The following is a 142,447-nucleotide window of genomic DNA, read 5'->3' as shown; positions in this document are numbered from 1 at the left end:
GGAAGAAATATTGCAAATATCACAACTTTTTTGGTCATTGGACCTCACAATGTGTTCGTTTCAGGGATCTTGTGCAAGGGGCATTGGACTCGGGAAGGCTCAAGTATGACGAAAAAGCCAAAAGCCAAATGAAGATTGACTCCGACCCACTGCAGGTAGCTGAAGCCAACTACGTGGAACCTTTCTACATTGGCATGGTCGACATTTCTGAGAAGCTAAATCTGAGCCTGATACTCGAGGAAGCGAAGGAGGAGAACATGGCTGTCGAAGAACCAGAAGTCGCGAAAGAGGTGAGCCTAGAGGAGGTTTACCCCAAGACAGGAGAAACTCTTGTTGAGTTTTTGTCACGAAGCAAAAATGGCGAGAAAGAGGTCATGCTTTGTCCTCGATGTAGTGCCGTTTTCGACAAGTCAGCAGCTAAAGCCTATCAAGATTCTGAGTTGAAGAGGTATTACCAGAGCAAAATGCCTGTGTCTAGAAGGTTGAAATACCCCCACGAGGAGTGGGTTGAAAGAGATCAAGAACTCGATGGCCACAAAAGCCAAAGGTCAAGAATCAAGGACAAGACTTATGTCCCTGATGCTGGTTTGCCAAAGAACCAATGGTTCAGGCCAGCACCCCCAAGACCAAAACATCATCAAAAGTGGTCGATGATCGATTTGGGCCAGGGGTCTTCCTATATCAACAACTCCCGCGTATCACGGAGCTACTCCTATGGCTCTAGGAACTACTATGCTCCAGAGCAAATGACTAGAACTCAGTTCAGACGTTTCCTGAGGAAAAGAAAAGCTGAGAGAGAAAGAGGTGGCCGGTTCCGCTCCTTATGGGACATAAAGCCAGAAGATAACCCTCGCAACGAACCTAGTGTGGCGTCGATTATCAACCAGCTCGACCATGCTATCAAACAAGGAACAGTTGCGCCCCCAAACCTGGCCAAAGAAAAAGGGAAAGATGTGGCTGGGGACGAGGATGAAGACATGCTCGACGATTTCGATGACAGCGATGGGGAAGATCTTAACATCATCTGCATAGTGTCTATCTTACCCGCTGAATTCGACAGGATCTCAGAGGTCACCGAGAATGAAGAAGACTACTATGATGAGGAGGAGCCAGATGACAACCCCTTGTGCTACTACGTGATGCAAAAAGGATCCGTCGAAGACGAAAGAGCTATTTTCCAGAGGCCAACAGAGCAGATGAAAAGCCACTTGAAGCCGTTATTCGTTTGGGCCAAAGTCGACGAAAAAGGAGTCAATAAAGTTCTTGTCGACGGAGGGGCCACAATCAATTTAATGCCTGAGTTTATGCTCAAGAAGTTAGGCAAGACTGAAGCAGACCTAATCCCTCACGACCAATGTTCTGAAAACCGGACCGGACCGGCCGGTTCGACCGGGAACCGGACCTGGCACCGGTCCGGAACACTGTAGGAACCGCCGGAAAGCAAACCGGAATCAAACCGCTCAAACCGGTCTAGAACCGGTCAAAACTGGAAAAACCGGTAGACCAACGGTCAAACCGGATACACTTTAATATTTTTTTTTCTCTCTCTCTTTTTAACTTTCCTTTCAAACGTTTCGATTTCCGTGTGGCACCAGCTTTTCATAAATTTCCGGTCAATCTTTCCACTATCATTATCAATCTAAACATGAAAATGGAGAAATATTAAATATGGTTATTAATTTCCACTTTCCAATATATACACATATATATTACCAAGGCCAAGGATCTGATTTTTTTGAACGTATATAAGGATGGATCCGATATTCCGATTTGAAGTTTTGGACCTACTACCACTGTATCAAAAAAAAAAAAGAATTGGATGATATTATAAAACTTTAAATATTTCATGATAGTATATTTAATTAACAAGTCTTGGCCAATGAAAAAATAAACACGTTCTAAGTGCATTCGTTTTATTTACTATTTTGTCAGCTTGATATTCACCTATTGTAATATTATATGTAATTAAACTCAAATTTGGGTAACAATATAAGGGTAACATAATAAGTATCAGTATTAAATGATATTTAGTATATTCTAAATATTTTAAATATTAATTTATTATTAACGGTTTGACCTCGGTCTAACCCCGGTTGGACCTTTAAACCTTAAACCAGTACCTTTACCGGTTTAATAACCGGTCCGGTTTTCAGAACATTGCTCACGACATGGTCCTTTCCGACTACGAAGGGAAGACAGGTTCTTCCTTAGGAGCAATTATGTTGAACATAACCGTAGGAACGGTGGCCCGTTCCACATTGTTCATCGTGGTGCCCTCAAAAGCTAACTACAATTTGTTATTGGGGAGAGAATGGATCCACGGCGTGGGGGCAGTGCCCTCAACCCTGCACCAACGTATTTCCATTTGGAAAGCAGATGGAGTCGTCGAGAACGTGCAAGCAGATCAGAGCTACTACTTAGCGGAGACAGGTTACGTCAGCAAAAAGAATTTCGAAAAAAGTTTAGCCACAATTGCTCCTCTAGACACAGTGGCCTCTCAATATTTCAACCCGTATTCGGAGTACTCGGTGACGTTGGATCCCATCAGGGGTTTAAACCTTAATGAAGCATACAAACCTGATGCCATGAGTGGATGGCACAGCGATGGAGAAAAGGATGCCACAACTGAGTGGCAAAATGAGGTTAAGGGCCCGTTTGGTGGTCAGGATAGGATATGATAGGATATGATATGTGAACAGGATATGATAAGAGCAGGATAGACTCTTATCATATCCTGTGTTTGAGATGCACATGATAAGGACAGGATATGATAAGGAAAAAAGTATCAGATTTATATTTGAATAAAATATATATTTAAAAATGGCTTAATACATCAGAAGGCCCCTGTAATTGTAAAGGGAATCAGTTCCAGGGCCTGAAAAAATTTTGCATCAAATTGGGTCCCTAAGATTTTTTTTTTAATTCAATTAAGGCCAAAGTGTGCCAGCAGGTGATGTGGCTTGATTTATAGCTGACTCAGTTTTTCCACGTGGCATTTTAATTTTTTTTAAAATAATTAATTCCAAAACTTAATTTTTTTATTCCAAGTCATAACTTAAAAATAAAAACTTAATATAATCTTTAAAAAAATCTAACCTAATCAATACTAATCCCTAATCTAATCTGTTCAGCCCCATCATCTTCAACCTCAATCATGTTGATGTTCATGTTCATTTTCACCATGTTCTTCATCTCAAATCCAGAAACAAATCATCAACACACAAATACTTCAAAAATAAAATTCAAAAAATAATCACCATAACCAAACCAAACTAGTAATTGAACATCAATATTCAAAATTCAGTTTAGATTAAAGTTACGCAATTTAACACTCATTGAAAAAAAAAATGGTGCAAAAAGGAGAGTCATGAGAAGATAACGCAGAGCAAGAAGTGAATGGGTTTCATCGGGGAAAAAAAACGATCTCACTCTCCCCCTCTCACTCTCTTCAATTTGAGTTTTATCTAGATTTGGGTTATGTGAAGAATACATGAAGAAGATGAGGGCTTGGGATTTTAAGGATTCAAAATGAGACAAAGAAGCATAAAAGGGTTTCGTTTTCACCACGAAACAAACCGCATAGGCAGCACCGCAAGAACCCCACCGAACTATGTTCTGTTCATCATCTTTTTCATCGTCTCTCTCCTTCTCTTAGATGTAGACCATATCCACCAAGTCACACCATCGAAACCTATTTCCCTGCCATGGATTTGGAGTAAAGGTGCGAACTTTGAGGGAAGGAGGTAGATCTGGAGGAAGAAGAGAGAGAGAGAGAGGAGGATTCACATAGATCTGAAGATTTGAAAGGATGAGGAGGAGAAGGAGGAGTTGTGAGAGGAAGTGGTGGGGTGGGTTTCGCTGGATCTGGGGTTGTATATGTGCAATGAGAGAAGAAGGGGTGAGAGTAGAGAAGAAATGAAGGAGACCCTGGGTTTTGCTGAACCTGAAGGAGCTAAGCACCTCCTCGAGAACCTCATGAAGGAGTGAAATTGATTATACATACTCTATGGTGTCCAAGTTTGCAATTTTCGATCTGGAAAATGGCCACAGTGATTGAAGTTTCAATCTTTCTGAATTCTAATAGTTTGTTGTTGATAAAAAATTTAAAGTGTTGAAGATAATGAAAAATAAAAATGTTTCGAGATGAAGGTGATAGGATTTTTTTTGAAAAGAAGGTGATAGGATTAGTATTATATTAAGTTGGGGCTCAACAGATTAAATTTGGGGTTAATCTTGATTAGTCTAGGTTTTTTTAAGATTATATCAAGTTTTTATTTTTTAAGTTATGACTGGGAATAAAAAATCAAGTTTTGGAATTAATTATTTAAAAAAAAAAAATGCCACTTGGAAAAGCTGAATCAGCTAAAAATCAAGCCACATCACCTGTTGCCACACTTTGTCCTTAATTGGATTAAAAAAAATATTTTAAGGACCCAATTTGATGCAAAAAATTTTCAGACCCTGAAACTGATTCCCTTTACAATTACAGGGGTCTTCTGATGTATTAAGCCTTTAAAAATTATTCATTCTATTAAATTTAATTTCTTTACATTTTCATGAATAGTCTATATTTTAAAATAAATACAATTAATTTAAATTTTATTAATTAGCCTATTTTATTGTTTTGAAGATAACATATATTTTAAATAAAATTATACAGTTAACCAATTGGTTTTCATTTAGTCGTGACACGTGATAATTAACAATAAAAATTAACTAAATTAAGAATATTATTATTTCAAAAGTACTTTATATTTAAATTATTTAAATATAAATTACTTTTGAAATTAAGAATAATTTATAAGTAGTTTTAAATAATAGGAGATGAAAATAGAAAATTAATCTATTACTATTAAAAAATCAATATTTGTAATTAATGGTTTTCACTTAGTTGTGACACGTGATAAACAGTAAAAATCAACCAAATTAAAAATATTATTATTTCAAAAATACTTTATATTTAAATTATTATATAAGTAGATTCATAATTTTTAAATAATAGAAGATGAAAATATAAAATTAGTCTATTATTATTAATAAATCAATATTTGTAAGTGAGTAGTTTATTTTACTATTTATGAATAATAATTTTATTTATTTTTTATTTTAGTTAAATTAATATTTTTATATTTATTAATTAATATTATTATAAATTATAAATTATATAATATTAAAATAAATTAATTTGAAGTTAAGATACTGAAAGAAAATATATAACTGATATCCTATCCTGTTCTATCCTAGCTCCCCCCTTAGGATAACTTTTACACATGATTGACAGGATAGGATAGGAGACAGGATAGTGTTATCCTATCCTGCTGGCGCAACAAACAACAGATAACAACAGGATATGATTATTATCCTGTCATATCCTATCCTGTCCTGGTCACCAAACGGGCCCTAAAGATGATTAATTCGAGCCTAGCTCGAATTTCGGCTTACGCAGCCGAAAACAGAATAAGGACGGCCTTAGAGGCCGCAAGAATAGCCAAAGAAATGGCTACTGACGAAGCCAATGCCTCAATTCTGCCTGTCGAAATGACATCTCAGGAGGAGGCAAAAGCAAATAAGGATAACACGTGCATAAGAAAAAACGAGCAGAGTGTCGATGAATGTGAATTCGAGGACCTTTGCAATTTAAGGCTAGATTGCATCTACGATGACGGCCCATTAGGTTTCGAGAAGCCAGTGGTCGATGTTTCCAAGAAAATGGAAGCGCAAGACTCGTTAGAAGAAGTGGACCTGGGTGATGACTTAGAAAAGAGGCCAACGTACATCAGTGCTCTTATTGACCCAGAGTTAAAAGATAGGATGGTGAAATTACTCAAAGAATTCAAAGACTGTTTCGCTTGGGACTACGATGAAATGCCTGGCCTTAGTCGAGAATTGGTGGAATTGAAGTTACCCATAAAAAAAGACAAGAAACCAGTCAAGCAATTACCCAGGAGGTTCCATCCAGATGTGTTGGTGAAAATCAAGGAAGAAATTGAAAGACTCCTCAAGTGTAAATTTATCAGGACGGCTCGATATGTGGACTGGTTAGCCAACGTGGTTCCAGTGATCAAGAAGAACGGGAAAATGAGAGTTTGTATTGACTTTCGAGATCTTAACGCTGCCACTCCAAAAGACGAGTATCACATGCCTATTGCTGAGATGATGGTGGATTCAGCTGCTGGTCACGAATACTTAAGCTTGTTGGATGGTTACTCAGGCTACAACCAAATCTTCATAGCAGAAGAAGATGTGTCGAAGACAGCTTTTCGATGTCCTGGTGCCTTAGGGACATACGAGTGGGTGGTCATGCCATTTGGATTGAAAAACGCTGGCGCGACCTACCAAAGGGTAATGAATACCATTTTTCATGATTTTATTGAAACTTTCATGCAGGTTTACATTGACGATATTGTGGTAAAATCCCCATCAAGGGATGACCATTTATTGCATCTAAGGAAATCCTTTGAGAGGATGAGAAAATATGGCTTGAAGATGAATCCCCTTAAGTGTGCTTTTGGTGTTATTGCAGGTGATTTTTTGGGTTTTGTGGTGCACAAAAAGGGCATCGAGATCAACAAAAATAAAGCTAAAGCCATTCTCGACGCAAGTCCACCAACTAGCAAGAAGCAACTACAATCGTTATTGGGGAAGATTAATTTCCTAAGGAGATTCATTACCAACCTTAGTGAAAAGACCAAGTCATTTTCTCCGCTTCTTCGACTAAAAAAGGAAGATGTGTTCCGCTGGGAGGCAGAGCACCAAAAGGCGTTCGATGAACTCAAAAAGTACCTGTCCAATCCACCGGTAATGGTACCACCCATCAAGGGGAGGCCAATGAAGCTGTATATTTCTGCCACAGATGAAACCATTGGGAGTATGCTGGCTCAGGAAGATGAAGATGGCAACGAAAGAGCCATATTTTATTTAAGTAGGGTGTTAAATAGCGCAGAAACTCGATACACTATGATCGAGAAATTGTGTCTATGTCTGTACTTCTCTTGTGTAAAGCTGAAATATTATATAAAGCCAATCGATGTAATGGTTTTTTCTCATTATGATATAATAAAGCACATGTTATTCAAACCAATCTTGCATAGTCGAATTGGTAAATGGGCTTTGGCCCTAACCGAATATTCATTAACTTATGCCCCATTAAAAGCAATTAAGGGGCAAGCGGTTGCTGATTTCTTAGCAGATCATACCGTGCCTAAAGAAATCATAACTTACGTAGGCATACAACCTTGGAAATTATATTTCGACGGTTCCAGCCATAAAAATGGAACTGGAATCGGGATGTTCATTATGTCCCCACAAGGCACCCCCACTAAGTTCAAATTTAGGATCGAAGGCAATTGCTCGAACAATGAGGTCGAGTATGAAGCACTGATATCAGGCCTCGAGATCTTGCTATCTCTCGGGGCAAAGAATGTTGTCATAAAAGGAGATTCTGAGTTGGTGGTAAAGCAGCTTACCAAAGAATACAAGTGCGTTAGTGAACATCTAGCCAAATATTATGTGAAAGCAAGCAATTTGTTGGCTAAATTCGACGAAGCTGGAATAGGTCATGTTCCTAGAATAGAGAACCAAGAAGCCAATGAATTGGCGCAGATTGCTTCTGGGTATATGATAGATAGACTAAAGTTAACAGAGTTAATTAAGATCAAAGAAAAACTGAGTCCTTCAGATCTCGACATTATGGTCATTGATAATCTAACTCCTAACGATTGGAGAAAGCCAATTGTCGAGTACCTGCAGAACCCAGTGGGGTCAACTGATAGAAAAGTCAAGTATAGGGCTCTAAGTTACACCATTTTAGGCAACGAGTTGTTCAAAAAGAACGTCGACGGCACATTGTTGAAATGCTTAAGCGAAGACGACGCATTTATAGCAGTATCAGCTGCTCACGATGGCTTGTGTGGTGCTCACCAAGCAGGGGCCAAAATGAAATGGATTCTATTTAGACAAGGTTTGAATTGGCCAACTATCATGAAAAATTGCATTGAGTACGCAAAAGGTTGTCAAGATTGCCAAAAACACTCAGGAATCCAGCATGTGCCAGCTAGTGAATTGCACTCTATTATCAAGCCATGGCCTTTTAGGGGATGGGCAATAGACTTAATTGGCGAAATTCACCCAGCTTCATCAAAGCAGCACAAGTATATCATTGTGGCAGTAGACTATTTCACTAAATGGGTCGAAGCCATCCCACTACAAAACGTAACACAGGAAACGGTGATCGAGTTTATACAAAACCACATTGTATATCGATTTGGATTGCCAGAGTCCATTACAACGGACCAAGGCACGGTGTTTGTGGGACGCAAAGTGGCAGCCTTCGCAGAATCTTGGGGCATCAAGCTTTTAACCTCGACCCCTTACTACGCTCAGGCTAATGGTCAAGTAGAAGCAGCCAATAAAGTCCTAATAAGCTTGATCAAGAAGCATGTGGGTCGAAAACCAAAAAGCTGGCATGAATCTTTAAGCCAAGTCCTATGGGCTTACCGGAATTCACCAAGGGAAGCGACAGGAACGACGCCTTTTCGACTGGCCTATGGCCAAGAAGCCGTGTTGCCCGCAGAGGTATATTTGCAATCATGTCGAATTCAAAGGCAAGAAGAAATCCCAAGCGAAGTTTACTGGAAAATGATGCTAGATGAAATGGTCAACCTCGACGAAGAAAGGCTCTTGGCACTAGACGTCTTAACAAGGCAAAAGGATCGCATAGCCAAAGCATACAATAAAAAGGTTAGAGATCGATCTTTTATTACAGGGGATTATGTGTGGAAAGTTATTCTCCCAATGGATAAAAAGGATAGAGCTTATGGGAAATGGACCCCCAGTTGGGAAGGGCCATTCACAGTCGAGAAAACGTTACCCAATAATGCTTACGTGATTAAGGAATTGGGCAATCAGAGCCAATGTGTTACGATAAATGGCAAGTATTTAAAAGCATATAAGCCAATGTTGCACGAATGTAAAATCGAATGAAACATGAACGATAAAATTGCCAAATTATATTCATTGATCGAAAAACGTTACAAGTATGGCAAAATACAAATAAAACTAGAAACCTAAAAAAGAAAAATGGCTCTGTATCCGTCATATTTAGCTTGCATGGGTGCTAATCGATCCACCAGCGCCACCATCTGGCCCTCAAGTCGAGCCTTCTTTTGACGAGCAACCAAGTCTTCAAGGGAGGCTGCAAGAATCTCGACAACTGACCGAACAAGACCTTCAGGATCTTGCTGATCCAAAGAGGCCTGGAGAAAATCGAATTTCTCCCTCCACTCATCTATTTGGTGTTCTTGAAAGAACACCATTACTGAAAGTTCCCGGAACTCTTCAAACAGAGGTTTGGCCTCCAAGAGAAGCCCCTGGAACTCCTGAAGAGGAATTCTAACGCGCGCAACGATTGGCCTATGAAGCAGATGATCAATGAGCCCTAAAAGCTCATCAAGGCCAGCAGAGGAGTCATACAGGTTCTGGAAAAGGTTCTCTTGGAAAGCCAAGTCCTTGATACGACGGAGAATTAGTCTGCTATCCATGGTGAAGAATGAAAGGTTCTTGGATCGCAGAAAGAAGGGAAGAATGGAAAGAAAAGAGTTGCTGTTGAAAGACGAGTAGAAAACGACTTCATTTATAGTAGGGAAGTAACAAACAGACGTATTAATGCAAGCATGCAGTTACCAAAGCGTCAGCCAAACACGGCAAGCCACGTCAACCACTACCACAAGTGAAGGAAGTTCTTGGGTCATTGAACAGGAACGTGATAAAAGCGTTATAAATTATCGTGGTTTTCCAAGAAACTTAGAAGTTGAAAGGTCAGATTAAGCACCAAGTTAAATGGTGAGACTTAGCCATTCAATGCAGGAAGTAATGTAATGAAAACCGATTCGACAATAAAATGCAAATCGAAAAATAAAGCATGTCGAGCATTGCCAATACAAATTCATTCATTAATTAAAAATCGGACAGAGTTACAGAACAGGAATGATTGTTACAAAGTTGGCAACAAAGGCCATAACAGATCCATGGCCATTACAATTAAACGACAATTATAAAGCCTATATTCTCGACTTGAAGGCTTCAAGCTGAACCCCAGCAACAGCAATCCTAGAATCCAAGCTTTGCTTCATACGCTGTTCTGCTGCTACTTCCTTAGAAAGTTGAGATGTCGATAGCATCACGCTCGTGCACTCAGCAGCCAACGCATTCAGTCGAGAATTCACAGCTGGGCCTTCATCAATCAACATAGCCTTTTGCTTCTCGAGTCTAGCTACCTCCCTGTGAAGCTCATCCAGTCGAGCATCAACGCTCGACAACTCAGCTGCAATGAGAGTCCTCCTAGCAGTCAGCTTGAGAGCCTCTTCTTTCGCGGGCAATAGGTCATTGGTATTGGAAATTACTTGTGCCTTTTTAGTCTCAATGGATTGCTCCACCGCAATGGCTTTGTCAAGCGTGGCCACAATATCGACCACGAGAGTTTGCAATTCGACGAGAGCATCTGCATGAATCTGATCAAGTTGTTGGCTTAAGAGGAAGGCAAGCAGTTCTTTCACTTCTTGGCCTAATTGAGGAGTGACTCGGACACGGCCAATGAAGTCAGTATCGAAAACCAGCCCTTTTAACTTAACAAGAGCCGCTTCAATCCGGCTATCATCGGGCACTCCACCAGACTGAGCAGTCTCGGCAATTTCAGCTTGGCGCGGCGGAGACTCGAGATCCAAAGTACCGTCAAAGAAGCTCTGGAAGATGAAAGGGGATCCTCGACCAAAAGAGCACTGAGCCTTTCACTAGAAGTATGAGAAGAGGCAGCCGTCTTAGAAGAAGCTGAACCTCCCTTAGCATTAGTGAGATCAAAGCGGCTCTAGCATCTTGCTGAAGTCGTTGAGGAGAAAGTCGAGGCTGTTGAGGGGAAGGTTGAAGCTGTCGAGGAGAAGGTTCGGAATGAGCAGAGGCCAGAACATCAGCCTAGGGTGGGGGCATTACGCCAATCACTTGGTCAGGCTGAATGATTGGATCCTCACCACCCTGCACTTCATCATGCGGTATGTTTTCTTCACGAGCAGGGGAAGGCAGGTTCTGCATATCCTGTGGAGGAAAATTAGAAAGGTTATCTCGACATTCTTTGGTATAATAGGGTTCACAACCAGGATGTTGCCAAGCAATTGGTTTCGAATTAAAATAGAATGTCAGTTTGTCCCACACAGGGTCCGACTCAGTAGAGTCTAAACTCGAGCTAGAGGACTCTAAACCGCTCGAAGAACTAGATAGGGCAATTGTTGGAGGTTTAGAAGAAAACCACGTGGCCCGAGGTACAGCCATTTTAGACATGCCAACCCTCTGAAGAATAAAAGTAAAAATGATTGAGAAAGAGGAAAAGGAAGCAAATTGAAACAAGAGGTGAACTAATGATTCACCTTAGGGCCAGATGCTCTGAGGGGACTGGAACTGGTTGAACTCTTAGAATGGTGGGAAGAGGAGCTGCCAGATTTGCGACTAGACCTTTTCCCGGAGGTCTTCTTGGCTTGAGCCATCTCGACAGGAATTGGTGTAGTACCTTGAAGCAAAGGATTAGAAGCCTGCTCATCAACACCTTGTTCACCACCTTGCTGCACTTCTTCACGTTGACTGGCTGATTTAGCCGGGGAGGGATTTCCCACAGAAGATTCACCAGCATCTTTAGCCCTCTTTTGGCTCGCAGAAGTAGTTGGGGTGGCTCCCCGTTTTCGACTCTGAAACAAAAGCAAATGATCACAAAGATATACACGTCGAGTAAAGGCCAGAGTTTCACAAGGTTCAGTATTACCTTAGGAATCTTAAGCTTATCAGCCAAGGCAACGTCATCATCATCATCATCCTCCACTTCGACAATCGCAGAAGCCACCCGAGGAGAAGCCTGAGGGGTCGGTCGAGGAATTGGCTCAGCTACAAAAAAAACAAAGGAGGATTAAGCCATAAATATCGCAAAGATGCCAGGTCGAAATGATTACCTTGACCAATAAGCGATTTTATCGATATGTGGTTGAAGATTTCAACCGGCACATGGAGAGGATAATTCCATAGGTAACGCTTGGTCCAGGTCACCCGCTTCCGAGGGGGCAGTGCACCGTGGTAAAAGTTTTTGAGACTTACATGATCAACCCACTTAGGAAGCACCACCGGGAAAGCCAAAGCATACTTACAAGTAGGCAGTGGTGGGAACCTAAAGCCAGTTTTTCGAATAATAAAAGAAAGACCATCCTCATCAGAAGGAAGGCTCAATCGGGTTTTCTTGGCTTTAGCTTCCCACATTCGCCTTAGAACTTGGGCTGCTTTGGCAACCGTTTCCTGAAGTCGAGGACCCGGAAAGTATACTACACCGAAGAATTGTTGAAAAGCGTTGATCTCAGACATATGCATACCTTTGGTTTTCTTCGGGGCCTGCCTCTGCAAAAGAAAAATGTTTGTTATGCGCTGGAAGCAATCCTCAATTGGCGTCGAAATACCATGCCAATAAGCAGACCACCACGCCTTGAACGCCTGGGTGACGTAAAAGGATGGAGCAAAACTGAAAGGACTAAGACCAAGTGGCTCCTCCTCATTGTAGTAGCCGATGGTAGTGTCGAAAACACTACGTTTGGTGATGGTACCAGGGTAGAGGATAAGGGATTTGTCGAACAAGGTATTGGGCAAATCTTGACTCAGCCCAAACTGTCGAGACACGAGCTGAGGATTGTAACCGCAAAGAGTAAAATCATTACTGGCAAAGTTGATGGTTAACACCCTGGGAGACAATATAGTTTGCCAAAGCTCGACTTGGTGTTGAGAAAGGTTCTCCGAACCGGGAAGATTAGGGTATGAATTACTTAGCCACCGAGGGCCGTAAGAGGATTTGTGATACGGTGCAAAGCTCGAGCGGAAACGTTTCAGCTCGAAAAACATGGTGAAATACTTCTTAAAGTCAAACTCGAACGTGGAGGCATCATAAGGAGGGGTGAGAGCTTCAAGCCTGAAAGCGTCGATCCTTGTGTTGGACACCACAGGAGGAGGGTTCTTGGCTGGAAGAGATGGTTCAAAAACCGCATTCATCCAAAGCTGAAGAAGCCAGAAAGGACCAGCTGCATTCAAAGACGCCACCTTAGGATCTCGAATGTCGGCGATTGCTTCATTGATCATTTGGTAGAGATTACCGAGCACGAGCCTAGCCATGGCGATAATTCGACCCTCGTGTAACAGATTGGCTAAAGGAAGGAGTTTAGCCGGAATCCTCAAAGATTTGGTACAGAACACATGAGCAGAAAGCCAATACAGTAGAAACGCGACATGCTCATCATCAGAGACTTCACCATTCTCGACATAGTGATCTTTAATAAACTTACTGAAAGCAATGTTATCTGTCGGAATGGCGATAGGATTAGTGGGAGCAGCAGAAGAATGATAATCGTCACCCACCACCCAAAGGCCAGTGATGGCAGCAACATCGAGAAGAGTGGGAGAAAGCATCCCAAAGGGGACATGAAAGCTATTGGTGGACCGCTCCCAAAAGAAAAGATAACTCAGAAGCATGGCAGGGTTGTAAGTAATCGGCGACCTCGACAACTGAATGAGGTCGAAAATGCCAGTCACTTTCCAATGCCCAGACTTACTGGCCTCCACCCTGTTGAGCCATCTCAGATAGGCTCCTTCACCAGCAGATGGGTTAGGAGGCGCAGACCTGAAAGCCCTTTTGGGATCTTTCAGAAAAGGGAAGCGGTAAGAAGGTTGAAATGCAAGAATGAGCTCATCCCCACGAATGCTGGGGTGAAAATGCTCGTAGCCCTCAGGGAGACTGTTAGGCCTGCCCTTCTTCGCCTTCTTCAAAGGGCCCAAAATGGCACGTAAATTGCCATTCACAGAAATAGGAATAAATACCTGGGATTTCCAGATAGCCCGTTTCTCCACGTCATACGGCGGATCTGGAATGGGAGTGCGTTTGGCTTCATTCATCTCGCATGCAGCAGCCAAAGGGAGGACATTGTCAGAACCAGAGCCAGAAGCCATAGAAATGTTCAGAGAATACACCGGGAAAACAGAAACCAAACGATTGAAGGTGATCACAAGCAAAATCAGGCAAAAGGTTGAGTGTTTGAAAGCTTAAAAGTGAGAACTTGAATGTTTGAAAGAACGGTAAAGCTCGCAGAGGGCCAACAATGGCGTATTTATAGGCAAGTGAATAGTCGGACGTGAAGCCGCATTACAGGATGATGCATAAAAAATTTTGAAATCCAACGGTTATTTTATTATATAACCGCAAACCCTAATGAAAAGGCTAGAAAAAGGCCATGATTACTCTAAAGTAGAGACGGCACACGACAGACGAAGTCAGACGTCAAGGCTTCTAATTGGAGCAAAAGTCAAACGATGGGATCTCTGATGGGACTTGAAATCAGAAAGGAAAAGTCGCAAACAGCCGTCAAGTTCCGTCGAAATGCATGGGCAAAAAATGCTTGATCTCTCCAAGGACAGGTAGTCGAGAATCAACATTTTTGGGGGGCATCTGTTGGCCCAATATTTTGGCCCAAGAAAGAAAAACGCATTCAGCCCAAAATACTCAGAGTAGTCGAATTTCGACTAAAAGGAAGGGAAAGGGAATGCACTAAGTTAATGGGGCAGCAAAACTCGACAACAACAATTACTGCTAAACACAGGCACATGTAACACGTGCCACATTGACCAAGTCAAATTCTCCCCACGATGATCGAAAACGTGGCTAGGAAACGGTTGGAGCAGTTGAAGCACACGATCTCCACCACCATGCGCAGAACTTCCGGAGCAAGCATCAGATCGTGGGAGAAACTAGACCCACTAACCTATCCACTGAGGAAAAAACCGCCAAGGACACGCAGAGCATGAAACTCTATAAATAGGAGAATCCAATTCAGAAACAAGGTTCCCAACTCAAACTCTGAAAAATTCACCAAAAAGCTCTAATGTCCGCGTCAATGAGACTCAAGGAGCGAAACGTGATGATGGAGGAGTATGTTGCAGAACCGACACTTTAGTTTCCCTGCATTTCAGCTTGTTGATTTCCAGTTCTTTTGTGTAGTTTGTTTGTCGAAATCCGCAGTTCATGTAGTTTTCATGTTATTTCAGTTTATTTAACTGTTTTGTAATTGACTCGTGTTCAATAAAATCTAGTTTCACCTGAGTTGCTCGTTGTTGTCGAAAACACATTCATTCACACACAACACTTTGGCAAAGCGTTTTCTCAAAAGGACCCTGAAATCTAAACTTCCTTTAGTCGAACTAAGAGGATATTTGTTTACCAAAAATCCGTGTAAACAACTACACTTCTCAATCAATATCACAAGTTCATCCTCATCACTAATTTTTCTTTTTTCTAGAGCAAATTTCCGTCATAAATTTGGTGTATTGAGGCATTTGCTCTAAAGCCTTGTAGAAATGCTTTGCCAAATCCCTATTCGTTAAAGTATTAGCCATTAGGGAAGGGGGCTTTAGCATATTTTCTCAAATTTGAATTTTTCGTCTTCTTTTTCTCTACTATTTTCTTCAACTATCTCTTCTCTTTTCCACTTTACTCTCATTTTCATTCTCAAAACTTTTTCTTCATATTTTTTTTTCAGTCTTTCCATTTATCTCAATTTTGTCCTCATTCTCATTTTTCAATCCTCTTTCTTTTCTATGCTTCCTTCATTCACAGTCCGCGGGCCGGGCCAAGTGATTTTTTAAAAAAAACGGTAACCTAATGGACCATAGTGGAGACGCCCAAATAAAAGAAAAACACCAAGTCCCATCGCACATTTGACAAAAATAGCATAATGGATATTGTCAATGGCTTAGAGTTCTTAATTTCTCTTGGTTCTAATTAGAAGAAGAAAGTCGTGGGGGGTATTACGTGGCTGTCATTGTCTTGTACACAAGTCCAAAGATCCACTGAAAGTCTGAAAGCCATCGATATATTGTACACTAGTCCACTGATCCACTATCAAATTACGTGGTTTCAATGCCTGAATACATAAATATTATCAATATAATGGCTGAGTTATTTTTACTTTCTGATTGTTATAGTTTTTTCTGGTATTTCTTTATGATTAAATTTTGTTTTTCAATTGTTAGTGGCCTGTCTGTAGATCGACCAGCTTGTTAACCCGTAGATTAAAGGCTCTATATGGAAAAACAGTTTTATTAAGCGTTTATGGTCATAAATGCTTATGATATTAGTGTTTATTCATAAGCTATTTTAATTTAAAAAATTTATTGAAATAAATTGACAATAAACTATATATAAGCATAAGCATTTTTTCATAAGTTATCTTGAATAGCTTATGAAAATAAGCTCAAAACAGCTTATGGTAGGTCATAAGATGTTTGCATAAGCTCTTTCAAACACTGTCATAAACGTTTATGCTATCAGATAAGCTCAAATAAACTCTTTCAAACATGACCTAAGTGGGGGCAGATACGATCGAACTGCTAGAATATTATATAAAAGCCACATTAATCAATTATTACTTAAACAATCTATTCCGTAAAAGAAATACTTCGATTTATTATGTATCCTTATATAGTACTGGCAAAGGGAAAAGGCTACTACGGTACACAAGCCTTAAAATGGTGTATGTCCGCAAGATATTATTTTAATCATTATAAAATGACTAAAACACCCTCCTAGTCTTCACTTTCCACTATTTCTTGATCAACCCCCTCCACTCATATGTTTTGTGTGTGTTTGGATTTAAGTTTGCACAACAGAGTTTGAGTGAATGTGGATTTACAAAATGAAGTTTGGTTAAAAGTGAGTTTATCGTAATGCTATATTTGGATAATATTAATTAAAAGTATTTTTGAATGTGTAAAATTACTAAGAAAAGAACACCAACCAACTTTCAATCAACAGAGAGAAGTTAGAATTTCTCTACTTCCACTAAACCTACGTTTAGAGTTTAGAGTCTAAACTAAGTTGAGTTAATTGAGAAAAAAAATAGCCAAATAAGTAGGTGCAGAATTCTATGCAATTTAAAAATACTTTGAAGGATGCCAACACAAAAACCAAACATAGCCTTCCTCTTCCGGTTCTATAGTCGTAGTTGGTTCAGATCCCTCTCTCTATTGCTAATGTAATCTAGGGGTTAATTTATTGTAACCATTTTCACTCAGAAGTCAGAAGCATGTTTTATTTTTGTGATTAGTTGATAGTAGTATATTAGTATTTAGTATATATTGATAAGTTGTTAGCGTGTTTGTCCACACATACGTACGCATGAGTCATGACACAGTGACGCATGCGATGATGTTAAATGATTATTTGCCTTATATTATGGCCTTTTTTAATTGTAATATAATATACATATATAAATATATGGCATGGGATGTATCTTATAATAAAAATATTTTTATAAGAGAAAGTAAGAATAATGAATGATAGAGATTAAAAGATGAAGTTATGTGATATTTTAAAAGAGTCACATGACATTGTTTTAATTTTGATAATTCATAATTAAGTCATGTATGTGTTATTTTTAAGTAGTCAGGTAACCATCAAATTATTAATATCTTGATAATTTATGATTAAATATGACAGTCGTAATTAGTTCTTATTTTCCCATATAAAAATATCTTTCTAATGGTGAGTAATAGGGGCTTAGAGCCCAAACAGAGGAATCAGGACCTCGAATACAAAGTGTTGCAAAAATCAAACATGAAGGGCACAATACAAAAGGGAGGAAGAACCTCAAAAATCCAATACATATCTATCATAGAGAGTATTGACAAAAAAAACTATCATAAAGAGGCCACTCTTTGCAAACGCATCTGCCACCGAATTGGATTCTATAAACACATGTCTCCAATGGAAGTTATGATTTTGGCCAGTCAGATGAACAATTTCCTTCACCAATGTGCTCCACGGCTGCGTTGGGTGGCAGCCTTTGCTTAGGAGCCCTATAACAACCTCTAAATCACTCTCTAACATGATCTTTGAGTACCCTTTGCCTCATGCAATTCGAAATCCATGCCAAATTCCTCAAAGCTCTACTTTCAAGATAGAACAGTCCCCCAATTTGACATAATATCCCACTAGAATCCTTCCATCATGGTCACAAAGGACAACACCGCAATGTGTACGATGGTCCACTGGGATACATGAGCCATCAGAGTTTATCTCGATCCACCCTTCAAGAAGGTGAGACCAATTGACAAAAACTGTTTTAGCAATTTTACCATGGGAATTTGGAGAAACATGAAAACTTGTCGTCAATCTCAAGTCTTTTAACCACACCAAGAATCTGTCTCGTTACAACTGCAGGTGTAGTTCTAGTTCTTTCAAACACCAAAACGTTCCTAGCTCTCCAAATGTTGTCCAGCAACACAACAAATACCACTCCCCAAGGAATATCACGATGGTAGGTTGAAGATCATGCAGCTGGTTACACATAAGCCAGTCTTCTCTTTCAGGTTGGAAAAATTCAGCAGTTAACATTGAGGGGAGGAGGGAAGTCCATACCTCAAAAGCGAAATGACACCCCCCTTAGGGTATGCATAATAGATTCTGTAATCCCAGGGCATCTAGGATAGTCATCAACATCTGTCATATGCCTATGAACCCTTTGTTGGTTAGTTAGCAGAACTCTCATACCAACCTTCCGCAGCAAGACTTTAATTCTCCTCTCCACTTCCAAATCTCTTGAAAGAATTTTGAGTCATTGTTAGGGTCATTATTGACTAGCAAGCTATAGGCATAATTTAAAGAGAAACCACCATCAACGATGGAACTCCAAGCTACCAGATGCATCTTGGGATAGTAGTGGGGGGATTCGGAGTCAGGATAATATCCACAATGTTTCTGGGTAAACTAGCAGTTAACTAATTCACATCCCAGGAGCCATCATGACTAAAATCTCTTCAAACTTTCCAAAGGTCTGTCATCTCCAAAGGTCTCAAGGCAAAAGGCTGAAGAGGGCCAATTGAAGGGACTTAGAAATCAACTGAGAACCTAGTGGAGGCACCATCACCAACCCTCCAAATCAAATTCGGTTTCCTTAGAGGCCAACTCTTGCAAACTCCCCTCCAAAGATTAGAAGCATTGGCAACACTCATGGAACATTGGGAATAATGTCATACCTGCAATTGTACTTTGGATCTCAAGACTTTAACCCACAACTTGTCTTGCTGGGAGCATAAACCCCTATTAATCTTCATCATGAAAGCTAAATTGACGCTCCTTGCTTTCCTAAGCCCAAGACACCATTTGTCGTTGGAGTACATACTTTATCCCAAACAATCAAATGGACTCCTCTTGCATTGGCAACATCACCCCACACAAAGCTTCTGCTGACTTTATCATCTTTCTAATACTCTCTCCGTTCCAGAAAGTTTGTAGTTTAAGGTTGTGGCACAAAGAGTAAGAAAACAGTTATTGATAGTATAATTTGACTAGATTGCCCTCATTTAATTTTACTAGTATGATGTGCAACTATTAAATTATACTTAGACAAAGAAAAATGTAATTAATAGAGAAAAGTTGTGCTTGGTTAATATAAAAGGTGATAAGTGAGAGAAAATGTATTAAATGATGGTATATGTGGAAAAAATTAGCAAAAAATGCATTGGCTTTCTAAAACAACAAAACTTTTTGAAATATTGAAATAAGGTAAAAAACAACAAACTTTTTGGAACGGGGGGAGTAGCATATATCCATATACATTATCCAGATCCTCCTCTTAGAGATTACTAATAAGTACGCATTCCGTTCCAAAATGTAAGTTGTTTTAAAATTTGTATCATATTCCAAAATATAAGTTGTTTTGTAAAATTAATGTTTTTTCTCTCTTTCTTCTTTAAATACTCACATTTAATATTATATCTCTTAATTACCACTTTCAATTTTCACTTATCATAACTCTCACTATCGACTTAACCAATAATAACATTTCTCTCTCCTTAATATAACACAACTTTAAATAGAGGTATTTCAATACTCCCTCCGTTCCATAAAGTTTGTAGTTTAAATAAGGTTGTGGCACAAAGACCAAGAAAGTAATTATTGATAGTATAATTTGACTAGATTGCCCTTATTTAATTTTACTAGTATGATGTGCAACTATTAAATTATATTTAGATAGAGAAGAATGTAATTAATAGAGAAGAGTTGTGGTTGGTTAATATGAAAGATGATAAGTGAGAGAAAATGTATTAAATGAGGTTATAGGTGGAAAAATTTAGCAAAAAATGCATTTGTTTTCTAAAACAACAAACATTTTGGGATATTGAAAAATGGTCCAAAACAACAAACTTTCTAAAACGAAGGGATCGAGTAGTATTTATCAAATGATAAGTTCTTAAATAATATGCACACAACCTAAAACAATCTATATTTTGGAACGGGGAGAGTAATACCCCCTTAACTAATTTGAAATCTCATTAGGGATAAAAGTTACTTTTGGGGTATTAAGACGGGGGATATTTCATATTTGAGGGCTTATTACTTAACAAAAAAAATGGAACAAAATGAATGGACAGAAGGAAAGCTCCGCAGTTAGTAGCACGCTTGAGACAAAATCCGGTTAGCGATGCAAACATATGGAATATCGTGATTGAAGAACATACTTCTTGTCTTAATGGCTTTACCTTTGTTTTTTAACTTTATTAAAGTACTGTGATGTCAGGGGAAACATGTAAAAATTAGGAAAGATAAATAGAAAAATAAAGGAGTACGTCCTTCTCTGATTATTCAATATGTATAATTAAGTTTACATGAAGTCACATTATTTTTAATTTTTATAGTATAATTAAGTTTATATTAAAAAGTGTATATGTACATAAATTAAAAATAATAAAACCCAAAAATTTAATATCCTTTCCCTCTCCTCCTTCCTCGAGATGGTGGAAATGCGAAGAGTACTGTTCTGTACTAGGGAAAGCTTACGTAAGATAATGGTAAAAAAGTAAACCCTAGCAGAGCACTCAAAATAGCAAAGATATCATAAAAGGAATATTCTCATTAATGCTGAAAAGTTAAGTTGTACAAGCTGATGACCTTCCCTTTTATAGAGGGTGAGGTCATGACATGGACTTTTCCTAAATTTGGGCCGACAATCAGGGCCCAAATCCCTGTACATATAAGACAAATCCAAAGGAATCTTCCAGCTGGCTTGTGGGTCCATCATCTAAGGGAGGACGGAGAAGCTCGTTGTGTCGCACTTCCCGCCATGGCTGTCTTCAATGGTTTATTGTTCATTTTGGGCGGGACATAATCTTCTTTATGTCCCGCCCAGTCCACATGCCCCCAAGACATGAGACTCGAGTAATGAGTCGAAATGTCTTCATCATGTTACCTAGTAGTTTGCCTATATTGTTTATTCGTTCATCGCCATTTCAGTGTTCATTGATACGACGCCACTTTAGTGCGTCGCCACTTTTGTTGCCGTTTTGTAGATAGGCCGCCATTTGTCATAACCGTCAATCACGTCTTTTCAACTGACGCACGTAATCCTTGTTTTCCGGGATTTCGTCATCATTTGCCAAGAATGCGGTTGTGCGTCTCGAGGAGTTACACCTTTTCAGTTCATGCCTTTTCAAATTTCAAATCCCGCGTCCTTTCACGATCTTCCCCCACTCATTCTCTCTCCTCCTTTTCTCTCTATAAAAACCCCTTTTCACTTTTCATTTTTCACTTTCTTGAAACTTTCGTTCTGAAAACTTTTCACCGCAGCTTTCACTTTCTCTTCTTTGAACTCCGGTGAACCTTTCTTACTCCGGCCGTCGTCATTGCGCGGTGCTCCCCCATTGCCGACGTTCTTCTTTCTAAAATCCACAGTTCTTCCCCTGGTTAGTTCTTCCTCTTTCTTGAGACTCTTCGTTTACTTCTTTTTTCTGACTCTGTTCATCTTCTTTCTTCTTTTGACTCTGTTCATCTTCTTTTTTCTTTTAATTTGTTCATCTTTTTTCTTTTTATGAAACTGCCTCGCATGTCGTTGCCAAACGCCAGCTTTTCTTCCCTAGAACTCTCTTCGCCCTCTACGGAGGAGGAAGTTGTTGGCCACACCATAATTGAAATTCACTCCTCGCCTTCTACCCACGACGATTCTGGTCCCGCCGGCTCTGAAGATTCAATTCTCTCCTCTAATGGAGATTTGTCTTCACCTGAATGGCGCTCTAACGCGCATTTAGTTGAGGATAAGTGTCTCTTGCGTTCTATCTGGAGCAGTGTAGGGAGCATTAATTCGCTTCGAATATCTGCCCAAGGGTTCACGAAGATAAACCCCGCCACCTCCAATAATGAAGACCTTCAGTTGAATGTTCTTCCGTGTGGCGAGGATGACTATGCTCTTTTGCGCAAAGAGCCAACCGATGAATCGCCTGATTTCTTTTTTGTTTATGGCTATTTCTTCTTAGACTTGAATATCAAACTTCCCTTCTCGCCTTTTATATGTCACGTTCTTTCTTTTCTGAATGTGGCGCCTTGTCAACTCCAGCCCAACGCCTGGGGTTTTATCCGCTGCTTTGAAATTCTTTGTGAACACTTGAGTTTCACTCCAACCTATCCTTTGTTCTTCCTTTTCTATAAGTCAGTCACCACTAAACCTACTTCTGTGAAATGGGTTCCACTTTTAGCCCGTAAGAACATGAGTCGGTTCACCGCCCTTAAAAGCCATTACAAAGTATGGCAGAAAAAATATTTTAAAGTTATGGAGTCGCCCGAAATAAAGAACTTGTTCCGAGATTCCGACAATAACCCCCTCTTCCCTTTTTACTGGACAAAAAACCCTCGCCGAAAAATATCCGTTTCATACGACGCCTTGGATGAATCTGAACAAGGTGTCGCCGATTACCTTCGCACACTACCCGTGATCTCTGGTCATGACTTGATTGAGGCGTCAAAATCCGGCACTTTAAACCAATTTTTTAGTAAGTTTATAATCTTTGCACATAACTTGTTTTTCTTTTTGTTCATGTATCTCGCCTAATTGGTGCTTTTTATGTAGCAACGATGGGAAAAAGCAAGGTTGACGCGAACCCAATCAAGATGAAGGAATATCTCGCCCAGTCTGCTGCGGCGGCGAAGAAGAGGGCCGCCGAAACTGAGCAAAAGAAGAAGAATGAAGGTACTTCGGGCTCTGACAACGTCAGGGACCCTAAGCGTCAAAAAACTTCAGGCGCTGGTGGTGGTAAGCCTCTCCACCAATCGACTCTCGATCCAAAAGGTCATCCGGCTGAGAAAAAGAAGGGACATGACAAGGTCCCGCCCCCTCAACAAGATTCAAGCGCGCTAATCAACCGCCCACCAACTCCATTTAACCAAGCTGGCCCTAGCTCAGCCATTGGTGGCGAGGCTCCTCCCCCCTTGCTGAACTTGTCGGATCCTCACTTTAATGGGCTGGAATTCATGACCCGTACTTTTGACAACCGGATTCACAAGGACATTTCCGGTCAAGGCCCCCCCAACATTGCTTCCGTGGCGATCCATCACGCGCTTTCTGCCGCCAGCACAGTGGCGGGAATGGCTCAGTGCGTGAAGGAGTTGGTATTGGCCAAGAACCGTTATGAAAAGAAGGCGGCTGATTATAAGACTGCATATGAGCGAGCGAAGGCCGATGCTGAGACCGCCAACAAGAAGCTGAAGGGCGCCGAGGAGAAGTGTGCCAAGTTAGCTGATGACTTGGCTGCTTCTGACTTGCTCCTTCAGAAGACCAAGTCCCTGAAGGAAGCCATCAACGACAAACACACTGCTGTTCAGGCCAAGTGTCAAAAACTGGAAAAGAAGTACGAACGCATGAATGCTTCCATCTTGGGGCGTGCTTCTCTCCAATTTGCTCAGGGCTTTCTGGCGGCCAAAGAGCAAATAACTGTGGTTGAGCCAGGCTTTGATCTTTCCCGTATCGGGTATATGAAGGATATCAAGGATGGTCAAGTGGTTGGCGATGATGACGTTAGCCTCGACCTCCTTCCTCAATTCGATGATGAAAGTGAGCCTGAAGAAGATGGCGAGGATGGGAATGAGCAGCACAAGAATGAGGATCAAGAGAAGGAAGACCCTCAAGCTGGGACCAGCCAGGGAAACGACGCCAACAATGAGAACCTGGCTTGAATTTCTGTTTTTATTTTATGAAGTTAAAACTTTGCTTTGGGCATGGCCCTGTTGTTTATTATCATTCCAAATCATGTATGGGCGTCGCCCCCTTTTCTTACCTTTAATGAAGATCGTTTTAAGTTCATTCGTTGTTACCTTGAGTTGTTACCAACTTTTGTTGTTACTTAGGTTTGCATACCTTAGCCGATTTTTCGACGAGGCTTGGTTTCTAGTGGCCACTAGAATTGCCAAGGCTTGTAATATTTGATGGCGATACTTTCTTATTCCGAAAGGTTTATTCGCGGTATTATATACCTTGATACGATTTTCGTAAAATGAACTCGTAATATAAATTAAAAAGTAGCAATTCTGTTGAAATAATCTTTTCATTACTTACTTTTTCATACACGGGAACAATTGTCCCTTCATTCTTTACACATGCCGCCTCATTAAAAACCTCTCCAAGGAAAGGAAAAAAGAGTGCGGCTTCATTCACCTTTGTTGTTTCTTTTAACTAAAATACTGCTTTAGATGAGAGGCGTTCCATGTTCGAGGAACCTTTTGACCGTTTAGTTGTTCCAACTTATAAGCTCCTCCTCCAACGTCGCCTATGATCCTGTAAGGCCCGCCCCAATTGGGCGAAAGCTTGTTGTGCTTGTCAGGTATTGTATTTTTTCGGAGCACTAAGTCTCCCACCCTCATTTTCCTTGGCACTACTTTTGTTGAAAATTTTCTTGCAACCTTCACTTTCCCCGCCTCGTTCCTTATGTGTGCCTCACGTTGTTCCTCGGGCAGCATGATTAGATTTGCTATTAAATTTTCCCCGTTGTCATTCTCATTAAACCGAGCCACCCGCCAACTTTGGTTTTCAACTTCGACAGGAAGCATGGCGTCAGTTCCATAGGTTAAACGATATGGGGTTTCCCTTGTGCTTGATTGTTCAGTGGTGTTATATGCCCATAGGACGCCCGGTAGTTCTTCCGCCCAAAGTCCTTTCGCTTCATCCAGCTTTTTCTTTAAGCCTTTTAAAATAACCTTATTTGCTGACTCGGCCTGTCCATTGGTTTGTGGGTGTTCTACCGAGGCAAATCGCATTTCAATTCCCATTTCCGTGCAAAATTCTCGGGTAACATTGCTTGTAAATTGGGTTTCATTGTCCATCACCAATGCCATAGGGACCCCGAATCTGCACACAATCCTTCGCCACAAAAAATTCCTGACCTTGGCGGCTGTGATAGTCGCCACTGCCTCAGCTTCTATCCATTTGGTGAAGTAATCAACCGCCACGATGATATATTTCATTTGTGCCTTCGCTACAAGGAATGGTCCTAAGATATCAGTCCCCCACATGGTGAATGGCCAAGGTGCCATCATGGTTGTTAATTCTTCTGGTGGAGCCTTGTGTAAGTCAGAAAAGACTTGACATTTTTCACATTACTTAACATACTCCAGACAGTCCTTCTTCATTGTTGGCCAATAAAATCCTGCTCTCAAAACTTTTACAGCCAAGGATCGCACGCCGATATGACTGGAACAGACTTCCGCCATTATTCCTGGGACGTCCTTGGTATCAACACATTTGAGCATAGGAGACATAATTCCCCGCCGATACAACTCACCATCCACCATTGTGTAAAAACTGGCTTCCCTGCATTTTGCTCTCGTGTTCAGATCATCATCCTTTGGAGGGTTCTCTAGGAAGATCTTGATTGACTCCATCCAAGAAGGCTCGCCCTCACCTACTGATTTTACTGCTTTCAACTTTATTTCTACCAAATCAATGCTCGGGCGAGGCAGGGTTTCCTGAATGACTGTTTGGTAATTGCCCAATCTCCCTGTGCTTGCCAATTTTGCTAACACATCAGCCCTCTCATTTTGTCCCCTCGGGACATGTTCTATTTTAATTTCTTTGACCTCCATCATCAATCTGCGCACCACTTCCAAGTATTTGGAAAGTTGCGGATCCTTAACCTGATACTCGTCTTTCACCTGTTTAACCACTACCTGCGAATCTCCTTTGATAAATAACTTCTGGATCCCCAACTCAATGGCTAGCCTTAAGCCAGCGATCAGAGCCTCATATTCAGATTGATTGTTGCTCGCCTTGAACTCGAATTTTAGAGACTGTTCAATGATCATTTTATCCGGACTTTCGATAGTTATCCCAGCCCCACTTCCAGTGCTGTTGGAGGAACCATCCACAGATAGGACCCATTCTCCTTGAGTCTTCTCGCCTTCCGTGGGCGTTAATTCCGCCACGAAGTCGATTAAACTTTGGATTGTGACTTGGCCCCTTGGCTCATATTGTATATCATATTCTGATAATTCAACTGACCAGCTAACCAATCGCCCTGATAAATCAGGCTTCTGAAGTACCTGCCTTAAGGGAACATCAGTTTTAACTTTGACTTGGAAACTTTGGAAATAAGGCCTGAGGCGCCTTGCTGTTTTCAGAATCGCCAAAGCCGCCTTTTCAATTTTTTGGTACCGCAACACTGTCCCCTGCAAAGTATGGCTCACGAAATATATAACTTTCTGCTTATTTCCTTCTTCCTGAATCAACACCGTACTCACTGCCTTGTTAGTGACTGCTAAATAAAGTATTAAGGGAACGCCTGATGTTGGCTTGGACAGTACTGGCAGCGTTGCTAGTGTTTCTTTTAATTTGGTAAAAGCTTGTTCACATTCCTCTGTCCACTGAAACTTTGCATTCTTTTTTAGGCAGGTGAAGAATGGGGCCGCTTTGTCACCCGCCATTGGCAAGAAGCGTGATAAGGCGGCCATTCGTCCTGTCAAACGTTGAACCTCCTTTACACTTGTAGGGCTTTTCATCTCCAAGATCGCCCTTCCCTTGTCTGGGTTTACTTCTATTCCTCTTGATGTTAACATAAAACCCAGGAACTTTCCACCCTGGATCCCAAAAGAACACTTCTCAGGATTTAACTTCATTTGATATGTTCTTAGTTGAGTAAATGCTTCCATAAGATCGCCACCATGATCACCAGCCTTGGCGGACTTTACGATCATGTCATCCACATATACCTCCATATTCCTGCCTACTTGTCTTGAGAAAATTGTATCCATGAGCCGTTGGTACGTAGCTCCTGCGTTCTTCAAACCAAAAGGCATTGTCTTGTAACAATAGTTCGCCTGATTGGTCATAAATGCTGTACTTTCCTCATCCGAGGGATGCATCATAATTTGATTATAGCCCGAGTAAGCATCCATGAGACTTAAAAGTTCATTCCCGGAAGCTACATCCACAAGTTTATCAACATTGGGAAGTGGATACGAATCTTTGGGGCACACTTTGTTCAAGCTTGTGTAATCCGTACACATCCGCCATTTTCCATTGGCTTTTTTGACCATCACAACATTGGCGAGCCATGTTGGGTATTGCACCTCACGGATGAAGCTAGCCTTGATTAGTTTCTCCGTTTCTAATTGTACAGCCTTGTTCTTTTCATCACTCATTCTTCGCCTTGGTTGGATGATTGGGGTCGCTCCTGGTCGTATGGCCAGTTTGTGAGTGATCACATTGGGGTCAATCCCTGGCACATCATTGATGGTCCACGCAAAGAGATCCAAATTATCACCCAGAAGGGTGATTAGTCTTTCCTCCTGCTCTTTTGTTAAACTGCTGCCAATCTTTAAAAACTTGTCCTTGACTTGCACCTGCTTGGTTTGTTCCAGAGGTTGTGGGCGAAAATCATCAGCATCATCTCTTGGGTCTAAGCTAAATCCTTCTTGTGGGAAGATTTCATGGCATTAGACGCCTTCTCGGGCGATTCTGATCCTATGGAGCACCTGAGGTATTTCAATACCAAAATGGTGATCGGCGGGGCGACGGATGCGGTAAAATGCCGATTATTGCCTTCCACGTTCAAAGGCATGACGATGCAGTGGTTCATTCGACAACCGCCCTTCTCCATCGATAATTTCACTGATCTGTCTACTAAATTTCTGACTCAATTCTCCGCCAATAAAACCACAAAAGCAACAATGTTTGATCTTATCAGCATACATCAGCAACCAGGCGAGAAATTAAAAACCTACATGGCACGCTTCAGTAAGATGGCGGTACAGTTGGAGGAGGATAACCCGGATGTATGCTTGGCATCGTTCAAAAATGGCCTTCGGGCAGGAGATCTGAATCGAGACCTAACAAGGCGACCGACGAAGGATATGATGGATCTTCGTGCTCGCGTTCAGGAATTCACATTGATTGAACAAGATGATCAGAAGAAACAAGAAAGAGAGGAAGGACGCAAGCAGTCTCAATCTGGCGGTGTTTCACAGGAGAAACCCAAGGCGGGGAAGGAAACCAGGGTAGCGCAAACCCCCCGTGTACCAAGACCGGGACCATATCAAAACTCCAAACCCGGATTTCAAAATACATGGCACAGAAATTCCCAAGGTCCCACTGCAGCCACAACTGGTCAGCATGGTGCTCCGCCAACTCCAGCTCCACTCACTAAGTTGAATGCACCCTTAAGTACCATTTTAAGGGCAGTTGGGCAGACAAACGTTGTGCAGTATCCACCACCACCACGGCGGCCTCCAGCTAATGTGGATACCAATAGGTGGTGCGAGTACCACAAAGCGTTGGGGCATACGACAGATAATTGTTGGAACTTAAGGCGGGAAATTGATCGTTTGATTAAGGCTGGCCATTTGGCAAACTTTGTTAAAGACACAGCAACGCCAGAGGTCGCTAAGATCACCCAAGGGGACAAAGGCAAAGGCAAGGAGATAGTTGAAGAGTTGGGCGATCCTGTTGGGGAATGTTCATCTATTGCAGGAGGATTCGGCGGGGGTGCACTTTCAAGTAAGGCTAGAAAACGCTATGTGGCGGCAGTACACTCAGTGCATGAGGCGAACGAAAGCGAGTGTTGGGTGAATCACTCCCCTATCATATTTACCCCTCAGGACTTTGCGCATGTGATACCTCATGACAACGATCCAATTGTGGTAACAATCAGGGTTAACAATTATGTGACAAAGAAAGTATTTTTAGACCATGGATCTTCGGCGGATATCATTAATGGAGATGCATTTGATCGCCTGGGGTTAAAGGAATCAGATTTGAAGCCATACAAAGGAACCTTGGTGGGATTTATAGGGGACCGTGTCAGTGTGCGGGGATATCTGGAAATACCGACTGCCTTTGGAGAAGGAGAGTTTGTTAAGAAATTTCAAGTAAAGTACTTAGTATTGGCGTGCAGAGCCAACTACAATGTACTCTTGGGGTGAGTCACCCTCAACAAGGTTTGTGCGTTCATTTCAACTGCTCACTTAACTGTCAAATATCCCGCCTGCAACGGGAAGGTCGGGATACTGCGCGTGGACCAGAATGCAGCAAGAGAGTGCTATTTAAGAAGCGTGGCGCTTTATGGACGAAAGGCCGCCAAAGAAAAGGTTGAAATTCAGCTACGTCCTCCGCCTCCAGGCGTTGTTCTTGCTTAAAATCTTGCCTCTGAGTAAGATACTCAACTTGGGCTTGCAACTGCTCGTTTTGGGACTGCACCTTCTGCAAAGTATCTAACATTTGTTGCAAAGCCGCAGGCGTGATACCCGTCACGGGCTCCTGCGTTCTCCGTGGAGCAGTGGTTTTAAGGTCTTCTAAGTTCACATAGTCAGGCGGCGTTGATCGCCGCCGAACGCCTGGATCTGATTTAGCGATCAGATCTGAAAGTCTTCCCGGAGCTGCGTTCACCAGCGACGCTGGCGACGGCGCCACTGAGTGGACCCCCTCCGAGGAAGCTTCCTGTTCTTGCTCGTCCAGTATAGGACGATTGTTGTCCCGTCCGCCGCCGCGTCCGCCGTGACGACCACCACCACGCCGACGATGATCACGGCGGCCCACGCCGCATGAACGAGTCTCCATGGCTCGTAACTCCTGCCTTCTGTGTCACCGGAAGATCTAGGTCAGAGCCACAGACGGCGCCAATGTTCTGTACTAGGGAAAGCTTACGTAAGATAATGGCAAAAAAGTAAACCCTAGCAGAGCACTCAAAATAGCAAAGATATCATAAAAGGAATATTCTCATTAATGCTGAAAAGTTAAGTTGTACAAGCTGATGACCTTCCCTTTTATAGAGGGTGAGGTCATGACATGGACTTTTCCTAAATTTGGGCCTGACAATCAGGGCCCAAATCCCTGTACATATAAGACAAATCCAAATGAATCTTCCAGCTGGCTTGTGGGTCCATCATCTAAGGGAGGACGAAGAAGCTCGTTGTGTCGCACTTCCCGCCATGACTGTCTTCAATGGTTTATGTCCCGCCCAGTTCAAGTACCATATCTTTTTAGAGCTTATTAAAAAAAACCATATCTTTTTAGAAGCAAACAAATTCTAAGCAAATACCGTTGTCTCATACTCTTAATTTATTGAGAGATTTTAAATGGTAAATATTAATTAATAATTAAATTTACATAAAATAAAATAAAAAACTAGTATTTTTTTATTGAAAAGGTATATACCCTTACGGGTTGATCCTAGACCTCTTGTTCCTTGGCTCTTACTACTTGAGGTATATCACTCTAATTTTCACCAAAGATAAATCATAACTCATAAGGGGAAAAGCCAAGAAAAAAATAAAAATTTCCCAACAACATATATAATTATACAAATGGAAGGATACGAAACAACTTGAGTTTCCTTCTTTTGATTTTCAGACATTTACATATACATAGAAAAGAAAATGGAAATTAAGAAAAGTTTTGGGGTTGAGGGTAATATATATACTTATATATTATAAAAAACAAAAAGACAAGAAAAAAACAGTTTACATGAAAATGGTTCGATTGTAATCCGATCCACAACGAGAAGGATAGGTAGACAAGTTAAAGCCAACCGGGATAGCAAAAGTGCTTTCCATGAAAAGCCGCTGCTGAAACGTTTCGATGGTGGCGGCACCTTCTATCATGTCCTTCACCACGTTCCGGTAGTGCTCCTTAAGCCGCTTCAACAACCGGAGATACTGCAGCTTCAGCCACCTCACACGCATCCTCCTAAAGACTCTCACCAGCCCCCGGAGGACTCGCCGCCGTGGCTTCTGCCCGCCTAGCCTCACCGTCTGGACCTTCCTCCGCCGCCTCAGCCTCCGGCGGAGATGCCATGGCCATGTGGCCAGGTGTGGTTGAAGAGTGGTGGTGGTGGTTGGCTCGTGATCTTGATAATGATCTGGAGCCATCTCAAGAGCATGTGCTGGGAGAGAGAGCACACAAAGTTATGAAGTTTGCTTGGAATTTACATGAAGGGCATTGTGGAGGAATAGGAAGTATAAAAAAGTTGAACTTGTGATGTGAGCCACATTGATAGACACAAGGGTTGACTTAAATAATGGTAGAGAATCTTTGGGGAAGTGGAAATTGGGAAAATTTATTATGGACCATTTTTGTGTGGTGCAAAGTTGCACCACTCCCTTTTGACTTACAATAACAGGTTTAAAAAAAAATCAAAAAACATATTTTCTTAATCTTTAATTAATTATTAGGTTAATTGAATTAGCTTTTCTAGTTCATCTCCCTCAGTGTATCATCTCCATCTATCTCAGTTTCTATGTTCTTCTTCTTCTTCTTTTCTAGTTCATCTTCTTCTTTTCTTCCTCCCACCCAACAACCACTGCCACCCACAACCCTAAACTCGACCACCCATTCGCCGCCACCACAACCCTAAACCCCACCACCAACCTACCACCACCACCACCAACCAGAAACCCAGGACCCACTCACCACAATCAACGCTAGAAACCCAGAACCCGATGAGTTGGCTACAGGACCTGAAAGTTCTCAAGAAGAGAAGTCCAATGGTGGTTGTCTTGCTTTGAAAAGACGCCAGAAACTCCGGTTGCAGGTCTATGGAAGCTTGCCCAAATCTGGAAACCGCGGTGGAGGCGTTGAAGGTGGGGATGGAGGCGAACCAGTTCTGTTACCTCGACGGCGAGGCCGTAGGCGGTGGAGAAGGCGAAGCAGGTGGTGGAGTTAAAGGGTCTTCCATTTTGCTTCTTCATCACCAACAACCTCTTCATCTTCCTCTCCCTTTTACCTTCAACCTTCATTAATTGGAACCCAATCTTCAAATCACCCGATCTACTTTCCTCATGAGCCCAACAACCAGATCTGACAGTTGCAGGTTGTCTGGGTTCGGCGCCTCCTTCTTCCTCTCTGCTTTTCTTCACAGCTTTGTGATTTTTAACATGCTACTCTTGTTGTTAATGTTGTTCGAGATGAAAACTGAGTGGTATTGAATCTGTTTTATCATGAAAGTATAAATTTTGAAGATTTGTGTTTGTTGCCTGTGTTTTTGGATATAGAGTTTGATGATAGAATCACTGTGTCAGAGGTTTGAATGGGTAAATGGAGTAAAGGGAAATCCATATCTGGAGATGGAAGGTTGTGTTGAAGGGAGGTTGAATTTTTTGATCTGTGTTGAAGATGGTGTTGTTAGATCTTGTGGCTTGGGCGGTGGTGGTTGGGGTGGATGGTGAGATGATGAGATTGTGAAAGGTTGAAGATGATCCACTTAGATTTAATCATATTAATTATTCACTAATTATATTAATTTTTGTGATTAATAAATATGTATTTTTATTTTTATTTTAAAACCGGGAAACCTGGACTAGCAGGTCAAAAGGTGGGTGGTGCAACCATGGACCAGAAAAAACTGGTCCATGTTAAACGGCTCCGTGGAAATTATTGAACACTGTTTAGGATACGGTAATTGTACTTTATTACTCCCTCCGTTCTTAATCTTTTGTTGTTTTAACTTTTGGCCTAAATTCCAAAATTTTTGTTGTTTTACAAATCCAATGCATTTTTTCTCAATTTATTCCATATATACCCTCATTTAATATTATACCTCTCACCTACCACCTCTTATTTTCACCAATCAAAATCATAACAAATTTCTTAACCAATAACTATAATTCTCTCTCTTCACTATAAGAGAACATTAAATAGGGGTGCTTATGTCAACAAATATATCAATGATTGCACTCTTAAACAATGTGCATAACCTTAAACAACAAAAGATCAGGAACGGAGGGAGTATAAGTTATTTTTACTTAAATTTTATATAAAGGAAAATATGGGGGAAAAATATTTAATGTTTTTTTGGTTATATCAGAAAAATAAATTACACATGTCAGGTATTGATCACTGGACCTCCATCTACCCAACTCATATGTCCCCCAACTCCTATTACTTGATATTGTGAATTAATTTATATTTTGAGAAAATATACTTAAAAAGCTATTTATAGTGAGGGATAATAATATTTTTTATGAAAATCATTAACCAAGTTTGATACGCTTGATAAAATATTGGATCCATCAAATTTTTCATTAGAGCTCAATCTTTGATAATATATATGAAAGACCATGTTTAGGAGAGTTGAAGTGTACTATATAATAATTAATCTGTAAGCCTAAGAAAATATTAGTAGATGACTATCATGCTGATATCATATGCAAAATGAAAATGAAATGCTTATAAAAGAAATGATGGAAAATGAAATTTGTAAATATATATATATATATATATATATATATATAATTAATAAGACGACACTCAGAGTGAGAAAAAAATAAGAAAAGTAATAAATGTGATAAAATAATAAAAAAAATAAAGAAAAATATAAGATGTCTCATGTAATATTTGTATCTCTATGTATTATTAGTGTATAAAATAATTTATCAAGTTGATTGTTAGAGATGAAAAAATATTGAGTAATTAATGAAAAAACTCTTAATTGAATGCATGCATGTAGCTAGTTATGGTAAAGTCGTTTTTAACTTATTAAAATGAACAGCAATTTTCAATGGCTTATTATTTTTTCATGTAACATTTGCTATTTTTTCATATATGGTGTTTAATTACAATCTTAAAAATATAATTGTACCGTCATGGATTTGGATTGGGCCGAGCGTGCCTCCAAGTAGGAAGAACGGCCAAGAATGAAGTAAGGAGGCCCAAAAGGAAGACAACCAAGTATGTGGTGTAGTCTAGATTCATCCTCCATTTATCACAAAGACTAATCAATGGAGTTAATTATTATTCCCTTGATTCCCTCCCCTATTAATGTAGCCTAGTCAACATAGTAATGTTTCTTTGACTAGGGTTTGGGTTCACCAACTATATAATGGGGAGCCAGTGATGTATAATCCAGGTTCACTATATTACCAGAATAATACTCTTGAGTTTCTTTGCTCTGCCCTAGGTTTTATTCCAGAACAATAATATAAAGTTGTGAAATAGACTTGGAGGTGGTTAGTCGATAATACAAGTAATTAAGAGGTTATGCAGGTCATTAATTATCAAAGAATTATGTATAATAAAAAAAATTTGAAAGTCAGTTATGTAGTATAATAATTGACGTACGCATTTTCGAATTAACCATAAGCTTTCACATACAAAAGTCCGAATTTTTATGAAAAAAAATAATGAATCATTGGAAGTATAATAATACTACTATCACGAATTAGATTGATGATGGATTAGTTAGTAGAAGTCAAATTCAAAGATGTTCTCACTAATTGACAATGTGGTTTGATCTTATCAAAACCAATCCTTATTACTACTATACTTTTAACTAGCTATTTTTTTTTTGACGGGTTGTCTAAAGTTATCACATATGATATTCTCATCATATGCGGACTAATATATAATTTTATGCATAAAAATTTAAATAAAAATGAATTAATTTTTCAACTCACTTATCTTAAATAATATTAATATAAATGCGGTATTTAATTGCGTGGGAAAAAATTAAACAACTCATTTTTCCACACAAATGTTTTCGCTAAGAAAATTGAAAAAAAAAATCACATGATTCAACTTCAACCTTAATTATAGAGATTTTTTCAAAAAAAAAACCTCAATTATAGAGAAATAGAGAAGGAAGAGGTAAAATAAATGATGTGATAGAAAAAAATAGATAATAACAAAAAAAAATGAGATTTAAGAAAAAATGAGTCAGAAATTTATATTGTGATGTTATTATATATAGTAGTAATAACTAGTAAGGCAGTGATAGGTGATAAGAAATTTCAATAATTTGTATGAAATTGAGGACATAAGATAAACTGCAACATTATTGCAGTTAAAAAAAATATTTTTATTATTATGGCATAAATATTGAAAATAATGTAACATTAATAATGTGCAAGTATCAATAGTTGTTCAGGAAAAGACCAACAAGAGGAATATATGACAAATATGTTTAGAACGTGTATAAGGCTTTTAAGTTATATAACATGCACTAATAATAACGTGGTCGAATTAATTTATTTTTCTCAGAATTAATTATTAATTGGATCCATATAAGCTACTCAACCAAGTTTTTCAATAGAATTGATCATTTTTCAAAAGATTCTGTGAATGACTTCTTGCTTGTGAATGTAGCAATAAGATTACTTGTTTTGGATTGAGGTAGCTGTGGTGGTAGGAGCAAGAGCATGGCAGACACCATAGCAAGGAGATAGAGGAGAATAAGGTATTTGGCACGATCTAGAGCTCAGGGTACACTCCACATGGTCACTGGTTTTCTTGCGTGTTACAGCAAATATAAACACAAGCAGGTGATGTGCAGGCACTTGTCACATGGTTTGGAGCTTCCAATGCGCAACATCCTAATAATAGTATCATTTCCGGCCATAGATTTTGTTGACGCATTAACTTGTCATCGATCATGATCTTCATTTAGGAGATTTTTTTAAGCCGAAACAAAATTACTTAAACAAGTTTAGACATAGATAAGAAATAACAAATAAATTAAGGAGTAAACTTCTAAATACACCATGAGAATTCTTCAGCGAATTTGTCTAGCAAGAGCATCAGCAACATTATTCCGCTCACAGCGAAAATGAAGAAAATTAACTTTCCAATCTCCACTCAACATGTGTTTGATCCTAACAATCACATCATGAATAAGCACACCAATATTGCGGCTAAGCAAATCCAGACATCCAATGTACACAAAACCATTTTTTTTACTCAACTCCTTGTCAAGCAACTAGTTATCTCAAAAGATTAAGCTATTGAGTAAGAGTTACATGAATGATTATATATTATATTTCTAACACGTTCCCTTACGCAAGAGTCAACTTAGGCTTGAAGCGTGGATAATGTACAGATCAACCTACTATGTGCTGAAATTCCACTTTTTATTAGACATGGGGTGTTAAGGATTGAACTCTAGTCATAGAGACTCTGATACCATTTCAAACAACCAATTATGCCAAAAGCTTATGTTATTGGGTTGGGGCCACGTGAATGGTTTTATATTATTATTTTAACACCCCCTCACGCAAGAGTCTGTTTGAGCTTGAAGCGTGGAGAGTGCACAAGCTCACCTACCATATGCTTTAATTATCATTTATTATAAGAATTGAGGGTGACAAGGATCGAACTCTAGACCGTTTGGTCATTGAAGCTCTAATATCATTTCAAACAACCAATTATTTCAAAAGCTTAAGTTCTTGCATGTGTAAGAGACACATAAATGATTTTATATTATATTTCTAACCCCAAACGTGGAGAAGACATTTTTCTACAGTTAAAAGTTGTGCATAAAGCAGAGCGTCCTCACCAAGGCAAGCTAGAAACCCCAACAACCAACACATGTCAGAATCACAAAGAACGCCACCAACAATCATCATATGATGATTCGAGATCCAAGCTGCAACTACCATTAACTAGGATTGTCCAACGAGCGGGTTCAGGCCCAAAACGTGATTTGGATCGAGTAAGAACATCAAATCACCAAGCCCACGACCATCTGTTCACTGGCTATAGGTGGTTCGGGTTCCGCTTGGTCGGTTGTTGGTTTCGACAGATGAGTTCACACGAGTTGTAGATCCAAAAATTAACTTTTCTAGTTCGGTCAGGCTAGAACCCAAACTGCACTCGACCAAACCAAACCATAGAAAAGCTATTTTTTGAATCGGTTGAACTCGAAAGTCGACCCGGTTTGACCAGTTATTCAAAAAAAATTCAATTGGACTGATTTCAATCGGACCAGGGAAATTTGGACACCCGTACCATTAATCTACAACTCTACCACGCATTCAGTGTTTTACTATTCGTTGACGCCATGGTGGATTATTTGCTTTCCGTTGGCTACTCCTTTCAAAATTGAATTTTAGATTTATCTCATTTAGTTGCTCAATTGATGTGATAGAAAAAATGAGTAAAAATAAGATATAAGAGAAGAGAGATTTGTTGTAAACTATGTTGCACGGGTAAGCCAAAATTGGCAGAATACCCGTACCGGGTACGTACTCGGTACGGGTACGCAGTGGGTACACCGTGGGTACGTACCTGGTACGTACTCAAAAGCATCGCCAAACAAAAAAAATTGGGTACGTTGTGGGTACATTTTGGGTACTCCGTGGCCCGTGGGTATGTTTTGGGCACATCGAGGGTACGCTGGATAAGTTTTTTTGTTTTTTAAATGAAAAATGTTCAAAACTATGTCGTTTTATAGTTTTTTATGTAATTTTAAAAATTAAAAAATTTATTCTCAATTTATTCAAAAGACCAAAACCTAATTTACCTTTCACTCTTTCTAACATACGGCTGCTATGAAGAATGAAGAGAGAGAGTCGCTCACGTTCTTCTTCCTCCCATCATACCACCATTGAATCTATCGTTCTGTGATGGCTTTCATGTTGGTCTTTGATATGAGTATTAACCAAGAAATGTGAGTATTGTACATTAGGAGATTTGATATTTTTAATTAATAATATTGTGGTAGAAAACATTTTATTTCAAAATATATATATATATTTAAATATTTATATATATAACCGGCGTACTTGTACCATGTTTTTTCAAAAATACCGTACCCCGTACCAGTCATGGGCGGATCCACTCAATGGCTAGGTGTGGCTTTAGCCACACCAGTTTTTGTTAATTGTATACTTTTAGTGGTAACTCTTAATACATAGTAATAATTATGAATTCAGAAGTAGAGATGAATGAGAGTAAATAATGATTGTTATTTGTGGATACCTTCTATATAATTTTGGGATGTGTTAATATATTACATAGTTCATTATTGATTATTAAATTTGTTTAAACAATTTGCAACGAGTTAGATAAAGAACCAAGTATTAAATCTTAACATAATCAGTATCCATAGCATACTCGTGAATCGTGATCAAGTTAGAGGGTGTTTGCCATCTAGCAATTTGTTTGCCATGTTTTTTGTTTAAGAATGTCTTTAAATACGGGGGAGATTACTTTGTGACAGAGGGTGTTTGCCATCTAATCACTCTTGGACTGTAAATTCTTCTATTTTCATGAGAAACTTTCTTTCATGGTTTTATCTATAATATTTCTCTTTTTCAAAAAAAAAAATTCAATATATTTTAGTTTATAATTTCTTTTATGTTTAGCCACAGTGATATCTAAGGTCTGGATCCGCCCTGGTACCAGTACCGGTACCATTCCCGTATTTGTGCAACATAGGTTGTAAATGAACTTCTTTCGGTGAATTGGTTTTATTCATTTGAATATTGTAATTGATTTAGTAATATATATATTTTGTAGAACGCATGCATTAATTTTGAATTTTTGAGTGATTAGTTACTTTCGCCCTTTCAAAGATCTGCATTCCAACCGCTGGAGAAAAATATTATATTTGCTTAGCATTTTATGAGTGATTCTATTATTTTATATATACTCCATTACAATCAGTTTTGCATTTTGTTATTTATGCTCATTTTTGTTGTCTTGTTTGGAAGGAATTTATTAAAATAAATTGCTTATGGTCTGAATTGGTGAGTTCATGGTAAGCATGCTTTCTTTAATTTGTATCAGCCAGCTAATGACTATGAAGCCCACATCATCATGTTTTGTGTTCGGTTCCGTATCTTCATTTTCTATCAGCTCACAACATTGTGTTGTGTGGGAGTTTCATAACCATGATCCAACTGGAGGACAGATTTTGATAGAGTAGTAACTGACAGTTTGTGATTTTTCACATGTTGCTATTGATCTTTAAGGCACCAATGCTGGAAATCTTAGTTGTCTTTCATGCGTCCAATAATACTGCTTGTCCCTAATTTGGGATAGGAAGTTCAATTGTGTCATAGTTCGAATAATTGGAATGTATTGCTGTTTTTCTAGTTAGCACAAGCTGCAAATAGGAGTGGCCCATTTCCATTAAATTGCTACATCATGATTCATGATGTCTTTTTTGGTTTTTGCATGACCCTGTCCTGGGTCAATAAATGTCTTAGCAACAAATTTGAATGAGGTAATACTTGCAAAAATGGAATGAGGTAATATAATACTTGAAACTTTATTTTTACAAAGGAACAAAACTTAGGTAGAATTTTAAATGTCCAGCTTTTACTGTTGTCTAATTAAAATATAATACACAGATTGAAAAAGATATTTCAAAAAACCATCACAATAGTAAAATGTTGTTTATACAAATATTACCCAAAATATTTTACCTAAGTTTGGATATATGATTGAAAAAAATGTTACCAGAAAACCAAAGTGTTATCCAACAATTTGCATTGCATTATATTAGGAGTTTGTGAAAGTAAAATGAAAGCATAAAATGGTAAAACATAACCAAAATGTAATCCATTAATTTGCATGGTATTATATTAGGAGTTTGTGAAAATAAAATGAAAGCATAATTTTCATAATACAATTCATAAATACCTTCTCCTTGAAATCCTGTATCTGTGTTATCCTATCACTAGTTCCTGTGAGCTTGTGACCCTGTCAGATAACTTTACCAACTAGTCTTTACTGTTATGAGGCCTGCATTCTTGTCTTAACAGTTACCCTCCTTTTCTTATAATTAGTTTGGATGGCTGCATCTACCGTGTGTCAGTTTTAAACTGACGCACGGTGCTTCAGTTTTTATTTTCGTGTGAGTAGATATAAATACCCTCCATTACTAAAACAATTCCATACTTCTCCTTCACTGTGTTCTAGCACTTTTCCAGTTTTGTTTCTCTCACTGTCGGTGGCCACCAAAGTTGAAGCTGGATTTCAACAAACCAACAACATCATCCCCTTCACTCACTTTCTTCCTCCCTGTCTCACACACTGTTATTGCTGTTCCTCCATTTCCACCCCAGCTCCTCCGCCGCCGCAACCTCCACCCGCCAGTGCTGCCACCCTCCTCCGCCTTCACCACTCAAGATCGCACACCGTCGGTTTGAGCCACCGCTCCACCACCCTTGCCTCTCGACCACCATGGCACCGATAGCATCTGCGACCGTTCATTCCCAACCACAACCGCCACCGCCACCCTCTACAGCCCCTCTTCTCTCCCACACCACTGCCTTTCTTCACCACATCTGTTTTTTCCGCAAATTGTAATCACAGGGGATGAGTGTTTGGTACCAGAGATTTGTTATGGATCTGAGTTTTGTTGTTGAAGCCATGCAATTTTGGGTCTGGGTTTTACTATTGAAGAGATGCTATTTTGGATCTGGGTTTTTGGAGGGTTGGCTTTGGGTGGAGGCTTGAAGAGTGCAGCATCATATACCTTTCTCTGAACTCTATTCAACTGCGTCATTCCTTTGAAGGCGGGTTGTACCCAATCAGGCATTGAAGATATTTTCACAAGCTTCTCATAAGGACCAAAGGGTTCAGCGTTCAAAATCAAGCATATGGCGATACAGTGGTTCTGCAAAGGGAGGGCACGGTGGTGGGGTGGAGGAAGCATGAGAAAGGAGAAGGGTTTTTTAGTAAAGTAATATATATTTAATAAATGATTTTTTAAAAATCTAATTAATCTGAACCGTTAAAACATAAAAACAATTAAATCAACGGATGTCTGTGAATTGAGGCACCGTGGGTCAGTTTCCGGTAGATGACACCTGGATTAGAATTGAATAAAATTGATTAAGATAAAGTGTGTTGAAATTTAAGTGATTTATGTTTGGATAGTTTTATGAGAAAAGTTATTCCTATAAAGTAATGTAGTCAAATTTAGTTATAAAATCTCACAATGGAACATGTCCACTGCAAATCACCCTACACCCTTGATTAGAAAAATTACTAGTACTGCTATTGATGCATATGAATTATGACGAAAATAAGAATCTTGCTCTGTGATAGTCTACACTCAAAGTCAAAACAATGCTGTTTGAAGAAGAATGTGACAAGACGAGCAAATATTATTCCTGAATGGCAGTGCATAGTTAGCAATACAAAAAAATATGCAGAGACATGTCATTCCAATTACATGCCCATTGGAAACTTGGAACTAGATTTTAGTTAATGGAAGTTACATATATGTGAGAAGGAACTGTCACATTGAAAATTATAAAGATACTTGGTCCTTGAGTTTTCCAAATGTAAATAAATAACTTCATAATAGAGTACATTTGATCTTTGAAATTAAAGTGCCGTGAAAGTACTGATATACTATTAGCATTATTTTGACATGACAAATCCAAATGTCTTCAGGTATATACATCTTACATCATCTTTCAAAAAAAAATATACATCTTACATCTTGTTTTACATGATACACCAACATAAGCATGTTTTTCAATCTGAACATGAACACATGATCAATATGCAACACCCCAATTATCCGAATACATTTTATGCAAGATTCTATTTCAGCCCCATAAATTATTGGAAGACCTTCACCAACTACTTCAGATTAATCTAGAGTACAACTGTATGAGACAGCACTGAGAATACCACCATACAGAATAAATAATTTGTAGTACTTTGTACAATAGGCTAAAATTAAAATTACAAAGAGGCTGAAGTTGAACCCATAACCTGTGTAAGACGTGTTTCCACTGCAACAATCTTGAGTGCAATTCACATGGATGATGATGATGAGGATCCACTGCTAAAACTCACAGCAATTGGGCTCCTCACACGGTAACTTCCATCACTCCACTCAATGGACCCAAAACTCTGAGAGCCACCATACCCAACTCTAGTGAAAGTGACCTCAAAAGCCTGTGTCTTGTTCTCAGCACTGAACACAAGCTTGCTTGGTGAGACACTGACATCAACACCATTAGGAGCATTCACCTTGACATTGTAAACAGCATCATCTGAGCCTCCCACATTAGTAACAACACGATTGTACTTAACCAAGCTTTTGTAGGCACCAAATTCCACAGAGAAAGATGGGTAATTCAAATCACCAGGACTATTCAATCTCCCAGTCCTAGCTAGTTTTTTCCCACAAATGTCAGAACCAGTAGGCTCTCTTGTGAAAACCTGAATTTGCCTAGCATCATACCCAATTGAACACAAGAATGCAAGATAGTCAGAACCATCCAAATCATAAACCAACCCAGGATTCAAAGCCTTGTTTGGATCAACATGTCCAGCTCCATGAATGAAAGCATTTGACTCTCTTCCAGTTCCAAGATCCCCAATAATCCCACCAGAATTATCCACATCATAAGCTGTAGTCATCAAAGCTGATTTTATAGCAGCAGGTGACCAATTTGGATAGGCTTTCCTCAACAATGCTGCAACTCCACTAACATGAGGACATGACATTGAAGTACCTGAAATTATGTTAAACTCAACCCTCCTAGGATCAAAATCCAAATCAGTTGGTCCAACTTTTCCTGTCCACCCTGCTAAAATGTTCACCCCAGGAGCTATAACATCTGGTTTGAGAATCTCTGAAGTGCGATAATTCGGACCGCGGCTCGAAAACGAAGCAACTTTAGGAGCAGAAGGTGAGTTCCCAATCACAGTCCCTTTGAATTTGATAGTTGCTGTTGGGTATTGACTCAATCTTATATACTCTTTGATCTTGTCACCAGCTTTCTGACCCACCATTGTTGCTGCTAGAAGATGAGCATCAGCTAGAAGCTCTTCGCCGCTAGAAGCTGTGTTCGCCAAGATCATTCCCAACCCACCTGCAAACTTCACCGCACTCCCTTTCTCAACTCTCGCGTTCCCTCCACGATCGCAGACAACAATCTTCCCTTGAACCTTGGAAGATAACAGACTCCCCATGTAGCAGTATCTGCTTCCAGCATCCGCAGCGTACACCAGAGGAAGCTTATAATCCGGCAAACCATTGCCGTAATACAAAGAAACACCACCGTAGACTTTACCGTCGCCGAGAATCACATCCGCCGGAAACTCTCTGTCAACGGTTGAAGCTCCAACTGTCAAAATCCAAGGAGCGATGTTGGTAGCAGTGTAAGGACCGGGTCCTGAGTTCCCGGCAGAGCAAGACACAACGACGCCGCTCTGCGCCGCGCCGAATGACCCAACAGCGATGGAGTCACGGTAGTACTGCGGTGCGTAGCCGGAGGATCCAACGGAGAGGGAGATTACATGAACCCCATCGGAAACAGCTTCATCCATGGCGGCGAGAATGTCGGAGTCGAAACACCCCAGGCTCCAGCAGATCTTGTATGCGGCGATTCTCGCCTTAGAGGCGATTCCTCTTGCTTCGCCTTGCGCATAGTGGAGCAAGCTAGCGTTCTTCACGACGGAGCCTGCGGCGGTGGAGGCAGTGTGGGTACCGTGGCCTTCAGTGTCTCTGGGCGATTTCGATTCAACAGACTCGTCAATGGGTCTCTGGATGTAAGATTCATAGCCTTTGTAGAACGCTTTAGCGCCGATGATTTTTCCGTTGCAGGAAGAAGCAGGGAAGTCATGGCTGATTTCGCAGGTTCCTTTCCAGGAGGAGGGGACGGCGGAGAGGCCGGAGTCGGAGAAGCTTCGTCGCTCCGGCCAGATTCCGGTGTCGAGGACGCCGACGATGACGTCGTCAGCGTAGTGGGAGTTTGGCCATAATCCGGTGGTGTCGGCGAGGCCGAGGAAGGTGGGGGTGTGGGTGGTGTGGAGGTGGCGGATTTGGTCGGGCTCGACGGCGAGGATGCTGGGGTGGCGGCGGAGGGTGGCGGCTTGGGCGGGGGTTAACCGGACGGAGAAGCCGTTGACGGCGGAGTCGTAGGTGTAGAGGATGTCAGTGGGGTGAGAGGAGGGAGGGAGGGAGCGGAGGATGGAGGTGTACCAGTGGTGGTGGGTGGAGAAGAGGGTGGGTTTGTCTGATCGTGCCACGTGGATGATGAAGGTTTGTGGAGCGTCTGATGATGAAAGAGAGAGAGTGAAGAAAAGGAAGAAGGAGGAGAAGAAGAGGAAAAGAGAGAAAGAAGGAGAAGCCATTGGTGTGGTGTGGTGTGGTGTGTGTGTTCCGTGGGAATTGGAGGAAGTGAGTGATGATCGGAAAGGTTATATTAAGGTTGGTGTTACTGTTAGTGATGATGAAGATGGAATAGGATTGATCATTTTGAATTTGACCTGGAAATGAGGGAAGGGGGTGATTGTGATTTTGATTATTAGTAGATGAGATATTAGTAAATGTAATGTTGTTGTTAGCAAATAAATTAGGTACAATTGTCCGCTGGTTCAAGTGATTCATATTTAATTTCTTTTAAGGATAGCTTCCAATCTTCTAATAAAATAATATAGGAAAGTCAGTTCAATTGTGATGAATATGTTTCTGACTCAAACAATTATTTCTAAAGAAGGATGCATGGATGCATGTAAGCATCATGAAAAAATAAAAATAAATTAGGGTATGGTCATAGTGGGACCAAGGGAAAGGCATTGGTACAGATGTCAGATGGTATGGGTGATTTACTGAAACCTGATTGGGTGGATCTGGTAAAGTAGCTACCCAATAAGTAGACCACATATGGATGTTGTTGTCTTGGTATCAAGTAGATCCAGTTAACTTTGTATATTCACTGTAAGGCCCCATCCCACGTATGGCAATAACAAGATAAGAGATATTAGGAAATTTTTGTGAATTTTATATTGACACGATAACAGTTGACAAGTGGTTTGTATTTGTTTTCTTCTTCCTTTTATGATTAGAGTAATTACCCTGCTGGACCAGTGTGGCGGAGCTTTTAATTGCATATTTATCACCATGTGTTTCAAAATTATCCTTCCTAGATGTTTCACTTAATTTTATTTTATAAGCAAACAATATATATTGAAAAGAAACACAAGGGGTACTTCAACTCAATACAAGTAAAGATAGAAAAAGAAAACAAGCTATGTTAAAAAAAAAACATGGGCACAAGAACCTTTTACTATTAACATTCTCCCATCACGATGAGTCCTGGTTTCTAGAACCTGCAAATACTCATGACACTACAAAACAGCAAAGCATGAATTTGGCTCAGAGTACCACTCATAAAGAGCATGAAAGTTTCTACCCTTTGCTTTTAGCCATAACCATGCTTTAAGGCGAACCTATTCAAATATAACTTCAAATTGTGCCTGCTCCTCCCTAAAACCAAACCATTCCTATCAATCCACAATTGCCAAACTGTTGCCGGCCAAATCACTAGAAGTCCCTTACGAACCTTCACTGATTGGTTCCCAACAAATTGATGTAGGTGATCAAAAGCTGACCAAGGAAAAACAACAACCAAGCCCAACCATCTTGCAACCGCCGCCCAAACCCGCCAAGCAAACGGACAGGAAAAGAAAAGGTGGTTCTTTGTCTCTTCATCACTCAAACAGAAAGAACAAGCGACATTAGAAATGGGACGTTTCGCTTCAATAAATTGGCTTTGGTTTGAACTCGATCAAGAAAAACCCTCCATCCCAAAACCTTGGCATTCGAAGGCGTTAAAGATGCCCAAAGGTAATTAAATATCAAATATCTGATCATCCTCTGAAGAATCAAAATTCATAATCTCCTCATAAGCCAAACTTATAGTATAAAGCCTGCTTCCTTCCTTTATCCAACACCAACAATCTCGCTTCCCTCTTACTGATTGAACCACGGAAATAATCCTCATTAACTCATCTCTCTGAATCTGAAGATTACCCACCACCTCCTCAGACCACTGCAGGTCCCAATTCCATTTATTATTTTCCCAAACACCCATATCTGCCACGTTGCAATGCTGCTGAACAGATATACGAAACAGATCATTAAATCTCTCCTGAAGCCGTCCTTCACCATGCCATTCCTCATTCCAAAACATAATATCAGCATCATCCCCAACTCTCCTGCATAATTGAGAATAGAATGAGTTTCGAATGATTAATCTTATGACTTTAGTTGCGAAGATACCTTAAGAAACAAGGAAGAAAAATGTTTCCCACGAGTTTCCTCTACTTTGTCTTGCCTCCACCTATGTCGTCTCTTCCATGTGGCCACTTCTGCCTCAACTGCAACCATTTATGTCACTGTCACCACCATTTCCATCTCCCTCCTTTATTTTCGTCAGTTTTTTGTCATAGTCTATATTGAACTTGTCATGCGCTTAATGTTCTCAGTGTTGCCAACATTCCGCCTAGATTTTTAATTTGTTTATTGTTGATTCTAGCAATTCATGGGTTTTGTATGAATTTTGGTATGTTAGCTACTTGTATCAGCTTGAACGAGCGTACTTTGTTCTAATTTAATATTTTATTGCATTATAGAATCACTCCATGGCGTTTTATTATGTACTCATGTAACTGTAGTTAGGTAACTCTTTAGGTGTTAATTCAAGTACCATTGCTAAAATAAAGAGTTACACATTGAGAATCAAGGAAGACCCGTTAAAATGAAGGGGGAAGAAATTATTAGAATGACTCTGAAGGTCGTTACAAATCATTTATCCAACAACTTAAACATTTGATTTAGGATAACTAATTCTTGATATATAACTAAATAGTTTAGAGTTTGATCATTATCACCCCCAATTCCTCTAATAAATAAAGGTAAATTTCATGACAAATGGGCATGTGCATTTGTTCACAGTTCAAGCTTAAGTGTGAGAGGGCGTATTAAAAGTCATTTATGTGACTTTTATCCAATAACTTAAACTTTTTAATAATTTATTATTGACAAAGCAAATAATAAGAGCAAACACATAAAATAAAGCATGAATCAATAAGATAAGTGTTTCCCTATTTGAAAGTGGACGCAAGTTGTATGTAGAAGAACCCAAAGTTGTCTATTGCTATATTTTTTATTTTTGTTTTTATTACTAGAGGAAAAGTCTATTGCTATATTTTCAACACATGTGTTCAAATTGACTAAATTATTTTAGCATTAGACAGTGTTATCTTCCATGTCTATGAGAGCCAAAAAAAATCGATAAGAATTGCAAGGATCAAGCAAAATATGATTTGATGGAATAAGACTTGTAGGCTTGATCAAGCCAAAAAGGCCTAATAGTAAATGAAGCATGCCAAAAGGCCTAATTATATAATTTTGGGTTTTTTTTCAAAAGTGTAACAAAAAAAAATATAATTTTGGGCTTTTGTCTTATTTACTAGTTAAATGGTGCAGTGCATTGAAAATAAAAATCTGGCCCAAAGCATATTAAATTTTAAATTTGAAAAAATTATTTATTGACAAAAAACACTATATTTGAGCTAAATAAATCCTTTTTATCAATAGCAAAATAAATCCTTAAAAATTGAATATCAATCAGGTTAAAAATTGTTACCAAGGCCCAAATAAGTGTCTCACTTAGAATTGATCAAAAAACATGCGCTTTAATTCTTGTAAATCCCTAAAATAAAATTTCAAACGGCCAAAAATATTGTAAATCTGTAAAATAAAATTTTACCGGCCAAAAATATTGAGATGGCTCAGACAGGGACCTGTCTGACTAACCCATTCAACTGTGTCGGATCGGACCTTTTACGCGCAAACCTGACTACCGCTCAGGACTAACTTAAAGCACTGGTCTATGGAAGATGCTGCCCATCATTTCCTCATAATTAAGTTTAGGCTAAAAAGCATTTTTGGCCCCTGATATTTCAAGTTTGTGCAAATTCTGCCCCTACTCTATTTTTGTCGATGTTTCTACCCCTCATGTTTTCAAACAGTGCATCGTCTACCCCTCATATTTTCAAACAGTGCATCGTCTACCCCTGACGGAGGGGTAGACGGTGCACTGTTTGAAAACATGAGGGGTAGAAACATCGACAAAAATAGATAGGGGCAGAATTTGCACAAACTTGAAACATCAGGGGCCAAAAATGCTTTTTAGCCTTAAGTTTAACTCCTACTTTAATTAGTTTATGGATTCTTTTAATTAGTGATACCATCTACTGCAGTAGTGAACTTCCGCCAATGAAATCAAACTAACTGCAATTCCAATGTAAAACGACACATTGACCCCAAAAAATAGAAATCAAACACGCATGGACCCACATCACATTTGCAGGAAAAACACACAAGGCAGCAAGCACAAGGTGTGTGGAAGAATTTCATTAGTTAGCAACAATTTTGGGCACATTTTGAGGCCGTCTTCAAGCAATTGCTGCCTGTACATTTTGAGTTTGATGATGAACAGCAGGAACAGCAACAAAGTTTTGCCATTTTCTTTTGCAGCAAGCAACTGCTGGAGCAGCAAATCCATGGAACACTGATAACAAAGCAAATGTATTAACGTCCTTATTATTGATAACAATGCAAAATAAAATATCCTCTTCATTGTATTATACTTATACATGATGAATTTGATAGGAATTGGAAACATGATGAATTTAGAAATGGAAACAAGTGAGAAAATGAAAAGGGCAAAAGGTAAAAAAGACAAAAACTGATAAGTAGTACCTGCAGATCTGCTTCCTGAAGTGATGAGATTCAGTGTCTGACTCCTTTCTTCTGTGTCAGTTATAATGATTATGAATTATTTATTCGAGATTTGTAACATAAATGAATAATTTAATGAATATATAAAGGAAAGTAAAATTTAAGTTGGAGATTCATACATTGGTGTGAAGGGATCTGAAATAGAGCCTACAAATGCATCAAGCCTGTTCAGGAAAATGCACACCTTCAAATTAGCATATACATACAATACTTGACTACTTTAATACAATATGTGTGTATTTTTCAATATAATTCTATACACATGATACTTACTCTTTGCAGCATCTAGAAGCAGGGTGAAGGCCTTCAAGTGATTTTAACTCCTCCTAGAAGCAATAATATATATGAAACAGAGAAAATTGGTTTCTCATGAAATAATTATTATTAACACGAGGAGCTCAAAAGATCACTCACGCTATTGATGAACACAACCAACCATTCAACTAATCTTTGTTAAAGTAACCAACACAACAAATATGTGACGGTACATATTTGGATACACGATGGAAACCACTATGAACAAAAATTATGATCGGCAAAAACAATTTATCTTAACTTTTATGATTGTCCACGATTTTGGATTCAATGTGATTCTTCACCGTTTATCCAAACAAGCTCATGTTCCCAAAATGAAGCATTTAAAAAATAAAAAAAAAAACTAGCCCATTCTTACTCAAACAAGAGAAAAGTTGGTTTATTACATTTTGGAGACAATTTACATAAGCAAAGAATCTTGAACAAACCTGAAGCACACCAATTTCTCTCTCCAAAACCTGAATCTTAACCATCTGCTTCCGCTTCCCATGAAAATCCACAAACCCTGGCAATGGTGACTTGGGACTCATTCGTTGCTGCTCCATAGAAGTTTTTAACCCTGAATAGAAATTGTACCCACCACCATCCATTTTCAATTTCTACCACAGAAAGAACATATGAAGATGAAGAAGCTGCAGAGTTTATAACTTGAAAGGTTGGTTACCTAGTTGCAAGTTAAAAACTTGAAACGTGGGTTTTGCTTGTACTTGTGTATAAGGGCTTGGATTGGTTGAAGTTGAAAACCTTGCTGGCAGCACGCAAAGTTACATGGGAAGAGAAAGAGACAGAGAGAAAGAGAGCAAAGTACGAACGAGAAATGCAAATGGCAGGGCACACGTGACTGTCACGCAGGGAAGTGGAAACTGAAAAGGAAAGAGTGAACATTGATTTATGCAAAAACAGGCTTGGAAAATCTATGAATAACGAGACAAGTCGTCAAGTGATGAATTATTAAAGGGTAAAAGTGTTATTTCAAGATGAAATTGACAGAGATTCTCTGCATTCTGCAGTATCGAGGGTGCTGAAAGAAGTAACGTGACAAGTGCTTTCGAGGCATGAAAATGGCTGTCTTCCTTGTTCTGCGCAGGATAGCAGTTTTGGGTGGGAACACTATTACTTGCGCAGAAGGCCGTCATAGATTGTGTCTCAAAATGGGTGGGCTGGGATGACATTTATTTTCTTTTCATATCTTTTATTTGATTCATGTGTCACTTATTCACAACTTCTAGGATAATTGATTTGTGATGTCTCTCTTATCTTCCTATATTTCAATTGTTATCACTGCGACTGCGATAGAAGTGTGAAAAGAAAATAGGAAAAGATAAAATAGTAGACAGAAAATAAGAATTACATTTTCAAACTTCACTTTTTCATTCCATCTTATACCATGTGATTTTCCATCATATTACTCATTTATTTTTCTATCACATCTAGGGATGACAATAGGTAGAGTTTGGGTAGGGTACTATAGTACTCATTCTCATACCCGCGTTTTCAAAAATTACTCATACCCGTTCCCATACCCGCGTGGGTAACAACTTGAATGCTCGTCCCCGAATCCTCTGGGTACCTATATGCCCGTACCCGTGCCCAATACCCGCAATTTAGCTAACCAAAATTTATTTTTTCACTATTTTTGTTAATGGAAAATAAAAATACAACTAACTTTTTAAATAAAAAACACTAATAAAAAAATTATCTAAATACTTAACAAATAAAATCATTCGACTAAGCATTTTTTAGAAGAAATAAGCGAGAAATATATAATTTTAAATTTATAATATAGTCCTAAAGTTGTAGGTTATTAACTTACTATTATTAAAAATATGTGTGAGTAAATTAGCAATAATTATGAATACCTTAAATACTTACCTATTTTTTTTTAAAAGTATAAGTTTGAAAGTTATAACTTAAGTTAATTGGTTCATATATTAGCAAATAATAATAATAATAATAATAATAATATGTGTGCGGGTATGGGGCGGGTTGGGTACTATAGGACCCATACCCGCACCCGTACCCACTACTTTTTGCGGGTAATTACCTATACCCAACCTCATACCCATCTAGCGGGTTTTTACCCTACCCATTGTGGCTATTTTTTGCGGGTACCCTATGGGTCCGAAACCCATTACCATCCCTGATTCACATCACATGTCATATCTCTTAATTCTTTCTTTTCTCTTTCTGTCTCTCTCCAATCTCCATGTCCATCACTTAATTGTTTCATTTATATATTTCTAATTATACTTAGTATTTCTAATTATAATATTATAAATATAAAATTGAAGATGATTGAATAATAAAAATAAATTAAGATTGAACGTGAAACGTATGAAGTGTGAGGAAAATGTTATGCATATGCTAATTTCTTGGTTACTGGATTGTCTAAAAATAAATTAAGATTGAACGAGAAACGTATGAAGTGTGAGAAAAATATTATGCAAATGCTAATTTCTTGGTTACTGGATCGTCTAGCAGTAACTACTGGTAGTCTTAGTCAGTGTGAATGCTAATTTATAGGTAGGTTATCGACAGTTCGAGCCATCATTAATAACTTCGATCATCGGTAAGCAATTACCACAATTAAGAAAGAGGACCAATTTATTGACTGCATTGGGCATTACTAATGCCGCATTAGTAATTAGTCAATACAGATAGTCAAATTTGTCAATAAGTTAGCGTTAACTAATCACATCAAAAATAACAATTGTCGCCAAAATACCAGCGACACAGGTCATCAGTAACACTTCTTTTTTTCTTTAGAAAAAATGTTACGATGATATTTTGCGATAGTTTTTAAACTGTAGGTAAAATAATATCGATAATTATGTGTTTTTTTAGTGTATAAATGTTATTCTTTGTGGTATTACCTTAATTAGGAGATTCTTAGTAGGAAGTCTCCATTCTGTATGACTGAAACAGGGATGGGAGACTTTGGGAAATAATAGTTAAATGTTAACGGAGTTGGAGTTAGTGAGTGAGAAACTGAGAATAATTCATGTATCATATTTTCACAGAACAGTAATAGGATTTATTTTACTGTACTTGTGTTTAATCCATAATATAACAACCTATTGTGAAATAAAATTACGTTTCATATCCTTTCAATAACTAATTTGAGAGTATAAATAGTTACTATATCGGAGAAGAAATAATATAGAAATACAAATGTAAAGAGACTGCGTCTTGGTAATCCAATGGATTGGTACAAAATGTTTGTACGTACAACAATGGTATCTTCAGCAGGAGCATTCCTGCTATATGGAGATTGGAGAGCAGGTTATAACAGAATGACAACCCATGGCCCAAAGACATGTAGGAACCATAGCATGTTCTCATTTTTTGATTACAAAGTAGATTAATTGTCAAAAGTCAACTTAAACCAGCAACTGTTATCAGCCCCATACCAGTGCACACTCTGAAAGAAAGAAATATCAAATAAAGGGCGATGAGACCCATTCCTAGCATTCTGTTAGGGTGCATATTGTTGCGTGGTAAAACAACAAGTGCCCACATCAATCCCGTGATCAGAAACCCCAGGGTGTAAAATAAGCTACTATCTTTCGGCACCGAGTACAATGAAGGTTTCTTTGACCAGGCCCCAAGCAGCAACGAGATCCCCAAACCAACAAGCGTGTTGAACATAGGACCTGCATAGCATCCAGATAAAGCAATCTGAACTCCATCTTCTCCATTCATTGCCAGTGCAACATTTGACATCAAATCTCCCATTGAGTTTCCCCATGCTAATACAGTTAATCCCAGGATGGATGGATTAATTCCGAAAATTAAACCAAATGCTACTAATAGAGCCACAAGCTCATTTGCTATTATGTAGAACCACACTATGCTCATGAGGAATCCTCCAAGAACCCAGGGAAGTAAAAACTGAGGTGGTGGATGATCAGGCACTGTGTTTTTATATGCGAGAATACCAAGCGTGCATCCAACAGCAACACCAAAAAAATAAGCAAGTATAATACTCTTAGAACTCACATCATCTTGGGTGCTAAACAAAAAGGCTAGGAAAATGGGAGCCAATGAAGCACTGGCCACAGCATACGGCTTCGACCATACTTCTTCATTGACCATTGGAATTGTTAGCCGTCTAGGAATTTCCAGTGGCATCTCCATCAGCAAAAAAAGTTTCGAAACAGAGAACGATGAGCTGGTATTTTCCGTGGACCCATCACTCCAACCCCAAGGAGGCCTTTCATGATCTGAAGAATTGATTTTATTGGCCTGGTTTGAATATATGGCCACATTTGAGGACCACATCCACTGTGGCAAGGCAGGAGGGAGACGAGGAGGATCACTCTCAGTGTCTAAGTCAAGCAAAGAGCTATACACAGAAGTATCCTCTTCGGAACCAAGAGAGAACATACTTCCCTGGACAGGAAGCAGTGGTGTGACAGAATCCAACTTCAACCTCCGCGCATGTTTCCGTAATATCTCATTGGCAGCTACAATGGATGCATAAAAAACATAAATCGACACAAAAGCAATGGCTCCCCCAACGCCCACCTTGCCGATAACCAAAATCAGAAGCAGTGAAGCAAGAGTGAGCAGGAAGAAACACACATCCCTGATAAAGCATCTTCGATCAATTTGAATCTCCCTCTCAGCAACACATAGAGAAACAGTTCCAACAACAACAGTAGTAACAAACAAAGCACCGCCTAACACGCTGTTAAGCCCAACCTCACCCGCTTCCGTACCCACAAACGAAGCTATACTGGAAAACACATCAGGCGCCCCATTCCCAAGCGGGAGCAGCACAACCCCTGCCACAGTCGGAGGCAACTTCAAGAGCCTCGAGAGATGCTCGAGCGAAGGGCAGAAATAATCCGCTGCAGTATTCCCCAAGAGATAAAACAAAGCAGCAAGCCACACCCCTAACACTAGATAACCAAGCACACTAAAATTCCCACATTTACAATAGAAAAACCCCAAGTAATCAAGATACCCCTCAGAAGAGCACTGAGGATTAGCCTTTAAGAATTCACATGAACTATCAAAACCATCATGGCGGAGCAATCCAGTACAGAATCCAGGCTTACTTACAGCTAAATCTTCGTCACTGCGCAGCTCACCGGCTACACTCGAAGCGTTTGAGCTAATCTGAGCCAACCGGCGGTGAATCACATAACCCCCATCTCTAAAAAAAGCATTTTGAGACAAATTCTGAAACCCAAAATATGTATTATGCCTAAGAAGCGGATTGCGAAGGATGTCATCCCTATTGTAAAAGAAGAAAAACACAACCATAGCACACAAGCCATTGAAAATTCTATGAAACTTTCTACGTCTTGCACCGAATAACCCATTTAGCGGCTTCATGATGATGTTTCAGCTCCCAATTAATTGAAAACCCAGCTAGGGTTTCGAATTCTTGAGAGCGAGAGTTAGAAATTGAGACAATTGGAAGCAGAATTTGATGGGGGAAATTGCATTCGAAGTAAATTGCAGTAAGGATTAAGAAATATTGGTACCTACTCGATGATTTGAACAAGATGAGAAGTAGGGTTTCAGATAGGTACCGATTTTGGGGTTTTCGATTTTGCTGTGAGATACCTTCAAGCTTCGTTTGATTCTGGGGTTTCAGTTGTTGAATTTACACGGAGATGATGAGTTTATCGCTGTTGAGAACCACGAGGAGTGGTTGGTTTGGATTCTGCACACTCTCACGCGTTGAACTTGTCTACATTCTCATGGTAGAATTGTAGAAGATCATCAATCTTTTCAAATGAAGAGGAAAAGAAATATATATTATTATATGTAGAAAAGGAAAAAAATAATTAATTAACATACACGAATGGTATTGGTGCATATTAATTTAAGTATTCTATCATTATGGAGTATGATTATTAAATTAAAAATGGAGTTAAACATAGTTTTAGTTGAAGCAATTTACACTTACACTATCATTGCATTGCTAATTTAAGTTGTTTGACACATCAGCTCCCTCGGTCAATGAAGATTAGATTGACATTTATATCAGTGAGATTAAAATCTCATGTAGTGATTCTACAATGCATAATTAAATAACTAATTAAGGATAAAGCATGTTCACTCATGCTAATATAAGTAAATAATCAACAAACAAAGAAGAATCATACAAAGACCCTAATTCTAAGAAACTTGGTGAAACAACTTGATTTTCCGACTTCCAAATAGTAGTATATCTTTCCTTTATAAATAAACTGCCCCATTTTGTAATCCCTTCCGACTTTGCCAAAGTTGCGATGAGAAAATCCTTCAAGGAAATGTAGCCTCCTATTCTCCTAACACCCTACTAAAGTGAGACACGCACCAAAAGAACTATATTAATAATTAAGAAAACAAAGCCTAATGTAAATAATATAAGCCCAACCCAATAACACTCCTGAATGGACTTATAACCTAAAAAGGAGTCATAACCTAGCCCATAAGAAGTATGCGGAAAAGTAAACCTCAGGCCCAATCTCATCCTTCCTCTTGCTCAGATTATTTTCTTAGCAAAACAAAAAACGTTAATAGCATATTTTAATAATTTTAATATATATGTTATATTAGATAGAATTTACATATTTCAAAAAAAAAAAAGATAGAATTTACATAAATCACGTTAAATAATCAAAACAACTCTCTTACTACTACTATATTGAAATTTACTTAATGGACATGTTATAATGTGTGTATATTTATCAACATTCATCTTTGTTCTCAATGTTTTTTATCTTAATAATAATTTGGCTTCTTTTCGGAAAGAAAACATTCAACTTAGGTTAGGTCACTTAGGTGTGTCATTATCATGTGACGGGAGGCTTCACGCCTCGTGATTTAGAGGGTATCATTATTATTTTCCTAAGATTAATTGTTTTAAGGCTTAATTGCATTTTTGGTCCCCACGAATGATAAATGTGCATTTTTTGTCCTAAACGTTTGAAAATAGGAGAATCAGTCCCACACGTTTGTCTCCGTTAGCGTTTTTGGTCCCCTCCATTAAAATTCTAACAGAAGTTACTTATTGCACCTCATTTTACTATTCTCACCCCTCCCTGGGACTATAAATGCACATTTATCATTCGTGGGGGACCAAAAATGCAATTAAGCCTAAAAAATAAAAAAAACCAAGAAACCCACCAACCACTTCTTCTTCTCCATCAAGTTCTTAAATGATTAGAGAAATATTTCCTTTTAATGATCCACAATGGCTTCCACTTCTTGTTGGCATCACTGTATTAAATTAAAATTATTGTACATATCTACAGTATTTGTATGGGAATCACCATGATAGGGGGCTAGCTCCTAGCAAAAATATTTCATTTTCCACATCTTTTATCCATTCACACACATGGTTGCAAGTCTTTATTGCGGGCCAGCAAGTACTCATCATGCACAAACATGTGAGATACGCAGTGTTAGTTTTCAAACTTATACTTATTTTTTCTTACAGGTTCTCATTGGAAGTTTATGATGAACCTACACCTGGGTATGGACAGATAACATAGCATAAGGAGAGATGGGAATTGGGAGAAGAAGAATAAGAAGAAGTGGTTGATGGGTTTCTTGGTTTTTTTATTTTTTAAACTTAATTGCACTTTTGGTCCCCCACGAATGATAAATGTGCATTTCTGGTCCTAGTGAGGGGTGAGAATAGTAAAATGGGGGTGCAATAAGTAACTTCTGTTAGAATTTTAACGGAGGGACCAAAAACGCTAACGGAGACAAATGTGTGGGACTGACTCTGCTATTTTCAAACGTTTAGGACCAAAATTGCACATTTGTTATTCGTGGGGGACCAAAAGTGCAATTAAGCCTTGTTTTAAATAAAAAAAAAGGGGGCATGTTGTCCTAGATTAGACTAAAGAACTTCAAAAAATTAAAGGTAATGAGTGTACATTTAATACTACATTAGTAACAGGTGTATGTCTTTTTTTCCAAATTGATTGGGGTTAGAAGAGACAAAAGAAATTGAATTAAGCTATTGGCATTATATATTAAGACAAGCATAATTTGGTGCTACTTTGGTTTTTGAGTTGGGAATAACACATCCCAAATCATAAGAAGCAAAATTTGCTTAACAGTACGGTTCTAAACCCTAATAGAAAAGAAAGGTTCAGATCTAATTATAAATGAAGTGGAGTCTTATAATTACAATCGGATTTTACCTTTTATATTTAGTAAGAATAAGTAAAACTCTGCACTTAATTTTCATCTAGTGCATTATACAAACGCACATATGCTAAACAATGACACATTGCTCATCCAATAGGGTTGAGGCACACGACTAAAAAGGAAGTGCTAAATAATTGTAAAAATACATTGTTCATCCATAGTGTTGAGCCACACACCCAAAAGAAAAGTTTTTAAGCTACTTGAAATAATGGTTTGTCACCTTACGTAACGCCTCGCCAAGTAGAAGGATATCTCGGTTTAGAACGTCTATGGGTGGACCTTGATCAAACATCACTGATCTCCTTGTCTCTTGAACAATTAAGTGGGTGCTTAGATGAAAACCATCTATTTTGGACACTAACATTAAACTAGGCGGACATTCGACTGGCCAACATCTCACCAGTCCAAAATTTAATTATCACATTAAAAATCAGTGTCGAGTTGAACAGAAATCCAAAATTTACATATTATACGATATATCAATGTTCATCTTGCTTTGGTCTCAAGCCTGCCACCGTTTTCTTCCAGATTGTGCTACATAACACAGGCCTAGCTAGGCGTGGTGAGAATATATATACCCGTTGACAACCCTCAATCACGGCAAATGCTGTTGTGGTCCCTTAAGTTTTCCCCTTAATGATTGCCCACTTGGTTTAAACAATTAGCTCTGACATGAGGATTGAAAGATGACAAAGAATTGAATTGTTTACAAGGCATTTTATAATCCTATTAGTATTAAACTAATTTCATTGCTCTAATCATCATTAATTAGTCTGCATAGAGCAATGTGAATGATCCATTATCTTATTCGAGAATTAGCTGAACTACTTTTCCCTGAAGGTAAGGGGAAATAAAGGGGAAATATCTACTCAAATAAACAACTTTCAACATATATAATTGGAGAGTTTGGACTATTGTTAGTGGGTGATTTTGGTGTTATTTTTCTGAGGGGAAGTACCAACCTTTTTCAAAGAAAAAGACAGTCAATATTTTGACATTATATTAGCTATGATCCTAGCTGTCATGAGCATCCAAGAAATCTACTCTTACTTTCATCAAATAGATCAAGATTGACCCATTGGTGTCAATTATCTAGTAATTTCTCACTGCAACGTAAGACAACCAAGTGGCCAACTTTCAAGGGAAAGTGGACAAACTATTTATTTTTCTTGTCAATAAAAGATAAAAGTCTCAACTTCAAGAAGAAGAAAACGCGGGAAACAATTTATTTATTTCATTAGGGGGCTTTAGTTTTTTGTATTTTTTTTTCTTGTTGAGAGAGGGCTTTAACTTCTCAGTATATTTTTTTCTAGCTAAAGAAATCACTCTTCTTTATATATATATATATATATATATATATATAAATAAATGAGTCGCACATAAATTTCGACAAAACAATGAGAAAATATTATAGAGTGTTGCTAGCACTACTCTTAATAAATAAATAAAACTCATATCTCTATGCACAAGGAAACACTATTGAGATGATTGTTTTGGTAAATCTTCAGATTCAGCTATATAAGAGTAAATCATAAGTGAATTGAACACTACATCAAAAGCACAAAATCTTAAAGCATTAGATGTATAATCTTTAATTTTTACTTATAAAGAAGTACTTAACATTTTTTTGCTTTCAATATTGAGCTTCTTACTCACATTTAATATAGCAAGAATTTTCGCTAAGTTTGACTTATAACACTCAAGGATCTTGAGTAACGTTTTTTACATGATGATATGTTCATTGAAAATTGAGTCATTTGGAAGAGGCCACCAAGGTCCACCACCACCTGACACAAACTCCCTTGTGTTCAAGAACGTTCTATCTTGCAGAATCACAAAACAGCAGCAATTCTCTCTGGCACTGATTGGTTTTGGAGCTAGCTAGCGAGGCAAATACTTAGTTGTCATCATCAGGCTCTTGTGTGGTGGCAGAAGGATCTCAAGGAAGCATTTATCTGAAGAAAATCACAGATGAATGAGACTCTCCAACCAACCACCTAAGCTATTATCATTCTTCATGGCCCTTGGCCCCTCTTTGTGTCACTACTCACCCATTTGCTTTTGTTTTCATGTCACACTTCTATTTACGGCTAGCTTCTTAATTATTATCTACACACCTAAAGAGTATATCCATTTCTGATATGCCATCAAAAACAACACAAGCCCAACAAAACTTGAGTACTTTTGTCATGCATGAAATAAGCCATGAAATAAAAACAATTATAGGCACCCACCCGTGACATGTTGGTTCTGTATTTAACAACATACCATTACAAGAGTCACTATTTTATTGAAAAATTCAGCCCCCAGAATAACAATTGCCAGAGTCACATTCAAATGTGCAAACAACTCAAAATTAAAGAAATTCTAGAAGGATCATTTCTCTATTGCACTCACAACAAACAATGATTAGTTATTTAAGCCAGTTCACAAAAACTCAATTATTGATGTGTACTATATTTATTCTTATTCACATTAAACAACCGTAACTGATTTCAAGTTTTCAAGCCAGTTTAATCAATAATACAAGGTTAGTTGAACTCCATGAACCATGATGAGACTTTCAGATTTTGCACAATTTGACATGTGTAATGCTTATCTTCAATTATCAGCATAGTTTTCATCTTTCAAACAAGTAAATGGAATGGAACAGAAAATAAAGTAGCTGATATCAGACAAGCAAAAAAAATTTGAGCAAATTATGTTCAAACTTCTAACAACACAGATTGAATGTTCTGCACTGAAAAAACTACAATTAAGCATCTAATTTGATTTTTTCTGTCTTTTATTTCTTTTCCCCTTTTTTCCATAACCAATTTTACAGTATTCCCAGTGTTGCATCTTGTTCTATTCCAATCCCAATCCCATCAGGAACACCAGAGAGAGTAGAGAAGCAGCTCTCAGACCTGGCAAGCCCCGAGCTGCCGCCGCGAATTGCTCGGCTCGTCTTCTTAGTTGGACTGCTTGGTGTGGACCTAACTCTTGGAGAATCCAAACTCCTCCGCAGAATCTGTCTCATAGCTGATATCAAATGCACTGCTGGGTTTGGAGGAGGCCCTGATGAGTTGAACTTTTTGCAGAAGTTCATGTGCTTCATCATTGCTTCTTCCGTGCTGACAAGCCTCTCAGACCTCACAATCTCATCCTTAATGGCTTCAGCGCACAACCCGCAAACCCATTTCCCGTGGTAGCGCTCTCTAATTCGTTCTATATAGGCTGGGGTGCACTCTTCTGTTAGTCCACAGCAGTCACAGACAGCGAATTCGACATCGCTCTGTGCAACTAGTATGCTAGTTGTAGCCGGTTGAGCTTCCGGCACCGCCGATATAACCATCGGGTCACTGATCACAGTTGTAGACATTGCCAATCACCCTGTGAAGAAAACAATGAATAAGTACCAATCAAGTTAACACCCACACAAAAAAAAAAAAAACAAAGCCTTCAAGGATAATATCCTTCAATAGATAGATGATTTTCACAAGATCAACAAACCTACCCAACAGTAAAAACCTCTTCAGATACCAATCAGAAAGTATGAAAACGGAAAAATAACACATCATGAAACACTAACAAAAATGTCTTCGGAGGTGTTATTTTTCCGTTCTCTGATTGATATCAGAAATAGACACTAAGCAGTATCAAACGAACAGAAACATTTATTGTTTTCTTATTCAGGAAACCACAAAGATTTCAATCAATGAAGAAATCAAGACAGGGAAAAAACAGTTTTCAATCAAGCTCTTCTCCCCTTTGAATTAATACTAAAAATCATAGCTGAATGCAAGAAAAACATAGAACTTTACACTGACAGCTTTAATCCTTATCTTATCCAAGAAACTACAAAGATTTCAATCAATGAAGAAATCAAGACAGGAAAGAACAGTTTTCAATCAAAGCTCTTCCCCCTTATAAATTTACACTAAAAATCATTGCTGAATGCAAGAAAATCACAGAACTTTATATAACAAGAGCAGAAAACAAGTGCATCAGCTAAAGAAATTGAACAACAGATAAGAAAACAAATCCAACATGAAAATTGATGAGGATTTACCAGCAGAAGCAGATCAAAATAAATAAAATCGTTTGTTTTATCTTTGTCTACTTCTGCTTGATGGGTATTGATTCTTCTCTTCTTATCGCTCCTTCTCCCACTCTCCTTCCTCAAATTTTTCCTCTTCAGTGAGTAAAATCTCAGGCATGAAAACCATTTCAACAAAACCCCCCCTTTTGCCTTCTTCAATATTCTCAAGTCCTCAACACAAGAATGAAACAAACAAAGGTTCTTTCCTTTTTTTTTCTTTCTGTTTGTAGGTAAAAGGAGATGAGTTTGAAGAAACCCAAATCTTGAAAGAGCAAAACAAAGAAAGAGAGATTGTTTTTTTGTTTCACCACGGGATCTGCACTCAACTCAATTATATACGAACAGTGTGGAACTAGAGAGAGAGAGAAAATGGTGAGAGAAAGAGGAACAATGATTGAGACTTTAAGGAGGTTCCACATCGGCAAGGTTTTATGTAAATGCGTTGATGTTTTGGCATTTGATGATTGGATTTGCCAGCTAAGCTTTGTCATATCTTGATTCTCTTCTTAGCCCATATGTGCTGTTTGGATTTTTTATTTTATTTTCTTAGCATATTATATATCCCTCTATACTTGTTGCACATTATTTTATATTTCTATAATTTTCATCAAATTGATATCCTTACTTTCTTTTTCGGTTAGAAACTTCAACTTCAATTTTGCTACCTACTTTCAAAAGTTGAAAAATATCATACACCAAAATTGCAAACAAAAAAACAAATATGCACTATTATTTTAGAAACTAAAGGTTGGAATATTATCATGCTTCAAAGTTCAAATGAGTATGATCTAGAATCATAAACCTAACTTGCTTTGAGGTGTACCACAATAAGTAACATTCTCACAAAATTTTAGAAACTTAAGGTTGGAATATTGTCATGCTACAAATTAAATGAGAATGGTCTAGAATTATAAACCTAAAACTTGCTTTGAACCACAAGAAATAAATAACACTCTCACAAACTGATTTTGATCCTCTACTACCTTTTCATTCTCTACAGCTAACAAGTATGCCTTCTGTTTTAATATATGTGTTCACTTAGAGTAAAAATATTTATTTCATAATAACTGTCCAGTTAGTATTACAATGTTACATTAATTTATATTTTTCCATGTAATAACCCTATGAGAACAATAATTGAGGAGAGATAGAAATACACCTTAAAGGAAAAACTGGAAAAACAAATAATATATTTTTAAAAGTTAACAATATTTATTGTACTTCTTAATATGTGTGCATCTTTTCTAAGTAGACACTTATTCTGAAACAGAGTAGATATGAACTTTTTAACTTCAAAAAATATTTTTATTTAGATTCATCTTAACCATTGATTACAAAAACCAATGGGTACGCATTAACCGTGGGACGCCTTAAAAATTACTTTGTCATGGTTCATTTAAATAGGTTAAAACCGGCATAAATAGAAAAGAAAACAAATGTTGGTGGATTAAGATCATCACTAGTTTTCAAATTTAAGAATACACATTTTAAATCATTTTTAAAATTAAATAAACATTTAGGCAAATTGCACTGACTTCTCTGAAGTTTATCATTGTTGCACTGACCTTCACTCTATTAATTAACAAGACACTGGCCACCTTTATTTTATTGGGAACATTGCACTAACATCCTTGAGGTTTATTATAATTGCACTTACCTCTCTTCAAATTTATAACTATCGCACTCAGCCTCCATCTATTATTCAAAATAATATATAAAAGAGGGGAGGTCAATGCATTTTGTAAACTAGATGGAGGTCAGTGCAATAATATTAAACCTCTAGACTAGTGGCAATTTTAATTTACATGTTTTTATTTTCTTTCAATTTGTGAGAGTTTTAGAGACACAAATGAATCGTCATGTAATTCAGGTTCCCTCTGATACGATTGTCCTGCACGATGCTGGGACAAGAGGTGCGACAACCGCTTAACAGTAAAACAAAACTTATCAACAGAAACAATAACACACAGTAATTGTTAACCCAGTTCAGTGAAAACTTTCACCTACGTCTGGAGGGTTTGCACCCAAAGAAAGGAAATCCACTATCTCAAGATTCAGGAATTACAGACACTCATGAACAACTCAGTTCATAGTTCACTTCCTAATCTACCCAGTGTATTTCTACTTAGAATCTCAACCTAAGTATGAAAGCCCCTCTCACTTTCTCTCAATCACTGCCACAGTGATTGGTTAACACAATAAACAAGTAGAGTTTGAACGCAATCAAACACACAGAATCTCTCTTTGCTTTATAGAATCAGTGAGCAAAGACAGATTCACAACAAACAAAGGACAAAGCACAATGAACAAATCCTAAAACACTCGATCTCTCTCTATCAGCTTCGGCCCCTTCATGTTTTAGGTCTTCATCCTTTTATAGACTTCAGCAGCGGTATCATGGGCTTTAGGGTTGGCATGGGCTGAAGAAACAGATTGCAGTAACAGCAATTCAAAACGCAATCTTGATAGATTCGGTTTCTTATTGCACAAGTAAAGATAGAAACCAATCTTTTGACAAAGATTGTTTCAACAAATAACAACCCAACAAATAAACCCTTCTGGAATAGCAACTTGCTCCTCAAGTAACTCAAAAACATATCTTCAGCAAATCTTCAGAGGGCCCACAACAGAAACACAAGCTGAGGACTGATGCCCTAGCTTCACGAAATCAGATGCCACGGCATCTGCTACGACAATCGGTTGTTTTGACAAAATGCATGGCAACATGTTCCAACACGTCATAAATGCAATTTTTTTTAGATATCGTGTGTTCAACGATTATTATTGAGCTAACCCTTTTTTAGATAAAATGTGTTTAGGGTTTAGAGTTTAGGGTTGTGTATTTAAGAATCATTATTGAACTAATGTTCTTTCTGATGGATGGATGATGAAGGAAGCTTCACTACCTAAAGTTGAATGGACAATCCCAAAGCTCCGAATGGATGGATAGGTGACGAGATTACCTACAAAATGGATTCTAACTCTCGAGTTATTACATGAATCAACAAAAGTGTCAGTTTATAAAAAAGAGTATGTACCTCGAGTGACAATTTTAAGGAGTATTGTTGATATGATTGTGTTTTAAATGAAGATGATATCTCTATTCACCTAGGTAGGAGATATTTTGTTAGGGATTTAAGATTTGTTCTTAGACATAGAATATATGAACTTTGTTTTGTGCAGTGTGACAATTTATTTATAGTCATCCTTTATTTATAGTCAGTGACAACTAAATTATTATTTGTGATTGGACTGTATTTGTTATGAAGAAGATATCTCCATTTTTTTTTGTATCTAGTGAAATCAAGGTAATAAGAAATGTCTTACTTATAATATGATAATCAAGATATTATGAGATTTTTTTTTAAATTATAATTTTTTTTACCCGTTATCTCATAGAGTTTACTATTTAAATCATGTGATAAGACCTCTAATCATGTGGTTAAGATTAATACTTCTTGGGTCAGCGCTCCATAGACCTAAATGATGGTCTAAGACTCTAAAAGGGATCGATTCTGGACAATTGTTTTTACCCTTTTTATTTTGGACCCGTATAACTTTATCTTGTTTATTTGTGAAGCAATACCCAGTGACGTGTGAGATATAATCATGGGATGGAGCCAGGAAGGTACAACTTGCAAGATTTCATCATGACGTTGCTTCCTGATTTGATGTATTATATATGTGTTATTATGGGTTGATTAGTAAAACTTGGGTCGAGATATCAGATTTTTTTTCTAAGTATCTCTCTCACTGAACTGCCGGCAATTATGGCTAACCATCTTAAGGTTTGAGAATCACATTAAGTGATATGAGTAGGTTTTTTTCAATAAATTATTCTTTATACATACCATTTAAAGATTAAACTCTACACTAAATATTTTAAAATTTTCAAATATTAAATTTACAAACTATGCATTTTTCGGATTGCTTTTTCAAATTGTTTACTTTGATGTGAATGCATTTGTAAAGAATGGTCATATTGTCTCTATTTTTTCATTTAATTGTTAACCTTTTTACCAGATATTAAACAAGAATAATTAATGTTATGTTGACACCTCTAAAATAGGGTGGAGAGAGGTGGAGGAGAAGAGAGATAGGAAGAAAAGAAAAAGTAAGAGAGAGAAAATATGAAATGTGATAGATAATAAGATGAGAGAGATCAAAATAAAAATGAGTGAAAATGAAATGTTTAGAAAATAAGGTGTGTATATATCATTGTTGATTAAACAATCATTAATGCGACAATTTTGATTGAACACTAGAGATAAATTAAGATGATTGATGAAGTATGCTGACTTTAGATTTTTTTTTTCTCTAACTAGTGTTTTTTTTTCCACGAATAATAGAGAATCCATCACTAATGCGCCAACCAGGGTTTAATTCAATAATTTCTTAATTTTTTTTAGATAAGCCAAATGATATTAATAGGAGTACAAATGGACACTCCAACAGTAGTGATTAAATCTCTCACCACGAGTGCTGGTATACTGAGTGGTAAACAGCTAACTTCGAATCATTATTGTTTTCACAACATATATATGGCCGATTTATATCTTCAGAAAACTAGATGCTTAATTTTATATAAAATAAACTGGCCTTTCTATAAATAAAATTAATTTTTTATTTTTCAAATTGTTAAAATGTTTTTGTCCCTAACCGATGTCGTTTTCACTAAATAATAACCTAAGTGATAAGAGTCTAGGAATATACTCATATCGTTACCCGTTTGTGAACAATTACATGTATATTTCCCAACAAATGTTTTTCCAATAGTTATTATTTATTACTTCTAGTCTTTAATTGTTTGAAAATTTGTATAAAATGTAAATGATAAAATACAATTAAGTGATTCTTTTTAATCTTGCATAACCAATGATTTTTATTTATATAAACTTCAAAAAAATTACACTCTTAAAAATATGCATATACGTGCGTGTGCATACAATAACAAGGCTCGTCCGAAAAATAAAATTAAAATAGTGATTTAATTAATTAATCCTCCTGACGAGTAATATATACATTAGTATATTTACCTAATAATTGAAACGTATCATATAATGGTGTGTGAATTTTGATGAGACCGAATCCTAATATATAGTGGCAGTGATATCTACTCAAAATATAAAGTTATATATAAAGTCTTCGATTAATAGGAATCTCAATCGGTATAACTGTAGGACTAATTAACCTCTGTATATAATAATACACTTTACTTAGCAAAAAAAAAGGGTATAATATAATTGAGAAAAAGATTAATTTAAACACAAGCAGCTTGACAACAAAGACAAGAGCATATATAAAGTAAAAATAAAGGAAGGCAAGGAAGAATAATTATTCTTGAGGCTAACTAGTGTCAAGGTTCTCCTCCATATAGACATATATAGCGTATCGAGCTAGATATTCTTATTCCAATGTTCGAAAAAAAAGACAACTCCAAAAGTCCAAGTTCATATATATACATAATGCATGCACACACGCATGTCAACAATTTTAACTTTCTTTGAAATAATACAATTTTAACTTTACTTACCAAAAGTGTTGGTTTTGTTTCTATTATTAGTTGATAGATGATTTGAGTAAAATATACACCATCATATATATGAGGGCCAATGTTGAAAAGGTGAAAATTTTGACACCTTTAATAATTGATTAATGTTGCAAACGCAGTGTTTCCTACGCAATTGCTAGTTAATTTCATTGCCTCCACTTCCATTTTGTTAGGAAGATATATCAAAGTGAACAAAGACAAATAAGGAGAGACAGAGGGTGTTTACACTGATTTTTCGTAAAATCACATGTAAATTAATTATTTCAAGGATCAGATCCTATTTCATGGGCTCTCCAAGTCCGACGGCTTACAGGCAATTTATGTGTGTTTTCAAGAGTGAAAACAAAAGTGAAGAAGTTGTCCGGTGACAACTTGAAAGAAACAACACTCCGGTGAGTATTGCAATAGATGTAGAAACAAGTAGAAATTTAAAAGAAGATAAAAAAGATCGCAAGGAATCAAAAGGTAATCAAAGAGAAAACAAATAAGAACGAAGCAAATTCATTACTGGAATGGTAAATGGTGGAAGGAATCCGTCTACTGCACACTCGTTGAAGCCATTTGCCATAACCGTGGGCTTGAAGGCTTTTTTAGAGCTTTGCAGTCATTTAGGAATCCAACCCCTTGTTCATATTACAAACTGATATTTATAGAGCTTAAGAGGAAACTGCTACTCTAATCCTACGGTGGAGATTAAATCTTAGAAAATAACTCCCTACATTATAGCCACATACTTGGCATAATTACAAATAAAATAACTTGCAACAACTTGTGTCAACTTCCCGTAGCTATACTTTAGGTAACTCCTTGCACCACTTCCACCTCCATAATTGCCACGTTCCACTTTCTTTGACAGTTGCCATCTTTTTCCTTGTCTTTAGTCGAGAACTTCACCAATCAATTAGACAACTTGGACACATTAAAAAATAGTTGAATTGATAACCAATACCATGAACAATGCTCCATCAACATATAATTTCGACACCAAAACCAGCACCATATTTTGACTAGAAATTATAAGGTTCTGGCACATGATATATATAAAATTTTGGTGAGCTAAAGCAGTCGACAACCAACATTTTTGGGGGGCAATTGTTAAGCCAAAATTACAAGTACTACAATTCTCGACACCATGGTGAAAAAGTGGTTTCTCGACAGAAAGGGATGGGCGAAGCCGGCAACTCAGCACACGATGTCCCTCAAAGACAAGTTAGTAAAAGCCATAACTCGACACACTCAGAAGATGAAGAAATCTCGATCATCTTAATGGAAGAGGCAGTTACCGAATAACAAGCAACTACAAGCACGTGCGTACACCCACGATGCCACGAATAGCAACGGTTGCCCACGATTCAGAACCATCCACGTGGCAATAGAGTCACGTGCGCGAAGACCATCGGCTAAACGTGGGGTATGGCGCCAAAATTCAAAACCCACGAAGCCATCGTGCATCCAAGGAAAACCGCCAAGAACATGGGCAGAAAGAACAATATAAATAGAGGAAGCAGCAGCAGAAGAAGAGGTTCGCAACTAAAAACTCTGAAAATTCACCAAAAGCTCTAAACGTCCGCATCAATGAGACTTCGAGAGCAGAACGTGATGATGTAGGAGTATGTTGCAGAACCAACGCTTTAGTTTCCCTGCATTTCAGTTTGTTGATTTCCAGTTCTTGTGTGTAGCTTGTTTTGTCGAAATTTGCTTTCATGCTATTTTAGTTTGCTTGACTGTTTTGTAATCGACTCATATTCAATAAAGTCCAGTTTCGTTTGAGTTGTTTATTGTTGTCGAGAATACACTCGTTCACACACTACACTTTGGCAAAGCGTTTTCTCAAAAGGACCCCGAATCTAAACTTCCTTTAGTCGAACTAAGAGGATATTTGTTTACCAAATCGTGTGCTGAGTTGCCGGCTTCGCCCATCCCTTTCTGTCGAGAAACCACTTTTGCACCATGGTGTCGAGAATTGTAGTACTTGTAATTTTGGCTTAACAATTGCCCCCCAAAAATGTTGGTTGTCGACTGCTTTAGCTCAAAGACACCAAGCATTTTTTTTTTTATCGCAGCCGTTCGATTCCAACGATTCAAATGCTTTGTGCTCTCGACCATTCGATCTTCAAGTCCAATCGGCAGCCATAACGTCTGATGACTTCTCCACTAGCTGACAGTTATAGCCTTTTTAGGGCCATGATTTCACCTATGCCAAAAAGCTGAGAGGTGACATGAATTAACTAATAAAATAATCGCTTGGACCCCAAATTTTTATAAATTGCTGCTCAATGCGGCTTGGGTTCCGTTTTCCCTTCCGTTTATAAATACCCTTTTGGTATTCCTTGTTCAAGCTTTACTCTTTCCTCCAACCTGCAACTTCTTCTTCCAGACTTCATCACTTCATCTTCTTCCGTCTTCTCTGAAATACTTACTGCGTCTTTCGATGGCTTCCAATCCTGAGCAAACCATTCCGTTGGCCACTGAGCTTAAGCTGGATGAGTCCAAGCGCGTGCCAATCCCAGAGCCTCCCAACGAAGCAGAGAAGAGAGCTATCTGGAAATCCCAGGTACTCATTCCTTTCTCTGTTAATGGTACTTTACGCGCCATTTTGGGCCCTTTGAAAGTAGTGAAGCATGATAGGCCCAATAGTCTCCCTGAAGAACATGAATCATTTCACCCTAGCGTTAGGGGAGAGGAGCTCATGTTGGCATTTCAACCCTCTTACCGTATGCCATTTCTTTCTGACCCAAAACGAGCCTTTCGTTCAGCCCCTCCTAACCCTTCTGCTAACGACAAGGCCTACCTGAAATGGTTAGATAGGGTTGAGGGAGATAAGAGACAACACTGGAAGGATGTAGGGATTCTCGACTTGATTCAGCTGTCGAGATCTCCAATCTCGTATAACCCTGCTATGCTGCTGAGTGCACTTTATTTCTGGGAGAGGTCCACTAATTGCCTTCATGTTCCCTTTGGTATGATCACCCCCACCCTCTTGGATGTTGCTGCTATCACCGGGCTGTGGCCCATTGGTGATGATTATCACTCTGCACCTGCTTCTGTTAAACCCATCTCGATCCCTACTGACAACGTTTCTTTTAGTCGATTCATTAAGGACCATTATGTCGAGAGTGGTGAGGTGTCTGATGCTGAACATGTCGCTTTCTTGCTGTATTGGCTGTCTGCTTATGTCTTTTGTACCAAATCTTTGCGCATACCTGCCAAGCTTTTGCCTTTAGCCAATCTGCTTCACGAGGGTCGACAACTTGCTATGGCTAGGCTCGTCCTTGGCAACCTGTATCAAATGCTGAATGAAGCTGTCGAGGATATCCGGAATACTAAGACCGTCTCTCTGAATGCGGCTGGACCACTTTGGCTGTTTCAACTTTGGTTGAATGCAGTCTTCGAATCTCTTCTGCCGGTACAAGCTAATCCTCTAACTGTTTCTAACACCAGGATCGATGCCCATAGGCTTGAGACCCTGACCCCTGCTTATGATGCGTCGAGTTTCGAAGCTGATTTCAGGAAGTACTTTACCATGTTTCTCGAGCTGAAGCACTACCGTTCCAGTTTCTCTCCTTACAGCAAGGCTATTCGTGGCCCTTTCTGGCTGAGGAATTCTTATCCTAATGCCTCTGATTCTGCGTTGCCCAAGGAGCACCACATCATACTTTGGAGGACCCTCTTATCTCCTAGGGTTTTAACTGTGGGCTTTGCTAGCAGTGACTACACTCTATGTGGCTACAACCCTCAATTGGTTTCTCGACAGTTTGGGCTTAGCCAAGTTCTACCCAACACTTTATTTGACAAGAGTCTAGTCCTGTACCCCGGAACTATTAAGAGGGCTTCTGTTTTCGACACGACTGTTCAGTTTTATAACAAGAGACTCCTCAACCTAAGCCCCTTCACTTACGCTCCTTCATATTATGTCACTAATGCTTTCAAAGCCTGGTGGTCTGAGTATTGGGCTCAAATTTCGAAGCCCCTCGTCGATTGTCTGCAATGCATGACAGATGCTTTTCTTTTGCAGAAGCAGGATCCGAAGAAGACCAAAGGTATGCACCTGGCAGAAATTCGATCTTTTCAAGAGTTCTTTGGTGTGGTATATTACCCAACTCTTCGCCTTCGAGATACAGTTGCGAAAGCGGCCCAAGTATTAAGGCAAAAATGGGAACTTAAAGCCAAGAAATCCAAGTTAGTGGTTCCTCCTGGTGAGGAAGGTCTATCTTTTGTTATTCGAAAAACTGGCTTTAGGTTCCCGTCTTTGCCTACGAGTAAGTTTGCATTGGCTTTTCCACCGGTCTTGCCTAAATGGGTTGACCATGTAAACATAAATGTGTTGGCCAATCAAGCTCTACCTCCTCGAAAGCGAGTGACTTGGACTAAGTACCACCTATGGAACTTTCCGTATCATGTGCCCGTCGAAATCTTCAACCACATATCGCTGAACATGCGTATTGGTCAAGGTAATACTTCGACTTGGCCTTGGTTTTCCTGTTTTACTTCTTAATTTTTCTTTTGTTTGCAGCTGAAGTCATTATTCGACCAGCTCCTCAAGTTATTTCCCCAGTGGCTCATTCCTCCAAGGACAAGCCAGTCGTGATTGAGGATGATGATGATGATGATGAGGATGATGATGTCAGTCTTGCTGACAAGCTCAAGGTACTTTCCTCATGCTTTTACCTTTTCCTTTTCGATTTCCTTGGATTATGGGCTGACGTATTTTTCGACAGAGTCGAAAACGGAAACCTAAGCCTGTTGCTTCGGCCAGTCAGAAGAGGGCCAAGGGGGTTGGTGTTTCCACCCCTAGTGGGGCTTCTAAGTTGGCATCTGATGCTCAAACAGAAGTCGATGACAAAGAGGGTGGTGGCGGCGCCGCCATTCAGGTATGTTCTCCATTCTCGAGGGTACCTTGTGACATTTTTAACCCGTGGTTTCCTAATTTGAGTCATCTCTTGTTTGTTTTGTTTCCTTTAGACTGATGTTCATGAGCACTCTACTTCCAATCCTCCATCCCGTGAGAATTCCCCAGCTCCCATTCCTGCAAAATCCAAAACTGAAGGTGTCGAGAAACCTCCCAAGGCCGCATCCTCAGCTAAAAAGACCTCCACATCTGAGGGAAGGAGGAAGGTCAGGCGCAAATCTCGTCATAAGTCTCCTCGCCGTTCCAGAAGCTCCACCAACTCGAGCCCTTCTAAGGACTCTGCTTGCCAGGTATCTTTATACTTTTCATGTTTTGTTGACTCCTCTAACATGCGTTTTACTTTATCGAAAGGGCATTAAAGAGGTTTTTCTTGCAGGAAACTCAGGGTGCAACTTCTCCCATCCGCGAAACAGAGCCTCTTCCAGGCAAGGATGACAGCCCTATGCCTCCTCCAAAATCGACTGCCACTGTGCAACATTCGCCTCAAACCAAGGGTGGCTCTTCATCTCATGTGTCTAGTGAAAAGCTCGACACTTTATTTGAGGAGGACCCGCTGGCAGCTTTGGATAGCTTCCTCGATGGCACCTTGGAATGGGACTCTCCACCCCGTCAAGCTGATGCCACTGCTGAGACTGCTCAATCAAGTGGGGTAGCCAATTCTCAGCAGATCGAGGAGAGTATGGGTCGGCTGAAGGCTATTGTCTTCGCCAATGGGTTTCTCGACCAGATCCAAGCTGATCCTCAAGCGAGCCATGCTGCTAAGGAATTGCTTGTCTTCCTTCTTGGCCAAAAACTCGATTCTCAACAGGCTGCTGCTTTGGCTAACCTTCAATCTTTTTTAGTGGATGCTTCAGCCACCTTTCATCAAGTCAAGGACGTTGGTCAAGCTGTCAGCTTTAAGGAAGCAAAAGTCTCTGCTGGTAAAGCTCAAGTTGCAGCAATGAAAGAGGACTTCAAGAAGTTCACTGCTAGGAAGGTTTTGATCGCAGATGAGATCTCTGAAGTCGACATCAAACTTGAAGAGCTGCATCGAGAGATTACCAAACTGGAGAAAAAGCGAGCTGATTTGGTCGAGGAAGGCCCTGCTGTGAAGGATCAGTTGGATGTGCTTACTAAAGACTCCAAGGCTCTGATCATCTCGACAAAAGAGGTTATCAAGGAATTGGAGATTGATCAGGCTGTGAAGAAGGGTCTCGATGCCAAGATTGCCACCTTTGCTGATTGTTTGAACTCTTTTAAAACCCTGCTGTAGGACTCTTTTTTTTTTATTAATATGTAATGATGGCACTATTCTAACCATGGCTATGCCAATTGCGTGTAATATTTCGACAATGGTTTTGGCGCCTAAGCCATATAATTTGACGTTTAATTTGCCAAGTCTTTTCAGTTTCCACTACGCATTTATTTTGACGGCTATTCATTTACTGTTGCATCGTTCAAACTTCCTTGCACCCCCTCACATAGTCGTCGCTTTGTTTCTGGGGAATGAACCAATTTATTGCAATCTTATACCACGTTTTCTTGATTCAATGCAAGTCTTTGTTCATTAAAAGCCAAAGCTATTCACGATGGTGGTGGTAATCTGCATGGCCTATAACCATAAGATGAAGAGTTGGCAACTGATTGCCATTAATTAATGCATTCCTTGGTTGTTACCCTATAAATAGAGCGTTTTTTGTTACTTCTTTTCAGTAACTTCTCCAAACTCTCCCTTGTTTCTTTTCCAGAACTCTTTTCCTGCTTTCATAAATCCCTTCAGCCATGGCTAGCCGTCGTGTTCTCAACCAGATCCTGAACTTGGCTTTTGACCAAGACTTATTCTGGGAGTTGCACTCTTTCCTTCCTTTGGCTGAAGAGCTTACGGGGCTCATTAACCAACTTCTTTCGAGGAATATTATTGCCTCGGTAAGAATTCCTCTTCAGGAGTTCTTGAGCCTCCTGCATGAAGTTGTACCTCTATATGAAGAACACTGGGAGCTTACTGCTCGAGTGTTCTTTGCTGAACACCAGATTGACGAGAAGATGGAGGAATTTGAAGAGTTGAAGGCTGCTCTTAGCCAGGCGGACCCCGAGGGGAGTGTGGGAGCTCTAAAAACCTTGGTGGACAAGCTTTCTTCTACTGCCCGTGAAGAGCTGGATATTCGACAGGAGAAATCGCGACTGGAATCCCAACAAGAGGATGTCTTGAGGCGCATAGAGCCTCTTAGGGCCAGATACAATAGTTGTAGGGCCAACCCTCCCTTTTAAAATTCATTTGCCATAGTTGTAATGCTCTATTCTACTCAATAAAACATTCGCGTTTGGCAATTTATTTTCTTTTACTTCCTTATTCGATGTTTATCTCATGCAATGTTGGCTTATACGTTTTTAAATATTTGCCATTTATCGTCGTTTGTCGATTACCTCCTAATTCCTTAATTGAATAAGCGTTGTTTAAAAGTACTTTCTCGACTGTAAAAGGGCCTTCCCAGTTTGGGGCCCACTTTCCATAACGTTTATCTTTTTTATCAATTGGTAAGACGACCTTCCATACGTAATCACCAAGCATAAAAGACTTAGCTCTAACCTTTTTGTTATAAGCTTTAGCAATGCGATCCTTTTGCCTGGTTAAGGTATCCAACACCAATAGTCTTTCTTCGTCGAGATTGACTAATTCATCAAGCATCATACTCCAATAATCTTCACTTGGAATTTCCTCTTGCCTTTGAATTCTGCACGATTGTAAATATACTTCTGCTGGTAATACCGCTTCTTGACCATATGCTAGTCGAAAAGGTGTTGCTCCGGTAGATTCCTTAGGTGAATTCCTGTAAGCCCAAAGCACTTGGCCTAACGTTTGATGCCAGTTTTTAGGTTTTCGACCAACATGTTTTTTAATCAAGGAGATCAACGTTTTGTTGGCCACTTCGACTTGACCATTCGCTTGAGCATAATAGGGGGTCGAGGTTAGGAGTTTTATACCCCAAGATTCTGCGAATGATGCTACCTTTTGGCCTACAAACACTGTGCCTTGGTCTGTAGTAAGTGACTCTGGTAGCCCAAAGCGGTACACTATGTGATTCTGAATGAACTCGATCACCGTGTCCTGGGTCACATTTTGTAGAGGAATTGCCTCTACCCACTTGGTAAAGTAATCTATAGCCACTATGATGTACTTATGCTGCCTAGAAGAACATGGGTTAATTTCGCCAATTAGGTCTAAAGCCCAACCCCTGAATGGCCAAGGCTTAATGATCGAGTGTAATTCACTTGCTGGCACATGTTGTATCCCCGCGTGTCTCTGACAATCTTGGCACCTCTTGGCATACTCCATACAATCTTTCATAATAGTAGGCCAATACATCCCTTGTCGAAATAGGATCCATTTCATCTTGATTCCTGCCTGGTGGGCACCACATAGCCCGTCGTGAACGGCCGAGATCGCTATGAACGCGTCGTCTTCACTTAAACACTTCAGTAGTGTTCCGTCGATGTTTTTCTTGAATAGCTCGTTTCCCATGATGACATAGCTCATTGCCCTGTATTTTGTCTTTCTATCTGTAGTACCCACAGGATTTTGCAAGTAATCGACAATTGGCTTTCTCCAATCATTAGGTGCCATATTGTCAATGACCAGTATGTCGAGGTTAGAGGGGTTTAGTTTTTCTTTGACCTCGATAAGCTCTTTTAACCTACATTTATCGACCATATATCCTGACGCGATTTGTGCCAATTCATTGGCTTCTTGATTGTCCACTCTGGAAACGTGACCTAGCCTAGCTTCGTCGAATTTGGCCAACAAATTGCTAGCTTTCGTGTAATACCTAGCTAGATTTTCACTAATGCACTTGTATTCCTTGGTAAGTTGCTTTATTACCAACTCAGAGTCCCCTTTTACGACGACATTCTTTGCCCCAAGGGCTATCAGGATCTCGAGGCCTGATGTTAATGCCTCGTACTCAGCCTCATTGTTTGAGCAGTTACTCTTAATCCTAAACTTGAATTTCGTGGGGATGCCCCTTGGGGATACTATGAACATCCCGATCCCAGTACCATTCTTATGGCTAGAACCGTCGAAAAATAGCTTCCAAGGTTGGATGCCTACGTAAGTTATGATTTCTTGAGGCAAAGTATGGTCTGCCAGGAAGTCAGCAATTGCTTGTCCCTTAACTGCCTTTAGTGGGGCATAAGTTAGTGAATACTCGGTTAGGGCTAAAGCCCATTTACCAATTCGACTATGCAAGATAGGTTTGGATAACATGTGCTTTATTATATCATAATGAGAAAAAACCATTACATCGATTGGCTTTATATAATATTTCAGCTTTACGCAAGAGAAGTACAAGCATAAACACAATTTTTCGATCATGGTATATCGAGTTTCTGCATCATTTAACACCCTGCTTAAGTAAAATATGGCTCTTTCTTTGCTATCTTCATCTTCTTGAGCCAACATGCTTCCGATGGTTCCATCCGTGGCAGAGATGTACAGCTTCATTGGCTTTCCTCTTATAGGTGGTGCCATTATAGGTGGGCTAGACAAGTACGCTTTGAGTTCATCGAACGCTTTTTGATGCTCTGCTTCCCAGCGGAACGCATCTTCCTTTTTAAGTCGAAGAAATGGGGAAAATGACTTGGTCTTCTCACTGAGGTTAGCAATGAATCTCCTTAGGAAGTTAATCTTTCCCAATAGTTATTGCAGTTGTTTCTTGCTGGTTGGTGGACTAGTGTCGAGAATGGCTTTAGCTTTGTTCTTGTTGATCTCGATGCCCTTTTTATGCACCACAAAACCCAAAAAATCACCTGCAATAACACCAAAGGCACATTTAAGGGGATTCATCTTCAAGCCATATTTTCTCATCCTCTCAAAGGATTTCCTTAGATGCAACAAATGGTCATCCCTTGATGGGGATTTCACCACAATGTCATCAATATAAACCTGCATGAAGGTTTCTATAAAATCATGAAAAATGGTATTCATTACCCTTTGGTAGGTCGCGCCAGCGTTTTTCAACCCAAATGGCATGACCACCCACTCGTATGTCCCCAAGGCACCAGGACATCGAAAAGCTGTTTTCGACACGTCCTCTTCTGCTATGAAGATTTGGTTGTAGCCTGAGTAACCGTCCAACAAGCTTAAGTATTCGTGACCAGCAGCTGAATCCACCATCATCTCAGCAATAGGCATGTGATACTCGTCTTTTGGAGTGGCAGCGTTAAGATCTCGGAAATCTATGCAAACTCTCATCTTTCCATTCTTCTTGATTACTGGAACCACGTTGGCTAACCAGTCCACATATCGAGCTGTTCTGATAAATTTACACCTGAGGAGTCTTTCGATTTCTTCCTTGATTTTCACCAACACATCTGGATGGAACCTCCTGGGCAATTGCTTGACTGGTTTCTTGTCTTCTTTGATGGGTAACTTCAATTCCACCACTTCTCGACTGAGGCCAGGCATTTCATCGTAATCCCAAGCGAAACAGTCTTTGAATTCCTTGAGTAATTTCACCATCCTGTCTTTTAGCTACGGGTCAATGAGAGCACTGATGTACGTTGGCCTCTTTTCTAAGCCATCACCCAGGTCCACTTCTTCTAAAGGGTCTTGCGCTTCCATTTTCTTGGAAACATCGACCACTGGCTTCTCGAAGCCCAATGGGCCGTCATCATAGATGCAATCTAGCCTCAGATTGCAAAGGTCCTCGAATCCGCATTCCTCGGCACTCTGCTCGTTTTCTTCTATGCACGTGTCATCCTTATTTGTTGTTGCCTCCTCCTGGGGTGTCAATTCGACGGGCAGGATTGAGACACTAGCTTCATCTATAGCCATTTCTTTGGCCATCCTCTCGGCCTCCAAGGCCATTCTTATTTTGTTTTCGGCTGCGTAAGCCGAAATTCGAGCCATGCTCGAATTAATCATCTTTATCATTGGCTTGCCACCCAACAGTGGCATCTTTCTCTTCATCACTGTGCCATCCACTCATGGCATCAGGTTTGCATGCTTCATTGAGGTTTAGGCCTCGGATGGGATCCAACGTTACTGAGTACTCTGAGTAGGGGTTGAAGTATTGGCTAGCCACTGTGTCTAAAGGAGCAATTGTGGCTAAACTCTTCTCGAAATTCTTCTTACCAACGTAGCTTGTTTCTGCTAAATAGTAGCTTTGATCTGCTTGTACATTTTCGACAACTCCATCAGCTTTCCAAATGGATATACGTTGGTGTAAGGTCGAAGGCACTGCCCCCACGCCATGAATCCATTCTCTTCCCAGCAGCAAATTGTAATTGGCCTTTGAAGGGACCACAATGAACAATGTGGAACGGGCTACTGTTCCTACGGTTATGTTCAACATAATTTCCCCTAGGGAAGAACCTGTCTTTCCTTCATAATCAGAAAGCACCATGTCATGTGAGATTAGATCCGCTTCAGTTTTACCTAACTTCTTGAGCATAAATCCGGGCATGAGGTTGATTGCAGCTCCCCCGTCGACAAGGACTTTGTTAACACCCTTCTCCTCGACTCTAGCCCAAACAAATAGCGGTTTCAAATGGCTCTTCATTTGCTCGGTTGGCCTTTGGAAGATAGCTCTTTCATCTTCGACAGATCCTCTCTGCATCACATAATAACACAAAGGATTGTCATCTGGTTCGTCGTCGACATAGTAGTCTTCCTCGCTTTCAGTGACCTATGAGATTCTATCGAATTCTGCATGTAGGATGGACACGATGCAGATGATGTTAAGCTCTTCTCCATCACTGTCGTCGAAATCTTCGAGCATGTCTTCATCCTCATCTTCGACAACATCCTTCCCTTTTTCCTTAGCTGGATTTGGTGGTACAGTTGTTCCTTGTTTGATGGCGTGGTCCAGCTGGTTGATAATCGACGCCACACTAGGTTCATTGCGAGAGTTGTCTTCTGGCTTTATGTCCCATAGTGAACGGAACTTGCCACCTCTTTCCCTCTCAGCTTTCCTTTTCCTCAAAAAACGCCTGAACTGAGTCCTGGTCATTTGTTCAGGAGCATAGTAGTTCCCAGAGCCATAGGAGTAGCTTCGTGACACACGGGAATTGTTGATGTAAGAGGATCCCTGGCCTAAGTCGATTTTCTGCCACTTAGGGTATGGTTTTGGCCTTGGAGGCGCTGGCCCGAACCATTGGTTTCTTGGCAATCCAGCATTGGGGAGGTAAGTTTTGTCTTTATTGCTTGCTTTCTGGCCTTTATGGCCATCGAGTTCCTGGTCTCTCTCGACCCACTCCTCGTGAGGGTACTTCAGTCTCCTGGATACAGGAGCCTTCCTCTGATAATGCATTTTCATTTCTGAATCTTGATAGGCCTTGGCTGCGGATTTGTCGAAAACAGCGCTGCATCGAGGGCACAGCATAACTTCTTTCTCGCCATTTTTGCTGCGGGATAGAAACTCGACAAGGGTTTCTCCAGCCTTGGGGTAAACCTCTTCCAAGTTCACTTCTTTCTCAACCTCTGGTTCTTCGACAGCTATGTTTTCTTCTCTTACTTCTCCCAGCGCCAAACCCAGACTCAGCTTTTCGGAAATGTCGACCATGCCAATGTAGAAGGGCTCTACATAGTTGGCCTCAGCTATCTGCAGTGGATCAGAGTCGATGTTCATTTGACCTTTGGCTTTTTCATCATACTTGAGTCTTCCTGAGTCCAATGCTCCCTGCACAAGGTCCCTGAAACGAACACACTGTGAGGTCCAATGACCAAAAAAGTTGTGGTATTTGCAATATTTCTTCCCTTTCCTTTGTTCAGGAGAAGGAAGTTTTTGGTCTTTAGAGACCACAAGCAAACCATCAGACACAAGTATATCATAGATTGCATCGCATTTGGCCACATCAAAAGTATAAGTTTTCACAGCAGGAATCGTGTTCTTGGGGTTTTCCTCCCCAAGTTTGTTTTCACGTGGTTTCAATGCTTTACAAACATAAGGATCCCCTGGCTGAAGTTCAGCCAGATTGACGTCATTCAAATCGACGTCCGCCGGGACTTCTCGATAGACACATGGACTCTGACCTACTGAATCCGCATCTATGTACGCTACCTTCTCCTTCTTTGGCCACTTAGTAGTCTTGGCCCTTTCCTCTGACTTTTCGGCCTTTAGCAATTCGATGTGCCTCACTCTATCTGCGAGTAAAGACATATCTCGAATATACTGAGTGTCTATTTTCTTTCTAATGGAATATTCTAGACCACCAGCGGCTAAGACAACTAGCTCGTGTTCAGGGACATGGGTGAAACATCGGGATTTAAGCATCCTAAACCTGTTTAGGTAATCATCAATAGACTCTGCTGGCTTTCTTTTAACACTAGCCAGATCCTTCAAACTTACTTTGCACTCTCCCCTAAAGAACTGTTCATGGAAAATTCTTTCCAACTGAGCCCATGTATGGACTGACCTAGGAGCGAGGGTGGTGAACCAGGTAAATGCATTTTTGGTTAAAGAACTCGGGAAGTACTTCATTTTTAAATTTTCGTTGATGGCTAAGTCTCCTGCTTCGATTTGGTACCTGGCTATGTGTTCTACCGTGGACTCTCCTGAATCCCCCGAGAACTTAGTGAATTTGGGGACCTTCCAGCCTCGAGGAAGTTCTGATTCGAGAACCTCCTCTGTAAAGGCTGACACAAAATGGGGTCTATTCGCGAAACCCACGTTGAAACCATGTTGATTCAACAATTGCTCCACCACAGCAGCAACATTTTGTTGCCCCCCAGCGTTCTGGTGTCGAATTCTTTCTAGCACACCATCAGCGTGTTCTTCCCTGTTTACCATATACACATTTTGCAATGGTGGCTGCACTGCCTCGTACAAAGGGTTTGCCCTCATCTCTTGGTGTTGCGGCGCCTGATAGCGCACCGGGGCATGGACATGGTTAGGCAACGAGATTTGGTTAATCCCTGGTGCCGGTTGGATTTCGACTGGTGCCCCCAGGGCTGTCGCCAAACGATCCATCTGTCGTGCCAAATGCTGATTATTGGCATTATTATTTTGGAGCACAGGGTTGATTAGCTCACCTATCTGTCGAGATAGCATGTTAACCATTTCATGGTTACTATCATCTACTTGCTGCCTAATGGCTTGAAGTGAACCATTATTCATACCTGTAGATAAATAAATTTGTGAACTAGATCCAGGAATAGGGGGACTAACTCGACTTCCCAAGTTTAACATTGTTCCATTTGCCCCAAAAGGGGGTATGCTGAATGGGGGAACATTTTCAGGGAACGTCGAATACGTGCCTTGTATGCCTTGCATCATAGATGTAGGCATACCATAAGGCATGTCCCTCGTAATCGTTGGAACAATTTGTGCCTGTACTGATGTAGATACAGGCATTTCTGCAACTGCAGAAATTGCCACGTTCTGGGTTGGCATACTGGTGCCATGCCCCATTCCAGTAGAAACTTCTTCATTATTGTTACCGCTACTTCCCCCAGGGCTACTCTGATTACCCACGTTAGATCCTTGAGGAGAGGTTCTTCCTCGATTACTTGTCATACTCAAAGTCTTACCACTTCTCAGGTGCATATAAATCACAATCAAGACAAGTAGCAAATACCAAATAGCATGCAATAAACCCAAACACACAAAATGCTTCTGTAAAACTTAGTTTTCACAAAAACGGTCCCACTGGGCGTGCCAATTTGTTTACACGGATTTTTGGTAAACAAATATCCTCTTAGTTCGACTAAAGGAAGTTTAGATTCGGGGTCCTTTTGAGAAAACGCTTTGCCAAAGTGTAGTGTGTGAACGAGTGTATTCTCGACAACAATAAACAACTCAAACGAAACTGGACTTTATTGAATATGAGTCGATTACAAAACAGTCAAGAAAACTAAAATAGCATGAAAGCAAATTTCGACAAAACAAGCTACACACAAGAACTGGAAATCAACAAACTGAAATGCAGGGAAACTAAAGCGTTGGTTCTGCAACATACTCCTACATCATCACGTTCTGCTCTCGAAGTCTCATTGATGCGGACGTTTAGAGCTTTTGGTGAATTTTCAGAGTTTTTAGTTGCGAACCTCTTCTTCTGCTGCTGCTTCCTCTATTTATATTGTTCTTTCTGCCCATGTTCTTGGCGGTTTTCCTTGGATGCACGATGGCTTCGTGGGTTTTGAATTTTGGCGCCATACCCCACGTTTAGCCGATGGTCTTCGCGCACGTGACTCTATTGCCACGTGGATGGTTCTGAATCGTGGGCAACCGTTGCTATTCGTGGCATCGTGGGTGTACGCACGTGCTTGTAGTTGCTTGTTATTCGGTAACTGCCTCTTCCATTAAGATGATCGAGATTTCTTCATCTTCTGAGTGTGTCGAGTTATGGCTTTTACTAACTTGTCTTTGAGGGACATCGTGTGCTGAGTTGCCGGCTTCGTCCATCCCTTTCTGTCGAGAAACCACTTTTGCACCATAGTGTCGAGAATTGTAGTACTTGTAATTTTGGCTTAACAGAGGGTGAAACAAATATATATATATATAGTATATATTTTAACAAATCATCTTTCCGACCAGGTCGCAGTCAAACTGAAAATGCAGTAGGTTCTGTGTCAAAAATGGCAATTAATGAGTGGACCAAACATTGCCTTGGCAAAGAATGAGGGTACAGTGTGGTGACATGTAATTGCTATTGTACTAACCAGCGGTTGTGATAACGACCAGCACTTGGACACTTTCCCACAAGTCCATTTGCCCCTTGTGCTAAATGATATGTATGTATGTATTGAGGGACAAACACATACACCTATATTAATTGCCCCAATTTCCCCCTTGTCTCTGCTCTGGAGCTCTCCTTTTCCACACTGCAACATTCTACAGAGCAGCTAGCTAACAGCTTAAATGTATCTTTGGGTAACATTCACTTTAACATAAAAAACTAAATGAAATTCTTGTTATAGATCACTCACCTAATTAATTTTTGAATTGAAAACATACATTTTGATTACTAATTTCCAAAATTTAATTTTATAACTGTCTCTAGTTTCATATTGAAAAAATACATTTAAAACAGCAAATTCTTAGAATGTATTTGTTTTCATCCGAAAACTAGCTTGTAGCAATTTTGATCCGCAATACTTTTGTTTAATTTGTGGCGGTTCCATTAGAATACAATTTTTTTTGTGTCCGCCAAACCATGCAAGGTCTAATTAGCGGTATGGTATATTTATATAAATGAATGACAAACATACATTTTTCAATGAAATTTAATCGACACATATCATAACAGCGGCTTTTAACTGTTACTGATGTTAGTGGTGATTAAAAACCGCAGCTAGAATGTGGGTTGACTGAATCTCTGCCAAAAAAATGTTTAAAAACCGTCATTCAAATGAATATTTGGGAAAAAAAATCTATATATTCATTAATTACTCATATATTTATATTTGCCATGTGACTTTTGTATGCATTAAATTTATGGTGTGGGAACATGTACCATAGTTCACAACTTCACATGGTTAGGACCCCTACTTTCAAACCAATATAGAGCATGTGTAATGCACACCCATCCATCCTTGTTGTATAGATATTGAATCAGTGGGTGCAATTCGAACACGTTTTCTAGGTCATGTTTCATCCATATATATTTTAGTCATGTTATATTGTGTTTGAATGACCGAAGATGGATTTGTATATATGTCCATACTTCACACATAGACTTGAACATTTCCGCACCCATGCCAATATGCCATGTATTCTCCTAAATACGATTGGTTTAGGTCAACTGAAACCAAATTAATTTGCTTTCGGCTATTGATAATAACGATGGATGGGCAATATATAGTTTGTGAAGATCATGAATGATGTAATTGATTGTTGATGGGATATAATTTAATAGCTCAATTATCATAGCCTTACGCGTCTCACACTTATCATGTGTAAATTTAAATTATTGATTGATTGCATCAAAGTAAAAGAAATCAAACCAACCTGATCACGGTGATGAATTATTTATATACTTTCATGATTTTGGTATATGCTTCACGTGTTCAGCAGTAGTTCATCTTTTTTTCTTTCTCTTTAATTAAAGGCTTTTTATTCAGTTATATATCAAGAGAGTAAGATGAAGATTATATAAAAGTTTTACTCAATTAGGTTAATTAGAGCTGAATCATTTTACAGTATATTGGCATCGAATATAATTAAAATGGATTACAAGCATAAGGAAGGAACAATGCTGTGTGTGAGGAGAAGACAATCATGAGATAATAGAGAATCCACTCCTGTCGACTTTACTCAAATTCATAATTAAAATAAATAAAGAATTCAACATAAAAATTATTAAACTTTCCACAAAATTATAAAAAAGTAGTATATTGCAAAAAGGGTAAAGTAGGACCAGCACAACTAGGCTCAAATCTAAAAAAAAAATACCATTTTAAACTAGTTAAACAACTTTACTAAAAACTGTTCAAGATTGATTCCAATATAACTAGAGAACTTATTTGTTTAACATAAAACCACAATCCACTTATAGGAAATGACAAACAAGACATTGAGATTGAGGGCAGCTATATATGTGGTAACTTAAAAAAAATGATATGTGCATCATTTCTATGACAAACATCAGACATCTGCAATTTGTGGCGGTTAAAAACCGATAAAAGACTGGTTATATAAATTGTAGAGTTATATGATCTATGCAGTTTGTGGTGATTTTTTACTGCTACAAATTGCAGGCGTCTGGTGTCTGACACAAAAATGTGATACACGAATCACAACTTAACTTAAAATAGTGATATATAAATATCCATACATTATTTACATCGGGGCGATAAATAAAATTTTTGACAATTTTTAACCGGCACGATTTGAAGTTCAATATAGTAGTCCCATATTGAGTCACATTCCATCATGACCTCTTAACAACCCATTGTTGAATGAAGAGCCATTTGAGTTTCAATGCTCAAAGGCAAATGAGTAGGGCTCACGTTTTGAGAATCTTTGGTAAGTGGTCTTTGTCTCAATAAACGAATCGCATGCACTTATATCCTGGGTCCAACTCTGACCTTTCAGTTAGCATTTGCTTGTTCTAGAAAATGTGTAACAAAGATTTATATTTTCATGTAAGATAAGAAAATATAAAATAAAATCTCATTTAAAACCAATTATTAAAAAAGATATAAGAATCATCAAATATAAATGCAACTTCTATTTTCTCCCATTTCTTCTATCCAAACAATCTGAGGATAGAAACTAGTACGATTCACAAATCAAAATCAAAGGAATTTGCTTGCAAGATAAGATACCCTGCGCACGTTAAACTTTCAATAGCTAAAGGCATCAATTCCACAAATCATTTCATTCAGATCATAATAAATCACTTTTAACCTTTTACTCAGTATACCACACTACAGTTATTTATTACTCCCTCCGTCCCTAATTATAAGCTAAAGTTGTAAAAATCACGCTTATTAAGAAAGGTTTAATTGATGCTTTGGTTTTTGAAAAAAATGTGCAACTTTTCATGTTCACCCCTATTTAAGATAGAACTTTTTAATTACTCCCTCCGCTCCTATTTATAAGCAACAAAAAAAAAATTCACATAGTTTAAGAAATGTAGTTAAACTAGATAAAATGCATTAAATTTGTCTTAAATTAAAATAAAGTTCCAAAATTACCCTTTGTTATTAGTGTTGGAAAGTGGAAAAGAGAGAGAATAATTAATGAGACACATTTTACAAGTTAGAATTAATAAGGGCATCATTGGAAAAAATTAATTAATATAGCTCAAACTTTCATTTGGTTCTTATAAAAAGGACCAAGTTTTTTCTTCTCTTTCATGCTTATAAATAGGACCGGAGGGAGTATTATACTATGAATAGTGCTCCACTACCAATAAATGCAAGGGTAAATATGGAAAAAAATATTAGCTTTTACAACTTTAGCTTATATTTAGTGACAAAACATAAGTCTCAACTTTAGCTTATAATTAGGGACGGAGGGAGTAATATTTACAAACAAGCTTGGATTTGGGGAACCATTTACAATTACTTATCCCCAACCAACATCCACAACAAAAGCATCAGTGATGATGAGCTGGTTCCATTTGATCAGAGCGCCATCAGTATACTAGGCGGCTGTCATCACCGCCTTTTCGGTTCCTCGCTGCAGCATAACACAAAAACTGCTGTTCCTATGGGACTTAGTTGATCAATGGGACAAAAAAACACCCAATGACATGTAGTATGGTAAAAAAACATAATCTAATCTTGATGATGCCTTTGCCTATAACAACGTATCTTGTGTTCTTTGATCCTCAGCAGATTCTTCCTCAAATTCTTTAATTAGCCTCTCAATCTGTCTTCTATAAACTGGCATGAAGTGATCACTGATCATGGTCTGTGAAAGTCTCAGTTTACTATATAGAGACCTTGAAGTTAAGAAAATCCCAATCTTAGTCTCATTTGGCTCACTATCGTCCGAACTTGTGGAGGTTGGGCTATTATCACTTTCATGCTCAGAAGCATCAGAGAGGAGTGTGACAATGTGCATTATCTTCCCTGGAGGGAAAAATCTGTGAACTTCTTTCATTTCTGGCGCAGAGCTCTGGCTTTGCCCTACTACTACTTCTGGTATGGCTGCTTCCTCTTCCCTGATTTCCTTTACCACATCAGCCTCCTCACCTTCAGATCTGTCATAGAGCTCATGCTCTAGTTGATGCCACAACTCTACTTCACTCATCTGATCCGCATATCGGTCACGGTCCATCAGGTTCTCACCGTCATCAAGATCCACATCCACCTCATCATCTGGACTACTTTCATCAGCACATTCAATTTCAGAAGACCACTCTTCTACCGATGAAGATACAGGAAGGTTCATGCTCTTGGCATTAATCCCCTTCTTAGGAGAACAAAGAAGTGTATCAGAACTTTCCATAGTGTCAGAGGCAGAAGTAGGGGAACTTCCTTCATCTCTGGAGTTTGAATGAGCAGCCATGGCTCGGCGACGAGGACCTATGCATGACCAAGAGGACAGGTTAAGGTTTGGGCGTGTCCATGCTGCCTGAGCCATACTCTTGGCCCTTTTCATCACAACCTGCAGTTTTTCAAAACTCAGATATGGGGTAGAAGCAAATTGAATATGAATATCAAAGATCAAACTAATGTGAAGTGGTAACACATCTTGCATAACCAGGTCAAACACATCCAACCCTCAACCTTAAAATAGAACCAACAGGACTAAATCATTTCTTGAATGTTACTTTTAGGACCCAATGCACAACAAATAGCACCTTTGACAACTAGATTGCAACACCAATAAATCTTATTCAACACAAAAAAGACAACCATGAAGGAGACATTTTTTTTTTAACCACAAGATAATTAACTGTGTTCTGCTTTGGAGACAAATTGCTATATGATAACTTGTTACAATAAAGCAATTGACCTTACATAAAGAAGGGAAAAGTACCTGGGTACCATTAGAAACGGGTTGCAAAATAGCCCCAGCCCCAGCAACCTTTGCTCTAGCACTGGCAATAGATGGAAGGCGTGAACCCAATGCGGAAGCAGAACGATAGACAGTACTGAGTATTCTTGTTTGCTCAATTTGATTCCTCAAGTCATTTATCCATGCAGATGCTGTCACCTGAAAATTGGAAAAGTTATTTTAATACACACAGTGCAGGTAGTGATAGAACAGACAAAAATATGAGATGAACTTGACTAATCTTTCTGGAAAAGTAGCAAACAATCAATCCCTGCACTGTATCAACGTGATACAGAACAAAGATTATTAACACTAGTAGTTGAACGTAGAAGAGTTCTCTACCTCTCCCTGACCTAGGTATTCGAGAGACCTAGTTATCTACCTTCAAATTTTGGGCTCGCATCTCTCAATTGGCTCTAACTCCCCCTATTCGCTTTTAGTACTGAATACACTTACTTATTCTGTTTTTGGAAGAATTGGGTCCTAATCCCTACTAACTCTCCATTTCTACCTAACCTAATTGGGGGTTTGCTAACAAATAGCAAAAGAAACATTATTGATGATAAATAGATCCATCCTGTAAATGAAATAATAGCAAGTATAGTGGTTTGTTTTATTCAAAGCCCAAGAAGGTAAACTCAATCAGGTGAATTATGAATTCATGTGAAAGACTTCAACTTTACCCAGGACACAGTTTTGAGAGCAATAAAGTTCATGACCATAAATGAGACCCAAAAAAAATCTACAAAATAATGATTCCACACTTTCTCATGTGCCCTCCCTGCAGTCTTGTATGACCACTGGACTGCAGGGTTAAGTACTTAAATTAAACTCCCCCGGTGTATCTCTTGCTTGAGCAATCACTTCCTCCCTCTCCTTTAAAGTTCAGATAATTTACCCAAGGATTATGACTCCTAGTTGATAGAACCAGCATTCTCAGATCCCTCGAATATGATCAAATACGGTCAACAAAACGAGATACAAAAAAAAATCCAATATAAGATGCATTGTTGTTTTTCATTAAAAACTTAAATCACAACCTCAGCACGCAAGTCATCTACAGAAGCAGCTGAGAATGTAGGCACCAAATCAGCTCCATTTATAACAGAAGTAATAAAACCATTGCCTGACTCTGCCAACTCCCAAGTCATACAAGCAGCTGCATGAGTAAAAAGGTGTCAATTTCAGGAGACTCACCGTGTAAACCAATATCAGTCCCAAAGTGCTCCAGGATACAGCCAAAATACCCTTTAAATTTAAGAGAAAAATGCAGAATCATATTTACACAGAATATAGCTTCTACAACAACATATACAACAAGGACAGACCTGGAGCAAATGTAACGCATGTAGTCACTGACAGTTCCTTTTGCTCTCTTAATACATACGTTAAAATAGCTGCAGTACCTCCACCCAAAGAGTGCCCAACAATCTACATAGAAGACCTCCAAAAAGTAAGCCAGTAACTAGAGAAACATCATTCGGCCTATTTGAAGCTCAAATATCCAATATAGCCAAATAGCATAATTACAAAGTAAAAACTAAATGTTTTCAAGAACTACAACATCAGCTTTCCTTGTCAAATTATTGAAACAGTCATTATCTTATATTATTAACAACAAAAATAGGAAATAAAAGAAACATGACACATGACATGGTGATATTATATAAAGAAATTTCTTTACCTTAACTTGATAGTCAGGGTGGCGGCCAATTGCTTCAATGAGACAAGGAGTTGCAAGCTTTGCAATCCAACGGGCGGCAGCAACCATTCCACAATGTGCATAACCTAATACCAAATCACTAACACCCCCCTGATGAACTACAGTGTGATGAAAAGGTACGACATTTCCTGTAACAGCGGTTAGAGTATCCTTGATACTATGTGTGCCACGAATCAATAACAAGAAGCGCCTCATGTTGTGATCAGCTATGATTGTAAAAGCTGGTTTCAAAATCTGCCATGAAAAATGAAAAAACAATTTTACTCATAATTATTTTCACCAAATGAAATACAGCTACTGATATGGAAGCAAGTATTATTTGTTCATCTGATTCATTTCAGCCATGGCCTCCCCACCCCCACCTCTACCACTACCCCAACAAAAAGTTCAGAAAAGGAAACAAAAAGAAAGTTCAGAAGAGTAAATAAAAAGAAAATCCCTCATGATCCCAATTGCCACCCTTTGATTCCACATTTCTTTAGTCTAAAACAACATCCTCTGTTGCTTCATACTTCCATCCCTCCTCAGAGAAAACGTAAGTAGAATTGTCAATTCCATCGTCAGCCCAGGGTACAAATATCGACTTAAAAGAAAGCTTTCTACTGAAAAATCAAATGCAACTTACTCCTGCTTTTGGCTCCCGAAGGAGAACATTTTCTTCAGTATATCCAGTTTCTTCTAAAAACAAGGGAAACGGCTTCTTTGAAAAATGCCAACACAGTGTCAATAAGTTTAATAGATACTTGAGTTCAGCAGTAATCTCAGATCCTTTCAGCTGTACACTGTCCTTACCACCAAACACACTGTCAACATGATAGTTTCCCTGCAAAGTATATCCGAGAAATTTACATTTTAAATTTTGATGTCAAAATGAAATTAAAAAATTATATATATAGAAAATGGAAGTATCAAAGCCACATACTAAAAAGCCATTTTACATGTCAAACACAAAGCTAATGTTATGTGAATAAAAAAAATACCAATAGTGTAGTAACTAAGGGTTCATTTGCATTAGAATGGAAAAGTTGATTTTAAAATTTTAAAATTTGTTAGAGGTATTAGGAAGTATAATTAATTTTCAGGTATAATTTCTGGGATACATTTGGAAAATTCCTGGGTTGAACTCGTAAAAACTAAAATTTGTAGTATTTCTTGAAAGGGCCTTTGTGGAAAAGTATTAGGTCTAATCTCAAAACCATTTTTCTTCATAGCAAAAGTTACTAGCAGATTGCTTCCATCTGGATTTATTCTTAATAGGAATCAATTCTGAACATCTTAACCAAACAAGAACAAAAACAGTAAGAATTAATTTTGGAAAGGCCAGATTGATTCTGAAGGGTTCAAAATGCAAACAAACAACGAATTTGGTTCAAGCTTAAGCATTGAAAGCAGGTACATGATTACTGTAATCAAAACTAGCACAAAACTAAGATTACAGAGCTACTTCTTATCCACTTATGGAAGTCAGAGATGATGAGGAAGTTCAGAAATCCAACCTAATATATGAATATCATGTCTTCTGAGGATATTATTAAATTGATCGATCTTAAATTTAGATTAATTCTGATTTAAATAAAGATCAAATATATAATGTTATACTATAGGTCATGCAAAATATCTCAATGTTCAATAGGGGATTCATTTTGTGGAAAATAGTATATTCTCCAAGCTACCCTAACCACATTACTTTCCTTGAAAGTAAAAACAAGAATCATATCACAGATCATATAATCTAACAATAATACAATATGACAATGTCAACGTGATAATGACTAACAGCAGAAACTCAAATATCACAAATCATGAAGTCAATGCTGCTGCAACGAAAGCTTAAAAAAGACCTAAACAACAATCCAAATAAAAATTGCCAGTCATACATATAACTCTATAAGGATAATGTTGTTGGGATGGCTTCCATTAAATTAGCCTGCTAACCATTCAATTATCCACAATGTTTACACAGAAAAAAAAATTCATGTTGTTCGCATAACTTCCCTCACCACCATTCATTTCTCTGTCTTTATCTCTCTCCCTTCTATTCATTAATATCAATGATGCACAATATTTATGTGAATTATGTGAGTTGCACAATGTGCAGGTTGCAACTATCACTTCTATTCAACTACTCACCTGAAAAACATTAACTTTCCTTCCTAATTCAATGTCCTACGCGGCACTTATATGATATATGATTCAAAAGTTACATTTAGCAGTATCAAACACACAACTACACGTATTTTGGGTTTCTTAAAACCAGGGGCACTGCAAAAGAACCAAAGTCCCCACTAGTCATTACCTGCCTCTTGAGAAGAAAGCTAATACCAAACGCCAAATCCCCGATGGGCCATTTTCCTAATGTCTCCGAATATGTAAACCTGAGAGTCTCTGACAATGTTGAAATCGTCTCCAACCATGTCGCGGGGGCTTGAATTAACCTATTAGAAACACGTTCAATACCTAACGGCACATCAGTGGGCGCATCACTGTCGTTTTCGTCATCATCTTCATCGATCGTGCTTTGACTCTGCAATTTCCGGTTCAATGTGTAGTACAAAAGAGCAGCTGCACCGGCTGCAGTGGCCATGGTTGCAGTCGCCATAATTTTCCTATCCCTATAACAGCAAAAAAAATCCCATTAAAAAGAATTCACAAGAGAAAAACTGTGATACAATTTCCCAATGTAAGGCAACTAAAAATCCTTGATTTTTCCATTGAATTGGTGACCAAATGAAACGAAACGAACCAAGATGGAATCTTTCCCCCATTGGGTGTCAACTATCGAGCTCAAATTAAGAAGATAAAAAATATTAAAACTGGGATAAAGACATAAAGTTTTCTAATTTGTATAAAAAGGAAACATGGGTGGTGGGTTGAATTGGGAATGGAACTCAAGCTTTGATAATTCACTCGATTAATCAATACAAAAAGAAAAGAAATTGAATGAGAAAATCAATTAAGCGAACGAAACAGAAGAACCTGAAGATCATGACATGAGGATGCAGCGAAACCCGAAACCCAAAACCCTAAAACTCTATAATCAGGAAAACCAAAAATGAAAATTGAAAAGAAGAAGAAGAAGAAATCGAAGGGGAAAGAGAATGAACCTGACAGAATAAGGTGAATTTGGAGGAACTGGAAGCGAGGATAATTAGCTGGGATGTAACAGAACCACAGTTTCTATCGAAGAATCAAATCTATAACATTTGTTTCTACGTTTGTTTTTATCCTGTTGCTGTTGTTGCAAATTAATTAATATTAATATAATTATGAAAATAATAAGATAAACGCTTTGTGCAGTTTTCTTTGAATTTATATTTTATATATCAAGCAAAGCAAGAAGAAAAAAAGAAACTAAAAAAGCAAGCAATGACCAAATCAATACTAATATTTTTTTTTCTAAAGTCCACGAATAATAGTAAATAATAATGATAATAATTATTATTAATTTTATGTACACGCGGCGAAGATATGGAGTAGATGGCTGAAACACGTGCATTGGAGAAATCTGATACCTTAATACTTGACATTAATTCGACCAAAAAATAACATCTTACAAAATTTGTATTATCAAATCAATTATTAAATAAACGGTGAGTTCTTTTTATTTATTTAATTAGTTTTGCAATTTTAAGTCGGGTAAAACCATTGTAGGCAGCAAAGCTTCTCTTCTCAAATATTTAACCTAATTGTATTTTTAAGAATTGGACTGGATGAGGTGCTCATCCCTTCAATTTTAAAGGAGTTAGCCTACGAACAATCATGACCGAAGGCAAGATGCTCGCCAATGACGAGGGAGGAGACTTAATGAGATTAGGATGCCATATAGCAATGGTCGCAGTGGGCGATCACTTTATGTATGAGAGCTGGATTGAGAGTGTTAAGGCCCAGCCAACCCAATTAGCTTAAGGGTTAGGGTTCACGTCACTGTAAAGGAACTTTGGCATTTTATCTAAAAGGATTAGGTTATTATCTCGCACTTCCTTTGCTAGGGCTTGGGGCCTATACCCCTTATTGAGTATTAATTCTGGAACAAGAACTCAAACACAATCTCTTTGGTTAAGTTATAACAACTTGTGCTAGTGGATCTACAAATAAATGGTGAGCTTGATTAGTTAAAAAGAGGACTATTTAATACTAATAACCATAATAACAATATAATATTTTTTATATACTTGATTTTAAAAATAATTTTGAGGTAAATAGGTTATGTGACTTACACTTTACTTAAATTTTATAATGTTGAAGATTTTAAGTACGAGTAATAACTAGTCTCACATTGTTGATAATGGGTTTAATAAAATACAATATAAGTGTGAAAACCTGTGGACTCATTGTCTTACATTTTGGGTCAATACATGGTATTGACTCACTATTCTGGTCTTAACTTTTGAGTTCATTATAGAGTTTTCGCATGTTTTTTCTCTTCCCATAATACACTAACAGTGGTATAAAAGTCGATAGTTCTATTGTGCCGAGTATTTAGTATGGCGGTGGTTAATACCCCATATTACTTGGCAAGTCTTTCGCTTGAGGGGAAGTATCATGTTGGGACTCACTCTCGACTCAAATTTGAGGGAAAGAATGTTGGAATTTTAAAGTGTAAGTAATAAGTTTTACATTGATTAATACCGGATTAATAAAAGACAATATAAGTGTGAAAACTCATTAACTCATTAAATTCAAAATTTTGGTCACAATTCATTAGATCACTATTCTAATCTCATCTCTTAAGCCTTATACTTAGTGTGATCTTCAAGTTTTGAGGGAATTAGTCTTAAACAGGGTGAATAGCATGATACTAAATAAATGTAGTTGGGCTTTGGCCCGTATGAATTAAAATGAAAGCATACATTATATATCTTTTAAAAAATACATTATACATACTATTTACATTTTTCTTAGAGATTTACATGATTTTATACATAAGATTTGTTAATCTCATTGTAAATTCAGTTTTGGACAAGAAATCAACACATAATTTTTTTTTTTTTGGTCAATAAATCAACACATAATTTGGGCCAAAGGAATAAGCTCGCTACCTATTGCCAAATAGATCACTCAAGCCCGCTACTATTTACAAAAATGGCCTGTTACTAATTCAAGTTATCTAGACCAGGTTGCAAATGGTTTGTTTGGTTTGTAACAGGCTTTTGATAAAAAAAAGTTGTAACAGGCTACAGTTTAGTTAGCCTATTTCCTTGGGCCTGGCCCATCATTGGAATGAAATATCTAATATGAGACCAAAAATAAAACGAGAAAGTGAGAAAATAGTAGATGAATAAAAAGTATTTAGGATATTGATGACCCTATGTTAGTAGTGGTTTTAGGGTCATTTCTTTGAGTGTTTTGAGTCTTTTTCTTTGTCTCATGTAGTGTTTCATGCATTCTCATGCATTTTTGTGTTTATTTGAGTTTGAGTTAAGTTTTAGTAATTTTATGGTTTTATGAGGGTTTTTTTTGCATTTTTATAGAGTTTAGGACTTGCATGAGTTTTGCCATGATTTTGTGAGGACTAAGGTGGTTAAAAGCCCTTCGAATTTCTTGATTTTACTCCTTGTCTTGGTCCTTTAGTGCTGCAGCAGGTAACTTATGGAAAAGGAAGGCCAAGATGCAAAGGAATTGAAGAAAGCATTCAAAGGGGGGTTACAAAAAGCTGAAAAGCCACCAAGAGCGTGCAGTTGGCGCTCAAGCGCCCTCACCTGGCGCTCAAGCGCTAGCACTCCAGAAGCTGGAGCCTTGCATCTGCCACATGGGCGCTCAAGCGCTGCCCTGGGGCGCTTGAGCGCCTCATCTCGACTTTTTTGCCTATAAATAAGGCTTTAGGCCATTTTGTTCAGGACTTCTGATTTTTACCTAGATTTTTACCAAGTATTGAAGCTTAGGAAGTGCTTTTGGGGCTTGTGAGAGGCTTCCACCTTGTATTTTCCAGGTTTTCTTTACATTTCTTGTATGGATTCACTAGCCATGAGTGGCTAGACTCTTCTTTTGCTTTGGGTTCAATGTGATTTCATGAATTTCTAGACTTAACTCCTATCTCTATGCTCTTGTTCTTGAATCTACCTTATATTTCAATTCTTTTATGCATGATAAGCTTGGGTGCACCTTTGGTTAAGGCTAAATTGCAATCATATTGGAAGATTGTTGTAATTTTGGGACTTGGGTTGGAATTGACCTCTCTTTGCTTGCTTCTAGGAATAGAGTGAGGGATTGGTTTTGTTGGCCTGAAAATTGCATGCTTATAAACCTCATATAAATGACTAAGTACACAAGGAATTGAGCTTAACTTTTAGTAGGGGAGAATTGCTCATGTGAGGAATCAATGAGTGAATATCTAGGCTATAACAATAAGGGAATGATTCAAGGCTTCAATTGCATAGGGTAGGTTGTCTAGGAAGGATTGGATGAACATTAACCCAGAGCATCTTTCATCAATTGATACTTTCATCTTTTCACTATTGCTTATTTTGCAAACTCTTGTTACAAACAAACAAATCCAAAATCTGAATTTTACTTGCTTTCAAATTCACAAGCTTCAAGCTTAAACCATAATTCCCACTCACGGTCTCTGTAGATTCGATATTAAAACCCGGAGATATCTGTGCACTTGCAGATTGAACCAACAGATATGTTACTTTCTTATTTTCATTTTTCGAGTGGCAAACAAACAAGGCCTAAAATTAGAAGATTTGAAAAAAGTTATGATCAATGGAATATTGACACCCTCATGACAACCAAACGGGTTGCCATCATCCCTCCACTCAAGTTTTTTATTGGATGACATCATTTTCATTTTTATATATATCAAACGAAGTGCGTGATCCTGTTATAAAACTCGAACTGCTGGATCATTAGGTGAATGAATCATTGATTAAACCTGTTAAACTAGTATATACTAGAATGTATGTAAATTTCATATTCAAAATTGAGATTTATAAAAAGTAAAAAGACATAAAAACATAAATAAGCCTTTAAAATACTATATAAGAATAATAATATATATACATATGAAGACTTAAGATGAAAAATGTAATTTATTATAAGATATTAATATTAAATTTTGTGACATCATTTAAAAATATGAAAATAATGTAAGACAAGTAGGTAAAAGAATACTCCTACAATCTATTATCTTCATTTTTCTCTCTATTTCACAACTTTATAGTAGTGATTTGGGACCCATTTTCGCCTACCGGCCATCTTTATCTATTTTCTAAAATGAAGGACCTTTATCACAAATGGCTCGAAAGTCATGTAGGCCTTTGATTGGGTCCAGGGAGTGTCAACTTTTGTGGCAAAATGTTCATCCACGACCTTCATGACGTAAATAAACAAAAATGAAATCTAAAACGTACTGCATATATCTTTCATTGACCATAGTAAAATTGAATAGGGAAGGTAGCATTTTAAATCATTGCAGGGGACACATTCCTTTACATGGATATGCACGACTTTATTTTACTCACACCATCACATATACGTGCCCCACACTGCATTGATTTGGTGCTCCACTCAACTGTTGAATTCTGGAGTCTGATCGACGACGTGTCCCATTGCTGGACATAGGATCTGCTTAGGTATTATCAAAATTTTCAAATCATGTCTCATTTATATGCCTTATTGCATCGCAGCTTGAAATGTTACATAGCATATAAGTAATCCATTAGCCAATTGGTACAACTTATTTTTTTGGGTACATTAGGATGTGAATATCAATAGTGGATTTCTAGCAAGAGTTTTGGGTGGTGACAATAGAAACTTAGTGCAATATTATCTTAGGATAAATTGGTCATTGAGAATGTCTTTGAAAGAACCTGAGTTGTAAAGCTCATTTTAAGGTTCTCTACATTATAAGGGATCACGTCTAGAAATTCCAAATAATAAATTCACTAAAGCTAGGTATAATTAGGGGAATAACTCTCGACATCACAAATGAAATGGGCCTATACATAAGTGTTTCAGTTGAACAAATTCTAAGGATTATGTTAATGCATTTCTAGATACAATTTCTTATTTGTTATCCATGTAAACCTTCTTTTAGTACTTTCATTTATATAAAAAATCACAAAAAAAAAATTCAAAAATATTTTTATCCGCCTAGATCAACATTTAACTGATACAACTAATGTTCATAATATCACTGAATTTGATAAGCTTGTATCTACTCTACTACGATTAATAAAGGTTTAAGCTAAAAATAGTATAATTCAGAAGAAAAAAAGAACTTTTATCAGTTTGTTATGGAGATTAAAGGGTTGATGTGACTTTTTGTGCAGGTGGTTTGATGTGACTTTTTGTGCAAAATGGTCGGTCACAAATTTGGAGTGATAGAGGTGATTCAAATGAGTATGAGGCTTGATGGAGGAAGCACAATCGATGACATTTGCAAAATTCTCTCACCGCTGGTGAACCCCTAAATGGCGTCACCACCACCACAACACCATAGTCTCGCTTGTGATGCCATAATTCTTGCTAGAACCAGCCGACCTCGAACCCTAGTGATCATCTCACTTTCTTTCTAAGTCCCTCTTTATGGCAACACCTTAGATTAAGAAAAGATGAGGTTTACTTTGTCTTGTTCTTAAATCACTGCTAAAAAACTCGCTATTAGAGAGGGACGAAATCCGTCGCTAAAAGCTGCAAAATCCGTCGCTAACCGTTCAGCGACGGAATTAGCGACGAATTTAAATCCCCCTGAAAAAGTGGCGTCGCTAAACTTTAGCGACGGATTATTTTGGTCCGTCGCTAATAGAGAAGGATTAAATCCGTCGCTAATGGGTACTAAATCCGTCGCTAATTTGTTTTGGATCATTGTTTTCAACCGTCGCTAATTGACGGATAAAATCCGTCGCTAAATGGTAAATTATCCGTCGCTAATTGTGACACTAATCCGTCGCTAATTATGACACTAATCCGTCGCTAAATGACGTCGCTAATTGTACTAGAAATCCGTCGCTAAATTCTAACTGAATTCTAGGCCATATTTATTTTTTTGAGCAGAATTTTTTTTTCCTGAATCAAATTCAATCCTCAATAATTTAAATAAAAAAACTAATATCGAATAAAAGTTTCACATCCATATTAAGACATAAAGTCAACATATATAAGATAATAGACATTGTCTTCATAACCACAGTACAATTCATATCACAAATCTAAAAGACAACATAGTACAATAACACAAACATAAAAGACATCACCAAAGTACAAATCAAAATACATAACTTCAGTAACAGAACATGTTTGGTAGTAATGGAAGGTCATTACACTAATCTTCAAACTCATTATCATCATCACCATCATCTGGATTCTGCTGGTTGGTAGGTGGATTAGCAGAGGTTGAAGGACATTGACTGGTTCTCTCAATGATGAATCTCTGCATGAATTCAAACTTCTCATCATAACTCTTCATTTGATCCTTAAGCATCGCATTTTCATATGATAATTTAGAAACAAGATGCCTCATGGTCTCATGCTCTGAAAGTGAGATGTCAACAGTTGTTGCAGAACGTTTATATTTTTCAGCTAGTTGCCCCAATCCATATATCCTCCCCTTTGTGTTCACACCTCCAACAACCTCCAAGTAGATATCATCATCAAATTTTTTGTTGGCACCTTCAACATTCTCTTGTGAGTCTCGTACAGTAACACTTCTTTCATAATCAGCCTTAAAATAACATTTAGATATTAGATGTAAAGATAGATGTAAATAGGACCACACTTGAAACATCACATGAAAATTATAATATCTTAAATGTTGTTAACTTACTGCAATTTGTTCTGCTACTGGGGAGACAAACTTTGTGGGATCTTTTTTATATCGATGGGTCTTCAGAAATACATCCCAACAACCTAGATCCTTGTCACTTGAAATTTTCTGCATAAAATTGTAAATTAGTTTAAATGTTCATAAAATGAGAAAGCAAAATATGGCCAAATCCAATTGTGCTACATACCTGTCCTGTACAAATACCATAAACCAGAACACACTTCTTGCAGTCAAAAGAAAAAACCAGCAACTAAGATGCTGAATGGAACTCCTTAGTTGTTGTAAAATTACAATTCAATTTAATACATCCAAACTTTACAATTTAAAACTTGTTAGACACTGCTTAGATTTTCTATTTTATCTAACTACCTCTAGATTTATTAGTAGCAAGTTTAATAAGTCAAATTTCAGTACACTTGTAGCATCACACCTTTATGCCTAAGTTCTAAATTGACAAAACAAGGTGCTGCTACACAGAACTTTGAAGGCTCGACTCCTCATTTTCAACTCATGCAGGCAGAGTTTCAAAGCAACATATGGTAGTAGTTCAGTAAATGGATCCTAAATCTAAAAGCAAATTAAAGCTTAAATGAAAGCATTCATCAATACAATGGCTTACCATTCTCTTAAGGTGCTCAGATGTTGTGATTGATCCTCCGGTATGTAGTGGTCGATCGGATGATTTTCTATTTGCAGAATTTTTTTTTGCCTTCTCCTTCCAATTTTTATCCTTCCATTTTTCTTCCAATTCAGCATGATACTCACTAGGAATCCAAGTTCCTTGATCTTGCCCTGCCCGGACCCTATACAATGCGTCTGATAGTTGACTACTAGCTTTTTGATCAAATGCTTTGCGTACTGCTAACTCTTGCTCAGGAGGCCAACTACACCTTTTATGCAACAAAAATATTGTGAGATCATTAAATAGTATAATAAGAAAATTTGATTAAAACATACAAAAACATAATAAAATAAACATACCTTAAATTCACCAAACCACATGTCGGTCAAAGCTTTGTTTTCTCGCTTCACATCCCCATAACGTATCCAAGCCCCTTCAAACTTACTTTTTATGCACTTCGTAACTTCACGGGATATTTTAGACTCAAACCTATGAAAACAAATTCAAACCATTTGTAAATCTTAAACATAGAGATTATTACCAAAAATAAGGGCATACTTGTAACAACTTACTTTTTTCCTTCTACTAAACGGACCATAAGTTTTCCATTAGCATCAACAGTGGCATTTGGACCATGTACACAAGTGGAATCATGAGTAGAAGTGGAATCTACAGAATTGCGCAAGGGACTAAGCGTTGTTGGAGTATGCAGGCTCTCTGTAGTGGAATCATGATTGCTAGGACTATAAGTGATTGATTGAGGAGGTTGGGATGGAGAAGGCAGTGTCGGCTGCTCCATACCTTTGCCTTTCCCTCTTCCCCTAATTCTACCTCCCCCTCTTCCTCTAGCATTACCTCCCCCTCTTCCTCTACCAAAACCTCTACAACCATTGTCTTCCATCTATATAAATATAAAGTATATGTAACTAATGCAAATATAAGAAAACACAAAGAAAATGTCATGTTGTTTAGAAAAGTATATTTTAACGAAAACACATAAAAGGAAATACATAAAATATGAAATAGAAGCTCATAACACTGTTTGTCGATCAATACATAAAATGACATAAAAGTTCATAAAAAAATACATAAAAGAAAGACATAAAAGCTTAATGTCTTAGTTCAAGTCTCCATCTTCTTCTATAAGTTCTCCATCTTCTTCACTACTTGATGAGTATTCTATATCTTCATCTTCTTCCTCTTGATCCTCCAACTCCATTTGGTTCGGTGGTAATTCTTCTCCTACACCACTGATATTCAATTGAGAAGCAACAATGACTAAAAATATTTTCACCAGCCAAATACAATGCCATCTATAAAATATGATTAACCAACAAATTGAATCTTTTGGAAACACATCATCCAAGGGTAGTAAAACAAAACTCTAACAAAAATTGGTTTAATATTTCTGCATAGTGGACATAAACCAGAAACAAGAAGTATAGATCAAAGTGGAGCTAAGAACAAAGAATAACAAATTTCCAAACAAGAAGTATAGATCAAAGTGGAGCTAAGAACAGAGAACAATATTTAATTTGAAAAATAATTTTATCGCATAATACAATATCTAGCTGCATAGCCATATTCCAGGCTGACCAACCCACAATGATGACAGAAGTTTACATTGCATGGGCTTGAATCCTCATATAACAGGGAAAAAAAGGAAAGCTGGAATGGTACAACATGAAGCCTTTTCCTCCCACTTTATTCAAACTTTCTTTATTATAATTTAATGATGACTATACTTTGCAGGAATGCAGGGTTTCAAAAGTTCAAAAATAAATGCCCATCAAAGTTCCCATGAGAGGCCACCATATGTAGAATACTACATTCATGATTTATCATAAAATTAACAAAAAAAAGAACAGTACAGAGGCTAGGTTTTCGCAATAGGAAGAGTGAAGCGAACGATAGCAACGAGGAGGAACATAGAAAGTAGATTTGAAGGGGAAAACCTGAACCTGATCGAGAGGTGATTTCGAGAAGAAGATTTGGAAAGAATGAAGACCGCACCTGAACCTGATCGAGAGGAATGAATGAAGAGTGCGATGGTGTATGGAGCAGCGGTGCAAGGGTGGAGTTGCGGCGGCGGTGCAAGGGCGGAGGTGCGGCGTCGCAACGGCGGAGGTGCGGGGGAGTCTCCAGGTGCGGCGCGTTAGGGTTTTAAGTGATGAGTGTTGAGTTGTGAAGTGAAGTGTGATTTGGGAAGTTAAAGATCCAGAGTAGTTTTGGTGAATTTTGAAACTTAAAAGAAAACAAAAGTTAATATACATTCTTGTTCTATTACAATCAACAAAAATATCACAGCACAGTTGGTTTGACTCAATTTGTACACTACCCTAGCACCCGTCGCTAAAAATCCGTCGCTAATAGCGAGTTTTCTAGTAGTGAATTACATAGATTTTTAGTCCTTAAAAATTAGAAAAATTTGGTTTTAATCTCATAACTGACATATCAGTTTTCATGTCACGTGGTAGATAATATGAGCGTGTCATATTAACATTCATTGGACATGCAAACATTTCACCTGAACCTAGATTTCAACAATGATTAAAATTAAACATTTATCTAATCATAGGACTAATACAACTTTGCTCCAGATAAAATGGATCAAAAACTCATTAGATTTGGGTGGACTCAAAAGATATGCAAACCTTAATAATGTTAGTAGATTGTTTGCCCTCACACTCTTCTATAGCACTTATGTGACCCCGCTTTATGATAGGGGACTGCCCGTCGCTTTTCATTCCCTTTCAAAACATCACTATTGACCACACTTAATGTTACTCTTTCCAGTTTTAACTATTCAGTCCCCTAATTTGCGCCATCACTTTATAATTCTACTAAAAGGAAGAAGGTTAGGGTTTTTCTCCTTAAAAGAGAAAGAAAATTGAGACTCTCCCAATGAAGGAAAGTGCCCGAATATAAGGGTGAGAGATGAATTTTTCTGCTCCTGGGGATGAATGAAAAGCTTCAACAATCCTCTATTTATACTAAAACTTTTACTTTCTCATCAAGTAATTTATTTTAAAAATAAATCTAATTTAATATTTTTAATAATTTTGATTCCTTGGTGTAAAAGAATATTCTCTTTCTAGAAAAATAAAAATTTAACTATTTTTTTACGATCATCTCCATCTCTTTGATGAGATAAATTCATTTCCCTGAAGAAAAATAGATATATTAGAAATACAACAGTTTACCAAACTCAAAGAACGTTAAGCCAACTCAAATCTTGATTTGGGACATGGACACTCAATCCCTACATTACTTGGTTTTCAAGTTTTTTTTAGGTTTCTTCAAAAAGTTATGTTTAAATTGACAACTGAACTAAAGATTTCGTCAAAATAAGGGGCTTGAAGAAAGGTGATGAAATCAAACTTCATTGGGATCCATACAAGAAGTGCTTCAATTTTTCAGTTCTAGATATGTCCAAGATTATCTCATAAAATCAAAATTAATCCAACTAGCACACTCTTTCTCTCTCCTAAACACTATTCACGAAATTTCCATTCTTATGGAAATATTTTAATTTTTCTTCCCTTCGTAAGCTTTAAAATAATTAATTAAATAATTTTCAAGCCTATTTCTCTATTTTAACCAATTTCGGTTTTTAATAATAGCAGTTATGTCTCAAAAATTAATTCTTATGCAACAAAATTTTAATCTAGCCAAACAAATATCTCCATAAGGAAATATTTCTATTTTCCCATGCGCACCATGCATTTCAAATATCTTCTCATTTCAACAAAACAATTGTGAGTTAGAAGACAGAACAACTCAACTGACAGCAATCAATCAGACTTCAAACAATAAGTCAACGAATCAATCACCAAACAAATAATAAAATTATAATAATATAAATAATTATTATTTTTTAATTATATAATAATCCAAAAATTGAGGGTCTTACACAAGTAACATAATAAAAGAAACCATGTCACACGGTGTTGCTATTACAAATATACAATTCAAAAATATAAAATCAAAGTTAAGCTAATTAGGTTCGTATTCCACAAAATGGACATGGTATATTTTGTGATGAATATTCCGACACGCAATTCGAACGAACGCAATTCGCACGAATTGCGTGTCTACATGGATAACTGAGAAGTGCGTCATTATCTACAAAAGTCTCTAAACATATGGCACAATCAATTAGATTGAATGAAACTGGGTTATCTGAATGGAAAGATAACTTACTCAATTCCACAAGAAGTACTTGAGCACGTGCTGCTTCTTCACGTGCTTCAACATATTTTATTATAACCAAAACAATTTTTTACAATAAATACATAAATGCACATATAGCTAGAAGGAAAAGTATAAATTTAACTATTTTTTGACGATCATCTTCATCTCTTTGATGAGATAAAAACTCAGTAGGAGAACAGTTTTTTTTAGATTAAGAAATATGCAACATTCTATAGTAGTTGTATTTTTAAAATGATCATGAAGGAACGTTCTTTGAGTTTGGTAAACGGTTGTTTAGCCCTTGAACATGATCTATGACACTTTTTTATGGTGAAAAATAAGAAACTGTGGTCTAAGGTGATTAATACGACACATTTTCAGCGGTAGCAATAGGAGGCGTAGTGGTAATAATTATCTTGTTATTATTGCTTATAAGAAAAAAAAATCATGAAAACTTTATTAGACATCCAAGTAACATAATAAGAGAAACAGTGTCACACGGTGTTGCTATTACAAATATACAATTCAAAAATATAAAATAAAAGTTAAGCTAGTTAGGTTCGTATTCCACAAAATGGACATGTTGTATTTTGTAATGCATATTCATGCATGGATAACTGAGAAGTGCATCATCATCTACAAAAGTCGATCTAAACATATGACACACTCAATTAGATTGAACGAGAGTGGGTTATCAAAATGAAAAGTTAACCTACTCAATTCCACACGAAATACTTGAGCGCGTGCTGCTTCTTCACGTGCTTCAACATATATTATTATAATCAAAATTATTTTGTACAATAAATACGTAAATGCACATATAGCTAGAAGTAAAAGTACAAATTTAATTATTTTTTGACTTTCTATCTCTTTGATGAGATAAATTCAATAGGAGAACAATTTTTTTTAGATTAACAAATATGCGACATTCAGTAGCTGTTGTATTTCTAAAATGATCATGAAGAAACCTTCTTTGAGCTTGGTAAACGGTTGTTTAGCCCTTGAACATGAACTATGACACTTTTTTTATGGTGAAAAATAAGAAACAATGGTCTAAGGTGATTAATAGGACATATTTTCCGCTATAGCAATAGGAGACGTTGTGGTAATAATTATCTTGTTATTATTGCTTATAAGAAAAAATAACAGGAAAACTTTATTACAGATCCAAGTAACATAATAAAAGAAGAAGTAAACAATGTCACACGATGTTGCTATTACAAATATACAATTCAAAAATATAAAATAAAAGTTAAGCCAATTAGGTTCGTATTCCACAAAATGGACATGGTCTATTTTGTGATGCATATTCAGGCACGCAATTCGCACGAACACAATTCGCACCAATTGCGTGTCTGCATGGATAATTGAGAAATGCGTCATCATCCACAAAAGTCTCTAAACATATGGCACACTCAATAAGATTGAACGGGAGTAGGTTACTTGAATGAAAAGACAACCTACTCAATTCCACATGAGGTACTTCGTCACGTGCTGCTTCTTCACGTGCTTCAACATAAATCAAAACAATTTTGTACAATAAATACGTAAATGCACATATAGCTAGAAGTAAAAGTACAAATTTAACTATTTTTTTACGATCATCTCCATCTCTTTGATGAGATAAAAATTTAGTAGGAGAACGATTTTTTTAAGATGATAAAGATAAAAATGAGAATAAATTCAATAAGCTTTAAGATTTAAGTTATGAGCTACCTCATGTAGCTTATTGAAAAGCGTTAAACTACTGAAATAAGTTCATTTATACCAAATACTTTTAAACTAGTCAAGCAAGCTTTAAACTAGTCAAATAAGTTTTAAGCTAGCTGAAATGACATGTTCTTATTTAGGAACAAGAAAAGCCTAACAGAAATATATAATAAAATAAGTAGCTATTATGTAATAAATGAAAGGCTTAATTCCAGTTTGGGTCCCTGATGTTTCAGAAATGTGCGGTCTGCACCCCCCTTGTTTAAAACGTGCGGTCAAGGTCCCTCATGTTACTAAAACGTGATATCGATACCCTTATGTTAACTTTCATCTATTGACCAAACGAAAATGCGTTCATTAGTTGATGTGGACGCCACGTGTAATTTGTTTTTAATTAAAAAAATTTCCCCAAAATTAGGGTTCAAATTAAAGAAATTCCCTACACAGAAAACTGATTCCATAAAACAAAATCTGCTAGACTCCCACCACCAAAATCCTTAATTCCATCTTCTTCTAGACGATGTCGGCGAGGTCAAGACAGTGACGGGGTCTCGAGGCTCATGAAAGGAAAGAATTCCGGGGAGCTGGAGGCGAAGGAGAAACCATCGCGTGCGATGGGAAAGGCATTCGTCATGAAGGCGTTGAAGGAGGACCTGAAGGTGAAGGACGAGGTGCTCCTCTTGTTGGACGGTGACAGGGACTTCACGAGGGCGTGTGTTTGGAGGTGATGGGGTTTTGTTGTGACAGTGGTTGGTGGGATGGAGGAGGAGGAGGAAGAAGAGGAGAGTGGGTTGGTGGTGCGATGGAAGAGGAGTAGGAGGTAGAAGAATTGGTGGTGCGGCCTCGTCGGTGCCCCATCCAGCTTCGCTGCCGACCATCCTTCCCAAATCTGAAATTTTTTTCCCTTCCCAAATCTCCTATTTTCCCTCTTCACCATTGCCTTGTCTCTCTCCATTGTTGCTTTTGTTGGTTTACCCAGATGATGTTTATGAGATGGCGAAGCTTGCATGGAGCTTGGTGGTCGGTTGTGTGGTGAGGAAGTTGATTTAGTGGTGGCTGCTGCAATCTGGGTAAGGGGATGAGGATTGTTGTGTAAATATCTTCTATCTCAGAGTGAAATTAGGGTTCAAAAATTGGGTGAAATTAGGGTTCAATTTGGGGGAATCGTGTTTGATGAATTGAGGGGAAAATTTTTTGGGGAATTTTTTTAATTAAAAATAAATTACACGTGGCGTCCACGTCAATTAATGAACGCATTTCCGTTTGGTCAACAAACGGAAGTTAACGGAAGGGTATTGTTATCACGTTTTTGTAACATGAGGGATCTTGACCGCACGTTTTAAATAAGGGGGGTGCAAACCGCTAATTTCTGAAACATCAGGGACCCAAACTGAAATTAAGCCTAAATGAAAATATCCCTTTTACAACTGACGATCTCCTCTTTTATAGTGAGGTGGTTCAAAATGATTTGGACTCTTGGGCCTTATAAATCTTCACCCAAGAGTTACAAAAGAACGCTCTAAGTATGATACTATGGGTGTAACCCCTCATGTTTACCTCGTCACGTCGCCCTAACTAACTAAAGATGTGACTGGTGGCCCTAAGGAGATCTCACATATCCTTTCTATAGTCGCACCAAGCTCTAATTTTGAGCGGATCCTATCGTAGCAAGGCTCATAACCTTGAGGTCACAGGTTCAAATCCCATCTCCGCAACATTTTTCACAAAAACTAGAGTTCAAGAAGAAGAGAGGGGACCTAGGGTTGGTCAAGGCACTGCTGCAGGTTCCGCTTAACTCACAAGTTCACAAGATACCGCGCTTAAAATATGAGGGCAAAGTGTATGTGTTAATGGTCTTGTCTATCTCTCTAGTCATTTTTTTTTTGGTCGAAGGTTCAAATTCATTCAACACCCAAAAGGGGAGCCCAGCGGCACTTACAGCAGAGAACATCATACATATTGAATGAAGAAATTGGGTCATAAGCCCAAACTAACTTACAAGGCCAGTTCATTAGCATTAAGCATAAGATTCCTTAGAAACATCTAAACTAAGTTAGAACTAAGGAAGATTAAGAGAACTCCTGCAAGTACAACCCATGAAAAGCCCATGGTATTGAGCCCATGAAAAACTGGGCCAGATAAGCCCAAGCTTTCAGGGTATCCAAACCCTAGCCATCTAGGGTATCGAAACAGTGGCAGTTGCGGCAGCGGAGCGGCGACTCCAAAGTTCAATCCAAAGAAGACCTGCTGCAAACAGAAGTGAAATTTTGATAATGAAAACTTTACATGTCACTTCTTCTACCTTGCCGGCTCTGCCGTCAGCTATCTTGCTACAAGGTAATCATCAACATAGGTATTCAACACCTATAAAACAGGGGACAAACCCCGCAGCAGACCAGATCTGGAAGAAGTAGGAAATGAGACCAAGGACTTGAAGGATGCAGCCGCAGATGATGGTTGGGGAGGAAATCACGGTCGTAGCACAAAGGAAGCAGCAAAGAAGATGCCTTTGAGGAAACAGAGGTGGCTGTGGTCTTCAGAGGAAAGGCCAGCAACTGAACATGGGGATGACAACGGCGGAATATGCGGTGGTGGAGACGCGGAAGTGACAGTGGGGGCACATTCGCTGCAGCACAGTGACGACGACGGCGACCAGTGGGTGGAGGTGGGCGGAGTGGACGATAGGTAGCAACAGAAAAGGGAAACTAAAATAACAGAGAAAACCCCACTTATTGGGTAGAAATCCACCTAATGTGGAAGAGAACCCACCTATTGTGGGAGAAAACTACCTACCTAAAGCAGGAGAAGAGGAGCCCCCAAAGGGGGGTTGGCGGCTGACTTTCTTTGGGTTGCCTTCAAACCCTAGCAGAGCTCTTTTTTTTAAACGCGTTTTCAAGTTTAATCTCTAGTCATAAATTGAAGTTGCCCTGAGGTCGCACTCTATAGCTTCTGTATGCGCCCAGCCCATGTTCCTGGTATAGCCCTTGTCTTATCGGCTCAATTAATGCCTTTAACCACCAATAAGAAATAGGTTAAACAGTAAAATAATATCTTAGTATATTGAAACAAAATCCGCTGACCGCTGGTGCATTATCCATGACTTATGACTTACTAAAAGTTCAGAACATGATTATCCTTGTCTTCTTCTTATGACTGACAATAACAAAAGTTGAGGATTAGTGGGACCTTCCAGTTAAATAACTAGTTGCCATGAATAGTTATTCCAATAATTTACCCAATTAAACATGATATACTACAACATAAAGAAAAGCACAACGGGGCTATTGAACTTCCTCCCAATGAAGCAAATTAGGGATTCTATTTTTTTTTATCAACTTATATGTTTTGTGAAATTATCCGGATTTATACAAAAATTTACCTTTAAATTGATGTATCTTTAATTTTGTACTCTTTAGTATTAAATGGACGGATCACTTATCCTTATCTTTAAAAATCGTAACTTACCGGCTGATGTTTTGACTCGTCAAACAACTAATGATGACTCTTCGTTTTTACATATTTGAAGGTTGTCTCTGCATAATGTTATTGTTTTCTTTTAGGTGAACAGTTAATAAAAAATAAACTTATATATGGCCTCTAGCTTTGCCAAAAGAAACATCATTATCAATGGCTAATTAGGCAAACCACAATTTCAGACAAACACCAGAAAATAACACTATAATCAATTTCCACTCACCCACTCTCTCCGCTGCGGTTCTCACTAGTTGCTACAAATTAAACTCACCTCTTCATCTTCATCTTCTTCTTCTTCAGCTTCACCTTCATTTTAGTGCCACTTCACAACACTCGCCGGAAAACTCTTCTCCGTCGACGGCGGCGATGGCCGATCATTTCTCCAGCCGTGTTGAATTCGGACTCAAGCTCTCGGAGCGAATTTACCCCGGCAAAAGGTCTGCTCCGGCGCCGGCGATGTCCAGGTCGCCGGAGGGATACCTTCCGACGGCGCCGATGTGCTACGCGGTGATATCTGATCCGGAGACGGTGGACAACCCGGACATTAGGAGTTACCAGCCGTACGGTCACGGCCGGTGCGAGCCTCCGGCGCTGATACCGCTTCAGCTTCACGGTGTTGCCATGGAAGTTGAGTGTTGTTTGGATACCGCGTTTGTAACCTTCACCGGAAAGTGGCGCGTGCATTGCGTGAGGGCGAGTAGTTCGTGTGACTGTCAGCTTGCTATTCCCATGGGAGAACAGGTGATTTCTTCACAAAATTTGAAAAATTATAATGTTTTTTTTATTGATATATTTACCAAAATGAAAATGTCAAATTATTTTCATTCCATTTTCAAATTTACAAAAGAATGTAATTTTTTTTTACCCAAAGCCACCAATAGAAGTAATAAAAGCACAATGTCCTTTTTTTTATTAATTAACACAAGTATATCAGCTACATAAAATAAAATAAAATAAAATAAAATAAAATAAAATAATAATACAAAGCAAACATTCAAGGTATAAAAATATAATAAATTGATATTTTGTTATTAAAAGAAGACAAAAGACATGTTTTCTCTTATGATAATTATTTTTTGAAAGGTTTGCCTACCGTACTAAAGTCTAATGACTAAACAAATCAGTCAATTTTTTTTAATGCGCATAATTTTCTTTAAAAATGTTTTCAGCTGAAATCTTGGCAATGCACATGTTTACTACACCAAGCATATAAGTTAAGCATGAGATTCAATTCCGTGTTGTAACAATGGTTAGGCGAGGATGGAGAAAATTCATTTTGAACTTGAGAATGTAAAGGTTTTGCCTAATTGACATTTGTCTGTGTAGCGATTTCCACATTAGTGGGAAGATAATAAATTGTATGGATGGATAAGAGGTGCGAACACCATCATCAAGATGCGCTTGTGCTTATTAAGTTGCATTTCTTAGTCACTTATGTTGCATACGATATTTGATCATGGCGGTGGACAACATGGAATGTGTTCCTGTTTCTTAGTTTTATCTCATGATGGCTGATGAAATTGCATACCAAGTTTCCTTCAACTGTTGCATACTTGCAGTTTGTTTCATGAGTTCTCAAGTGAAATATGATGTGGCTAACAGGGTTCACTTCTAGGTGTCGAGGTTGATGATTCTGGAAGATCTTATCATACTGAATTGATCCCTCTAGAAGATGAAAAGGATAAGCAGAAAGTGGCCAAAGCTAAAGATGGATACTTCTTGAAGAGCCAAATATACACAATCAAGATTCTACAGGTTATTGTTACTTACATAACAAAACAGATTATCTCACTTCATTGTTGATAATTATGAACTTGTACAACCTATTTACTTCGAAACTAATTTGGTCTTGCAGTTTAAGGGAGGCTCCGTTTTCTCAGTTAAGATCAGATGGTCCCAGAAAATATTATTTCATGATGGCGAATTCTCTCTTAATGTCCCTTTCTGCTTTCCTTCATACGTCATCCCTGTCGGAAGAAAAATTTCTACGAGGGAGAAGATATATTTGAAAGTGAATTCTGGTACAGCAACAGAAGTGTTATGCAAAGCTACAAGTCATCCTCTTAAGGTAAAAACCTAAGGCGCTATTTCAAAGTTCAGTTTTGGCTTCTGTTAGACATGAATTAAATATTATCTTTATGACTTTCCAGGGACTAATACGCCAAGCTGGAAAATTAAGTTTATCATATGAAGCAGAAGTAACTGCTTGGTCAAGCACAGACTTCAGTTTCTCATACACTGTAAGACCTAGAAGCATAGAATTCCATTGAAATCTTTTTCACTACAATTACATAAAGGAAGTGGATTCTAAACCATTGACATTCATAATCAGACCAGAACACTATGAGCAATAATAAAGTATTATTAGCTTAATTGGCCAGTATGTTTGCAGGTTTCTTCAGGTGACATATTTGGTGGTGTTCTCTTACAATCTCCATTCCTGCGTGATTATGATGAAAGGGAGATATTTTGCTTGTATCTTTACCCTGGAAACAGCCATGATAGAAAGGTTTGTAGCAATATTATGCTATGCCATTATTTTTACACTAATTTATTTATGATTGCTAAAGAGGGATAGCAAGATAAGGTTGTATGTATATATGTAACAAGAATGCATCAAATCGTTATCTTGCAGCTTGCATGTTGGACAGTTTACAGTTCTCTTCCCATAAATGAACAAACAAAATGGATCTGCTTATTCTAGGCTGTTTTAGTTTAGCAAGAATAATTGTTATAGTGCAAAGATTTATATTTATGAAAGTAATTAGAAAACGTATGAAGCTTGGACATTTTGCCTGCGTCCAAATTAGTACAAAGGAGGATAGAAATATGATAGCATTCACAGGTGCATTTTTTTTTTCCAACTTTCAGTTTAGCTGCCTTTAATTTTCAAGCAAATTTATAATGAAGCATTCTGTCACTTGATAGGTTTTTAAAAAGGATGTAGTGTTCATAGTAGATATAAGTGCAAGCATGAAGGGAAGTCCTCTTGAAAGCACAAAGAATGCACTACTGGCATCACTCTCTCAGTTAAACGCACAAGATACATTTAACATTTTGGCTTTCAATGGGGAGGTCTTCTTATTGTCACCGTCGATGGACACAGCTACCCGGGACTCAATTTTAAAAGCTTCTAAGTGGATTGAATCTACTTTTATTGCAAATGGTGGTACGAACATCATGCTTCCATTAACTCAGGTAATTCTTATATGTTGACCTTTTCAATATGATGTGTTCATGTCTTGTTGATTAGAACTTTTCTTTTATTTTGTTTCTCAATCCAACTGTATAATGAGAGGGTTATTAGTTATTACATCTAGGAAGAGGTGATAAAAATCCCCAGGCTACTATTTTGTTATATAAGAACATTCTTATCTATTTTGCATTTTCTTATTTGTCTTGTAATCTGCCTAGTTTGTTATGACTTGTAGTGTCCAACTCCAACCTCGTCTCAAGTACGTTGCACCTTGAATTTTTGGCAAATTTCTAGTGCTAACAAAAATCACATGCCTTATTTAACTTCCCGACTTGATGTCCTTGTTTAAACTGCTTGTAATATTAACCATAAAGATAAAAGGTAGATGGATCTCTGGTATGGTATACCTTGGCTTTTAATGACTAGCACGTTCTATGCAGTGTTTAATTGTGTCCCGTGTAGAATTTTTGGATATTGAATCCTTAATATGTACATATTGTCATAGGAACTTGTTTTGTTTTATTCTCTGCTTTATCTTAGGCAATAAACCTATTTCGGAAGTCAACCGAATCAGTCCCTCTTATTTTTCTCATTACTGATGGAGCTGTTGAGGATGAGAGAGAGATTTGCAATTTTGTCAAAAGCTATGTCACAAGTGGGCAATCAGTTCGCACACCACGCATATGTACTTTTGGCATAGGCAAGAAATCTTGCTCCCTCTTCTCTTTGTAGGCTTCAGCAAATATATTATGTGATATCATTAATTCACAATGTTTGTTTGATACTTCTACTTTTGATAAGTGTTTTGTTTAGTTTAGATGATGATTTAAGTAGCCAAAATATTTTGAAATAGGCATGTTTTAAACTGGAGAAATAAATTCTATGACATCTCCTGCTCTTGAACTTTTCTGTTACCAAAAGAAAGAAAAAAAAAAGTGAGAGAAGTTTAGTTGCCAATTACCATTACTTGGGATTGAGACTCATGATGTAACCAATCTGCATATTGAAGTTTCTGCTTATTGATATTTCCTTTAGACGATAGCTTATGCTTTTCTTTATAATATCTGATGGTTGAGAACTTCATCTTATTGTCATATAAAGTCTTTTTGTAAATGGTAGCCACTTTCACTCTCGCTGCTAATGCCAAATACAACCATTAAACTTACCTGAAATTCACCTAAAACAGCACCTTGCCAATACCCCACCCTCCATATCATTGGCATAATGTTGAACATTGGTTTACTTATTATCAATCTGTTTATTTGTTGCAACACTTTTAGTAACATTTCTCTTTTTTCTGTAATTTGAAATTTTCAGGTCTATACTGTAATCACTATTTCCTGCAAATGCTAGCGCAAATTGGGAGGGGTCACTATGATGCTGCTCATGATTTAGGTCAGCATGGTTCCTTGTCAAGTTAACGTAACATTGCATCTTGAAATTAGTGCAAATTTGATGCTGAAATAAATAAGATTTTATGTTTTGTATTTTGTTATGAAGTCACATTAGTCCTGTAATCTGTGTGGGGGCAGGTAAACCACAAAACACTAGCAAATTGATTTTTTTTTTCCATTTTGAATAATCTGATTTTTTATGCTTTAAATGTGTATTTTGTTTTGAATTTCCCCCATCAATGACTTCTTTTGTTTCAATCTTGTTCAGATTCAATTGACTTTCGAATGCAAAGGCTATTCAGTACTGCTTCATCAGTTATAGTTGCTGACATAACTCTTGATTGTTTAGAAGGTCTTGATTCACTGGAGGTACATTAACCAGTGTTTTATCTTTAGTTATAACTGGAAAAAATGTGGTCTAATCTAATGATCTAGTTTAGTTAAAGATCATATTTACTCGTTAACCTATTTGATGTTAACGACTATAGTCTGATTATTGCAGTTATTCCCAACTCATATTCCAGACCTATCATTTGGAAGTCCGTTGATCATATCAGGCAGATACAATGGAACCATTCCTGAATTAGTTAAGGTTACTGGTGTTCTGGCAGATATGACCAACTTCGAGGTGGACATTAAAGTGAAAAGAGAAAAGGAAATGCAACTCAGTGATGTAATATCTCAAGCTAAGGCTTTACTATCAATTTTTCATCATATTTGGTTGAGATTTGATAGCTCGTTCATCTTAGCAATTGTGAACTGAATATTACCATGCAACTCATATCATATGCATGGTGTCTCCTACATGTATCACAATATGTTCCAAGATTCAGGTTCTTGCTATATACTGTACTGCTGTTTTGAAGGCTTCACTCTTTACTTCCAATGTTGGTTGAACACTTTCTTCTGGTTGGATTGAGCAGTGGATGCAACAAAACTGGATGGTTTTTTAGTTTTTTCATTCACAAATATGAGTCTGTTTGGATGCGGAGTAAGTAGCACTTATTGGAGCTTTTCTAGTGCTTTTCCTAGAATATAAGCTCTAATAAGTTCTCTTTAGTCTGCTTCCAAACAGGCTTTATATGTCACGCCTAATTGTGTATTTCAATAATTAGACCCTTAGAAGACTTAAACCTGTATAGGTTTTACCGAATAGAGGCACGTTGTATGTATTTCGTAGCATTGCAAATCAATAGTTTTGAATTGTAGATCCTTTAAATAGGGTTATTGATGAATGCATACTCCTAGGCTTTGATATGCATGCTGACATAAATTTTGGTATTCTTTCTAGGTCTTTTCGAAGAGACATATTGACCTTCTCACTGCTCAAGCCTGGTTGTTAGAAAGTGAAGAGTTGGAGGAGAAGGTTTGTCTATATTGTACTTTTATGCATATTGGATTTCTTTCAGATTAAAAGAGCCTGAGAAAGGTGAAAATAGAAAATTCGAGGAGACCAATTTTCATTTGAACAATGTCATACTGATTTATCTGTACCCTTACATAAAGAGTTACCAGGAGGGAGGGTTCAATTAAACTTGACTGGAAAACGTCTGCTCTCTATTAGCATGTTTGGTTCCAAGGTGAAATATTCTAGAGTCGCTTCTCATTAGAAGCTACAAGTCTTAACTTTTGAGTAAACATTCCTTGGATTCTATGTAAATTGTGAAACCAAACATGACTAATGTAAAATATATCCCAGCATCTAGATTGTTAAGTACAACTCTTTGTTTTCTCTCCCTTGGTTTGATATGCCTTCAAGTGATTATACCGTTGTACTATGTGTAATACCACTTGTGTCAAACTGCTCTCTAATAGGTTTCAAAGATGAGCATTCAAAATAAAGTCCAGTCAGAGTATACCTGCATGGAGATGGTTTTAATTCAGAGAGATGAAGGGAAGAAGGCACCTGAACCCCTTCTGTTAAAAAAGGTAGACCATTCCCTTGGATTTTAGAAGAATATTTTACCTAGTCCATTCGTTGAACTCAACCGGGATGCGACAATGAAGTTAATGTGGCAAAAACTTGTTTTTCCGATCCACGTTAAATTCAACGTGGCAAATTTTGTAGTTTATCGGTTGATACTTTGAGATACGTGAAATCACGCTTGCCTTTGAACCAACACTAAACTAAACATACACATAGTAGTTCCATTTCCATTTGCACAAATGTCTCTGATTACCTACCTACCTATGTTCCTTCAAAACAGGCATACAGCACACTTAGCCTCCAGAGGTTGGAACTTGAGAATGCGAAGTTTTTCCTTGGAGGTTTGAGTCTTGGCTTTGGTGACTTGAAAGCAACAACGGAGAACATTCCACCAGCAATAAAAGAAGCAAAACCATCTGAAGGACTATTGGAGAAGGCTGCTTCCAACTGTTGCGGCCGGTTGGCTGATACATGCTGTTGCATGTGTTTCCTACAGAGCTGCTCTTTAGTGAGTGACCGATGCACCATTGTTTGCACTCAACTTTGTGCAGCCCTGGCTTGCTTTGAGTTAATTAAATGCTGTATTGAGGTCTGCGACTGTGATTGCTTGTAATGAAGTTATTATGCTAGCCTGAACATGACAAAATTAAATACAGTTAAATTATGTATGTAAGCTCTTGTACGATCTGCACTCTTTTACTCCTATAATCCTATTCCCTTAATTCCCCGTTTTAAGTAGGAGAAATGGGAAATAATTAACTCAAAAACAAGTTGTATCATTTTGTTCTTGATTCAAGGTGTGTACAAACTACAAAGTACTATCGGGGCAATGTAAAAGTTCATATCTTAAAAGTACGTTGTTTCGTGCTAAGTTTTTTTTACAGCAAAATAGAATGTATTATTAATAAAATAGGGCTAAAACACGACAGACAAACCACCACCAGCCTTAAAGCTATATGGGACAATTTGGCGCTAAAAACAACTTATGCCTAAGCTTCATTAAAACCTTCATAGGAAAAATTCTAGAGAAGGAAAGCGAGTACTTAAAACACAAGTGAGCAACCAAAAAGCGAAAACAGTACTAGGCTGCATTCAAAAGCTGCACCAAAATACACAAAGTGGTTTCGTGCTAAGTAGGAAGGATAAACCATCATTCATTGAGGCACCTAAGTAAATTTTTAACATGAATGACTAAAATAAATAATAATGTATATTACAATGATTGGAAAACTATGAAATATTGTTTCAGACTTTCACAGACTAATTCGAACATTTGCAATATTTTCCAAGACTAAAAGTTTATTTAAACCTAAAATTATTTGGGCTCCGAAATGCCTAGAGTCTGGGGATTAGGAGATTGATATGTGCATAAGATTGTAGGCGCCGGTTGCAGTGGACACATTCTGGGCATGAGATGAGATCTTGGAGGTTCGAGAATGACTGAGGAAGGAATAGAGCATCACAATCGTTCATATTTTGCGGGAAAGCAACAATACAACATACTATTTTGCTAGAAAGGAATCGCGAGAGGGGACTGATCGCCGAGTTTGGAGCCAACCGTCATTGTTTATTTATGGGTCATTGTACTTAGACGCTAGTTCTTAGTTTATTTTCTGCTTTATATTTCCTCTTGTAGGAAAAAAAAACCTAAAATTATTTATAAAAAGAATTATATTTCATTTAAAATTTACTTATATATATTTTTGAACCATTTGAATAACTCCGTGACATAGAAAACCCAAAATAAAATAAAATTTGCCATGCTCTTTTGACTTTGGGTTGGAGCAAGTCATTGTTCGTAACTAGCTAGGTTCCTTGCACTGTTTCTGGTCTGCTTCATATGACACGTGCGAGAGGTATTTCTGTCTCTGAAATCGCTTTGTTCTTTTTCCCTCTCACTGCATAACCTGTTTGAATAGCGATTGAGAAGAAGATCATTAGGTAAGAAAAATCTCTTACTTATTACCCCACTTGAGTTAGGATCATACGTTCTTTGGAATTCCAAACCATAAGAAAATTTGAAATTTCCTTTTACTAATTAAGTTGCTTTTTTTTTTTTTCATTTTAGTGTTGCTTTTTTGTGATTGTTGTTGAAATTCTTGCAGTTTGATTATTCAAATGAGACCCCTTTTGGTTGGATTCTTCAGAGTACTTGCCCTTTTTGTTTTCTGCTCAGTTTGCTGGTAAGTAAGCTGTATCTGCAGTGCTAGGGCACAAAAATCCTAAATTTGATCTGGATAATTGGTGCACTTAGTTAAATAAGAAATGTACCATTAAACTTTGATTTACTACTGGTCTGGTTTAAGATAAGATCTTTGTGAATATCACATTTGAGGGGGAAAGGGATTAGTACTGAGCTTATTTTGTTTTCTTGGTTAGTATAAATTTGCAATTCTAATTTCTGAATTTCTGAGTGGTTCTTTCTTTTATGTTTTTTTATTCCTCCTCTTGAGCTTCTATTATTTGATGGCTTTTAGAAATTAAGTGAGTGATTTTGGATTAGATATATCTAATGAACATCATACTAATTGCACTTGTATAGGAATTATTACAGCAATTATAGTTGATCTTGATGATGCAGAGGTGTGGTTGTTGATGTGTGTATATATATATATATATAACACATCAAATTATCAATGTTTTTATTTGTTCATTGCGCAAGATAACTGTTTCCAGATTTAGAGGTTATCTATATATACATCTCTGTGTGTGTAGAATGTTAGATTGATGTGCTTAGAAGTGAACAAATAGCTCAAAAAAAGAAAAAATTGACTGTGTGATCTTTTTGAAAGTTGCAGTTCTTCCACAGAAGAAAGTACAAAATTGGAGAAAACTTTAGCTATTATTAAACCAGATGGATTGTTTGGTAACTACACAGATGATATCAAGGGAACAATTTTAGAACAGGGTTTCAGCATTGTTAAGGAAAAGAATGTTCAGCTTGATGAGGCAACTGTGAAAACATTTTATGCAGAGCACTCTTCAAAAGGCTTCTTTCCTAGCCTTATAAAATACATGACAAGGTATTCCACTCCCATGATTGTCTTGATGTACGATGGTGAATTGGTATTGTGTAACCTTTCCTAAGTAGTTTTGTCAAGCTCATTATGTTGACTGTTTATTGTATTGCCTAGTTGCCACTATCAATGCTAGACTAATTTTACTTAGTTATATTTGCTTGGAAATGGTAACATTACTTCAACTTTTGGGCTCAATTTTTTTTATTTCATTGTTTTCCCTTTATCTCTTTAATTCATTCTCTACACCATTACCTGTAGTTGGTCAATATTAAGATTACAAGGAGTTGGGAAATTGTAGCTTTTGTATCTGAATTTTCCTTTTCCTCTTGCTTTTGTTGTTTTAAGTCACTATAGAAGAAACTCAATGATTTCTTCTTAACTTGACTAAGCAGCTGATGCAATTCTCGCTTGACTATCGCAGTCATGAATGGTTCATCACAATGCATTTTGTTGACCACTGATTAAATTTTATTCATATTTGATGTTAAATTTCCTTGCAGCATGCTTTATTTTGTCTTTTATTATCTTAATCTCCTCTTCTAATTCTCCTTAATGTTTGTTCAGTGGACCGGTATTACTTATGGTTTTGGAGAAGGATAATGCTATTGCTGATTGGCGTGCCTTAATGGGCCCTACTGATGCGAGCAAGGCCAAGATTACTCACCCTCACAGGTCATACATGTTACTTATAACACTCCCTTGTGCTTGTGAACTTCTTAAGCTGTTATTCAACTTCTATGATTGAATGGAGGGCCAGTTTATTGAATTTGATTCCATGGTGTTAATTTGGTTTATATTGAACTATGTTTCTATTTTGAACAGCATCAGAGCAAAATGTGGATTGGATACTGAAAAAAATTGTGTTCATGGTTCAGACTCTCCCAAATCTGCCCTGAGGGAGATAACATTTTTCTTCAGAGAGCTCTCTGCAGGTCAATAATTTTACTTCTATTTAAGCAAATATGAATACAATATCCACTGTCATGGAACTAGTTGGATGCATGGAGATAAACTTCTTTTTCAAAGTAATAAAACAAATAGTGTAGAATGACAGGAAGTTACTCTCTTTTCAAAAGAAAGTTAAAAAAGGGGCATTGCCATCATAACATCGTACATAGTCATGTTATGGTATCAACTTGCTGATATAAGTATTGTTTTATGGATGGTTCTGTTTTGATTATCATAACCTCTTGTCTATTCCCTCAAAATGCATTGCAAGAAAGCTCTCTTCTTACTTTTGCCTCTCAAATTCTTTTGACAGATGTAATTGCAGAACATGACGAGTTGTAGTTGGTGAAGGCCGGTTTCAGAAGAGTTTATCTTGTGACTTTGAGTAGGTTTATAAAAATAGTTTATAACCTACCTATAAGCTTTTTTTGAGCTTATTCTCACAAGCTGCTCAAATTAGCTTATGAGTAAACGTTTATACCTAACTATGAACTATTTTGAGTTATTTCAATATGATTCTTAAATTAATTTGTGAATAAGCCCTTATGTGACAAGCACTTATTCACTTTATTGAGCTAAGCTGATTACCCAAACACCTCCAAAAGTTGAAGCAGAAAAACAACATTTTTTGTGAGGCTCGCTACTGTTATATAAATCATTGAAATTTAAAGGATTACTTTACCTCAGTGCTGATCACCACTTCTACTCTTTTGTTATATATGTTCAAGCCTCTTTCTTCTAGACGAATTTGTGAAATTATGTTCAGTATTTTGTGGTTACTCTTATCTATTTGTTTCCTCGTCAACTGAAAGACAATATCCGTGATAGAATTCAAAGGAATTGACTCCCTCGAAACACATTGAATAAAAAGCAATGTCATATCCGACATACAAAATTGAGAGTTTTCTTTACCATTTTATATTCCGCCTAGTCCTAATGTTAAAGAGTTGGTTTCAGGGAGAGATAGTCGAAATAGTTGGGTGTATGAACATCGTTGAGGATTTTCCACACTTGGTACGAATCTAAGTAGCAATCCATATGGAGGGTTTTGTAGATTTCTGACTCAACCAATATTCAGTTGTATTATTGACTACATTTTCATTGTTGTTGTTTCCTAGGTTTAATTTTAAATTTTCACTGTTGGGGTTTGCATTAAAAGATAAATGTGAGAATTACATACTCAAGTTCTAAGTTCAAAAAATACATACTCAAGTTCTCAACATAGTCTTTGTCACTTAGGTAAGGCGTGTTGACATTTTTAGAAAATTTTGAGCAGAACTAGAAAATCACTGAAGTGAATTTCATTATAGACTAAAACCGGCAACGACGAAGTAACAAAACTCGTAATGTGTATAAAACAATTGGCTCTATGCTTTGAGATTCTCTCACGTGTCTTGAACGCTCTTCCTTTGATGAAGTAATTGTTCTCAAGTAAAGAATTGATTTGGTCCTTATGAGATGTTAAAGAGTTGGTTCCTAACAACAACAAAAAATGGTTTAAAAAGACATGGATGTGCAAAAGTGGAGCATGTTCATCCCTAGACTCGCATTCTTTAGTGAGACAGACAGAAATGCATTTATGACATGTTAAGTGACACATGCACGACACAACACTAAACATTCTACAATTTATCACCTTCATCCCATCATTCACCATTCATTTTGGCCATTACTTCACTCTACTCCACCCTCTCCTTCACCCTCATCTTTATTTCCCCTACCACCGCCACTGCCATTCATGCTTTCTTGAAATTAAGGTATAATTAGTGATAGAATATAATATTCTTATATTTATTATTCTGTAATTATGCATGTAATTAGGATTTAGCCTTTATTATTAGTCAACTTTGTATTTGTATAAATAGAGGTTTATTCATCAATAATAGTCACGGAATTGATTTCCTTCATCCACATACAGCGAATAACATTGACATCATCACAAGGACGGGGAACCAACTCCCACGTATTATTTCTAATAAGTGCATTAAATTCAGACTGCATAGCGGACTTCCAATTGGGATCGGATAAGGCTTGTTTTGGGTTACGAGGCAAGGGTGAGATGGACGGGTCATCAATAGAGACCGAAAGGCTAAAAGGCTTTTTAGGTTTGGAGATGCCGTGCATGCTACGGGTAGTCATGGTCCGTACGGGTGGTGCAGGTGGGACCGGAGGCAAAGGCAAAGGCGAGGGAGAAGCAGGAGGGGAGACGGGAGCTGATAATGAAGGCGAAGAGGCCGTGAGCCTCGACGGCGGGACCGGAGGGTCAGGTGGTCGGGAGGACACAGTTTGCCAATGGTGAATCAAATAAGGAGGGAGGTCCTCGGTGAAGCACTCATAAGAAGGGGCAGGATTCAAGGACAGGTCGGCAAAGGGGAATCGGGTTTCATCAAAAATGACATGCCGCGATATTATAACTTTTCTGTTTGACAAATCATAACATTTATAACCTCTGTGATTCATCGGATACCCCAGAAAAACACACGGAGTCGATCGTGGTTGTAATTTGTTAATTGTAGCGGAAGGAAAGAGAGGAAAACACAGACAACCAAAGACACGTAAGTGTGAGTATGAAGGGTCACGATGATACAACAACTGAGTAGGAGAATCATTCTGAAGAGTCTTGCGGGGCAGAATGTTCAGAAGGTACGTTGCCATTTGAAGGGCATCGCTGTCACTCCGCATGCCGGTGGCCTTTTCCTCAGTCAGAGCACTTATGCTAGTGAGATCATTGCCCGCGCCGGCATGGCGTCGTGCAACCCTTCTGCTACTCCGGTTGACACCAAGCAGAAGCTCTGTTCTTCTTCTGGGACTCCTTGTGAGGATGCCACTTTGTATCGGAGTCTTGCTGGTGCCTTACAGTACCTCACCTTCACTCGTCCTGACATTTCCTATGCTGTTCAGCAGGTGTGCTTGCACATGCATGCTCCCCACACCGAGCATATGCTTGCTCTCAAGCGTGTCTTACGCTATGTTCGTGGCACTCTGACTTATGGTCTTCACTTGTATCCCTCCCCTATTGCGAAACTTGTTTCTTATACGGATGCTGACTGGGGGGGATGTCCTGACACCAGACGCTCTACTTCTGGCTACTGTGTTTTCCTCGGTGACAATCTTATTTCTTGGTCGTCTAAGCGGCAACCCACCCTCTCTCGCTCTAGTGCTGAAGCTAAATACAGGGGTGTTGCTAATGTTGTCTCCGAGTCCTGTTGGATCCGCAATTTACTTCTAGAGCTTCATTTTCCTCTTTCTCATGCAACATTGGTCCACTGTGACAATGTTAGTGCCATCTACCTCTCTGGAAATCCAGTGCACCATCAGCGTACCAAACATATAGAGATGGATATCCACTTTGTTCGGGAAAAGGTCGCGCGTGGCCAGGCTCGCATCCTTCATGTTCCTTCCCGTCATCAGATTGCAGACATTTTTACTAAGGGCCTTCCTCGGGTCCTTTTTGATGATTTTCATTCCAGTCTCAGCGTCGGTGAACCTCCCGCTTCGACTGCGGGGGTGTGATAGAATATAATATTCTTATATTTATTATTCTGTAATTATGCATGTAATTAGGATTTAGCCTTTATTATTAGTCAACTTTGTATTTGTATAAATAGAGGTTTATTCATCAATAATAGTCACGGAATTGATTTCCTTCAATTAGTATAACATAATTAATATTTTTAAAAAATTATAAAAGTGACCGTTAATTAAAAGAATCACAAAATAATAATAAGGAACGAATGGTGTAAAAAGCAACAGCACTAGAAAGCCTAAAGTAAGGCAAATATGAGAGAGAAATGTAATTGTGATGCCAAACAAAGTCCTAATTCAAGGCCAGAGATGGAGGATCTGTCTTCGAGAGGCAGGCTTACGGGGTAACAATTTGATTACTTTCATATTCCCAAATCACATAGGTTTCAAGATTCAAGAACTAATTGTTTATAGTACAAGTAACGAATGAAGAAGCATTTGCTTACTGTTTGAAGATTAAGATTATGTAACCTTTAAGTGATTAAGTCAAACCATAATGATCACTACTTGCCTGGACGATACATGTCCACGACTTCAAACCCATTACTTTATTTTATAGAGACAAGTGCTTAGTTTCCATAATTGGAAATCCTAGTCCCATTTTAGTATCTATTGCTAAATATACAGACCCTCATTCTAGTGAGCTCGACTTCTTAGATTTATAAAGTTTTATTGGTTGAAGTGATTCTTTTCAACTTTGTCCCTTCCATGCATCTCGAGGACTTCTACATTCTACGCAAGTTATTTTAATTCATTGTTATGACGCCATACATGACATGCTTTCTTTTTTTTGAAAATAATTTATACACATCTATAGTGAAAACATCTAACAAATTAAATATTCAGAGAAAAAATAATAGAAATCGTACATAATAGAATAGAAAGATATAGGGCCGGGTTTTTTTTGCCGAGCGCTTTGGGTTTTCTTGCGGTTTTTTGTGGTCTTGTTACTACCGGCGATGGTTGGATTGTAATCTCGGCTTGAGAGTTTTGTTCTCAAATCTTTTGCTAATATATTGCCTTCTTCTTTCTTAGAAAAAAAATAGAAAGATAAAGAGGGGGAAAATGTGTATATTTGATGTCCGCATGCATATGTGTATAGTTTTCTTTTTCTTTTTTAACGGTAAGAGAAATAAAGGAAGATAAATTAAAAAGAGAAAAGTAGAATTTATTATTATTATTATTATTATTATTATTATTATTATTATTATTATTATTTCGATAGAAAAAGTAAAGATATAAAACAAATCAATTCTCCTTGTTTGTTTTGATTGATGAGAAAATGCAATATATTATTGAACTTAATGTGAATTCATATTAAATTTAATCGTGACAAAATGTTACTTGTTCTTAAATTCACGTTGAACTCAAGGTGACAAATTGCAGTTTCTCTGTAAATAATCATTCTTTCTATCACCCGACTAATATCTAAAAATTGCCCAAACACCAAGAAGTATGTCAGTTCCTCACAACGAGATTAGTGTGCACTCATAGTCATTTGCTCGTTGTTTTAGAGTTAATTATGAGTTTGCGCGGAAACAACATCTTCCATATTGTGTCACTATGGGACTTGAGATGGATCGAGATATTCAAACTAATAAAGTTGAAAATATTCTGATTCATCCCAAATTGAAGAAGAAACAAGAGATTAGTGTTTGGGGTGATTTGTTTTAATGATGATTTTGGGTATTTTGATGATGATTCAGGGTTATGCCTTGAACTTTTGGGTTTTGGTTGAGTTTGTGGTTAGATGAATTTCTAAGTTTGGGTGGGTAGTTAAATTTCAAAATCCTAACAATTAACAACAAATTTGGGCCAAAATAGAATAAATAATTAAAAAATATATAGTTTACTGTGAAGCAACATGACTACAATAGAGGTCACACTACTAAAGTTGTGTAACCTTGCACAAAGATTTGCACAACCACAAAGATTCCTTGTAGATATGAGAAAAAGAGAACATGCATGTAGGTAAAGTTGTCAATTTGACCCCTTTTATACACGTGTTGATCCGACAGGGATGATGGGAGGGAGTGACTTTGCCATTACCCTCTGCCTTCACACACCAGGGTGGTGGAATATTGGCTAGCATGTCCCTCCTAATTTCCAACCTCTTAGTTAAAAAAAAAAGTAACATTATTTTTCTTGTTAGAAGAATTATTTCTATTAATGAAAAAATACCAACCTGAAAACTTTACTGTTAGTATAATTATTGGTTCAGTCATTAATTAAAAAATAAATGTGAAAACAAAATGTGATGGTGATAACCGAAGACGAATCCAACCAAACTCTTAAAAAATTAAATTAGCTTTTTTTTAGCATCTCTGTTTGTATTAAAGATTTTCTATTACGTATATCTACGACTTAAATACTCTGGAGGTCCCTGAAATTGTACCCCGTACGATAATAAGTCCCTGAAAAAAAATCCGATTCCGGGTCCCTGAATGTTTTTTAATCAAAATAAGTCCCTACGCGTGTTTATAGCTTAGGTTGCTCTATTTTTGCATAGTCATTGTTTCCACGTGGCCTTTATTATTATTTTTAATTACACATGACTTATTAAACGAAAGGCTTAAATTTTTTATTAAAATAACCCAAAATCCAGAAACATTTTGTTGATCATCATGTTCATGTATGATCTTCATCTTCAACTTCCATCATCTTCTATCATCTTCAAACTTCAAACAAATAGAACTTAGAAATTAAAACTCAAAAGACCCACACTTTATCCTCTCCATTAATTAAAACCCAGAATGTTTGTAGATGTGAGGAAACCAGAAAAAAAAATTCAAACTCCTGCAAACAGAGAGGATCAAAATCAACAGAACGCAAGCAACTTGCATCAATTAATGGACCTGACCATCACCATCACAGGACCACCTTCGACAGAGGAAACATTGGAGGCCCCGTTCTTATCATTCCGATCAAGATCTCTGTCGCGCCAGCTCCTGCTCCGTTGCCTTCACAAATCCAGCCACCGCACAGAGTGTGACGCATGGGGCCGACGAGGGCGGGGAGTGATCGCCGGTGCAGTGAGGCACGGACAAGGAGCGACTCCTGGCAGGCTTCTAGGCGGAGGGCACATGAATGAACCGATCTCACACCCGAACAAGAGATATTCCGAGACTGTATAGAGATGGACTATATAGTTGATGAGGGCATAAAACATTTGATTGGTACTACTCATGACAACAAGTTGCAACTTCTTTTTGGGAGCCCAACTCATAAGAACTCCATGGTTAAGTGTGCTAGCCTTGGAGTAATATCGGGATGGGTGACCTCCTGGGAAGTTTTCCCAAGAAGTGCGCGAGTGAGGACAAAGCGCACTGAAAAGACTCGTGTTGTTACCGTGAGACCAGTCGTCAGATCGGGATGTTACAAATGGTATCAGAGCCGACCTCTCCCAGTAAGGTGTGGTTCGGGGACGAACCAAGCGGAAGTTGGTGGGCCTGTGACGCCCGGGGCCGACGAGGGCGGGGAGTGATCGCCGGTGCAGTGAGGCACGGACAAGGAGCGACTTCTGGCAGGCTTCTAGGCGGAGGGGCACATGAATGAACCGATCTCACACCCGAACAAGAGGTATTCCGAGACTGTATAGGGATGAACTATATAGTTGATGAGGGTATAAAACATTTGATTGGTACTACTCATGACAACAAGTTGCAACTTCTTTTTGGGAGCCCAACTCATAAGAACTCCATGGTTAAGTGTGCTAGCCTTGGAGTAATATTGGGATGGGTGACCTCCTGGGAAGTTTTCCCAAGAAGTGCGCGAGTGAGGACAAAGCGCACTGAAAAGACTCGTGTTGTTACCGTGAGGCCAGTCGTCAGATCGGGATGATACACAGAGCCTCCTTCTCTTGCATCCCAAATCTTACAGGAAAACTCCAACCCACCACTGATCTGGTGCTTGTGGTTGTGGTTGGTCCTCCCCCCTTCAGATCTAGAGCTTGTGGCTTCACCACCGAGCAGCGATGGATGGGGCGGCGCGAGAGAGGAGAAACAACGGCAGATCGGACCTCGTGAGGGAGATTGGCGCTGGAATCGGCGAGGAGCGTGGCGGCGGACTGGTCACGACAACAGAGAAGAAGCGTGCCGGCGACGCTGGACACAGAAAAGCATGGCGGCGACGCGGTTTTGTGGAGAAAGAAGGAGAAGAGGTGGTGGTTGCCACACGACCATGGATGTGTGGCGGCGAGGCCAAGGAGATGGTGGTGGCGGCGAGGCCATGGGAGAGATGAAGGAGGTGGCAGCTACGTTTGTGCTTGTAGGAGAAGATGAGAAGTGATTAGGGATAAGGGATTAGATTTTAGTTGATTTAGGGTTTTTTCTGAATTTAAATTATTTAATTATATTTTATTAATAAAAAAATAATAGAAAAGCCACATGGAATATCTGACTGGACCAAATTTGAGCCACATCAGCTCCCAACACGCGTAGGGATTTGGTTAGATTAAAAAACAAATTCCTAAGATCCAGAATCGGAAAAAAAAATTCAGGGACTTATTTTCGTACTCCATACAATTTCAGGAACCTCTAGAGTATTTAAGCCATCTATATATTGGGAAAGACTAACTCCTAACTAGGTTCGACTTTACAGGAGAAAGAAGCGTCGATAAGGGAATCCCCTTCCAGAAAGATTTCAGGGAGCATTTACTCAATAAGATTTAGTCGAGCTTCTTTCCTGAAGTTCAGTTACTCGCCGCAACTCTTCGAACCTCTACCTAAAGCATCTTCGAAGAGACTGAGCCAAGTAAAGAGAAATTGTCTGGGCAAAGAAAGCTGGGAAGGCATAGAGTTGCCCCCAAGATGAAAGGGGATAATAATTGCTCTAGAAACTAATGGAAAAGCGATTCACCATAGTGTGTGTTGGTATGATTAAGACACTTTCACGTGCCAATCTTATCAGAACTTCAGAATACTTAATTTCACTAATAAATGTTTTAATTTGCAGCATGCAGAAATAAACAGGTTAAAGTTTGAGCAAAAACCCAAGTTTAAATAATATATCAAATGAACCAGTGTTGTAGCTGGCAAGAACAAGTAGTGATTAAACAATAATGATATATACACACCTCATTTTTTAAACACTCAATTTCTACCTCTTTTTATTTCTATCTCTCTCCTCTTATCATCTATCACATCTCATACTTTCTCTCTCTTATTTTTTCTTTTCTTTCTATCTCTCTCCTCCTTCCACCTCTCTCCACCTCAAAGAGAGGTGTGAAGATTACATTATTTAGTGATTAAACTTTAAAGTGATTGCTTGAAAGAAAGAATATTATAGTACTTCATTTCACATTTTTGTCACACTCATGTGTTTGGAATCATCGATCTTGCACATTTGTTCCTATCTTTTTAATTCTAGTTACAACTCCTAGTTCTACGTGGGGTTGTATCACAAGTCAATAAGAGCAGGTGAAATTGGGAAATTGGTCTGGTAAGTATGAGACATTCCCATGCAAGTGTAGGTGCTCTACCTCATTTTCTGAGTTGTTTTCCTTTGGCTGCCCATACCTCTTTTACAGTACTAAGATAAAATCATTGATCCTAATCTATCTATATCACACGTCTATTTCATCGAAGATAACCTCAATATAATCTCTTTCCTTTTGGCTTTATCCGGATTAATTACAAATTAAAGCATAATTGTCAATTGCTAAACAAGAGTCCCTGTTACATACCTTCTCTTCAACAAAATTAACAAGATATTGGTCCTCCAAGTTCCAAGACACATGCCCTTAATTTGCATCTACATGGGAGATGTGGCTTGGGCACAAATTTTACCATATTAGTGGTTGCCAGTACATCTGTCAAATGCAACCAGACCGACATCTCATAGACTGTGTGCGCATTTGTAGCATCGTGGTACAAAAATTGAGAGATTTTCTTTAGACTTGTGGAACTTATTAGAAGGCTCAGTAATATTAAATACAAAGTTATATCATAATGATACTGTATTACTAAACAGTACATACACTTTGACGTTTTTTATTTTTCTATCTATCTTCTAGGGTAACAAATCACATTTATCATTTATCTATCATTCTCTTTATCTCTCTAATGGCATACACTTATTAGGTGTACAACAATCTTTACTAAAGCAACAATTGTGATGCATGAACCACTGAATAGTAGGCGACACTCATTGACTCTCACTTTTGTGGCGGTTTTATATCTCCACAAAATAGAAAACATTTTTATCTTACCACTTTGTGGCAGGAAAAACCACCAAAAAGTGGATGTCAATGAATGTTGTCACTATTCGACAGTTCACACTTGTTGTTCCATCATATTATAGTGTGCTTTGGTGTAAAGATATTTTTGTTGGGGAGATTGGGGGGACTCAAAGCATAAGACCATGCACGAATGGACCAACAGTGAAGACCATCAAGACATTTAGACACCACATCTTTACCCAAAACTTTAAGGCGTTGAGTTTATGAGTCACATCTCTTATAAAGTCTTCACCTCACTTATTTTTAAGCAATGTGAAACTCCAACTCACACTTGAATTCTAACAATTTTAACATTTAACCTTAGGAGCATGGAGCATAATGGTAAGATGGCCAACCTTCCTGTATGAAATCATAGTTTAGAAGGGGGGGAAAACATACATAAAATGGCCTAAATCAGTTCTGACCGCTTTTGGACTGGTTCCCACTGGTTCTCAACCAGGTTAGTTGTATGACTAGACCAAACCGACCAATGTCGGTTTCCGATTGGACCGGCCGGTCCGGTTCTGCCATTAATATCTACTACTAATTAAGATTGTATAGAGATTAGCTCAGTCTCTCTCACTCCAATCCTATAAAGATCACAAGTTCTGTGATCTAGTGGAGAAAAACGGTGACACAATACTCTCACTCCAAGCAACAGCCGGCAAAAATATTCTCAACCATGTGTTGCAGGTGAAGGAAGAGAATTCAAACAAATTACGAAGTAACAATAATATAGTATATATAAAAGAGAATGTCTTCCATGCTATGTATATATGTATGCATACGTGGGGATAAGAGTATAAAGTAATAGATAATAATATTTTAACAATGGAAATGAACAAATGAGGGGAAATATTTGGTCAGATACAGAGACATGTATTGGGAGGAAGTATACACCAGGTAAATTAGGCCGTGTTTGGGAACTTGAAGATGAGACTAAGCTCAATTTGGCCATGAAATTCAGCAAACTTTGGTCTTAGTTTTCTATTCCCAAAGTTCTTCAACATTTACTATTGGCTTTGAAGATCTGCACTCTAGGAAATTTGATAGTTACTTGTTAAAAAGTGCCACATAACCATCCCTTAACTGACACCTGGCTCTCTCTCACACAGTAAAGGATCATCCAACCATCATTACCTTCTTTTCTCCTCACGTTATACATTTATTGGCTTTAAGATATTCCAACTAAGTTGTCTAATCCCAAAGCTCACCCCTCTCATTGGTTTATAAAATCTACTCTCAAAGGCAAACTTGCAAGTATATAGTTAGTACTAGTCAAAATTAGTGCCTTCATCACCATTCCTGTGTCTGACACTTGGCTCTCTCTACTCCCACCTTTTCCCCTCATTTTCTGTATTTATTGCTAGCTTGCTAGCACCTTTTGATTAAGCACTCTAAGCTCATTCATCTTCCTATCCCTTGGTTTGGTTTGGTCCTCTCACAATGAAGGTAAGTCTTCATAGCTACTCTGCTACCTGTGTTGTGTATTTGTGGGTGTGGAAGATTGTTATCTTAATCTATGTCAGTATTATAGAAGTGTTACTGCAATATGATTGGGATGGTTTTGTCTCTTGCAGTTTCTCAGCTGGATGCAAAATAAACTTGGTGGAAAGCAAGAGAACAGAAAATCAAACACAAATGCAGCCCCACCTGCATGTAAGCCTTAAGTCTTCTATGTACCTGTTCACTTATAGCATGTTTTGATCAACTCTTTTTTATCAAAATCAATTCTGATCTAGAGAAATTACTCACCGAAGCTTTTCCTCATAATTGATTTTGCCTTTAAAATTAATTATAGAAGAATTTCCAAACATACTATGAGTTAATGCATGATGTTACTGGCACCAATAAGACATTGGAGTACTCTTTGTCTGATACACACAAAAACACACTTACTTATCTCTCAAGGAAGGTTGACAGGAATAGAAAGAGATAGAAATAGGGAGAAGACTTATTTTTACATGTAATTGTATTTTACCTATATCTTTCTCTCTTTTGATTATTTTTATACCATTTGTTCTAATTAAACAAAAGACAGAATGAAATATAAACTTGTTTATATCAAATGCATCTTTGGTATTTATGTGACTAGTAAACAGTTATGTATATATTTAAGATTGGAGAATAACTTGCTTGTATCAAATGCATCCTGGTAGTTGTAACTTGTACATAGCCTGGGCACCAAAAACACACAGTAAATCTTATAGGAACTTTATCTGAGATTGACTAATAACATGTTTGGATCAACTCATTTTTCCCCAGAATCAATTATGACACCTAGAAGCTACTTAGAGAAGCTTTTCCTCGTAATTAATTCAAATTTTTGAATCAATTGTAGAAGGACTTTCGAACATGCTATAAGCTCAGATTATTTCTGAATTGTTTCAATTGAACAAGATTAGCCCTTTCCTTGGAAATCTTAGCATGTTTATCCTTTGGTTGTGTCATATGTGCACAGGTCAAGCAAAACAAGAGCCTCGAGAAGAGTTCAGTGACTGGCCTCATGGATTTTTATCAATCGGAACATTTGGAAAGAAGGATGAGATCAAACAAAACTTAGATGACCAAAACACACAAGATCAGGATCCATCTTCATCAGAGGAAATAGCAGACTTCACGCCTGAAGAAATCGGGAAACTACAAAAGGAGTTAACAAGGCTCCTGAGACGAAAACCCAATGTGGAAAAAGAAATCTCTGAGCTTCCTCTTGACAGATTTCTTAATTGCCCATCAAGCTTGGAGGTTGATAGGAGAATCAGCAACGCGCTTTGCAGCGAATCAGATGATAAAGAAGAAGACATTGAGAAGACACTCAGTGTCATACTTGATAGATGCAAAGATGTTTGTGCAGAGAAGAGCAAGAAGTCAATTGGGAAGAAATCTATTTCTTTCCTGTTGAAGAAGATGTTTGTTTGTAGAAGTGGGTTTGCTCCAACACCTAGCCTTAGAGATACCCTTCAAGAATCAAGAATGGAGAAGGTACCTACCCATTCCTTTCTATTGTGCATATATATGGCTAATTAGATGCTTTGGTTTCACGTTTTAACTCTGCTGTGTAAAATATACAGCTTTTAAGGACAATGCTTCACAAGAGAATTTACACCCAAAATTCTTCTCGGGCATCATCGATGAAGAAGTGCCTGGAGGACAAGAAGTTGATAAGGAATAGGAATGAGGATGAACCAGAAGAGAGAAAAGATGAAGGCTGTAAATGGGTCAAGACCGACTCTGAATGTAAGCTCATTTAGACACATTTATATGTCACATCTTAATTAGCAAAATGACAGACATAAGTGACACTGGCTAATGAAATCCTTTTTGTCCATGCAGATATTGTCCTAGAGATATAAAGCAGCCTCTATTTTTACTAGCTCTGTTAATTAGAACATGTTCAGGTAAATTACTCAAGATTGTGAATATAGCAGGCACTCCTAATTGTAAATTTTTTTATCTCCATTAATTAAGATTTCAATTTCATAACATTAAATTTGCAAACTGACAGTTTCTTTTTGGCTTCAGATTCAAGCAAGTTGATATATAGGTACATAATGATAGAGGGTATGAAGTGGAGCTTACATTTTTCTAAATGAAGTTTGTTTGTGATATCTGTACCAAGAAATGAATGGTGCAGACTGAAGGGTAGTGTCTCTGTTTTGTAACGGTGCTTCCCGTTATTTTTTCATGTGTTGTGTCTGCGAATGCGGAGTAACTCATGTTATTGAAAATCATATCAATGTAATTCTGATTTGTATTGACAAGGGTATAGATTTTCAATGTACTCACTACTTGTCCTTTTTTTTACTCCACTTTGTTAGCTGCTCTCCTTGTAACAATTTGAGAATGAATAATACTACTTCTTTTGTTTATTACCTTTTCAGAACCAGATTTTTCAGTGAAAAAAGAAAACAAAAGATTGCAATTATACCAACTTTTATGTTGGCTCATTTTCTAGCTAGGAGTAGCATATTCAACAATCAAGCAAATCTTGCAAAGTAATATGATTTGATTAAGAAGAAATTCAACCACTAATATAATGATTGCTAGCTACCTAAGCATGTAAACACATCAACACCTAAAATATGAAAACAAAAATGCATGTGCAGTTGAATGTTCCTGAAGCTTAATCTTCAGCAAAACTAATTGAGATTAGGGTTTTTAATCATGTGAAAATCCACAAAAACTTACTCATAAGAGGCATGAATAGAAGCTATTCCATTATCACCCTTGCAGAAGAAGTCATAACATCTTGTTCATTGAAACACCTCCATTCTGAAGCATATCCTGCATGGCCAGAAAAATGTGTCAAAACCTGTTCAACTTTGATGGGTGCTTGTATTCAAGGATTTTCACCTCTGTTTTCATGATTTTCACCACATTTTCTTGCAGCACCAAGCAATTTACCGTAGCTCTAATTTCTTTTGTGTGCGAAGAAAGAAAATCATTAAGGGAAAAAAACAATTTGCAATGCAGTAAACTTGTTTCCAATTCACTAAACAAGAAAGAGAAAGTAAAAATGTGTGTGGCAGAAAACGGAGCACGAGCAACATGGGTTGAAAATTGAAAATTCGTTGAAACCAAGCTAAGCGCATCATGTGGGCTGATAATTCTAGAAATGGTTATGGTTGTTGCAGCCCATTTATCCTTTATGTGAAAAAAAGCCCCAAAGTAATATTATAAGGAAATAATTATGGGTTATATATGTAATTAAAATTATGATTTTGTTCGAATGACTTTGAGTTATTAAGTTCAAAAAAAAGACTTTGAGTTATCAAACACGACGTACAGAACATTATTGTCTGACCCTTCTTATTTTGTCACGTCTCGTTTTATTTTGTCATGTTCTGTCACCAAACGCTACCTCAGAATAAAATATAATAATTCTCAATATGAATACTATAAAAAAATGGAGTTGGTGATCTCATTTTTAAATTATTTTATTTTATTTTCTTTAGTTTTTCTGGTTATATATTAGGTTTTTTTTTTCTTTTAAATGAATATTAGGGTTCTTGCTTGATGGGAAATTTGGTCATTTCAATTGGTGCTTCGATTGGCTTTTGAGTCACCTGACTTAATGACATCTTAGTCGACCAAAATTCATGCTTCTAGGCATTCATCATAATGCTGGACTGAATGATTGTGGAAAAAAAATGTCCTGCCTAAAAGTGTATGCCCGGTCACCTGAAGACTGAGACACAATTAACTAAGGCAGGACAATCAAATGACATTTGTCCGCTCATAAGTCCAACTTAAAGGGTTTCCCTCACACATTCAGAGATAACTAACACAAGCTTCGACCTATAAATACATATTTTTATCGGTCATTTACGTAACATGTTATTCATTCTTAGCATTTTCACTAGAGTTCTTACTGAGGCTCTGGCATTCACTCCCAATACTTGTATTGACTTGAGTGTCAGAATGTTTTCCGTAGGCACCCGCCGTTCACGTTGGAACCTGAAGCTTTTTGTTGTGATTCGAGAGACATCAACCACATCATTCAGTCATGAACCACCATCACGGCTTAGAGAGACTTCACTCATCAGATACTCATGATCAAACAATTGATGCTTCCATTTTCGTCCTCATCACTCCATCTTGATTTGACTGTGTTTCCAGCACACTCTCCACTTCTTCATTGCACTCATGGTAGTTGAGTTGTAGTGATACAAAAATATTGAGGGTGTCTATTTCAACTCATGGTAGTTGGTTCCCTGACTTAAACAAGATGGGTGGGAAGGGTGTTCTCTGTGACCATGTTGAACGATGGTTATCTGCCTTTTGAGTTATTTTGGAGAGAGGGATGCTTTTCATATATAAATCTTTGCAATTTACGCATGCCTTCATTATGTTTTAGATTTGAGATTCAAAAACGTGTGTTACGCTGATTGTTTGAAAGTCATGTAAATCCTTCTGCATAATAGAAATGTCCAAACGTATTGGTTACAAGACCTAATATCTAAGGATATGAAGGTTATGAGTTGAGTTTGGACTGTGTCTATCTCCCACATTCATAAGAGGATACTGCATTGACAAATGCTTTGGTTAAACAAACATGTTGGTTGGGATATTCCCCTTCGTGTCTGGAAGATCCTTCTAATGTGATTCATCTTCTTTGTTAGTTTTACATTTTTTCTTTTGTCCTCTAAGTAGTAACGAAACATACAAAGGGTATATATGAAAAAAGATAATATTTTTTTCTAAAATTTTATATTCTTACATCAAGGAACGTCAAATACCAAGTATCTTTATAATGGGTCTTATTATTAGCGACAAAAGAATAATATTTTTCATAATATATATTCTTATACCATGACCAACAAGGTGTTGACCTAGTGCTAAACTCTTGTAATGATGATAACATAAGTTTATAAAAATGAGAACACAAGTTCAAATATCAGAAAGGGTTAAGCATCATATTGGTCCCTATCTTTGTCTCACCGTCTGATCTAAGTCCCTCGCCGGAAAATTTATTGCATTTGGTCCTCGTCTTTGAAATATTTTTGGGGCGGATCCTCGCCGGAGGGCGGAGCTCCGACGAGTGATGATTTGGATCGCTGACTGTGTTAGTTATGCTTATGTGGATTTAAAAAAAAATTAAAATTTTTAAAAAATTACATGTCAGATCATTAATCATATTAACTAAAATTAAATATATTAACAAATCTAAACCTAAATGAATTAACAAAACTAATTTTCCCCAAAATTAACTTCAATTCCCCCAAATTAATTCAAAAAAAAAACACTCCAGAATCATCATCATCATCAAAACACCCCAAAACCAAACTAGATATGAACAATCTTTGACAAATTTGATAAAATTTCTTCCATTTTTTTTTCTTTTCCATTATCATTTCCCTCTCCTTTTAATCATCATCATCATTTCAGCATGAGGATTCAAACACAAACTCAATCTCCCAATCTCAAAACTCAGAAACAGAAACTCAACCTCTCAATCATCGTGATTTCATACCCAGAAACACAAACTCTGCAACCCAGTACACAACAACACAAAACCCAGAACCAACAAACTCAACCTCCCAATCTCAAAACTCTGCAACCCAGTACACAACAACACAAACCCAGAACACCAACCTCAAACCCCAGCAACATCAACCCCAACCCCAGCAACATCAACCCCAACCCCCTCCTTCCTCCCACGCTCCCCAACCCTCACCCAACCTCACCCTCACCCTCACCTTCACCCTCACCCACATGCAACCTGCAACATCACGGCCTCACCCTCACCCTCAAACCCCCAACCCGCAGCCTCACCTTCACCCTCACCCACGGCCTCACCCAACCTCAACCCTCACCCTCACCCTCACCTTCACCCACTTGCAACCTCACCCTCACCCTCAAACCCCCAACCCGCAGCCTCACCCTCACCCTCAAACCCCCAACCCGCAACCTCACCTTCACCCTCACCCACGGTCTCACCCAACCTCAACCCTCACCCTCACCCTCACCTTCACCCACTTGCAACCTCACCCTCACCCCAAACCCCAAACCATGAAAAAGAGAAAGAGAGAAAGAGAGAAAGAGAGAAAGAGGAGATCCTTTGGTGATGAAGAAGATCTGAGGGAACGACCCAGATTGAGGGAAGACGATCTGCACCAGATCTTCCCGTTGAAGACGAACGAGAGAGCGATGAGGGCAGGTTCGAGGGAGAGCTCCTCGTCGACGAGGCTCATGGTGCGTTTGGACGGAGATCGAGAGTTTGGGGGAAAATATTTGAGGGCTCTGCCTTGGAGATCGAGAGTTTAGGGAAAAAATTTTTGAGGGCTTTGCCTTGGAGATGGAGAGTTTAGAAGCAGTGATCGGTGGTGGTGGTCGGTTCTTCGAGGATCGGTGGTGGTGGTTGATTGCGTCGGTGATGTTGATGATGATAACAAGAAGAAGCTGAAAATGTGATGCTGATGATGATAATGATAACTGGGAAGTTGGTAAGGGATTAGAACCTAATTTGATAGGGAATTTGGGGAATTTATTTTTAATAATTAATTTAGGGTTAGTTTTTTTAATTAGTTTTCTTTTTGTTAGTTAAATTAAGATTTCTGATGTGTATTTTATTTTATTTTTTTTCATTATTTTTTTATTCCACATGATCTCATTAAGCCTAGTCAGCGTGCCATTTAAGCACTCGCCGGAGCTCCGCCCTCCGGCGAGGATCCGCCCCAAAAATATTTCAAAGACGAGGACCAAATGCAATAAATTTTCCGGCGAGGGACTTAGATCAGACGGTGAGACAAAGACAGGGACCAATATGATGCTTAACCCTATCAGAAAATACATTTGTTTGGAGAGTAATGCAATTGTTTTGTGAACGACACAAACTACTTTATTTGTGGGGGAATGGTAGGTCACTTGGTAAGCTAACGAAAATGAAGCTAATTTGCAGGGTGAAAAGTCAAAGTTCAAACCTGGCGAATGAGCTAATTTACTAATAATTAATGATTAATATTTCTCTAAAAAAAACATTTTTTATTTTTCATTTTTTATTATTATAGCATGAAAAGAACATGGATAGTTGACACAAGCCTAACTATGAATGAGTATTGAGTAAGTATATTTGAGCACACAACACAAACCCCAATCAATGCTGCTTCACCATCTCAAATCCTAGTCTCATAACCCTAGAAAATTGAAGGAAAAAAAAAACCCCTTTCTTTCTCCTTCCCACATTTTCCACCACATTCGATTTCAAAGACTCTCACTTTCCTCTCTTCTGCTGCGATTGGATCTCAGGTTTTTGGCTATTTTTTAAAACCAATTACTTCCATTTGTCTCTAAGAGACACCCCTTTTGGTCAATTTCTGAGATTTCGATCTCAAAGTGTGCTAGGTTCAGTGAATTTTCAGAAAGTTTGGTTTTTTTTTTCTTCAAAAAGGGGGATTTTTTATTGTGGAATTGGGAATTAATCTTGAGGAGTTGAATTGGTGCTGGCAATGCCATTGGTGTGGAATTTTTGAGATACCCAGAAAGCATCATGTCTTGGGCAGGCCCTGAGGATATCTACCTTTCTACTTCACTTGCTAGTTATCTTGATAGTGAGACCCCTTTCCCTCTCTCTCTCTCTCTCTCATTGCATATTGAGATGCACTTGAAATTTATAGTTGCAGAAATTTTGGATAATTGTTATTTTGATTTTCTGGTGTGAATGATTTTTACTACCAAAAGTTGTGAACTTGGTTGGACTAGACTAAGATGTCAGGGAAGGGGATTTTATTTATTTTGTGTGTTTCAACTTGTTCCCTATTTCTGATAGAAGCTGGTGATTCAATTTTCATTAACAATCCTAGGTTGGGCTTTTACATGTTAGTTTAGCTTGAATTGTTTTAATCATAATCATGCTGTGGGGGGAGGGAAGGGGCGCGGTTTCCACCTATTGTAGATGAGTAGTGTGTATTTTTTTTACTAGCTGTTCGTATAAAAGCGGCCCAACATGTTGTTAGGAAACTGAGCTGTGACAAATAGCTTAAATGTGGTTCTGAAATGATGATAGTCACATACATCTGTGTCCTCCACTGTTTTTCTTTGTGGTGTGCATTGAGTTGTTTTCCAGTCTTTGATCCTAGTTGTGGCTGTTTTCCCATTAACCTTTAACATATTTCCTCTCAAGTTGTTGTACCTCTTCATGCTAGAAAACTTAAGTAGTTCCTGCAAAAGTAAATGCTTAAAAATGCACTATTATCAAATATCAACTATCGTATGTTATGGTGCGCTAAAGATTCAAATGATTTTGCTTATTATGATTTATGTGAATGAATGGTCTTGATGTTATATCAACTTTAGCATATCTAGCACACGAGCCTTTCTGAAATGGATTTTGTCTATATATTGTTCAAAATCAATGAAAACCAGTTCCAAGTGGTAAATTAGTCTAGGTTCTCAATGGAGGTGAAAGTGATTTCTGTATTTCGTACCAAATTTTATGATCTGACACTCTTTGTTGTTGTAGAGAAACTTCTTGTATTGCTGAGAGATGGGAGAAAGCTCATGGGGACACTTCGCTCTTTTGATCAATTTGGTAAAAATTCCTCAAATTATATTAAGATTTGACAAGCTATTGGATGACGTTCTAAAAATTCCTATCAATAATATGCAGCTAATGCCGTTCTCGAGGGTGCCTGTGAGAGGGTTATTGTTGGTGACCTGTATTGTGACATCCCATTGGGCCTTTATGTAATTCGTGGGGAGAATGTTGTTCTCATTGGTGAACTGGTATGATTATTTCCCTTTGCGTCTAAAAATATTTCTACTTTTCAATTTCTGTTTTATAATCAAGTATCCTTCAACTTTTAGGACTTGGAGAGGGAGGAACTCCCCCCACATATGGTGCGTGTTTCCACAGCAGAAATTAAGAGGGTAAATATTCCTAGATTGATGCCTCTTTATTTAATTGATGTTCTTTATGTCTATTTTCTGCCAAGTTGTTTTGTCCTCATTCCACTGAAAATAATACTATGTTGCGACCTGAACTTTCATTGTCAAAGTGCCCCCATTGTTGTCATAATCTTATTTTTCCTCCTTTTGTTTACAAACCTTCATTACATGATGAACATATAAAGGACTTATGATTGAAACAGATTTACAGGGCCTTGAGAGTAGTTAGTTAGAATAGTTATGTTTGGGTGGTTAAAGTGTTAGAGCCAGGGAATCAGCTTATATAAGAGGGAGAAGAGACGGCATTGTGATTTGTTATCATTTGCAACCTGGTCTCCGAAGGTTAGCTCAAGTGGTAAGAGCTAGGGGACATAAGGGTTTGGGAGGGTAAAGGGTAAAGGGTCCAGGGTTCGAACCCTGAGGAGGACTAATTTACTAACATTATTAACAACTAACATTTGCCTATAAAAAACAATCATTTGCAACCTGAGCATTGGCTCTGTTGTATGGATTGGAGTGTTTAACTATTCTGATTATTGGTCAACAGCTTCTAAGTATGCACACTGGGGTTTCATAATTATGCAGAAAAATGTCTCAAATATTTACAGTGACGATCTATATATTAGAGCCAAATAACTAAACAATTTATTAAGATAATCCAAAATAGGGTAAAATCCCTAGATAAATAATCCCAATCATATTGAAAACCCTACTTTAAAAATTAAATTCCTCAAACAAAATCCTAAACTACTTGCCCATTTTACGCCACTGACATAAAAGTAGTAGTGTTTTCAGAACCGGACCGGTCATTGAACCGGTTGAGGCACCAATGCTCGATGGTCAGATCATGGTCGAACTATGGTCGAGTGGGTGATAATTCAATAATATTATATATATATATATATATATGTGTGTGTGTGTGTGTATTATAGCTAAAAATATAGATTAATAAATATTAATAAAATATTAACATTAATAAGCAAGTGATGTTTTTTTGTTATTGTCTAGCACGTGATAGTTAAAGGTAATGTTACCCCCCACTAGGTGATATTTCTATGATACTATTATCGTTCTAAAATTGTAGGTGATATTTTCTTTTGAGTTAATCATCTACTTGGTCCCTGTGGTTGTGTGGCCGTCTGAAATTAGTTCCTCCCCGGAAAATCTGAAAATCTAAGTCCTCGTGTTTGGAAAGCGTGTGGAAATTAGTCCCTCCGGCGAGGACCTCGGCGAGGACCTGCTCCACACACTTTCCAAAACACGAGGACTTAGATTTTCAGATTTTCCGGGGAGGAACTAATTTCAGACGGCCACACAACCACAGGGACCAAGTAGAGGATTAACCCTTTTCTTTTTTTGGTCAAAAGATGGTACTAAAAAACATTAAAAAACAAAAGTTCATTCTATTTGGATTTAAATTGTAAAGTTCATCATTAGAATAATGTTTCATGCCATTAATATATAACCGGAACATATTTTTGGTTATATATTAATGGCATGAAACTCCAATTCAGTGATGGGGCTTACCACTTTAAGCCCAAATAGAATGAGAATTTTTTTTAGTGTTTTTAAGCATCATTTTTTAAACAAAAAAAATACAATCATCTGCTTATGCATCCAGAATTTCTACAATTTGAAAAACAAAAATTAGTATCCCGAAACTATCTCCTTGTGAGGGTACCTGAATAAAAACATCACCTGCGTATTAATGTTACTACTTTATGAACCTATATTTTTTTTAACTACATAATGTATATTTTAAAATGTTATTTAATTATCATTGGTCCAACCAGCGAACCTTGAACCGGTGTTTCAAACGATTCAATGACTTGTCCGGTTCTGAAAACATTAAATCCTTATGGTTGAAGTGTTTGACATTTTCATTTTTCTGTTGTGATTTGGAATTAGTTGCTTATGGTCCTATAAATTTTTTATTTAAGCAATAATTCAATTTTTTATACTTTTGCTAAATTTTGTATTTTTCACTGTAAATGTGATTTTGTAGGCACAGAAAGCAGAAAGGGATGCTTCAGATCTGAAAGGGACTATGAGAAAAAGAATGGAATTCCTTGACTTGGACTAGTGAACTATTCTCTCACTCATCTTTCACCTCCCATTGCAAATATTGTAGCACCTGTTCTTAAGTTATTTTATTTATTTTTACATGCTATTGTCAGCTTTCATGGGAAGGATGAACGCTGTTGAAATTTCTTGTGTATTATTAGCCTGAGGAATCAATACATTAATTTTCTTTCTTTTCTTCTCCAAACAATTGTCAATTAATATGGCATGGTTTCTGTTCATAAATGACATTCTGAATCTGATTTGGAAATGAAAGGGTCCTAATTATGCAGAATAGATTTGCTGTGCCTGTAAAGTGGCGGACCTACCAGTGGTAGGTCCAATGCCCTGTCTCAAAGTAAAAAAAATACAAATTTCTTTGGACTAGGTAGGTTTTTTGGCCAAAAAAAAAATTAGAGAAAAGACAAATTTATAAGAAAATGTAAAGTTTAGGAACTTAATCATAAAATTTGCCTGGCTTCCTAAAATTTCTAGTTCCGCCACTTCCTGTAAGCCACTTCCTGTAAGCCTAATGTTTTTGCAACTTCAACATTCACCAGGGGTATAAATACAATACAAAGTTTCATTTGATACACTTGAATATTTTCATTTCATGTGTCAGAAATTCAAGAGTTAGAGAATTTGCAATTAAAACAGTGGCATGTAAGCTGTGTAAGCCATGCTGAAGTTCTGATCAACAAGATCACATATCAAATCAAATTAGTGATCCTATGTAGGAATGATGTTGGTGACGATATAAATAGTGTAGGGAATGCTACAGCTTTCGTATTCATATTTTCAGATCTATACTTACACCTAGATCTATGCCTACAGAGATTCCAACTTTAGTGTAATATTTATATTCAATTCTTACTTATAAGTCAAACTTAGATCTATTATTTATATTTTAGTTAAGTAAAATTAATAATCATGTTTTAATATGTCTTTTTTGGCCGAGATAATTCTCCATTTCCTGATAAAAACCACTCTGTTGAAACCTCTTCACTCCTCAACAGATCTATTCTTTCTTTTTCGAGTTATGATATACACACTTCTTCACTTCTTTTCCACCTATTTATTTTTCTTTTCCCTATCAATCAAATCATCTATCATATATTTACTTTCTCTCTCCTTTTTTTATATCTCTCTCTTCTTCCACCTCTTTACACATCATTTTTGAGGTGTGTAC

General features: G+C 38.0%; 13 protein-coding genes and 1 long non-coding RNA gene across 19 annotated transcripts; 5 read left to right on the top strand and 9 right to left on the bottom strand.

Annotated features, from left to right (window-relative positions):
• Positions 1 to 30,648: 30,648 nt before the first annotated feature.
• On the bottom strand, positions 30,649 to 31,367 carry LOC130746448 (uncharacterized). The gene has a single exon (XM_057599076.1). It carries the CDS (start codon positions 31,238 to 31,240, stop codon positions 30,833 to 30,835), a length of 408 nt encoding a protein of 135 aa, XP_057455059.1. The 5' UTR covers positions 31,241 to 31,367; the 3' UTR covers positions 30,649 to 30,832.
• A 10,116-nt stretch (positions 31,368 to 41,483) lies between these two features.
• On the bottom strand, positions 41,484 to 44,364 carry LOC130746447 (subtilisin-like protease SBT1.4). Its single transcript, XM_057599075.1, has one exon. It carries the CDS (start codon positions 44,190 to 44,192, stop codon positions 41,862 to 41,864), a length of 2,331 nt encoding a protein of 776 aa, XP_057455058.1. The 5' UTR covers positions 44,193 to 44,364; the 3' UTR covers positions 41,484 to 41,861.
• A 3,758-nt stretch (positions 44,365 to 48,122) lies between these two features.
• LOC130742802 (guanine nucleotide-binding protein subunit gamma 3-like) lies at positions 48,123 to 50,258 on the bottom strand. 3 transcript variants are annotated; one of them, XM_057594901.1, is made up of 6 exons: positions 49,628 to 50,248; positions 49,392 to 49,522; positions 48,922 to 48,974; positions 48,768 to 48,812; positions 48,610 to 48,660; positions 48,123 to 48,418 (listed from the first exon to the last, which is right to left on the bottom strand). In XM_057594901.1, the coding sequence occupies exons 2-6, from the start codon at positions 49,506 to 49,508 to the stop codon at positions 48,268 to 48,270; spliced, it is 417 nt and encodes a 138-aa protein (XP_057450884.1). In that variant the 5' UTR covers positions 49,509 to 49,522; positions 49,628 to 50,248; the 3' UTR covers positions 48,123 to 48,267. The 3 variants fall into 3 exon arrangements, with proteins under 3 accessions (XP_057450884.1, XP_057450883.1, XP_057450882.1); XM_057594900.1 differs by having other exon boundaries at positions 48,610 to 48,657; positions 49,392 to 50,258; XM_057594899.1 differs by having other exon boundaries at positions 49,392 to 50,251.
• Positions 50,259 to 52,095: 1,837 nt separating this feature from the next.
• Positions 52,096 to 54,718, bottom strand: LOC130746446 (cation/calcium exchanger 4-like). The gene has a single exon (XM_057599074.1). It carries the CDS (start codon positions 54,304 to 54,306, stop codon positions 52,339 to 52,341), a length of 1,968 nt encoding a protein of 655 aa, XP_057455057.1. The 5' UTR covers positions 54,307 to 54,718; the 3' UTR covers positions 52,096 to 52,338.
• A 5,079-nt stretch (positions 54,719 to 59,797) lies between these two features.
• On the bottom strand, positions 59,798 to 61,594 carry LOC130746445 (uncharacterized). Its single transcript, XM_057599073.1, has 2 exons — positions 61,178 to 61,594; positions 59,798 to 60,498 (listed from the first exon to the last, which is right to left on the bottom strand). The coding sequence occupies exon 2, from the start codon at positions 60,485 to 60,487 to the stop codon at positions 59,945 to 59,947; it is 543 nt and encodes a 180-aa protein (XP_057455056.1). The 5' UTR covers positions 60,488 to 60,498; positions 61,178 to 61,594; the 3' UTR covers positions 59,798 to 59,944.
• A 23,941-nt stretch (positions 61,595 to 85,535) lies between these two features.
• LOC130746444 (uncharacterized) lies at positions 85,536 to 92,065 on the bottom strand. 2 transcript variants are annotated; one of them, XM_057599072.1, is made up of 8 exons: positions 91,923 to 92,065; positions 91,115 to 91,430; positions 89,444 to 89,641; positions 88,780 to 89,052; positions 88,424 to 88,526; positions 88,136 to 88,254; positions 87,078 to 87,254; positions 85,536 to 86,702 (listed from the first exon to the last, which is right to left on the bottom strand). In XM_057599072.1, the coding sequence occupies exons 2-8, from the start codon at positions 91,415 to 91,417 to the stop codon at positions 85,890 to 85,892; spliced, it is 1,986 nt and encodes a 661-aa protein (XP_057455055.1). In that variant the 5' UTR covers positions 91,418 to 91,430; positions 91,923 to 92,065; the 3' UTR covers positions 85,536 to 85,889. The 2 variants fall into 2 exon arrangements, with proteins under 2 accessions (XP_057455055.1, XP_057455054.1); XM_057599071.1 differs by lacking the exon at positions 91,923 to 92,065 and adding an exon at positions 91,795 to 91,813.
• A 5,944-nt stretch (positions 92,066 to 98,009) lies between these two features.
• Positions 98,010 to 99,077, bottom strand: LOC130742801 (uncharacterized). Its single transcript, XM_057594897.1, has 2 exons — positions 98,585 to 99,077; positions 98,010 to 98,482 (listed from the first exon to the last, which is right to left on the bottom strand). Exons 1-2 carry the CDS (start codon positions 98,696 to 98,698, stop codon positions 98,084 to 98,086), a joined length of 513 nt encoding a protein of 170 aa, XP_057450880.1. The 5' UTR covers positions 98,699 to 99,077; the 3' UTR covers positions 98,010 to 98,083.
• A 68-nt stretch (positions 99,078 to 99,145) lies between these two features.
• Positions 99,146 to 100,107, bottom strand: LOC130744841 (uncharacterized). The gene is made up of 4 exons (XM_057597002.1): positions 99,779 to 100,107; positions 99,582 to 99,695; positions 99,204 to 99,474; positions 99,146 to 99,151 (listed from the first exon to the last, which is right to left on the bottom strand). Exons 1-4 carry the CDS (start codon positions 100,105 to 100,107, stop codon positions 99,146 to 99,148), a joined length of 720 nt encoding a protein of 239 aa, XP_057452985.1.
• Positions 100,108 to 108,728: 8,621 nt separating this feature from the next.
• On the top strand, positions 108,729 to 115,792 carry LOC130746442 (uncharacterized). The gene is made up of 13 exons (XM_057599067.1): positions 108,729 to 109,325; positions 110,187 to 110,339; positions 110,440 to 110,652; positions 110,735 to 110,824; positions 110,977 to 111,093; positions 111,513 to 111,782; positions 112,321 to 112,480; positions 113,098 to 113,175; positions 113,443 to 113,543; positions 113,677 to 113,847; positions 114,466 to 114,540; positions 114,990 to 115,103; positions 115,382 to 115,792. The coding sequence occupies exons 1-13, from the start codon at positions 108,951 to 108,953 to the stop codon at positions 115,712 to 115,714; spliced, it is 2,250 nt and encodes a 749-aa protein (XP_057455050.1). The 5' UTR covers positions 108,729 to 108,950; the 3' UTR covers positions 115,715 to 115,792.
• A 1,088-nt stretch (positions 115,793 to 116,880) lies between these two features.
• On the top strand, positions 116,881 to 119,781 carry LOC130746443 (probable nucleoside diphosphate kinase 5). 2 transcript variants are annotated; one of them, XM_057599068.1, is made up of 6 exons: positions 116,881 to 117,042; positions 117,207 to 117,284; positions 117,894 to 118,124; positions 118,686 to 118,793; positions 118,944 to 119,053; positions 119,383 to 119,781. In XM_057599068.1, exons 2-6 carry the CDS (start codon positions 117,220 to 117,222, stop codon positions 119,409 to 119,411), a joined length of 543 nt encoding a protein of 180 aa, XP_057455051.1. In that variant the 5' UTR covers positions 116,881 to 117,042; positions 117,207 to 117,219; the 3' UTR covers positions 119,412 to 119,781. The 2 variants fall into 2 exon arrangements, with proteins under 2 accessions (XP_057455051.1, XP_057455052.1); XM_057599069.1 differs by having other exon boundaries at positions 116,883 to 117,042; positions 117,900 to 118,124.
• Positions 119,782 to 121,229: 1,448 nt separating this feature from the next.
• On the top strand, positions 121,230 to 122,582 carry LOC130742800 (uncharacterized mitochondrial protein AtMg00810-like). The gene has a single exon (XM_057594896.1). The coding sequence runs from the start codon at positions 121,650 to 121,652 to the stop codon at positions 122,580 to 122,582; it is 933 nt and encodes a 310-aa protein (XP_057450879.1). The 5' UTR covers positions 121,230 to 121,649.
• Positions 122,583 to 128,201: 5,619 nt separating this feature from the next.
• LOC130746440 (uncharacterized) lies at positions 128,202 to 133,289 on the bottom strand. Of its 2 annotated transcripts, none has more exons than XR_009022128.1 (3): positions 133,165 to 133,289; positions 133,000 to 133,095; positions 128,202 to 128,403 (listed from the first exon to the last, which is right to left on the bottom strand). It is a non-coding gene; the product is annotated as an uncharacterized LOC130746440 (long non-coding RNA). The 2 variants fall into 2 exon arrangements; XR_009022127.1 differs by lacking the exon at positions 128,202 to 128,403 and adding an exon at positions 132,598 to 132,684.
• On the top strand, positions 130,083 to 132,642 carry LOC130746439 (protein NEGATIVE GRAVITROPIC RESPONSE OF ROOTS). The gene is made up of 6 exons (XM_057599066.1): positions 130,083 to 130,263; positions 130,392 to 130,470; positions 131,273 to 131,793; positions 131,883 to 132,048; positions 132,145 to 132,209; positions 132,334 to 132,642. Exons 1-5 carry the CDS (start codon positions 130,258 to 130,260, stop codon positions 132,162 to 132,164), a joined length of 792 nt encoding a protein of 263 aa, XP_057455049.1. The 5' UTR covers positions 130,083 to 130,257; the 3' UTR covers positions 132,165 to 132,209; positions 132,334 to 132,642.
• A 4,071-nt stretch (positions 133,290 to 137,360) lies between the features above and the next one.
• Positions 137,361 to 141,553, top strand: LOC130746438 (sm-like protein LSM1B). The gene is made up of 5 exons (XM_057599065.1): positions 137,361 to 137,861; positions 138,773 to 138,841; positions 138,920 to 139,035; positions 139,117 to 139,179; positions 141,203 to 141,553. The coding sequence occupies exons 1-5, from the start codon at positions 137,801 to 137,803 to the stop codon at positions 141,278 to 141,280; spliced, it is 387 nt and encodes a 128-aa protein (XP_057455048.1). The 5' UTR covers positions 137,361 to 137,800; the 3' UTR covers positions 141,281 to 141,553.
• Positions 141,554 to 142,447: the final 894 nt, after the last annotated feature.

This window comes from Lotus japonicus, chromosome 3 (assembly GCF_012489685.1).
Source record: "Lotus japonicus ecotype B-129 chromosome 3, LjGifu_v1.2".
Taxonomy (NCBI): Eukaryota; Viridiplantae; Streptophyta; class Magnoliopsida; order Fabales; family Fabaceae; genus Lotus; species Lotus japonicus.
The sequence above is the reverse complement of the archived record's forward strand: the minus strand, read 5'-3'. Positions and strand labels throughout refer to the sequence as shown.

Excerpts from the sequence above, each read along its gene's own strand:
- LOC130746448 (XM_057599076.1), bottom strand. The coding sequence starts at position 31,240 with ATGGCTCCAGATCATTATCAAGATCACGAGCCAACCACCACCACCACT.
- LOC130746447 (XM_057599075.1), bottom strand. The coding sequence starts at position 44,192 with ATGGCTTCTCCTTCTTTCTCTCTTTTCCTCTTCTTCTCCTCCTTCTTC.
- LOC130742802 (XM_057594899.1), bottom strand. The coding sequence starts at position 49,553 with ATGGATGGTGGTGGGTACAATTTCTATTCAGGGTTAAAAACTTCTATG. Across the intron at positions 48,813-48,921 it reads GCTTCTAGATGCTGCAAAGA|GCTTGATGCATTTGTAGGCT; the intron begins GTAAGTATCATG and ends TTTCCTGAACAG. Across the intron at positions 48,419-48,609 it reads TTCAGGAAGCAGATCTGCAG|TGTTCCATGGATTTGCTGCT; the intron begins GTACTACTTATC and ends CTTTGTTATCAG.
- LOC130746446 (XM_057599074.1), bottom strand. The coding sequence starts at position 54,306 with ATGAAGCCGCTAAATGGGTTATTCGGTGCAAGACGTAGAAAGTTTCAT.
- LOC130746445 (XM_057599073.1), bottom strand. The coding sequence starts at position 60,487 with ATGTCTACAACTGTGATCAGTGACCCGATGGTTATATCGGCGGTGCCG.
- LOC130746444 (XM_057599071.1), bottom strand. Across the intron at positions 88,255-88,423 it reads ATGCGTTACATTTGCTCCAG|CTGCTTGTATGACTTGGGAG; the intron begins GTCTGTCCTTGT and ends TTACTCATGCAG. Across the intron at positions 87,255-88,135 it reads TAGATGACTTGCGTGCTGAG|GTGACAGCATCTGCATGGAT; the intron begins GTTGTGATTTAA and ends TCCAATTTTCAG.
- LOC130742801 (XM_057594897.1), bottom strand. The coding sequence starts at position 98,698 with ATGCAGAAAATTTCAAGTGACAAGGATCTAGGTTGTTGGGATGTATTT. Across the intron at positions 98,483-98,584 it reads CAGTAGCAGAACAAATTGCA|GCTGATTATGAAAGAAGTGT; the intron begins GTAAGTTAACAA and ends TGTTATTTTAAG.
- LOC130744841 (XM_057597002.1), bottom strand. The coding sequence starts at position 100,107 with ATGGAAGACAATGGTTGTAGAGGTTTTGGTAGAGGAAGAGGGGGAGGT. Across the intron at positions 99,696-99,778 it reads CGTTTAGTAGAAGGAAAAAA|GTTTGAGTCTAAAATATCCC; the intron begins GTAAGTTGTTAC and ends TTGTTTTCATAG. Across the intron at positions 99,475-99,581 it reads AAAGCTTTGACCGACATGTG|GTGTAGTTGGCCTCCTGAGC; the intron begins GTTTGGTGAATT and ends GTTGCATAAAAG.
- LOC130746442 (XM_057599067.1), top strand. The coding sequence starts at position 108,951 with ATGGCCGATCATTTCTCCAGCCGTGTTGAATTCGGACTCAAGCTCTCG. Across the intron at positions 109,326-110,186 it reads CTATTCCCATGGGAGAACAG|GGTTCACTTCTAGGTGTCGA; the intron begins GTGATTTCTTCA and ends TGTGGCTAACAG. Across the intron at positions 111,783-112,320 it reads TCATGCTTCCATTAACTCAG|GCAATAAACCTATTTCGGAA; the intron begins GTAATTCTTATA and ends GCTTTATCTTAG.
- LOC130746443 (XM_057599068.1), top strand. The coding sequence starts at position 117,220 with ATGAGACCCCTTTTGGTTGGATTCTTCAGAGTACTTGCCCTTTTTGTT. Across the intron at positions 117,285-117,893 it reads GTTTTCTGCTCAGTTTGCTG|TTGCAGTTCTTCCACAGAAG; the intron begins GTAAGTAAGCTG and ends TCTTTTTGAAAG. Across the intron at positions 118,125-118,685 it reads CTTATAAAATACATGACAAG|TGGACCGGTATTACTTATGG; the intron begins GTATTCCACTCC and ends ATGTTTGTTCAG.
- LOC130742800 (XM_057594896.1), top strand. The coding sequence starts at position 121,650 with ATGATACAACAACTGAGTAGGAGAATCATTCTGAAGAGTCTTGCGGGG.
- LOC130746439 (XM_057599066.1), top strand. Across the intron at positions 130,471-131,272 it reads AAATGCAGCCCCACCTGCAT|GTCAAGCAAAACAAGAGCCT; the intron begins GTAAGCCTTAAG and ends ATATGTGCACAG. Across the intron at positions 132,049-132,144 it reads GGTCAAGACCGACTCTGAAT|ATATTGTCCTAGAGATATAA; the intron begins GTAAGCTCATTT and ends TTGTCCATGCAG.
- LOC130746438 (XM_057599065.1), top strand. The coding sequence starts at position 137,801 with ATGTCTTGGGCAGGCCCTGAGGATATCTACCTTTCTACTTCACTTGCT. Across the intron at positions 137,862-138,772 it reads ACTTGCTAGTTATCTTGATA|AGAAACTTCTTGTATTGCTG; the intron begins GTGAGACCCCTT and ends TTGTTGTTGTAG. Across the intron at positions 138,842-138,919 it reads TCGCTCTTTTGATCAATTTG|CTAATGCCGTTCTCGAGGGT; the intron begins GTAAAAATTCCT and ends AATAATATGCAG.